Source organism: Eumetopias jubatus, unplaced genomic scaffold (assembly GCF_037043125.1).
Source record: "Eumetopias jubatus isolate StellerSeaLion01/CBP00866 unplaced genomic scaffold, mEumJub1_p1.0 scaffold_2, whole genome shotgun sequence".
In the NCBI taxonomy this organism is placed as follows: domain Eukaryota; kingdom Metazoa; phylum Chordata; class Mammalia; order Carnivora; family Otariidae; genus Eumetopias; species Eumetopias jubatus.
The window spans coordinates 110149100-110293278 of record NW_028274808.1 but is presented as its reverse complement, the minus strand read 5'-3'; the positions used below and the strand labels follow the sequence as shown (position 1 = coordinate 110293278).

At 38.4% G+C, this 144179-nt stretch overlaps 3 protein-coding genes and 1 pseudogene across 6 annotated transcripts in view; 2 read left to right on the top strand and 2 right to left on the bottom strand.

The window, feature by feature from the left end:
- Positions 1–9818: 9818 nt before the first annotated feature.
- NEUROG2 (neurogenin 2) lies at positions 9819–10640 on the bottom strand. Its single transcript, XM_028121256.2, has one exon. The coding sequence runs from the start codon at positions 10638–10640 to the stop codon at positions 9819–9821; it is 822 nt and encodes a 273-aa protein (XP_027977057.1).
- Positions 10641–39298: 28658 nt separating this feature from the next.
- On the bottom strand, positions 39299–123505 carry ZGRF1 (zinc finger GRF-type containing 1). 3 transcript variants are annotated; one of them, XM_088020027.1, is made up of 29 exons: positions 123462–123505; positions 121793–121873; positions 111346–111405; positions 109892–110077; positions 107286–109566; positions 103302–103378; positions 98707–98757; positions 95290–95370; positions 93083–93268; positions 88807–88909; positions 88618–88715; positions 83201–83324; positions 78359–79014; positions 76906–77044; positions 76239–76423; positions 74663–74859; positions 72975–73114; positions 66899–67042; positions 63863–63977; positions 62402–62664; positions 60398–60557; positions 56317–56394; positions 55573–55717; positions 51883–52010; positions 49108–49231; positions 40851–41027; positions 40578–40712; positions 39628–39889; positions 39299–39456 (listed from the first exon to the last, which is right to left on the bottom strand). In XM_088020027.1, exons 1-29 carry the CDS (start codon positions 123480–123482, stop codon positions 39299–39301), a joined length of 6555 nt encoding a protein of 2184 aa, XP_087876153.1. In that variant the 5' UTR covers positions 123483–123505. The 3 variants fall into 3 exon arrangements, with proteins under 3 accessions (XP_087876153.1, XP_087876154.1, XP_087876156.1); XM_088020028.1 differs by lacking the exons at positions 83201–83324; positions 88618–88715; XM_088020030.1 differs by lacking the exons at positions 88618–88715; positions 88807–88909; positions 93083–93268.
- LOC114222695 (large ribosomal subunit protein uL18-like) lies at positions 99679–100765 on the top strand (annotated as a pseudogene).
- Positions 123506–127054: 3549 nt separating the features above from the next.
- LARP7 (La ribonucleoprotein 7, transcriptional regulator) overlaps positions 127055–144179 on the top strand; it is a 19218-nt gene continuing 2093 nt past the window's right edge. Inside the window, exons 1-12 of one of the 2 annotated variants that reach the window (XM_028121334.2) lie at positions 127055–127207; positions 133722–133925; positions 134255–134355; positions 134449–134532; positions 134671–134835; positions 134926–135019; positions 135093–135437; positions 135531–135675; positions 137326–137474; positions 138391–138509; positions 141677–141836; positions 142064–142155. In XM_028121334.2, the coding sequence (XP_027977135.1) occupies positions 127120–127207; positions 133722–133925; positions 134255–134355; positions 134449–134532; positions 134671–134835; positions 134926–135019; positions 135093–135437; positions 135531–135675; positions 137326–137474; positions 138391–138509; positions 141677–141836; positions 142064–142155 (1746 nt within the window). In that variant the 5' untranslated portion in view covers positions 127055–127119. Of the gene's footprint in view, positions 127208–133721; positions 133926–134254; positions 134356–134448; positions 134533–134670; positions 134836–134925; positions 135020–135089; positions 135438–135530; positions 135676–137325; positions 137475–138390; positions 138510–141676; positions 141837–142063; positions 142156–144179 lie in introns of both variants that reach the window. The other variant, XM_028121333.2, reaches the window with a different exon arrangement.

Below are 144179 nucleotides of genomic sequence, written 5' to 3'. Positions count from 1 at the left end.
GAGACTTTGGACATACTTCGTCTTACCGTAGACAAATCAGGCTAAGGGACTTACTCACGGTCACATAGCCACTCAGTAACAGAAAGAACTCTCAACAGGAATTCAACCTTTTGACTCAGTCCAGTGCTCTGGCTTCTCCAAAATGGAAAAGCCTCATCATATATACTCTAAGTTAATAAGTTAATTATAGTACTTCAGTTAACATGTTGTTTAACCATGTGTCCCCTTATAGGTTTGGGTACAACAGAATCAAATGACATTATCACAGTGAGTTTTACCCATAGTGTCCCAGGAATCAATCTACTCTTCAAAGGAACCTCCAGAACCTATCAAACCACCTCAATCACATTCTAAAGAATGAGACAAAAACATAATCACCTTCAGGACTCTCTCAAGAATAGGTGGCTTCATTGAAAAAGGGCAGGTACCCTGATAATGGATGCCCTCCTGCAAAATTTCCCTCAATCAGCCAACACTAACCAAAGGAGAGTACAGCTCCATATCATTAATTATTTCCCACAACATAGCAGAAAGGGCAAGTGTGGTAAATGATAGAACTTTATACAATGTTCGCTTTTACATCAGGAGTGTGGAGAAATAAAATTAAAGTTTATTAAAATGAGATAGAGAAAAGTGGGGTCAGGGACAACACGTGCTTTAAAAATGAAAACAGCATGGGGCACCTGGGTGGCTCAGTCATTAAACATCTGCCTTCGGCTCAGGTCATGGTCCAGGGTCCTGGGATCGAGCCCCACATCAGGCTCCCTGCTCAGCAGGAAGCCTGCTTCTCCCTCTCCCACTCCTCCTGCTTGTGTTCCCTTTCTTGCTGTGTCTCTCTCTGTCAAATAAATAAAATCTTTAAAAAAATAAATAAATAAATAAAGATAAAAATGAAAACAGCTTTTATTGTATCAGGTATGTCGGGTAGTCAAATTCATAGAAACAGAAAGAATAGTAGTTGCCAGGGTAGAGAAAATGGGAAGTTATTATTTGATGGATACAGAGTTTCAGTTTTGCAAGATGAGAAGTTCTGGAGAGTACTTGTACAACCATGTGAATATACTTAAAGCTGTTAGACTGTACACTTACAAAATGGTTAAGGTGATTTTAAAAATCACTTTTGGGATGGCTATAGATTCCAAGACATGAAGACTTTTGTGCATGGCCAAAAGTAAAACTTAAAAAGGCTTTTCTAAGAGAATCTTCAGGGGCGACTGGGTGGGTCAGTCTGTTAAGCATCTGCCTTCAGCTCGGGTCACGATCTCAGGATCCTGGGATCAAGCTCCACGTTGGGCTCCCTGCTCAACAGGAAACCTGTTTCTCCCTCTGCAGCTCCCCCTGCTTGTACTCTCTCTCTCTCTCAAATAAACAAATAAAATCTTTAAAATAAAAAAAAAGAGAATCTTCAAACTTTTCAGAGATGAGCCACCAAATTTTAGTCAATTATAAAGCATTTTTTTGTTACAAATAAGTTGTACAGTCCTGAAATAAATATATACCCATTTTCATCAGAGTAGGCTGTTATAATGCAATAATAACCCCCCAAATCCTAGTGGCATTTATTTATTTATTTTTATTTCTATTTATTTGAGAGAGGGAGCGCGGCGTGCGGAGGCAGGGGAGGCAGAGGGAGAGAGAGATTCTGAAGCAGGCTCAGAATCAGCCCTGAGCTGAAATCAAAACTCAGACACCGAACTGAGCCACCCTCTCCTAGTGGCTTTTAACTCCCAAGTTTTTCATCCCTCACTCCACATCCACTGTGAGTTTAGGTGACTCATGAGGACCCACTGCTTTTTATATGGTGGCTCAAAAGCTCAAACAGCTTCAATATTTTTCCTCACCATCTCAAAAGAAGAGGAAGATAGAGATGGCAGAGGGGCTCCACCCAGTCGTAAAGGGCCTGAGCATGCCCAGTAGGGTTAAGAACATCAGATATTGGTGGAGACTAGGCACATCCTCCACAATGTCCAGCAGCAGGGTTCTGTCAGATGGTATGAAATGAAATGACAGGCTTTAAATAAGAGTTGCAGAGCAGTGTGAAGGTAGTACGAAGGCAACTATGTTTCCGGCAACAGGCAGGAATAGTGGCTAGTGAATATGGGAGGCACTGTCAGGGCAAGAAATAGTTTTCCTCAAACAATGATACATTGCTGAAAGGCATGGCTGTGAATGTTACAGATTCTGTGAGATGCAGTGAGGATACTCTGCGGTATAATTCATAGTTGCCTTGTTTAATGTTGCTTTGAGACTCCTAATCCCTTCAAACATACTATCAGAATTTCAAAAATTAAAAAAAAATCTAAAATTCGAAACTGTATCATGAATACCAAAAAGTTGAGAAGCCTAATGTTTATGAACACTCTCCTTCTAGTCCCTTACCAAAGGTCTTATAATATCACTTAATTTGCTGGGGCAGAAAAAGGGAGCCTTTGAAGAAAATTGAAGTTTGGTCTCTTTTAGGTGGAAAGATACAGAAGCAGCACTTCCCTAGGGAGCTGTAACCAGTAGTAGTTGCCACCCTAGAGATTTGCTCCAGCCTGCTTTGTCGTGTCTTATCATCATTATCATCTTACATGTGTTGTTATGGGAAGCATAAGTGTCCAAGAAATTCAGAGCAAAGCAATGTGAAGGTGTGGAGGGCGCCACTGGCCAGGGCCTTCATCAGGTCAGCTTCATCTGCTGTAGTTCAGAACCCTTAGGCTTTGAAAAAGCTCTGGGAAGTCTAGAAATCTCTCTCCAGTATAGGAGAGCAGAGTAGTCTAAGATTCTAGAACAGTTTTACTCAAGTAGAACTGAAACCCTTTTAAAATTATTTGATCACAAAAAAGAAAATTCACTTTTCACTGAACTCTTTCTCAACTTCCCAGACTGAAGATGTTGTCAGATGGACTCTTTAGGTCTCCTGAAAAGAATAAGAGCTTCTGTTGCAAATGCCAACAAGAGCTCAGGAAAGGCTTGCCTGGGCACATACCCAATGACAGTCATTGGATATAGTGAATCATTTTCTTCCAATTCAAGAGAAACACTGGATTTGAACTCAGGACTTCAAGATGCTTTACTGCTCCACCAGCAAAATCATGTTTTCCTTCTTGTCTATTTCCAAGTTTCTGCCATGGCAATTTGAGAGTTAAAGAAAATAAAATTATTTCGGGGTTTGATTAAAAAAATTTTTTTGATCATATTCTAGGCACTGTGATATGAAAAGAAGTATGAATGCATTAATACCATACTTCTCTAAAGTTATGGCTAGACTTTCCTCCAGACAGTTTCAAAGGTATGTTCAAGGTTTTAACACCATTGGATTACTTTTCCGAAATTATCTGGAAAGTAAGGCAAGAAAAAAATTAATCATATTCTCACATTTGATCAGTTTTCTTACATTTGCATGTGGTGTTTCAGTAGATATAAAAGGTTGAAAAACACAAAATCAAACTCAAGTTACACCCAGAATCCCTCATTTTTAATTATTCAGTCCATATCAAGATTTATGTATTACAGAAAGAAAGCAACAGCAAGACTGGGGGGTTACTCTTTTGTCGCACGGGCACTGGTTTGGTTTCTTTCTGCTATTCTTAGACCAAGGAGGCAATAAACCCCCTTGAGAGTCATAGAGCTGCCCGCGGAGCCCTGACAGTGCCGAGAAGCTTTTATGCCAAAATACAATGCACAAAGGGATCATAAACACGTCTGAAAAGGAAGATGACCTCTTTGTCACAAGGAATTAGGCTTTATTGCAAGCTGCTGCCATGGAAACCGGCCCTGAGTTCTCTCTGCTTATGTTGAAGGTTCCAGTTTCCATTTTACATGGACTTCAGCACTTTTACTTCATTGTTTCTAGATCAAATAAAAAAGGTGAAAGTTTTGGTTCTTTGGTCCGTTGTTTGACCTCGCCAGGTACACCTCCAGGCACTGGAGTGAAGAGAAAGGAGAGAAGGTGATGATGGAATCATCAGAAAGAAAGGAGAAATGAAGAAAGACGTTGGTGACCAGTCTGCTCTGCAATTCAACAAGACCGGCGGAGAAATACACTCGTTTCTGAACCTTTGAAAGGCCAGTTACAGTCCAAACAGCCTCCCTTGGAGATGTGTCCTTTGAAATAAATTTTTAACTTTTTGCATCTTGATTTCCTACACCCCTGGAATTCAATGTACACGACAAACTACAGTGGCCCCCAGGTAACGTGAATCTAAAGCACTGTCCCCAAAGTCCAACCGAAATTAAAAGTATGCCTCTTTTGGGAGGAACCTTAGATCCCAAGTCCTTTTACTTCTTAAGTAATACGATTTTTGTCTTGTGAGAAATTTGGCATGAAAACTTAATGCTTACACAGTTACAGTCTTGACAAGGAAAAGGGAAAAATAAAGTAAGAGAATTGATAATGAGCTAACCACCACCGAAGCTCTGCGATCCGAAAGCTGGGAGAACACCTGAAGAATGGCGGGGAGTCAGCTCTGTGAGAGGCGGGGGCCAGAGAGGGGGAGGAAAGCTCTGCGGATCCTCCTTCCCTGCCTGCATCTCCCCACCCCCAACCCTGCGGGATTCCCGCGCTCGGATCCCAGGAGGCTGAGCGTCTCTCGCGCAGGTGAGACCCAGGCTGGAGCGCACAGCTGGCGCCTGTCCGGGTGCTTGGGGAGCCCCGGCCTCTCACGGGGTGTTCCTAGTCAATAATCCAAGTTGACTTCCCCCCCGCCCCGCCCGCCCTTTGCGCTTTGAGTGGCTGGAGAAGCCGGGTGCGAGCGGAGGCAGACGAGCACTCCCGTCGCCCTCCCTCCTCCTCCAACCTTGGCACCAAAGAGGGGGAAACAAACAAACAAAAAAAGTCATTTGTTGTAGTGCACACACCATCAGGGTCCTTTCCCACTCCGTCCTCCCAACTCACGCCACCTCGCAGGAAAATAATAGCTTCGGCCACACTGGCTTTCCCGTTCTGCTTTCCGGATGACTGAATTTCTTTGCTCCTCTCTCCCGTCGGGGACCGCCTGAAACTGCCCCCAAGTTGCGTTCCCAGGAGACCCCCCGGATTCGATTCGGGGACTAAAGAGCAAACTCACTTCAGCGCCCTCCGTAAGAGGAGCTCATCCAGGCTGGATAAACCAAACTGGGAAAAGAAAACCGTGGGGGTGGGGTGAGGGGGGTGTGCAAGAAGAACCGCTCCTGCAGTTCTCGCTCCTCCCCGCCCGGGCGGACCTTGCGGGTGCCCACTGCGTGCCACGTGGGGCTGCCCCAAGCAAGGCGCATACCCCCCCCCACACACACACCCAAAGGCTTTGGGAAAAAACTGCCGAGAACAATGAACCCCAAAGGACAGGGAGAAGCAGAGGTGGGTGAGAACCCTCGTTTTTCAACCCCCATTTTTTTTGACATTCCTTAGGTTTAATCATTAAAATGGATCCTTTAAAAAAAAAGCTTAACGCTGCCGTTCCTGACAATCTGCCCCACACACTGGTAGCGAAGTGAAAGATCTGGATCGAGCTTTGTTGCTTCGCTACCAACGGTAGACTTGGGGAGACCAAGCCTCCGATTTCTGGCCACATCAAAGCAGTGATTATGCAAATACCCCCCCTTTTTTTAAAAGAATAAAATGGAAGGGGAATTATTTATCACACAATGAACCCCCTGCCAGGGAGGGAAACAATAGATCAGACCAGATAGCCCTTCTAGCCCCAGGCTGGGGGAGCGGGAAGGGGGGTGCTGGAGCCCTCACGTTTTATTGGTCTAACCTAATTTCACTAATTCTCTTTTCACACATTTTCTTTTGCGGATTCGGAGGCCGGGACTTTCACGCTCCCGGGAGCGCCCTGCATCGGTTCGATTCAAGGGCTGCCTGCTTTATTTAATTAATACATTCAAAGCTCGCCTGGGAGCCCTAGAGCCGAGCGGGCGCGGGGAGGGGGGGTGGGTGTGCGGAGGGGAGGCCAAGCACGAGGAGGAGGCGCTTTTAACGGGTTCCAGGTGTCGGTGCCCAGAAGTCACAACCTGCCCGAGGCTGTGCAATGCAGGGGGTGCACCCGGCGAACTGCAGGCGGAGGGCGAGACGGGTGGGGGGGCTCGCCGCAGCCAGGAGCCCCTGCTCCACGGACTGGCGGGGGTGCGCGGCTACAGCGGGCCTTGGGCCCAGATGTCCTTCATGCGTAATCGGGCTAAACTCAGGGAAGGACCGACTGGACCCTCGCTCTCTCCGGGACAAGGCCGCCCGAGGCCTTCCGGTGCCCTCGCCTCTGCCCGGCCCGCAAGGCTTGGCCCAGGAGGGCGCCCACCCGACCTCTGCTCAGGTGCGGCCGGACTCCAGGCTCCTCAGCCCTGCTGTCGCCTCGCGCCTCGGCTGAGCCTGGGCCGGGGTCCCGCGGTGGGTCCAGCAGTTGGCAGCCCGTCCCTCTGCTGCTTTTTTCCTCCTTGTTGGCCCTCAGCTGGATTTATTTACAATTTGGTGAAGGAAAAATTAGTCTGGTAACAAGGCCTGGGCAGTTCAGAACAAATAAATACAACCAGTACCGGAACCCTGACGGCGTCGAAGCGAAGTTTCCAAAGAGGACAGGAGCAACCTTCGCACCTCTCTGCCCTTAGGTAAACACGCGCAGCGCACCCGTTGGCGCTGGAAAGATCTAGCAACTCTGGCGGTGTGGGACTGGCATTGGAAGAACATCTCCTTGGTCTTGTTTGAAACGTTTGCCAACCGGGAGCTGCCAGAGAAAGAGTGGCTGCTCAGCCGCCCACCAGCCCGCTCGATGCAGACAGACCCAGCTCATCCCGTTGTGGTCGTAACGTGGGGAGGAAATGGGCCAAAGGGAAGAGCGGCTATATTCCCTACTGCAGAAGCAGCGGCCTCAACTCTGTAATTCTCATTCTTGCAGAGGGGGGTAAAGGACAGGCTATGGAAGTTGCTGCGCGACTTCCCAACGCGAACTGAGGCGGAAGGATCATCATCCTTAACCGCGGAAAGAGATTGGACGCCATAAAAATAATTGCACCAATTTGTGTAAAATAAGGTCTACTCGAGATGAGGAAGGGATAGCCTGAGTATAGGTTACAAATGGTAGACGGAATTCCAGCCATGGATGACATGCTGCTGACGTGTATGGGGACCTACAAGCTCCAGCTAAACGCGCCGCGGGTCCTGTGTAGGGGCGGCTGCTTGTTCGCGGTATTGCCCTTACTCAAAGCTGTGGTTATTGGACCATCTCGGCATCCATCCTCTCCAACTAAACAATTAGAGTCACCTGTCTATGGGATCACCCCACCAATTGAGGAGGTTTCCCATAGTCTTGGGAGACTAACTGCCCTGAGAGTTTGTTTCCACAGACCTATGCCATGAAATGTTTCTTTGGCAAATTTCCAAAAGAAGCACCATATATCTATAAATATCATCGCTCGAACAATGATTTGGCATTAAAACTGTGACGTTTTAAAACTACCCTACTAAAATTGTTTTACTCGCGGGCTTAGCTTTTCAAACACTAGAAACATAACTGTGAATATTAAAGATACAGCACTGTCTCCTCATATCAGATAATCAAGAGTGGCTAGGAATAGCACAATCTTTAAATTAGAAGGGTTTTCCAACAGGTCTCTTTTCTGTCCAGCTATGAAAACAAAACAAAGCAAACCCCTGGCTTGGTTCTTCTTTTGATTAAAAAAAATGGTTATTAAGATACTAAACACAATATTTTCCATATGGGTAGAGAGGAGGAGTAGTTTCAGATATTGCAGGAGAAATTATTGTTGCTTAATGCAGAGGAGTGGAAGATTTAGCCCAAACCAGAAGCAGATATGAAATTCATTGGGGAGGGAGGGGAGCATGAACAACCAACATTTCTTTGCTAAGGTGATTTTTTTTTTTTTTAGCTTGTGTTGTCCAGTGGCCACCCTCCACCAAGGAAGGGGCTTAAACCTAGAATGTGGTCAACCTTCACTTGGTCATCTTTGACCCATGATGCTATTCACTTCTGCTTTGGAAATTGAAGTGCAAATTATAGTTATGTGTTGGGGAGATTAGGAAACCATTTTTGCTTTCTCTTTGAGATAAGTTTTGACTATGTAATTATTTTAACAAAAATGGAAAGCTTACCTATTTCCCTCAGAGACAAATTTATCCCAGCTCACTCTGAATATTTTTTCTCCAGGAATTAACTTTTAAAACCAACAAGTTTGTTAAAATGGCTAATACAAAATCAGCTTCCAATAATGAACTATAAATATATCACAGATGTAAGAGCTGGAAGGGACCTTGGAAATCACTGTCCAGTCCCTACAGTTTACAGGTGATAACTGAAACTCAAAGTGTAAGAACCACTTTTCTACACACTCTCACAAGAAACTTCAACGCCACTATTTTTTTTTTTTTTCACATCAAGGTTTCTAAACTTTGGAACTTATCCTGATTTAATTATCTTTTAACCCTCCCCCCCCCTTTTTACGGATCTTGTTCATTCAGAAATTGATTTCTTAAAAATCAAGTTTTGTTTGGATGCAGTTACACTCTGACGTCAGTGCTAATGTCTCAAATATGATTCAGCTTCTTGTGATCTCTTAGACTTTATGTGTCAGCGAAATTCTGCACACAAACACTGATGAAAAATACAAGTACTCTAACTCAATTTGCTACGGGGAGAATTTCAGAAAGGCACAACACATTCTTCTAAAAACCACAAAAGCAGGCAAAAGTTAGAATACAACACAAAAATTATGAAAATTATATATTTTATTTATAGTTTAATCAGAAGAACAATTTTTTGTTCAAGATGTAAATACATACTAGAATAAACTCTGTAAAATATACAAAAAATACATACTTTTCCCATGAAAAATTTCTTTATAATAAATAGAAGGGAACACGTGTGTGGCTGATCCTGATAATGCTCCGTGTCTGCTTAGGTTTTCAGTCTGTTGATTTATTTTTAATCTCTTGAAAGAATGGGGGAGTTCCTTCTCCCCTAAAAGGTCGAGATAAATAATGCATGAAGCAATCCTCCCTCCTGATTTTTCCCTTTTCCTCCACGTTTTTCCTTTTGATAGAGAGTTCAGCCTAAATTTCCACGCTTGCATTCAATCATTACAAAGCCTACAAATTATACAATGACTTCTAACCTGGCCCTCTAACAAAACAACTTTTTTCCCCTTATAAATCATAAGAGACAGATGGCAAAATGGAGAAAAAGGAAAGAGAAGGACGGGACAATAGGCATTGTGACGAATCTGGGAAACAGAACAAAGTGCACATCAGAGAGGGAAAGTTTGGTTTGACAGGTGAAATTCCCACAGCCTGCAGACAGCAATGGGAATAAAACAGATGCCAGCCATTGCAAATCTGTGGATAATATTATTACCAGTAAAATCATTCAGATGCTAAGATACATTTGTTTCTACTCGACATTAACATCTCTATGTAGAAGCAAAGGTGAAGAGATCAGAGGAACCAGTTGCATTCCCCCTGGGAGATTCACACGAACCGCTCCGAGTCCCCCTGGTGTTACAGAGAGGGGGAGGAGCGTCAGTCCGCTCTGCAAACTCTTTAGACAGGCCACCTTCATCGCTTCCCAGCATCTTTTTAGCCTTGAGAAACGCCCCCAAAATTCTACCATCCTCTTTGACAATAAACTCCATCACAGCGTCAATAAGTTAGAGACCGTCTGAAGGAAGCAAACACTTAGCCAGGGAATGCAGCAAACAACCCAGGATTCAGAACGGCTACATCTGCCCCGTGAAGTGAGATGGTTTCCAGGGCACAGAAGTGGGGACAGGAGAGAGGTGGGAGGAGGGCTTGGTCAGGGATAGGAACGGGAACCCACTAAGGCCTGGCGCGGGTACCAAGGATGGCAGTTCTAGATACAGTCCCTGACTATGGGGAGGTGAGGTGCGTAGCGGTGCTTGTCGGGAGGTGGGGGCTGCCAATAGTCCATATCAGACCCCGCCGGGCTGGCAGGAGATAAAGTGCAGCTGTAGGGGGACGTGGAGTTGGAGGACGCCGAGGAGGACGGCGCTGGGCTGTTGGTGCAGCTCCAGGTGGAGGCAGGCGACGGGCTGTCTCCGCTGCTGCTCAGGGAGGCGCTAGCGCCTCCCGGGCTCAGCAACACGGTCTCGGAAAAGAGCGCCCCCGGCAGGCCTCCGCCGCCACCCCCGCAGTGGTCCGCCAGGCGCAGGGTCTCGGTGAGCGCCCAGATATAATTGTGGGCGAAGCGCAGGGTCTCGATCTTGGTGAGCTTGGCGTCCTCGGGGAACGTGGGGAGTACCTCGCGCAGCGCGTCCAGCGCCGCATTGAGGTTGTGCATGCGGTTGCGCTCACGGTTGTTGGCCTTCAGTCTACGGGTCTTCTTGATGCGCTGCACCGTCTCGGCCGTCTTGGCTCCGCGGGAAACGGCCCGCGCCCTGGAGGGGCGCCGCTTGCTGCACTCGTGCACCAGACCTAGCAGCCGCGCGGGCCGGCAGCCCTCGGCTCCTGCGGGCGAGCCGCCCAGCGCCCCGGGCCGCGCGTCGGCCCCATGCGGCCTGCGCGCCCCGCCCGCCGCGCCCAGCTCCTCCTCTTCCTCCTCGTCCGCGCTGGACGACAGCGGGGTGAGGGCAGCCGAGGCGGGGGAGGCCGAGCCGAGCAGCACCAGCACGTCCTCTTCCTCCTTCAACTCCAACGTCTCGGATTTGACAAACATCCTACCGGAGAGAGCGGGGAGAGAGAAAGAACCAAACGAGATGTAAATACAGAGGCCGAGGCACGTTCTCGGTGTCCGCGGGAAGTACTCCTGCGCGCACCCGCCAGGACTGGTTCGGAACCGCGCCAAGGAAGAACGTAGTTAGGGAGGAAACCCCGCCAATGCTCTCCAAGCTCAGGAGAGCCCCTGGTTGTGACCCCGCCGCCAGCCAGCCAACCGGGCCCCGCCCTCGGCGGGCCGACCTCAAGGCTGTGTACCGCGCGGAGAGGGGCTGCGGCCCCCGGGACGAAGATTCTACGCGAGCAAAGGGCGTTCGGACGTGGTGGAACGGGGCGCCGAAAACAGCCTTGCAAGTTAGAAGCCACAGGGCGGATACTTACGTCGTTCGCTCCCTAAATGCGTTTCGGCGTCGCTATTACTTGGGCGTGTGCGGCGATTCTCCGCGCTGCCGGGAGCGCAGCGCTGCGTCCTTCTCGTCGCTTGAAAACAGCGGCCCTGGCGCGGCTCCGCGGGGGACCAGTCCGATGGGCGAGTTTGCCAAGAGCCCCGGCGGCCGCGGCGATCCGCCCGGGTCTCGTGTGTTGTGGTGGTGGTGCGTGTCTGTCTGTCAGTCAGTCCTCGGCCGTGCGGCTCCTGGCACGCGACTCCCGGGCACTCCAGTTAAAGCGAAGCTGCTTGTGGTTCAGTGGCTGCGTGTCTGGCACACGACTCTCCTTAAAACCCCTTATATACCACCAAGAAAACAATCAGATCTGCCCCCGGGGCCCCCACCCCCGGCCGCCGCCTTCTCCTCCCCCTGTGCCGACCCCCCTTCTCCCCCGCTTTTCCCTCCCCCCGGCTTATTCTTTTCATTGCATTATCATCATTCATTTCTTTCTCTTTCTTCACCCACTTCCCCCCTCCCCGGCCCTGCCATCCATCCATCTCCTCCCATCGCCCCCGCCTCTTTTCCCCCTTTATCTAATCAGCATAAAATGGTTCTAAAGCTCCTGTCGGAGCTCGAGGCTGCGGTCGGAGCGGCTGAAGCCGCGGTGGCGGCTTCAGCTCAAGCTGCGGCTGTTGTCGCCGCCGCTGCCCATTGTGATTGGTGGCTCGCGCTCGGCTGGAGCGTGCCGCTAATTTATTAATGAATGGAGGTCGCGAGGCGCAGCTGGCCAATCAGGGCGCCCCGGACTCCGGGAGGCCTGCGAGCCACGCGCACCGGAGCCCGCTCCCTTTCAGCCGCTCATTAGGGGCCGGGGCGCCGGGGGCCTTTGGGGAGACCGAGGCTACCGCCCCCGCCCCCGTCCTTGCGGCCGCACCCCCCTCCCCCAGGCCCGGCGCGCGCGCCCGCACAGTACCCGCCGCTGCCCGGCCTCTCAGCTCCCGGACGTCGGGATCCGAGGAATTAGTTAATGGGGGGTCAGAATGCCGGGGAAAGCAGCTACGCTCTGGTGATGCCGGGCGTCTCTTGGCAAAGCCTCTTAGGAGCTGCATCAAATAGTAAATGATTTTAAAAACGCAATCATTTGGTTAAGGGAGGAATATGTGGTAGGGGTGGCGCGTTCTGGGCACCTGGTGGACAAGCGTGTTTAGGTTGCAGAGAGACTGGCGTGCGAGGGTGAAGGAAGAGGACGTTGGCGGGTTCGTCGAGGCGTCTCCTAGAAGGAGAGAGATCGAGGGTGGGAGTGGTTGATGGGCTTTCTGCGGACGTGAGAATAAAAGCACTCACGTGTTAGAGCTAAAAGGGCTCTCCTCATTTTACCTGCGACAAACTGAGTCTCCGGGAGCTGACACAGGTTTTGTTTGTTTTGTTTTTCGGGTTAACCCCAGTTTACCGCGGGGCCAGACAACCAGGTGGCTTCCTGCGACGGTGGCAGCGAGCGGGGTGGGAGGAGCAGCCGACGGGCCGCTCCAGCGGGCGCCTGGGCTACGCTGACATTTCCGTGACCTCTGCTCCGCGCTGGGGGGCGTTGTAGGGACAAGGGGCCCGTCCTTCCCATACTCCCGGCTTTTCAACGGGAAAATAGAGCTGAGGGTGACTGGACTTTGGGGGAAGCTTGTTCTGCATTGCTCGTCAGCCCTCCCTCTCCTCCGCCTCCTCCTCACGCTCATGCCCACCCTGTTGTCGACGTGGCTGACTTTTCTTAGAGACAGAAGCAGAGCCCCCAGAAGTGTGTGCTGGGCCGAGCATTAGACTATGCATGAGTAGTGGCGGTGGATCTGGACTCCGGTAGAGTCTCCCTTAAGATCCCTTCGGCAAACTAAGTTTAAGCAAAGCGCATTTGGGAATGTTGGGAGTTGAAAAGTGGCAAGAGAAAAAGATTAATTAATTGTCTGTAGGTCTCTGTCTCATTCAGTTTGTAGGAATTGGGGGAAAAGTTTATTTCAGAGAAGGGCATGATGAAAGTGGTTGTTAGTGTTTTGGCATGGTTTTAATTTCCTATTTTCTGCAGGGAGTAGGCAGGATTGGAAGGCACAAAGGAAAGAAAATGGAAACTAGAATCCCAGGAAAGAGACTTTTGCCCACTTCAGCTCTCCAAACTCCAGATTTCCTTCTGCCTCGAAATGATTTTAAGACTGCCACGATTTTCACTTTGCTCTTGATATTTGTGTTTTGCCTCTCCTCCCTTTTGAAAAACAAGTTCCCTAAATTTAAAAGCATTATTTCCCCAGGTTACCTCCTCCATCTTTTCCGAGCAGCTTGATTTCATTTGTGAGAAGTGCAAAAATTTATAAAGAAGGGAGAGACACTTTCAGTCTCCAAAATACAGCATCTGCCTCTCTCATACTTCTTTGGGTCTCTGGTTCTATATCATGAACCTGCAGAATCAGAACTTCATGAAAGAGTTGGATCAAGCAGAAGATCTATCCATAGTAAAAGTTACCAGAAGTGCTTACCATGGTTGCATGTAAGCATTGTTTTCCAGGTGATGATCACTGATACCAAAACAAACAAGTAAATGCTCTTCACAGTCCCCCTAAAAGAAAGCCTTCAAGTCTTGGCTAGCAGGTCGAGATTGAAGGAACACAGGAACACTGCAGTGGATGCAGGATTTGGGGGTTAATTTGAATGGAACAGGGGATGAGAAAGCTGGGTTCTGAGGGAATGATCAAAGACTGCCAGAAATAAATACTAGAATGATGGGAGGAACCTGGAGTGTCAGTCTGTAGATAGCTACATCTCACGCAGGAGTTGCCTACAAAGACAGACAAGCCGATAGGCTAATAGAAAGCAAAGAAGGGTTTATTTTAGTATCAGTAGAACGGTACCTCTTTGGACCAGTTGTTTTAAAATTTCAGTTTGGCTAGAAGTGCTGGGTTCATCTGATGATAAAATATATTGGGGGGGGAAGAACAGAAGCAGAAACCAGTTAAGAAGAGGCTTTTAAAGGAAAGCCTGATCAGTCTTGTATAACTCTAAACAGACACAGAGATCAAGCTGGGTCTAATGCTTAGTGCTAGTGAAACACACAATGGATTTCTTTAGTTGATTGTTAACAGCATTTGGGTGTGTCTCTCTCCCCAGTTGTTATGTCCTCCCAGGATTTTATGTTTTTATGATGCACCGAAAGGTTACATGCTTTCTCTTGTCAAAATCCAAACTTTCTATACTGTCTATAAGAAGTGAATAATGCATATTTAGGTGTGTCTTCTGCAGATATTTAGTAAAGGTAAAATATTATTAGGGTTAATTTCACATTTCTGATTCCAGAAATTTTCTTTAAAAGGAAAAATTGTGCCAAGAAATTTAAGGTTGTGTACATGTTCAAACATTGACATCAGTCAACCTCTAATCTATGTAAATATAAAGATATCATGGGCATTACAGAATTTTATCTTTGAAATAAGGGCTTCTTTGGGTGTATGCAGTGGTGTATGTTAGATTACTGTGCAAAGAACAAGAGTTTTTAAAAACCACCCTTTAGATCATCTTAGAATTCTAAGAATTTTGGTTGTATGTTTGTATTACAGCTTTTGAGAGAAGCATCACTCGGTAGTAGAACACTGCTAGAAATATTTCCCACCATGCAGAATATTATTTTAAAAAAGAAAAGAAAAGAAACAACCCCAAGAACAGTCTAACAACGATAGTGAAATTCAGAAGCCAACCATTCACACTCAGTTGCAGAATTCTATTTGTTCAGCATTTTGCTCGGTTTCGCTGAAAGAAAGAAATTTCGATTTGTACTCAGATTTGCGAAGACGTGACCAACGCCAAATATCCTTAGCTGGACTCTTTTGGCACTCTTTTAACTTAAATAAATTCGAGAGGCACTTGTGTGGTCTAAAAGATTGTCCAGATGAAACGAGGCTGAAATATTATGCGAAGGGGGAGGGGAGCGCGTGAATAGCATCAGTGAGGATGGTGACCGAGGGCCGCTCCTGTCCACTGCGTGAACTGTCCTGAAGGGTCAAACTGTTCATCTTCAGCCCCTCTTTCAGTGTGCAATTCTACTTTAAGAGAACAAAAGCTCAAAGCAGGCAGTTATCAAGAAATGGGAACACAATGATTTAAACTCATCCCTAAGCCTTCGAAAGAAAGGGGGTCGAATGCTTGTAGCCAGAGAAAAGTGAAGTAAGGGGAGGGGTGAAAGGGTGCAGATCTTTAGAAAGTCTTTGTTGCTTCTAAGAAGCTTGAACTTTGAGGCGACCCAAAAGCCCTAAAGTTTAGGGTAGGTGTTGCTGTGGGGCCATAGGCTCCATCCCATCCACACTTCGACCTCACAAGTGGCCAAAGAGGACAAATGGTCTCCTCCCCAAACTCTTGCTGCGGCAGGTGAATGGGGCAGTGGGGGGTGGGGAGGCCGCGAAGGGGGGTGCTTTTCCCAGAGAGTGCAAGAGGAAAAGTTTGCGCAGCGAGCCTGTCCCCCAGTTCCCAGTAAATCGCCCTTCCTGCGTGGAGAGGGTGCGTCAACTCTCTGCTGAAAGGACAGGATGGCGGGCCTGCCAAGGGGGTTTTTGTACCCTAAGTCCTGATCCTCCGAGTGAGCGCTCAGAAAGGCGGAAAGATGGCAAGAACAAGTTAGCCAATCCTGAACATCGTTAGTTCTTCAATGGGGGGGCGACAAACGCAGTTTCCAGAGCCGGGGGAGCCGGACCGGGAGAGAGTAGCTTTCCCCGCCGAGGACTCCTGGCAATCAATGCTGGAGTTCGTTATTTGTGATGACAAGTGCTGGGAGCTAGTGTGAGCCCGGATTTTTTGGCGGTCCCCTTCCGGGGAGCCAAGGAAGCCCGGGGAATTAGCTATGTAAACTCAACGCCCCACTGCGTCCTGGACCCCTGCACGGAATTCTCCGTCTCCCCTGGTTTTACCCCTCGGATCCCGTCGGGGGAGGTTTCCGCGTCAACCTAGTCCGGGAGAGGTGCGAGCTTCACCGCGCCAGCCCTTCCCCCTTTCGTACGCTGGTAGCCGCGGAGACATCCACGAGACGAGATGCAAGGCAAGGAAGATCATCCCCTTGCCCCGAAGCCCCATTGCCGAGATCCTTGCCCCAAGCCCGCACAAAGTGTTTTGGTGTCTCAAACCAAATATTCAGGAAACCGAGCTTGACGCACAGGTCGTCTTGATTGTGGCGAAATCTGCGCAGCAAGTGCTGGGAGGCTCCCTTTCGTCGGCCCCGACCCCTACCCTCTCCCCACCCGCTCTGGAAAGGCAGCGCCCTGCAGGCTTCTCTTCACCCCTGATGCGACCCAAGTGCCCCTCTTCTTTCCCAGGAAGGAAAGAAATCATAGAAGATTTTGCCAATCCCCGCCAGCTTTCTGATTGTTTTCCTCAGGTAAGGGGAAAAGAACAGCCGGCGCGTGAATGGGGGCCTGGGGGCCCACTAGTGAAAGAAGGCTCCCCCACCCTAGTCCTCTGTGCCTGCAAAAAGGGACATTGGCTATCCAGGGGAAAGTGCAAGAAAGAGAGCACTAATCGCTGAACCAGGAGACAAACACGATTACCAGCTCCGAGCCTTGAGTCAGAAAGTCTCATAGACTTTAAGATGTTAATCCCCAGCATAATCCTTCCTTTGGCGTGTAGGAATAGTGCAGCCACAAGAGTTGTTTTGTTATTTATATTGGCGTTTAATAAAACTCAGCCAGTGGTGAATGGGCTGCCCACTCTCCAATGGTAATTAATTCCCTATTTCAGTGACCCAATTGTCCTGGGACAGAGCGTTGGGCCCGTCCCGGTGCCCCGGTCCCCCTTTGTGCGGATACACGGCCCTCGTGCTTCAACAGCTATGGAAACTCATTCTTTTGATGTCATTCAAGGAGTTTTCCTTGGGCATCTTCTAAACTTCAAGGACCCTTTTCTTTCTCCGTTGCATGAAAAGCAGTGCGAGCTTGACCACCTCTGTAGAATTTAATGATTTGGTGAAAGGGCCCTTTGGGGTTTGTATAAGGAGTTAGACTGAGAGAAAGGAAATTTGGCAGCCTGCTCCCCAGCCCGGACAGTACCGAACCTGGAAAACACAAAACTTATTCAGAGCAATGGATAAAGATCTGAAAGCTGATTTTCCCCCCTCTCCTTTCCCCGCTAAAGAAAAAAACACCCCCACACACACCGAATTCTCTTCTGGAAAGAAATGTATTCTTTATTGTTGCTGATATAGATTAAAAGGGTGAGATTGCAGTAAATATATTTGAATCTTTAGGAGAGACGTTTCTTTAATCGTATCTTTGGGGAATAGGATATCAACTTCCCACTTTAACTCATTCGTTCAATCATCCTTCCTTCCTGCGTTCAAAATATACTTAACGAGCACCCAATGTGTGCCAAGCACTGTATCAACCTCTGGGAACAATGCGACACCCAAGATAGACATGATTCCTACACCATAAAGCTTGCATTCGAATTAGTAGGTAAAAAAGAAAAAAAAAATTACCGAAGTCAGGAAACCGTGTGTTATGTAAACAGTAAGACAGAGTAATAGGGTCGGGAGAGAGCGAGACCACGTTTTGTCTGTTTTTCAGAGACCCAAAGTATATTTTAGATCCCAAAACATTCGGGCTCAACCCTTGCAGCTGATGTTATTCATGCCTTCATACCCCCAAATATTTCTCGAGCGCCCACTGTGTGCCAGGCGCCGTGCGAGACGCGGAGTACCCACGGCGAGCGAAGCAGACAGCTGCAGCAGGCTCGGTGGTTGGTCACGTCAGTGTGATAATGCCACCGCTGACACCGCACTCCGCCGAGCGGCGACGGCCGGGGCTCCAGGCCGGGAGGGGGCGGCCGCGGCGCGCCCGGGCAGCGCTCCCTGCACAAGTAGCTCTTCTATGTCTTTATACGCACTTCCAAAAAAACTTCGCAAGTCACAGAAACAATACAGAATTCAACTAAGAAAATACAGAGTGAACCATATGGCCTGGGTGGCTCGAGTCGGCTGCATTTTCCTCCAAACAAAGAAGGGATTGAGAGTTGAAGGAAAGGAGAAAAAAACCAACTTTCCGGCTGATGAAGCTGTTGTCTGGAGGCAATGATCCCAAATCTGAAGGCTTTATTCCGGCTCCGACGGAGACGTGATATGTCATATGATTAGCATCTTTCATATTTACAAGAGTGGTATGGGCTGCCAGTCTTGAGAGAAAGGCCAGAGAAAGAAGGGGGCATATGCTGAAATGGATTTTGCATTTGAAAGAGAGAAAGGAGATCGGATAAATACACTTAAACGAGGATTTCGTTTTACTCCTGTTGAGTTCTAATGGATTGTTGATTGAGATTTTAGGGGCCTGGAACCGAGGTGTCAGCAGTAATTTAAAGAAGGCATTCAGTCCCCCCAGCGCCTCTTTTCTCCTTTTCCCCCTCCCACCCCTCCCACCCCTCCCACCGTCTCTCATTTACGCCTTCAAGCAGTACCCGGACGGAGAAGGCTTTTAAAACAAAACACAAAACAAGATCTCACGCGAGGGCGATATCCGAGGGAACCCGAACGCTGATGAGTTTGGAGGAGGCGCCCCCTACCGCCGGCCGCGCCCCCGGGGGTCATGCTCCCCTCCTGTCACACGTAGAGTTTGCAGGTCACGCTGCTGGTCCGGGAGAGCCGGGTGCGCGGCGAGGTCCTGGCGCCCCCTGGCGGGACCACGGGGGACTACGACGGGGTCCCGGGGTCCGCCGGCTGCAAACAAGACTTTGGGCTGGCCATCACTTAGCAGTTTCTCCTGGGAGACCCTCTAGGGCCTCCCATCTGGACTCGTATTACAAACGCATGGTACCGGCTGCTTCTAACCGTCAGACCCAAAAGCGTCAGTGGTGTGGGCCTCTGAGCCGAAATAAACATACAAAACTCCACCACCCCCAGCAGTTCCAATAGCAGCCAAGTTTGAGAACAAGGGGGCCTAGGCCCCAAGACTTTGTTTTGAGGATTTCTCTATTCAACAGCTAGAAATGATGCCAAGATGCAAGAGACTAAGGAAAAGGCTTGGGTTCCAGACTGTTAAAAGGACTTCATATGCACTTACCAGGCATACACTGTGTCTGTATATTATGTAATATGTGTAGATGAATGTTTCTCCTCACACACACAGAACCACTTGCCAGATTCCTTCTCAGATTGCTTGTCGTTCCCCTGGCATATGTTTTTCTCTTCCCAATTGATATTCGATACACATTTTAGCCAGATATCAGACATGTTGGGAGAAGGGGCTATGAGGCACATAGGGCCTGTTGCCTTAAGCCTCATTCTCTGTATTCAGGTGCCCAAATTATTTCTGCTCCCCATTTTTATTTCTTTACCACTAAAATTTACTTGTCCTTACCTTTATCAGGCAAACTGTGCATTCCTAAGTGTCAAAGATACTTTTATACTTTTAGCACTTCACCTGTGAATCTTTTAAGCTTGCCCATACTTACCAATAGGAGTCTGACTAATAATATATTATCACAATAATGAAATGTTATGCAGACTTTATATTTTTGGCATATATTTAATCTTTAAAATCATGATGTAATGCTTAGTATGACTCCAATTTGTAGACAATATGTATATCTGGATAATTGCAGGGATATATAAACACATACATCCTGGAGAGAAAAATATTTATAGAGCATATTTTTTTCCATTGGGTAGTGTTTTCTTCTTTGTGTTTTCCAGGTAAATTTGGGAACACTTATAATCAGAAATTATTATTTACAAGCCACTGGCCTTCTGGAGGCCACCTTTGTCTTTTGTAGTCTTTGTCAAAGATCGAAAATAAATTTCAGATGAGAGCTGTCTGAAGTGGGCTGAAGTGGGGTGAGTAATATCATAGAAGTCCTCCACAGTTAAAGTTAAGGACCAAGCAGATGGACCATTTGGGTTGATATGGGCTTCTGTAACTTGAAAACCAACGTTTAAAACTTGTTCTTGAACTACAATGTAAACATTGTTGTGTAGAACAGAAACATTTAGTGCTAATTTCAATATTTTTGTAAATCACAACTCTTGGGGTTGGACAGAGAAAGGAAATCTCCTTGATCTATGATTTTCTGTATTCTGGGTAAATAACATCTAATTTTCCCAAAGAGAGGAGATCTCATCGTAGATAAGGTTTTGGCAGATAGCTAAAGAAAGATATTTTACCCATGTCTCAGATATATCCCCCTTTTAAATAACACTGGTTAACAGAAAATTCTTTGTGTCTAATCTTTCTTAAATGTATTTCTTCTTGACCTGTTCTCAGTAGTGATTAAAAACTTTCTTCCTCTCTCATTCTATGCTTGGAAAATACAGCATTTAGTGCTTCTATTTTAAAAATAATCAGGATCTAGAAATTGTTTAATTCTGAGTTTTGCTTTCCTATGCTTTTAGGGTTTTGGCTTTCTCTGTTGTCAAAACTCATCTTTACCCTGAAGGAGGCTACTGTGGGTTTCTATTTTACTTTGCATTTTTATAGCACCAGTCACCACACTGAAACTATGTTGTGTTATTGTCCAGGCATGAGGCAGCAGGATTGAGAATAAGAGAAAGGAAAGGATTTGCAAAAGGATAATAGCATTCCTCTCAGCAAATTCTCTTTTTCTCCAAGGTTTTTTTATTTTTAAGGCTTTGAGAGTTCATTTTTTTCTTGAAGGAAGAAAAAGAATAATCTCACAATTCAATATTGAGCAGAAAAATCAAGAGATACTTTCTAAAGGTTTTTTTTTTAATGGTGTATGTGTGCCAAGAAATTTCTGAAAAAGAAAATAAAACTTAAAAACAAGTTTCCCAGCTGCATAGATCTAATATGCCCCTAAAAATTGGAGGAAAATATAGTTTATTATTTGCATGAATCTGATGACCTCTCTATCCTTATGCTTCAAATTATTTGAGATATACTGGATTTGAGATCAACACTTTCTCAGAAAATGAGTCATTGGAAGGCTTAAAGGAATATGTTTTAGGGCTAACTGCATTGTTCCTTAGAATAAATTGCTAGCTGCTCCCAAAGAATCACGTAGTGTTTGGTTTCTTCTCTGAATGGCCCCAGGTCTCATGAAATAGGCATCAACAGTGCTTACCTTCCCCCATAGTGATGCTTGGAAACAATTCTTTTGTTCAAAATAAGCTAATTAAGGAGTAGTGTCTTATTAAAATAACAGCTTTTTCCTTCCCTCTTATCCCAAAAGCTCAAAGTGCTTTTTCTTCTTCTCATAAAATAGGAATGATAAGACATACAGACTTTTGGGGCACCTGGGTGGTTCAGTCAATTAAGCCTCCAACTCTTGATTTCAGCTCAGGTCATGATCCAGGGTGTGGGATCAAACCCCACGTTGGGCTCCATGCTGGGTGTGGAGCCTGCTTAAGATTCTCTCTCTCCCTCTGCCACTCCCCACCCCTGCTCTCTTTCTCTCTTAAAAAAAAAAAAAGGATGACACACAAAAAAGCCCCACCCACCCAAAATTCTGTACCCTGAGAAGTTATCCTTCAAAAGTGAAGGAGGGCGCCTGGGTGGCTCAGTTGGTTAAGCGACTGCCTTCGGCTCAGGTCATGATCCTGGAGTCCCGGGATCGAGTCCCACATCGGGCTTCCTGCTCAGCAGGGAGTCTGCTTCTCCCTCTGACCCTCTTCCCTCTCATGCTTTCTATCTCTCATTCTCTCTCTCTCTCAAATAAATAAATAAAATCTTTAAAAAAAAAAAAGTGAAGGAGAAAAAAAGACTTTCTCAGAAAAACAAAAATTGGAGGGTTTTTTGCCAGTAGATCCTGCCTTACCAGAAATGTTAAAAGAAATTCTTTAGAGGGGCACCTGGGTGGCTCAGTTGGTTAAGCAACTGCCTTCGGCTCAGGTCATGATCCTGGAGTCCTGGGATTGAGTCCCACTTCAGGCTCCCTCCTCAGTGGAGGGGTCTGCTTCTCCCTCTGACCCTCCCCCCTCTCATGCTCTCTCTCTTTCATCCTCTCTCTCTCAAATAAAATAAATAAAATCTTTAAAAAAAAAGAAAAATTCTTTAGAGAGAAGGAAAATTAAAAAAAAAAAGGCATGTGGCAAAATCCAATACCCATTCAGGATAAAAACCCCCAGTAAATTAGGAATAGAAAGGAACTTTGTCAACTTGATAAATGTTATCTACAAAAAACCTACAGCTAATAGCATATGTAATGGTGAGGAACTCAAAGTTTCCCACTAAGATCAGGTATAAGGCAGGATATTGCCTCTCATCATTCCTTTTCAGCATCATACTGGACGTTCTTAGTAATGCAAGAAGGCAGGACTAGGAAATAAAAGGAACAGAGGTTAGGAAAGAAGATGTAAAACTATCTTTGTTCATAGATGATATGATTAATCTATGTAGAAAATCCAAAACAGTCCACAAAAAATCTCCTAAAACTAATAAGCCATCATAGCAAGGTTGCCATTTACAAGGTTAATAAACAAAGTTAATTGTTTTCCTATATAGCAACAATGAACAAGTAGAGTCTGGAATTAAAAGCACAATACTATTTACATTTGCACCTGATTGAATGAAATACTTAGGTATAAATCTGTCAAAATAAACAATATATGAGGAAAACTACAAAGCTCTGAAGAACAAAATCAAATAACTAAATAAATAGGTATTCCATATTTGTGCATAGGAAGAATCAATATTGTCAAGATGTCAGTTCTTCCCACCTTGACCTACCAATTCAATGTAATCCCAATCAAAATCCCAACAAATTATTTTATGGATATTGACAAACTGGTTCTAAGGTTTGTATTCAAGGCATAAGATGCAGAACAGCCAACACAATAACGAAGGAGAAGAACAAAATTGAAAGACTGATGCTACCAACTTCAAGGATTACTATAAAGTTTTAGTAATCAAGGCAGCATGGTATTGGTAAAAGAATAGAAAAATAGACCAAAGGAACAGTAGGGTGCCTGGGTGGCTCAGTCATTAAGCATCTGCCTTCGGCTCAGGTCATGATCCTAGGGTCCTGGGATCGAGCCCCGCATTGGGCTCCCTGCTCTGTGGGAAGCCTGCTTCTCCCTCTCCCACTCCCCCTGCTTGTGTTCCCTCTCTCACTGTGTCTCTCTCTGTCAAATAAATAAATAAATAAAATCTTTAAAAAAAAGACCGAAGGAACGGAATAGAGAGCTTGGAAACAGACACCTATAAATATAGTCTACTGATCTTTGACAATGGAGCCCAGGATAGTCTCTTGAGCAAATAATGCTGGAACAATGAGACATGCACCTACAAAAAAATGAATCTAGACACAGACCTTACAGTCTCCACAAAACACTAAGCAAAGTGGATCATAGACCTAAATGTGAAATGCAAAACTATAAAGCTCCTAGGAAAAAACATAGGAGAAAACCTAGAGAACCTTAGGTATGGTGATGTCTTTTTTGATACAACACCAAGGGTACTATCCATAAAAGAAAGAGATGATAGGTTGTGCTTCATTAAAACTAAAAACTTCTGCACAAACAAAAAGAAAAGGTCAAGCGAATTAGAAGACAAGCCAAAGATATGCAAAGATATGCAAAAGACATATCTGATAAAGGACTATTGTCCCAAACATACAAAAATCTTAACACCTCGCCAAAGAGAATATACAGATGGCAAATAAGCATATGAAAAGATGCTCCACACCATATGTCACCAGGGAAATGTGAATTAAAACAACGAGATATCACTACACATCTATAAAATGGCCCAAATCCAGTACACCAACACCACCAAATGCTGGCTGGAATATGGAGTAACAGGAACTCTCATTCATTGCTGTTGGGAATGCAAACTGGTATAGCTACTTTGGAAGATAATTTGGTAGTTTTTTTTTTAAATATTTTATTTATTTATTTGAGAGAAAGAGAGAATGAGCAGTGGGGAGGGGTGGGGGGGGAGAGAGAGAGAGAAGCAGACCCCCTGCTGAGCAGGAAGCCAGATGAGGGGCTCGATCCCAGAACCCGGAGATCACAACCTGAGCCGAAGGCAAATGCTTAACGGACTGAGCCACCCAGGCGCCCCAGTTTGGGTAGTTTCTTACAAAACTAAATATAGGGCAGTCTATGTGGCTCAGTTGGTTAAGTGTCTGCCTTCCACCCAAGTCATGATCTCTGGGTCCTGGGATTGAGCCCCACCTTAGGCTCCCTGCTCAGTGGGGAGACTGCTTCTCCCTCTCCCTTTCCCACCCCCCCCTCCTTGTGCTCTCTCATGCTCTTGCTCTCTCAAATAAGTAAAATCTTAAAACAACAACAACAACAATATACTCTTACTATATGATCCAGCAATCACACTGCTGGGTATTTCCCCAAAGGAGTTGAAAACATGTTCAAACAAAAAACTGAACATGGATGTTAATAGCAGCTTTACTCATAATTGCTAAAACTTGGAAGTAACCAAGATGTCCTTCAGTAGGTGAATAGATAAATGACTTGTGGTACATCCAGACAATGGAATATTATTCAATGCTAAAAAGAAATGAGCTATCAAGCCATGAAATGACATGGAGGAACCTTAAATACATATTACTAAGTGAAAGAAGCCAATATGAAAAGTACATAATTATATGGCTCTAACTATATGACATTTTGGAAAAGGCAAAACTATAAAAAGATCAGTGGTTGCCAGGGATGGGGAGATGAATAGGCAGAGCACAGAGGATTTTTAGGGCAGTGTATATATTCTGTATGATAATGATGAATATATCATTATTTGTCCAAACCCATAGAATTGGAACATACAACACCAAGAGTAAACCCTATGGTAAACTATAAACTTTGGGTGATTATGATATGTCCATGTAGGTTCATCCTTGGTAAAAAAATGTACCATCCTGGTGAGTGATACTGACAATGTGGAGAGGCTAGGCATGTGTGGGGCAGGAGGTCTCTGGGAAATCTCTATACCTTCTTCTCAATTTTGTTGTAAGCCTAACTGATCTAAAAAAGTCCTTTAAAACAACAAAAGAGGGGTGCCTGACTGGCTCAGTCAGAAAAGCATGTGACTCTTGATCTTGGGGTTGTGGGTTTGAGCCTCACCTTGGGGGTAGAGATAAACAAATTTTTAAAATTTTAAAAAATAAATAAAACAACAAAATATAAATTCTAAGGACTCTCCTTGAGTGTAGGGGGAAAAAAGTCAAAGACATAGACAACATTAAGGATAAAATACTTAGAGGATCAGTCCAGGAGTCCATCATCTAACCAGCAAGTTTTAGAGAAAACAGAGAAAATACAGAAGATGAAATTATCTCAGATGTGAAGGACTGGTGATTTAAAACAACTACTGTATGTTCACAGAATATTACTCAGAATTAAAAGAGATGAAATGCTGATACACATAATAACATGGATATACCTCAAAAACATGTTGAGTAAAAAGAGTTGAAAGAGTAGATACTGTATGAGTCGATTTATATGAAGTTTTAAGGCAGGCAAAACTACTCTGTAGTGACAGAGTAGATTAGTGGTAATCCTGGGTGGAGGACGGATTGATTTCATGGGATTTTTGTACGTTAGAAAAATCATTCTGGTGGAAGAGTGACTGGAGGCAATGAGTTGAAGAGCTTATTAGGGACATGAACTTCTGGGCACATGGGATCTGTGAGATCAGTTATCATAAATGTGTTGTGGCACCCATCTGCACATTAATATAATTTTCTCTAGAGCACCCAGCGGCCCAGGTGTGACAAATGGAAAAGGATGTTTGGACTAATCAATCCATGGTTAGAGTTTTATCAGCTAGAAAAGAACTGCAGCAAAGAGTCAATGCACCAAGGCAGCTGAATGTGATTAAACACAATGTTGTCTGGGCAGACAGGAAAAGATCAGAGGAGGCCGACAGATTGGCAGAACAGTAAGGAGTCGGGAGATGAGACATCATGATGAAGCCAGGAAGTACTTGTTGGGGAAGTGAGGGAGAGGCTGTGGTCCGTGGCAGACTGGAGTAATTTAGGGTGATGACAAATCCCAGACGATTTTTTAAAAGTATAGACAACATGGAATGAACTCTAAAATAATCTTGTTCAGTGAAAAAGGCAAGGTACAAGAAAGTATGTATAGTAGACTACTGTGTGAAAGGGCAACACCATTGATATTTATTTACTTGTATGTTAGTAAAATATTTCTGGAAAGAAATATAAGAACCTTATAGTATCGGTTGACTCTGGGGAAGAAAACTGGGTAGCTGGGGGATATAAGAGGGAGGTAGTGTTCACTCTATTCCCTTTTGTTCCTCTTGAATATTGAGTCATGTGTATGTTATTACCTATTCAAAAATATATTTAAAAAGTAAACAAAGGAAAAAGAAAACATGATATAATGAATAAAAACAGAATACAAAGTGAGGTATGTATGCTTCAAGTATATAAATTAGGCATGTATATATAAACAAATACCAGAAGTTACGATAAATAAGCTCAGTTTGATCTGTTTAAAAACATAGAAAAAAAATAAAAATAAAAACATACAAGAAAATGTTTAAAAAGGAAAATACATCCTCTGGACATTCCAGATTTTCTATTATTCAATGGTTAAACACTGAGCACCTATTGTTCTGGTGCTGGTCCCAAATTAGAAATGCAAAATATGGTTTTGAAGAGCCACTGGCACTAAAGTTATGAATGTAGTTCCTTTGCAATATGTTCTTTATTCTGTCTTTACTCCCTTATATTCAGTCAGCTTGCTTATAGAGTATGCCTGCCTGGCACATGAAAGTCTCTTACAACAATGTCTAGATTCAGCAATTACCCTCAAATGCTGTTCATTACACTTTGCCTGATGCCTTGATTTTATACTCATGTGATGTCTCCATGTGGGTCTGGAAGGACATCACTATCTATTCAAAACACTGGTAGGGCCTGTGATACTTAAAAAGAGTCAGAGACCAGTTGGAGATGTCATCTGGTTATACACACATGTGTGCACAAACACACACACCCCCCATCTGTGCTGAAAGACCTGGTATCTTTTCATGCCTCAGAATTTGTCAACCATGGATCTTCCCTACTAGTTCCCTCCCTCCACGCACAACCAGCCCTCTATTTCTCAATGCCTTACCTGGTCTTCAAAGATCTGGCCTCTACCTCACACACCAAAGCCTGATGCTGACTCTAGGTATAAGGAGCCTGAGAATGTAAGAAACCATGTATCTGAGCTCCCAATGTCATTATGGCCATAGTAGTTCTTGGTTTATTTAGAAGCATACCCTCCAAAATAATGGTCAAAGAAGCCTGATTTTCTTACCTCAAGAATTCTGCCAAATTTCTCTATGAGGGAGAACTTTAGCTTTCCCCACAAAGGGGCAGGGTGGTACGTATAACTAATTCACCTATACTCCATGCTTGGGCTGACAAATAAAACAAGCTGCACATATGTGTTCCAGAATATTGAACCAGACTGCTCTCCATTGAATACAGGACCAGCCACAGAGTAGATGCTAAATTAATGCCCTGACTTCGACTGAACCAAAGAATCCTTTCTATTCCCCAAAGCCACAAATCCATCATAATTCAGCCAATAAAATAAATGTACTTAAAATTGTTGTTTTAAAAGAGGTGCCCTAAGACTCTCACTTAGGAAGTCTTCTTTCTACTGGTTCTTTAACCTGAAAGTTGACAACTTCCTGATTTTTCACACACACATCATTTACTCTGGTATCAGGACCAGATTTGCCTGATTAGAAAGAATAGGAAGAAAAGTCAATAATTAAGAGACTAACAGAAGAGTTAAAAAAATATCAACCTAACTATATCTCAGGATGAAATGAACTCAGAGGTTTGCAGATATTTGGATTGTATTTTTCCTTTACTTTATAATCAACTCATGTTAATATAAACCAAAAACACAACTTGAGCTAAACACACATTTCCCACTCATGACTAATTACAAAGCAGGCATTTCAAATCAGCACTGAGCTAATGTTTTTAGAACAATTATTTAATTTTCCCAAGGTCCAATATCTGTCGAGTAAATCACCAATTTCCATTTCACTCTTATTTAATATAAAAAATCAAATTAGTATAAAGCTATTTCACAGCTGTCTTTAAATTAAACCATAGTCAAGAGCAGGCAGCATTTAGCACTGGCATTGCCAAATCAAACATTCTTTTTGTTCAAAGATTAAAAAACATTACTAAAAGATACACTTTGCTGTGGTTTTTTTTTTCTTAATATTTTTATTTATTTATTTGACAGAGAGAGATACAGCAAGAGAGGGAACACAAGCAGGGGGAGTGGGAGAGGGAGAAGCAGGCTTCCCGCTGAGCAGGGAGCCCGATACGGGGCTCGATCCCAGGACCCTGGGACCATGACCTGAGCCGAAGGCAGATGCTTAACCAACTGAGCCACCCAGGTGCTCCTTTTACTGTGAAGTTTTAAGCTGGACTTCATAATCTCAGATTTTAACTTGCGATTTTTCACAAGTGACTCAAATACTGAAATGTATATTTCTAAGGATAGGGGTTGGCAGCAGAGCAGAATATGAAACATACACATTCTTTTTAAATCAACTTTTGGAAAATAATTTTTAGAATCACTAGCTCAGCTATTAAATCTTTTTGTTGATAATCAGTTTCTTGCATTAAGTAGAAAACTGGATCCTCTAGTAGCAATGTAGACCTTCAAAGAGAAATCAATTTCATTTCTTCACAGTTTGGATGAATGTTTAAAAGTGCAATTGCTGTCACAATCAGTAACACATTTGGGACAAGATTTGGAGAATTATGAAACATTTTATTTGTTCACTGGCTCTACTTTTCTCCCAAACATAAAAGAATAATTCATAGAAGTGGATTGGTCATTTTTTGTGAAACAATTCAAATTAGCAATTTTCTTCATCTTTAAAATAAGTATTTAGTGACTTGGGTCACTGACATATTTTTTGAGTTGGTAAAGACAAACACTTCATTGCTGTTAATTATAATCAAGCCCTTGCCATTCTTCCATATAGAATGAATAAATGTTACTTTGTTAATGTCTAAAATCATACAACAAATGGGTTAACTTATTAACATATAAACATGATAGCAACAATTATCTCTGGTTAGTGGATCCCTAGGTGCTTTTTGTTTCCTATTGTATACTCTTCTGTATTTTCCAAACTTTCTACAGAGAGAATGTATTCTTTTCATAATAAAAATTTTTTAGGGGTGACATCAACAAGATGGTGATATAGGTTGTTCCTGACTTTGCTCCCCTTCATATAAAGAACAACCGTTCAAGAATAAAACACCACTGAGAGAATCCTAGAACACAAAGATAAGGCTGAAAGCACCCCCTGCACCACACAGAGCAAGACAGACTGCACTAGAAGACAAAGAAGTGGCTACAGGTTGACCACAATCGCCCCTCCTCCAGGATAGCACAACTCCACATGAAGAGGTCTCCTCTGAGCCTCTGGAGCTTCCAGGGGGTAAAAGAGACCCAGGAGGGAAAACCAGTCATCCCCAGCATTGTAGGTCACTTTAAGTGAGCCCCTACTCTGATCTCACACCATGGGGATTGCAGGGGAATGTGCAGGGCCCAGCCACTGGGAATCTGACTGTGACCAAGGGGAGAGGGGCTTACAACAACCAGCACAGGCAGACTGAGTTCACACCAGCAGTGCCCAAGTCATCATCTCAACCAGGGGTTTCGCTCATCTGTAGAACCAAGACCAGACCACACTCTGACCAGGGAACTCTGCAGATTACAGATCTGCCTGATTTGGTTCCTCAAATGAGTTCTGCCAGCCCTAAAGCTGGGCTTGCCCCAAGCCCAGGCCAAGGAGCTGAATCACAGCCCCACCTGCTGTGCAGTGTCTTCTGGCTCCATCTGACCAGAAGCGCGGGCAACTACTCCTAGAGTTGTGTGGTCCAGCAGCCATAGAGCAGAGAAGTGGACAGGCAGAGCTGATTGCTCCCAGAACAAAGCCAGTGCTGGCAGTGGAGTGTCCCCACACTACACATAGGCAGAGGGATTAATTCAGAGCCAATACTGAGGGTAATTCCTGGCACCTCCCAATGAGAGAAGCTGTTGAGGAAATTCAGAGTAGCTGAAGTAGCCCCTCCCCCTCCCACCCAGACAAAGGAGCTTCAACATAGCTATATCTCTGTGAACAGTGAGATGGGGTCGAAACACACTGTTTTTCGACCCCATCTCACTAGCAGGGATGGTGACAACTCCTGGAAACCCCTGGAAACTGTGTGGCCAGCAACACTCAAACCAAAAAGTATGTAGCAGAGCCAACAGTTTGACAAGCAAAGCCAGCGGCCCTGTTCAGTCAGGGAACTTGGGATGCAGGTTGGCTTGAATTAAGACAACAAACAGCTTTAGCAGCTTTAAAGCTGGTTCTCCCACTGCATCTGGTCATCTAATTCTAGCCCCCTCATTGCTGAATACAGCCTTCAGCCCATCTGACCAGAGAACCTAACACACAGGAAACTACACAGTCCATTCAACAGAACTACTTACTCTGGCACTGGAACAGAGAGCACAGCCCAGGCTTCCCCCATCTGCAGAGAAAAACCAGTGGCCTCACCTGACCAGGGATTTCAGTGTCCACTCTGGCCCGATTTGAGACCCTAAACAATGAGCGGTATAGGGCCTGGCTCCTGCCCTGTTGCCCTGCTAGGGCAGGGAAGCTAACTCATAGCCCCATCCAGTACCAGTCTCAACCATGTAATAAGCCTAACCTAAAAATCCAGGCAACCGTAGAGACCATCCTACAGCCTCACTTGGGTAGGGAAGCAAACCAGCAGTTCTCTCCAACTGTTCTCAGCCAGTGGCACAATCCCCCACCAAATCCTCAGCACTCAAACACTTACCTCACCCAAAAATAGACAAGAGCTTGCCCCACCTGCCCAAGGATAATATCAAGAAATCCAAACAGAGCTGATTGGTTAAGAACTATCTCTGTCAAACTAAATCTGTAAAGACTAGAAGAGGAGCCTGATTACTCAAATGTACAGATACTAACATAAGGAATCAAGGATCATGAAAGAAAAAAAAGATCTTGAGAACTCAGGTAAATATGACACCACCAAAGAAAATTAATAAAGCTCCAATAATGAACTCTAAAGAAATGGAAGTCTATAAATTGTAAAAGAATTCAGAATAATCCTCTTAAGAAAGTTTAGTGAACTACAAGAAAACACAAGCAGACAACTAAACAGTTAGGAAAACAATGCATAAAAAAAACCCCAAGAAGTTTGACAAGGCAATAGCAACCATCAAACAAATAAAGACTCCCCCCCTTTTTTTAAACTTTTAAACTAGGATTGTTAAGTGAATTATGCACCACTATTACTATATTGAAGAATCTAACTATAGCTATATATTTGCCATTATTAGTGAGATTTACATTACCCGTTTTTTATGGTGTTAATTAGCATTCTTTTATTTTTGCTCAAAGAACTCCCTTTAGCATTTCTTGTAAGGCAGCTCTGGTGCTAATAAAGCCTTTCAGCTTCTGTTTGTTCAGTAAACTACTCCTTTCTTTTTTTTTTTTTTAGATTTATTTACCTATTTGAGAGAGAGAGCAGGGCAGGGGCAGAGAGAGAGGGAGAGAGAGAGAATCCAAAGCAGACTCCATGCTTAGCATGGAGCCCAACATGGGGCTCAATCCCACAACCCTGAGATCACAACCTGAGCCAAAATCAAGAGTTGGGTGCTTAACCAATTGAGCCTCCCAGGCGTCCCTTTATCCTTTTGTTTCTGAAGGACTTTGCTGGGTATAAAATTCTTGGTTGTCAGTTCTTTTTAGATATTTTGAATATGTCATCTAATTTTCTCTTGGCCTGAAAAGTTCCTGTTGAGAAATTTGTCAAGAGTCTTATGGAAATTCCCTGGTATGTAACTTCTCTCTTTTCTCTTGCTGCATTTAAAATTCTTTGTCTTTGACTTTTCATTTCAACTTCATTACAAAGTGTCTCAGCATAGCTCATTTGAGTTCAACCTACTTGGGATCCTTTGGGTCTTATGGATCTGAATGTCCATATCTCTCCCTAGGTTCTCTGATTGCTTTAAATATAGTTTCTGTCCTTTTCTCTTTCTCTTCTCCATCTGGAATTCCCATAATGTGAATATTATTTTCATTGTGTCTCATAATTCCCATAGGCTTTCTTCACTCTTTTTCATTCTTTTTAGTTTTTGCTCCTCTGACTAGATAATTTTCAATATCCCTTTCAATGTCCTCTAGGTCACAAATTCTTTCTTCTGCATGGCTAAGTCTACTTTTGAAACTCTCTACTGAATTCTTCAGTTCAGTTTTATTTTTTAACTCTAGATTTCTGCTGTTTTTGTTTTAGATGGTGCCTATTTTCTTGTTGAACTTCTTGTTTATTCATGCATTGTTTTCCTAATTTTTAAAAGATTTTATTTATTGGGCGCCTGGGTGGCTCAGATGGTTAAGCATCTGCCTTCGGCTCAGGTCATGATCCCGAGGTCCTGGGATCGAGTCCCACATCGGGCTCCCTGCTCCTTGGGAGCCTGCTTCTCCCTCTGCTTCTCTCTCTCTCTCCCCCCCCTCTGTCTCTCATGAATAAATAAATAAAACCTTTAAAAAAAAAAAAGATTTTATTTATTTATTTGAGAGAGAGAGAATGAGAGAGAGAGCATGAGAGGGGGGAGGGTCAGAGGGAGAAGCAGATTCCCCACTGAGCAGGAAGCCTGACATGGGACTCGATCCCAGGACTCCAGGATTATGACGTGAGACAAAGGCAGTCACTCAACCAACTGAGCCACCCAGGTGCCCCTTGTTTTCTTAATTTGAATGCACACTAATGCAAGGAGGGTTCAACATATACAAATCAATGTAATACGCCACAATAATAGAATGAAAGAAAAGAACCATATGAACATCTCAATAGATGCAGAAAAAGCATATGGCAAAATTCAATATCCATTCACAATAAACTCTTAACAAATCAAGATTAGAGGAGCATATCTCAACATAATAAAGGCTATATATGACAAGCCCACAGCTAATATCATACTCTATGATGAAAGGCTGAAAGGTTTTCCTCTAAGATCAGGGACCAGACAAGGACGCCTCCTCTTACCACTCTATTCAACATAGTACTGAAGTCCCACTAGAGCAGTCAGGCAAGGAAAAAGAGAAAGAAAAGAAAAGAAAGAAGAGAAGAGAAGAGAAAAGGAAAGAAAGAAAGAGTATTGGAGTTGGAAAGAAAGAAGGAAAAGTGTCTCTGTTGCATATGACATGGTATATAGAAATTCTAAAGACTAAAAAAAAAACCTGTTCGATCTAATCAATAAATTTTGTAAAGCTGCAGAGTCCAAAATTAACATACAAAAATCAGTAGTGTTTCTATACACTAAGTTTTCTGAAAAAAGCAACAAAGAAATTGATCTCACTTATTATAGTATCAAAAACAATGAAATACTTAGAAATATATTTAACTAAGGAGGTAAAAGATCTCTACTCTGAAAAGTATAAGACATTGTTGAAAGAAATCAAAGAATAAATGGAAAGGCATCCCTTGTTCATAGGTTGGAGAAAATTAATATTGTCAAATGTCAAAACTTAGCTAAAGTCATCTATAGATTCACTGCAACCTCTATCAAGATTCCAATGGCATTTTTTTTACAATGTAGAAAAAATACTCCTACAATTTATATGGAACCACAACAGACCCCAAATAGCCAAAGAATTCCTGAGAAAGAACCAAGCAGGAGGCATCACACTTCCTAATTTCAAGCTATACTATAAAGCTGTGGTCATCAAAACAGTATGATACTGGCATAAAAACAGAGTAGACCAATGGAACAGAATCAAGAGCCCAGAAATAAACCCAAGCATATACAGTCAATAACTGACAAGGGAGCAAAGAATACTGATAAGAGAAGAGACAACCTCTTCAATAAGTGGTGATGGAATAACTGGATATTCACATATAAAAGAAGGAAACTGGATCCATATCTTACAACACTCACAAAAATTAATTCAAGATGGATTAAAGACTTAAATGTAAGACCTGAAATCATAAAATCCTAGAAGAAAACATAGAAATAAAGTTCCTTGACATGGACTTTGGTCATGATTTTTTGGATATGACACCTAAAGTACAAGCAACAAAATAAACGAGTGGGACTACACCAAACTAAAAAGCTTCTGCACAGTAAAAGGAACCATCAACAAAGTGAAAGGAATACTTACAGAATGGGAAAAAATATTTGCAAGTCATATATCTGATAAAGAGTTAACATCCAAAATGTATAAAGAATTCATACAACTCAGTAGCCACCAAAGAAATAACCCAGTTTTAAAAATGGGAAAAAGACCCAAACAGACATTTCTTCAAAGACTTATGAAAGGCCAAGAGGTACATGAAAAGATGTTGAACATCACTAGTCATTAGGGAAATGCAAATTAAAACCACAGTGAGATGTCACCTCATGCCTGTTAGAATGGCCATTATCAAAAAGATAACAAATGCCAGTGCAAACGTGGAGAAAAGAGAACCCTTATGCACTGTTGTTGGTAGGATTGTAAACTGGTGCAGCTACTATGGAAAACAGTATGGAGTTTCCTCAAAAACTTAAAAAAATAGAACTACCATATGATCCAGCAATTACACTTTTGGAAATATATCCAAAGGAAATGAAAACTCTAACTTAAAAAGGTATCTGCACCCCCATGTTCATAGCAGTGTTATTTACAATAGCTTAGACATGGAAACAACCTAAGTGTCACTGATGGATGAATGGATAAGGAAGTTATGGTATACGGGCACCTAGCTGTCTCAGTTGGTGAAGTGTGTAACTCTTGAACTTGGGTGGTAAGTTCAAGCCCCACATTGGACATGGAGCTTACTTAAAAAAATAGAAGCTGTGATTGATCTATCTATCTACCTATAGATCTATCTATATTACTCAGCCATAAAAAATGAGAAAACCCTACCATTCATGACAACATGGATGGACCTTGAAGGCATAATGCTAAGTAAAATAAGTCAGAGAAAGACAAATACTGTATGAGCTCACTTATATGTGGCATATTTTTTAAAGATATTTTTTTAAGTTTGAGAGACAGAGTGAGAACACAAGCAGGGGGAGGGGCAGAGGGAGAGGGAGAAGGAGAAGCAGACTCCCTGCTGAGCAGGGAGCCCATCATAGGACTCGATTCCAGGACCCTGGGATCATGACCTGAGCTGAAGGCAGATGCTTAACTGGCTGAGTCTTCCAGGCACCCCATACGTGGCATATTAAAAACCGAACAAAACAATCTCCTAGAAAAAGAGATTGGACTTGTGATTACTAGAGGTGGAGAGTAAAGGGAGGAGGAATTGGAGGAAGGTGATCAAAAGGTACAGAGTCCCAGTGATACCATAAATAAGTACTAGGGATGTAATGTACAACAGGATGACAATAGCTAATACTGCTGTATGATATACAGGAAAGTTAAGATAATAAATCCTAAGAGTTCTCATCACAAGGAAAATGTTTTCCTTTTTTTCCTTTCCTTTTGTTGTATCTATATGAGAAGATGGACATTAGCTTAATCTACTGTGGTAATTCATTTCACAATATATGTAAATCAAAGCAACATGCTGTTCCTTAAACTTATGCAGTGATGCATGTCAATTATTTCTCAATAAAACTGGGGAAAAAAAGAGTAATATAGATAAGTGAATTGTAGGGTGCTCAGGCAGTTAAGCATCTGCCTTCAGCTCAGGTCATGATCCTGGGGTCCTGAGATCAAGTTCTGCATTCGGCTTCCTGATCAGTGAGGAGTCTGCTACTCCCTCTGCCCCTTCCCTGGCTGGTGCGCTCTCTCCCCAGCGCCGCCCCCCTCACAAAAACAAATAAAATCTTAAAAAAAAAAGTGAACTGTAGTTATTTTTAGAATGGAATATCAAATGGAAATGAGAATATTAAAAACTACCAATATTCAAAACATGTGAATGAATCTCATGAGAATATTTAATAAATCAGATGTAAAAGCATAATGTGATTCCATTTATATAAAGTTGAAAAGTCTGCAAATGGTAACACACATTATAATTTTCTGTTTTCACAAGTTAGGATATCCTGAGGATGACAATGTAGTAGCAGTGGGGGGACACGAAGGGGCTTCCTCGATGTTGATCATGATCTGAGTGCTGGTTACAAAGATGTAGTCACTTTGTGAAAATTCACTTAGCTGTATACTTGTAATTTATGCACTTTTCTATACGTGTGTATTTAAAAATACCTCAAAATTAAAAAAATTAAAATCTATTATATAGTCTATATGTCAATAGCTACCATGTGAATAAAGGCACAGGATAAAGACTAGAAGAACATGAGACAAAGGTAGTCTTTCACTCATTCATTTGTTCATTCGTCCAACAGATACTTATATTGAGCACCTGCTATACCAGGTACGGTGCTGGGTAGTGGCCATGGCCAGGTACTGGGCACTGCTATCTCCAGGAGTGAATTTCTAGTGTTTTTCTTCTTCTTTTTGTATTTCTAAAAAGTTTTATTGTGAATATGTATTTAGTTATAAAATAACAGGACATTATATATATTTATTTTTAAAAGATTCTGATAGAAGGACAAGAACCATATGATCCTCTCAATAGATGCAGAAAAAGCATTTGACAAAGTACAGCATCCTTTCTTGATTAAAACTCTTCACAGTGTAGGGATAGAGGGTACATACCTCAATACCATAAAAGCCATCTATGAAAAACCCACAGCAAATATCATTCTCAATGGGGAAAAACGGAGAGCTTTTTCCTTAAGGTCAGGAACACGGCAGGGATGTCCACTCTCACCACTGTTGTTCAACATAGTACTAGAAGTCTTAGCCTCAGCCATCAGACAACAAAAAGAAATAAAAGGCATCTGAATCGGTAAAGAAGTCACACTCTCACTTTTTGCAGATGACATGATACTCTATGTGGAAAACTCAAAAGATTTCACCCCAAAATTGCTAGAACTCATACAGAAATTCAGCAATGTGGCAGGCTATAAAATCAATGCACAGAAATCAGTGACATTTCTATACACCAACAACAAGACAGAAGAAAGAGAAATGAGGGAGTTGATCCCATTTAAAATTTCACCAAAAACCATAAGATACCTAGGAATAAATCTAAACAAAGAGGCAAAGAATCTGTACTCAGAAAACTATAGAATACTCATGAAAGAAATTGAGGAAGACACAAAGAAATGGAAAAACATTCCATGCTCATGGATTGGAAGAACAAATATTGTTAAAATGTCTATGCTACCTAGAGCAATCTACACATTCAATGCAATCCCTATCAAAAGACCATCAACTTCTTTCCACATAACTGGAAAAAATAATCCTAAAATTTGTATGGAACCAGAAAAGACCCCTAATAGCCAAAGGAATGTTGAAAAAGAAAACCAAAACTGGTGGCATCACAATCCCGGACTTCAAGCTCCATTACAAAGCTTTAATCATCAAGACAGTATGGTACTGGCACAAAAACTGACACATAGATCAATGGAACAGAATAGAGAGCCCAGAAATGGACCCTCAACTCTATGGTCAACTAATCTTCGACAAATGTCCAATGGAAAAAAGTCTCTTCAACAAATGTTGGGAAAATTGGACAGCCACATGCAGAAGAATGACACTGGACCATTTCCTTATACCACACACAAAAACAGACTCAAAATGGATGAAAGACCTAAATGTGAGACAGGAATCCATCAAAATCCTAGAGGAGAACACAGGCAGCAACCTCTTCGACCTCGGCCGCAGCAACTTCTTGCTAGAAACATCGCCAAAGGCAAGGGAAGCAAGGGCAAAAATGAACTATTAGGACTCCATCAAGATAAAAAGCTTTTGCACAGCAAAGGAAAGTCAACAAAACCAAAAGACAACCGACAGAATGGGAGAAGATATTTGCAAATAACATCAGATAAAGGGCCTGTATCCAAAATCTATAAAGAACCCATCAAACTCAACACCCAAAGAACAAACAATCCAGTCAAGAAATAGGCAGAAGACATGAACAGACATTTCTCCAAAGAAGACATCCAAATGGCCAACAGACACATGAAAAAGTGCTCAACATCACTTGGCATCAGGGAAATACAAATCAAAACCACAAAGAGATACCACCTCACACCAGTCAGAATGGCCAAAATTAACAAGTCAGGAAACAACAGATGTTGGCAAGGATGTGGAGAAAGGGGAACCCTCCTACACTGTTGGTGGGAATGCAAGCTGGTGCAGCCACTCTGGAAAACAGTACGGAGGTTCCTCAAAAAGTTGAAAATAGAGCTACTCTATGACCCAGCAATTGCACTACCAGGTATTTATCCCAAAGATACAAATGTAGGGATCCAAAGGGGTACCTGCACCCCAATGTTTATAGCAGCGATGTCCACAATAGCCAAATTATGGAAAGAGCCCAGATGTCCATCAACAGGTGAATGGATAAAGAAGATGTGGTATATATATATATACAATGGAATATTCAGCCATCAAAATGCAGCCATCAAAAAAATAAAATCTTGCCATTTGCAGCAACATGGATGGAACTAGAGGGATAAGCTAAGCGAAATAAGTCAATCAGAGAAAGATAATTATCATATGATCTCACTGATATGTAGAATTTAAGAAACAAGGCAGAGGATCATAGGGGAAGAGAGGAAAAATGAAACAAGATGAAACCAGAGAGGGACACAAACCATAAGAGACTCTTAATCATAGGAAACAAACTGAGGGTTGCTGGAGGGGAAAGATGGGGTAACTGGGTGATGGACATTGGGGAGGGTGTGTTTTAATGAGCACTGGGTATAAGACTGATGAATCACAGACCTGTACCCCTGAAACAAAAAATACATTATGTTAAAAAAAATAGTAAAAAAATTAAGAAAAAATGAATTAAAAAAAAAGATGATAAATCTATGGTTCAGAAAGGAGTGTATCGATATAATTGTGTAGCCATGTTCTAATAGATGAGTTTTTGAGATACTTTTTTTTTTAATCGCTTCTTGGCCTTTTGGCTAAGATCAAGTGTTGAGATATTTACTTATTTTTGAAGTAACACTGGTATTCCCCAGGAAGCCTTTTCCATGCCCTTTGTAAAATATATTCCTTTAGCAAACAGTAGTCATAATTTTTAGAAAAAAATGTATTTTTATTAGTAAGATTTTATATTACCTTCAATATCTGCCTATCTAAATATAAGTATTTCTTTTGGAGAGCAAATTTTTTATATTTAATGTTATTTAAATACTTTAAAGGTTTTTTCAATAATAAGGTTTTAGGATAATTAAAAAATATAAAAAATGTATAGTGTAAAATGAATTTGAATTTATATAAATACAAATTATCTATACCATGTCTTTTTGTGAATGAGATTTATCTTTAGATTTATCCTTTTCATTCTTTTTCTTCTGTTTTTCCTCTGCTTGTTTTTCAAAATAATCTTTAAGAAGATGGTTCAGCTGTGGTTCATACTGGCTTGCATGTTGTAATCCACCTTCCCTTCCTTAAAAAGATACAAAACATGAGACAACAGTATTTCATAGTGGTCCCCTACTATTTCAGTCATCTCCCACAGTGGCAAATCCAGAGCTGTTCCTACCTGAACCACTTCAAGCACTAACTCAAAAGTCAGTTTCAATTCAAAATGCTTGAATTAAACATATTTTTACTTTACCTTCACAGTGTTGGATCACACGTCCCCAGAGTCGATTTTTCCGCAAACAGGATAAATTTCCCACGATCAATAAATGCCTCCTTCCTCTGGTCAATGCAACATTCATTCTTTTTTCTGAATCAATAAATCCTACTTGTCTTGTTCTTACACAGGACAGAATAATGATCTCCTTTTCAGCTCCCTGAAAAGCATCTACTGTGGATACATGCACAGCTTTAATATCAGGATGGTCAAAGTCCACGGCACTGAGTAAATGACAAAGCTATGGAGGAAAGAAGAAAGAGATCATACAGGGCAGCGACTATGAAGAACTTAAGACCTGAACCAATTCACAGCAGCCATTTTTATTTAACTGGTAGTGGATAATTTTCATTTTCTTTTTTATGACTCACAAAGATTTGGTAGATAGTTTCTAAAATGATACATAAATAACTAGAGGACAATATAAATTAGGAAACAAAATCAAAAGTGGTGATTTATCTATTGCTGGAGAATTCATCTGGATATGCTAATTCAGAGTTGATAAATAATAAAACAGATGAAAAATATTTTTTTAAAAAAGCAAAAACTAGTTAGAATTGGCTTACTGTACATTAATATTTGGTATCTTTGATTAATAAAATGAAATGATAATGAAAGAACATTTTGGAAAACAAAGATTGAATCCCATCTGTCTCAAAACACAATGCATACACTGTATTTTCTTCCCTCTAATTTGTTTATTTGCATTTTTGCCCCAACAGCTGTAAACTGAATTTAATTAAACCTTGTTAGGTTTACATTTAATTATACAGAGAAAAAGCCAGACCAGACAAAAATCAGAATTTTTTTAATATGTTAATTATACTCCCAAAAGTTTTTTAAGCACCACACTAAACCACTACAAATGTAACATCAAATATTATAACATAAAATTATAATATTTAAGTATCATAACATGTAATACAAACCTTGTACATCTGGGATTTGTATAATGTTATCACCCCAATCATAGAGCCCGCTATTCCACTTGCAATCAGTGATTGAATCAGCTTGAGTGTAAAAGCAGCTTCTGCCACATTATGAAAGCTGTTATCTCTTTCAATCTGGAATAAGAAACAGATCCTAAATTATATTTCCCAGAAAGGCTATGGAAAAACCAAGAAAACCATATAAACAACAACAATAAAATTAAACCCAGAAACTAAACCATGTTGACTTTCATTAACATTAATGTCATTTACCTGTTCCAGTCCTTTAACGTTATAGAAACACAGGGTTGGGAGCCATTCCAATAAAGGGCTCCTCTCTGTTTCTGAAATGCCATTCATGAGGTTTCCCTCATAAAACAGATCATTAGAGATAGCACTGATTGCAGGATGACAACGGTACTGGGTTCTCAACAGAACTGGCTTATGCCCCTAAGAAATTTAAATGCAGAAAAATAAAAAATTAAAGCATTTTTTTTCCTTAGGGAAAAAAATAATATTTTAAAATTTAAAAGTATCACCATATTGTGCTCTTAGTAAATGAATTACAACCATGAAATAGATTATAGATTGTAAATGAATTACAACCATGAAATAGACTATAATTTTAATTACTAAAAATATTTTCATGGTAAACTATTATTATATCACTAAATTATAAAATATAAAACAGGTCAAATCTTCAAAATTATTATCTAGTAAGTTTGGCACCTAACATTATGCTTTCATAATCTATGCAGAGTTGGCTTCACACTAAATTGAAAGGCAATCTTCAAAAAAAATTAGAAAGTGTTGTTGATAACTCATTTATTAATTTTCCCCCTTGGGCACAAGCCATCTTTCATTTTGAATCTTCAAAGAAGTTTCCGATTTTGTTAGTGCATCATAAAATCCACATTCCATCTACTTTAGGGCTGTTCTGGAACATGTTCTTTCTTTGCAAAATGTTCTGTAGCACTGTCTGAACATTTTAAATAACTACAAGTTACTCTAATAATAAAAGCACATAGTAAAAGGCAGGATTAATGATCACACAGACAAGCTATTTTTTATGGGAGAAAAACAGTAAGTAAAAAACCAATCCTCAGTACTAATCAGGGCATAAGTTTGTGGATGAGTCTAAGTCAGTGGGCATGTGAAATCTCTGACAAAAGTACACAACATGCTCAAAGTACAAAAACGCTCAAAGGCTCTGGGGCACCATGCTGGCTCAGCAGGTGGAGCATGTGACTCTTAATCTTGGGGTTGTGAGTTCCAGCCCCAGGTTGGTTGTGGAGCCTACTTTAAAAAAAAAAATGCTCAAAGGACCATGATTTAGTACTAGAAAAAATGTTAGAGAAATGACTAAATTATAGTATATCCAAATTACGTATTTGGTGATTAAACATATTTATGACAACAGTGATGATTACAAAGCTAGTTAGTAACACAGGGAAATGATTATAATGCAAAGTTTTAAAAAAAAGGCAGGATAGAAACTATATGGTATGATCTCAATTATGTAAAAAATATACATATTTTTCCAGCTTTATTGTGATATTATTGACACTAAACATTGTGTAAGTTGAAGGTGTACCAGGAGTTGATTTGATACACTTATATATTACAAACTGATTATCACCACAGCATTAGCTAACACATCTATCACATCACATAGTTACCATATCCTTTTTATAGTAAGAATATTTAACATATACTCTCCTGGCAATTTTCAAGTATGTAATATAGTACTATTAACTATAATCACCATGCTGTTAATTAGATCCCCAGAACTTATTCATCCTATAACCAGAAATTTGTACCCTTTGACAACATCTCCCTTTTTCTACCTCTTTACCTCCCAGTTCCTGGTAACCACAATTCTACTCTGTTTGTACGGAGGTCAGCTTTTTTAGATTCTACATATAAGTGATATATACTATTTGTCTCTCTGACTTATTTCACTTAGCGTAATGCTCTCAAGGTACATCCATGTTGTTGCAAATGGCAAGATTTCCTTTTCATGGCTGCATGATATTCCAATGTGTGTGTGTGCACATATCAAATATAAGTATTTTTATAGTTTATATATATACATATATTTGATATAAGCATATACCCCAAAGATAAAAGCTGGAAGGAACAATACTAAAATATTACAAAGGATTTTCTCTTGGGGGCAGTGGGGTTATTATGGATTTTTTATTTCTTTTTTTTACCCTTTAGTTTTCTTTTTTTACCTATCTTTTAGATAGAAAGTAGTTTCCACACTTTCTATCATGATTAGTAGATATTATTTTTATTTCTTTTAATTCTGAACTAGTTCAAAGATACAGAAAAGCAAAGAAAATATAATACTCATGTATGTACCACATAGATCTGACATTAGTATTTAGTCATTGTTGCTTCAGATCTCTCTTAAGATATAAAATGTGACATATATAGCTAAAGCCCCTACCTCATCTATTTCCTCTGCCACCTTCTCCAGAAATAGCTCCAAACTAAATGTATCTTACGGCATTCCCATGCAAGTTCTATATGTTTACTACAGAGGCATGTATCTATGATTAATACATATTATTTGTTATGCTCTTGAAATTGACATAAATTGTATTTTACACTATGTAACCCTTTGCACCTTGCTTCTCTCAATATCCACTATGTTTATGAGAACTGTCTATATGGATCAAGTTAATTCACCTTAACTGTTTTATATATTCCATTTTGTAAATTCTATTCCATTTTATTCTGTAAATAAATCACTTTTAAGTCCTTTATTTGCCCTTTTAAAATTCCCTCTAAAAATCTACTCATATTTTAAAAGTCATCGACAACAAATAAGTGAAAGAGCAAAGAGCATAACAGCATGCATAGTATGCTAGCATTCGTTACAAGAGGGGGGAAATATTTTATGTGTTTGCTTACACTGGCATAAATTATCACTAGAAGGATACAAGAAAAAGATGACAGTTGCTTTGGGGGAGAGAAACTGAGTAGTTCGGGGACAGGAGTGGAAGGTTTCACTCTACTTTTTGGTTCCTCTTAAATTCAAATTCTGAATCATGTGACTATGTTACCTATTTAAAAATGTTTTAAGAATCTAAAGAATTTTTTTAATTAAGATTTTTTAAAAGCCACTGGATAGGTCTGATTCAAAAGAATCTGGACACTGACATTATGGAAGGGGTAGGAAGTTATGCAATTCAATTCAGTTACAATTAAAAGCTCAGGACAATGAAGCTTGAGTCTTCACAAAATTGAGTACAACGCAACTCAAAACTCAAATCAACTTGAAACTCAGTGTAAGGGGAAACTTCTGAAGAAAGTAGAATAAAACTGCCTTGGAGAATCCATTCTCTAATATCTAAAGGAACAACAAAATACTAAAATAACAAAATACTAAAAACAGCAAAGAAAAAAATCAGTAGCCATGCAACAAAGAAAGGTTTATAGCCAATCCAATGTCATAAACTTTAAAAAAGTACTTATCACCAAGAAAGGAACAAAATTTTAAGTGGAAGGGAGAAATACAGTACAGATCTTCCTTGACTTATGATGGGATAGCATCCTGATAAACCCATCATAAGTTGAAAATATCATAAGTAAAAATGTGTTTAATACAATCCTAAAGAAACAAACTAATTTTCTAAATAGTAATATTAAAGAATAAACTAAAAGCAGCAAAGAACAAATAGGATTTCTTCATAAAACTCACTGTAACCTAACTCAAAACTCAATGCAACTTCCAACTCAATGTAAGGGGAACAGACATAGTAAAAAAGGCTTCACAGATAATGAAGATGAAATTAAAGTAACATAAATGGAAGACAGATGAAGATACCCAATGTAAGAATAACTGGGGGACCTCTGTTTTAGACTGAATGTGTCCCCCACCCAATTCCTATGTTGCAGCCCTAAACCCCAAAGTGATGGTATTTGGAGGTGGGGCCTTTGGAAGGTAATTAGGTTTAGATAAGGTCATGAGGATGAGGTCCTCATGATAAGATTAGTCTCCTTATAAGAAGAGGAAGAGGCCAGAGTCTTCTCTCCACCATGTGAGGATACAGCCAAGAAGAGAGTTATCAGGAACCAAATCTGAAGGTACCTTGACCTCGGCCTTCCCAGCCTCCAAAACTGTGAGAAATAAATCTGTTGCTTAAGCCATCCAATATATGGTATTTTGTTATAGCAGGCTGCACAGACAAGCTACTGATAGAGAATTCAACAGGTGGAAAAAAAAAGCTTTCCTGAAACAAAGAAAGAAAAGAATCTCCACTTTGAGAGAACTTATATTACAGAATGACTAGTTACAGAAAGCTCCACAATGAGATATACTGTAGTAAATTTATCAATTTTAAGGTTATAAAAAGAGTTCTTGCATCCAGGTAGAAAACATAAATCATTACAAGGGGAAAATAATCAGACTGGCCCTAAAATTCATAGTAATAGCAACAATTCAATAAGCCAAGGGGCCATTTACATTTAAAGGCAATAGACATTTGAAACAAAAGAACTCAGGAAAGTAGGCATCTATGAGCCATTCTTGAAAAAAAAATGATGAAGTCCAAGGTACCCAGATGAATGAAGAAGTACTGAATCTTTTAAATATAGAACTGATTCTAAATAATCGTACAAATTATGATTGTAGAACAAAAAGAATGATGTAACTAACAACAATAGGAATATGGGAAGGGATAAGAAAAGGGTGGAAAGCATGAGAGCACTAATATCTCTACCTTTCAGAACAAAGAAATCAATCCATCTGTCTAAAATCTGTCAGAGGATCTTTTAGGAAAAAACATCTCTTATGGGTAAAGAAATATTTATTTGAGATTTCATCATTTCTAGTTTCATTTCAGTTTTTCTCCTCTGTTAAGAAAGTACAGATTATTTAAAGTTCAAACAGCAAAATAACCCCTTAAATGCAATTTAAACTAGCAAGAATGGGGGTGCCTGGGAGGCTCAGTTGGTTAAGCGTTTGTCTTCAGCTCAGGTTCCAGGGTCCTGGGATCATGTCCCACATCGGGCTCCTTGCTCAGCAGGGGGTCTGCTTCTCCCTCTCCCTTTGCTCCTCCCCCAGCTTGTGCACATGCTTTTGCTCTCTCTCTCACTCTCTCAAATAAACAAATAAAATCTTTAAAAGGAATAAACTAGCAACAATGAAAAAATAAATTAATAATAATAAATAAGCTAGCAACAATGATAAAATTTTTCTTTTGGCAACAGATTTTCTATAATTCTTTTGGCTATAATATTTTAATCTTCTGCTTATAAAAATAGCTTGATTTAGATTATTGCATCAAAACAATAGCAATAATAAATAGGCAAGCAAATTGTGGTATATACATACAATGAAGTATTATTCAGCCATAAAAAAGTAATTAAATCATATAGACCAATGGAATAGAATGGAGGGCTCAGAAATAAATCTGCACATAGTCAACTGATTTTTGACAAGGGTGCCAAAACCATTCAAGGACAAGTTTTTTCAACAAATGGTGCTGGGAAAACAGGGTATCTGCATGGAAAAGAAAAAAGTTGGGTCTGTACATTATACCATATACAAAAATTAACTCAAAATGGATCAAGGAATTAAATGTAAGAGCCAAAGCTATAAAATTCTTAGAAGAAAACATTGGGGGAAATCTGTATAATACTGGACTGGGCAACAATTTCATGGCTATGACACCAAAAGCAAAAGCAACATAAGAAAAAATAGATAAATTGGACTTCATTAAAATTACAAACTTTTGTGCATCTAAGGATACTGTCAAGGGGCATCTGGGTGGCTCAATTGGTTAAGCGTCCAACTCTTGATTTTGGCTCAGGGTATGATCTCAGGGTCGTGAGACTGTGCCCCATGTCAAGCTCCGCACTGGCCTGGAGCCTGCTTAAGATTCTTTCTCCCTCTGCCCAGCCCACCACTTGCTCATGTGAGCACTTTCTCTCTCTCAAAAAAAAAAAAAAGATACTGTCAAGAAAACAAAAGGCTACCTAAGAATGGAAGAAAGTATTTGTAAATGATGTATCTGATAAGGGTTTAATATCCAGAAAATATAAAGAACACATACAACTCAACATCAAAAAACCAAATATCCCAATTCAAAATTGGGCAAAACACTTGATTAAGCATTTTTCCAAAGATAAGCGCATGAAAAAATGCTCAATGTAATTAGTCATTAGGGACACCATAATGAGATACCTACTTCACACTCACTAGGAGAGCTATTATTAAAAAAACTCAAAAAATATAAAACAAAAAAACAAATATTGGAGAAGACATGGAGAAATTGGAATATTTTGTTGAGAAATGGCTCCTGGGAATGTAAATGGTGCAGCTGATATGGACAACAGTTTGGTGGTTCCTCAAAAAGTTAAACATAAAATTATCAAGGATGTGGAGAAAGGAGAACCCTCTTGCACTGTTAGTGGGGATGCAAACTGGTGCAGCCACCCTGAAAAACCATATGGAGTTTCCTCAAAAAGTTAAAAACAGAACTACCGTACGATGCAGGGTATTTGCACTTCTGAGTCTTTACCCCAAAAATACAAGAACACTAATGCAAAAGCATACATGCACCCTGATGTTTATAGCAGCATTATCTACAATAACCAAATTGTGGAAACAGCCCAAGTGTCCATCAACTGATGAATGGATGAAGAAAATGTGGTATATATACGTATATACAATGGAGTATTATTACTCAGCCAAAAAAAAGAATGAAATGTTGCCATTTGCAATGACATGGATGGAGCTAGAGAGTATAGTGCTAAGCAAAATAAGTCAGTCAGAAAAAGATAAATACCATATGATTTCACTCATATGTGGAATTTAAGAAACAAGACAAGCAGGCGCCTGTGTGGCTCAGTTGGTTAAGCGACTGCTTTCGGCTCAGGTCATGATCCTGGAGTCCCGGGATTGAGTCCCGCATCGGTCCCGGATCGGGCTCCCTGCTTGGTGGGGGGTCTGCTTCTCCCTCTGGCCTTCTTCCCTCTCATGCTGTGTCTCATTCTCTCAAATAAATAAATAAAATCTTCAAAAAAAAAAAAAAGAGACAAGACAAGCAAAGGGAAAAAAGAGGGGGGGAGAGAACCAAGAAACAGACTCTTAACTACTGAGAACAAACTGATGGCTACTAGAAGGGAGGTTGGTAGGGGGATGAGTTAAATAGGTAATGAGGATTAAGGAGGGCATGTGTTGTGAGAAGCACCCGGTGTTGTATGGAAGTACTGAGTTATAATGTACACCTGAATTTTAACTAACTGGAATTTGAATAAAAACTTAAAAACAAAAAAGAGAATGGATAAAAAAAACCCATAAAATTATTATATAACCCAGTAGTAGCACTTCTGGGTGTATAATCAAAAGAACTGAAAGCAAAGACCTGAACAGGTATTTGTATACCAATGTTCATAGCACCATTATTCACAATAGCTGAAAGATAGAAACAACCCAAATATCCACTCATCCATAGATGAGTGGATAAATAAATGTGGTATTACACACAATGGAATGTTATTTGGCCTTAACAAGGAATGAAATTCTGACACATACTACAACATGAATGAACCCTGAATGTATTATGCTAAGTAAATAAGCCAAACACAAAAGGACAAATATTGTATGATTCTACTTAAATAAAGCACTTAGAGTAGGCAAATTCATAGAGGAAGAAAGTAGAACAGAGGTTATCAGCTCAGGAAAAAGCATATTAAACAACGGGTACAAAGTTTCTGTTGGGATAATGAAAAAGTTCTAGAAATGAGTAGCATGATGGCTGCACTACATTGTGAATGTACTTTTTAAAAAAATGTAATATAGTACTGACATATGCTACAGTGTGGATGAACCTCAAAAACACTGTGCTAAGTGACAGAAGCCAGGCACAAAAGGTCACATATTGTATAGATTACAAGTTGTATGATATGAAAGTTGTAAACTGTATGATATAAAATCTCCTGAATAGATAAATCTATACAGACTGAAAACAAACTGGTGGTGGCCAGGGCTGGAGGAAGGAGGGAACGGAGTTTAACCGCTCAATGGGTATGGCGTTTTATTTTGGGGTGAGAAAATGTTCTGAAACTAGAGAGGGGTCGTTACACAGTATTATGAATGTACTAAATGCCACTGACTTATTCACTTTAAAATGGTTAATTTTATGCTATGTGAATGTTACCTCAACTTAAAAATATATTAATAATTAATTGAAAAAATTCTTTTAAATGTGAAGCAGTACCCTACAACAGCTCTACAATAGGGTACAGGGATAATAGAAACATTATAGAGTTTTTTAAATTTTGGAGCAAAAGCAATGTATTTACTACCCACTACTAAAGTACATGGGGGAAATATTCATTTCATAAAAAGGCATTTAAATTAAATTAATTTATCTTTAAGAGGGGTACTTTCTAAACAATTCCAGTTAAAATTATTTTAGGGCATAGAGTAGCTCTAATATTTTCATTTTCTATCAATCTACACAGTGTATAATCAATAAATGATAATTCTGTATGAATTTAGCAGTAGTACCATTAAGCAAAGCCGATCAAAAAGAGTTTGTTCCAATCCATTTTCATGAGCTGCATCAGAACCCTGAATAGTAGGAGGAAGCTGTTTGGGATCTCCAACAAGAATCAGCTTTTCACACTCAAACCTAAAAACAGAATTCTAAAAGTTAATCTAAGCGACAACAAAAAGCATGACATCACTTGTTGCACTTTTTTGTTTTGTTTTTTAAGATTTATTTATTTGAGAGAGAGAGAGAAAAAGAGCAGGGGTGGGGGAGCAGGGGCAGAGGGACAGAGTAAGAGAAACTTAAGCAGACTCCTCGCTGAGCCTGGAGCCCAACGGGGCTCAACGGGGCTTGATCTCATGACCCTGAAATCATGACCCTGAGCCTAAACCAAGAGTCAGAGGATTAACAAACTGTGCCACCCAGGCGCCCCTTATTGCACTATTTTCTAGAATGTATTTCAAAGAACTGGAATACCACAGAGTTCTGGGAACTAGGGCACCTAGCTTGCTCAGTCAGTAGAGCATGCGATTCTTGATCTCTGGGCTGTGAGTTCAAGTCCCACACTGGGTATAGAGATTACTTGAAAATAAAAAATCTTAAAAAAAAAAAAAAGCTCTGGTAACTAACAAGGCTTAATAATGTTAATAAATGTATTAAAGGGACTTGAAGTTATTCAGTAAAAAATCCTTTACAACTTTTTTCCACCTAAAATTTGCTAAATGTCTACCTGCCTCTGCATGGAATTAGCATTTTGCAGAACACATTTTGAGAAACAATGACTTTTAAATTTTGTAAACTCAGAGGCTTTCTTAGAAGTCATTTGGCTTAAACTCTTATTTTAGAGGTGAAGTAAATTAGGCTCCTGGGGCTAAATGTCTTTCTAAATAGAGGTAGGATATCATGGGAAAATGTCCAGCTTTTGTAGAAAAATCTATAGTGGAACTTTAATCTAGCTGAGAAATCTGCAAGGGCCTAGTAGAATCCTAGCCTAGAGTTATCAAGGCTTTAAAAATTATGTAATCTGGGGCGCCTGGGTGGCTCAGTCGGAAAAGTGTCTGACTCTTGATTTCAGCTCAGGTCCTCATCTCGGGGTCCCAGGATCGAGCCCTACGTGGGTCTCCGTGCTCAACGGGGAGTCTGCTCTCTTCCTCTCCTCCCCCTACCCCCATTTGTGTTCTCTCTCTCTCTCTCTCAAATAATCTTTAAAAAAAATTATGTGATCTATCACCAGGGAAATACAAATCAAAACTATGAGATACCACCTCATACTTGTTAGAATGGCTAAAATCAACACAAGAAACAACTGGATTGGTGAGGATGTGGAGAAAGAAGAATCCTCATGCACTGTTTGTGGGAATGCAAACTAGTACAGCCACTGTGGAAAACGGTATGGAGGCTCCTCAAAAAATCAAAAATAGAACTATCCTATAATCTAGCAATTGCACTACTGGGTGTTCACCCAAAGAATGCAAAAACACTAATTCAAAAGTGGGGGGAATCAGAGGGAGAGACGAACCATGAGAGACTATGGACTCTGAGAAACAAACTGAGGGTTCTAGAGGGGAGGGGGTGGGGGGATGGGTTAGCCTGGTGATGGGTATTAAAGAGGGCATGTACTGCATGGATTACTGGGTGTTATACGCAAACAATGAATCATGGAACACTACATCAAAAACTAATGATGTAATGTATGGTGATTAACATAATAAAAAAAAGGAAATACTCTTCAAAAAAAAACATTAATTCAAAGGGGTAATGCACCCTTATATCTGTAGCAGCATTATTTATAATAGCCAAGATATGGAAGCTGCCCACGTGTCCATTGACTGATGAATGAATAAAGAAGTGTTATATATATACACAATGGAATATTATTCAGCCATAAAAAAGAATGAAATCTTGCCATTTGCAATGATATAGACAGAGCTAGACAGTACAATGCTAAGAAAAGTAAATCAGTCAGAGAAAGACAAATACCATATGATTTCACTCATATGTGGAATTTAAGAAATAAAATAAACAAAGGGAAAAAATAAGAGACAAATCAAGAAACAGACTTTTAATTAGAGAAAACAAACTAATGGTTACCAGAGGAAGGCTGGTTGGGGTGGGGGGGTTAAATAGGTGATGGGGATTAAGGAGGGCACTTGTGATGAGCACAGGGTGAAGTATAGAAGCATTGAATCACTATATTGTACAGCTAAAACTAATATAACACTATGTTAAGTAACTGAAATTAAAATTAAAAAAAAAAATTATGTGATCCAAATGTCTCAACTGTGATCTAACAAAATTTTGACACGTTAACCAACCCCCCCCAATTTTCCTCTGCATTCTTTTATTTTTTTTTAAATTATTATGTTGTTAATCACCATACATTACATCATTAGTTTTTGATGTAGTGTTTCATGATTCATTGCATATAACACCCAGTGCTCCATTCAGTACATGCCCTCTTTAATACCCATCACCAGGCTAACCCATCCCCCCACCCCCCTCCCCTCTAGAACCCTCAATTTGTTTCTCAGAGTCCATAGTCTCTCATGGTTCATCTCTCCCTCCAATGTCCCCCCCCATTCTTCCCCTCCTGCTATCTTCTTCTTTTTTTTTTTAACATATAATGTATTATTTGTTTCAGAGGTACAGTTCTCTGCATTCTTTTAAATAATCAGTTTAGTATCTAAATTGCTAAGAATTTTCACAAAAGTTTGGTAAGAGTTTGAAGTGTGAAATTATTTGAAATAATCGTGGTATCTGAGTGCTTTTCAGAAAAGAAATTTTTAGGTTACCTTGCAATAGGAAGGAGAGAGGCCGGTTCAGTTATTTGACTACACTCATCCAGCACTACTACAGGAAATTTAAGATCATTCATGCATGGGAATGGGCAGGCTGCACAGGTAACTCCAACTACTCGCACCTTTATTACAATAAGAATATTATTAATTAACAACCTTTTGAGAAAATAAGATAATGTATTTACCAAAGAACTTGTAAAGCTAAAATCAGAAATGAGCTGTCCTAATTACTGGCAATCAGGAATAACAGGTCACTTTATCTCCACATTTTTATTATTTCCACGTAGGAAATGGAAATCACAGAACATAGGCTACTTAAGCCACAAATCCCTTAATAAGAACAAATAAAAGGCACACTTTGATATTCACAAGGAAGGTATTATATTATCAGGGATTTAAAAAATATTAAGGATGACATCCATATTTTATCCTTCTAGACAAAGCTGGATAAACACAACATGCATTATTATCAACACAGGCCAAAATTCTCCACAAAGAACAGTGAATATGCTATAAACTGTATTTTGCTTAACCTTCAATCACACTAGGATTTTGACTTATTTAAGAAAGTAAAGAATGCTAACTATTTCTAAACAACAGTAAATTAAAGTGTACTTGAGGCCTGTAAGCATATTTGAATCTTATAATTCTCAAATATTATAGCAGAATACCATTATTCTCAAGGCAAAATGCCTGATAAAAAAAAGCTAATATTTAATCTCTGGAACTAAATATAAACAAGAGGAAAATCATTGAATTTTCTAATTAGATGTGGTCAATTGCCACAGCAGTCTAATAGCTACACACATACACACACACACTCACATATATATACACACATACACACACACACATATAATTTTTTTTCTCTCCTAACAATCTGAAGTATAATTCCACTTTTTGGTAGCAAGGGCAGTCCACACAAACAGACCATATTTTTTGTCAACAAATGTGACTGACAAAAATATACTATACAAATTAAATACTGCCTCCACAGATCCTGTGGAACAAGAAATATATACATTAATAATAACATTCATCACGTATAACAGCCCTCTGTCAGAGTTTCCTTTTGTTAAAAACAAAAATCACAAAGCCACATTTATATTAGAAACTCCACACTTTTTGAATATTCAGCTCTTTTAAAATGATCCAGCAGAAGACACCACTGTAGTAAAATACACTGCTCATGGTACCACTCTCAAATATCATTCATTATTTAAATTCCGGAAACTATACCTGATAAAGAACCTTAGAATGAGAACCCGAAAGTTGTGAACCAGGAAGAAGTTTTTTTAAAAGAAATAGCTAGGGGAGGGAGCCTGTGTGGCTCAGTTGGTTAAGCAACTGCATTTGGCTCGGGTCATGATCCTGGGGTCCTGGGATCGAGCCCCACATCGAGCCCTGCATCGGGCTTCCTGCTCGGCGGGAAGCCTGCTTCTCCCTCTCCCACTCCCCCTGCTTGTGTTCCATCTCTCACTCTCTCTCTCTGTCCATTATATAAATAAAATCTTAAAAAAAAAAAAAAAACAAATAGCTAGGAGCACCTGGGTGGCTCAGTCGTTAAGTTGGTTATTATTTCCAATTTCTCTGAGCCTTTGGCTCAGGTCATGATCCTAGAATCAAGCCCCACATCGGGCTCCCTGCTTGGTGGGAAGCCAGCTTCTTCTTCTCCCACTCCCCCTACTTGTGTTCCTGCTCTCGCTATCGCTCTCTGTCAAATAAATAATCTTAAAAAACAAATAAATAAAAGAAATAGCTAATACAAAAATATAAAGAACTAAGGTTTCTTTAAAATATTATATGATTTGTATCTACTAATTTGTCATCATATTGCTAAGATTCTAACCCCAGAAGATATTTTATTATTGATCTAGGAAATAGCAATTAAACTATGAAGCATTTTTAAAATTTAATTTTATTGTAAAGACATGTCACTTTAGAAATGTGTTAGCTCTGAATGCCTAATTGGACCTTGGAAATTTGTTAGACAAAACTTTTTAAAAAAATGTTCCCTTTAAAAGAGTTTTCATTTGGGGTGCCTGGGTGACTCAGTCAGTTGAGCATCTGACTCTTGGTTTCAGCTCAGGTTATGATCGAGCCCTGCATCCAGCTCCGAGCTCTGCGGGGAGGCTGCCTGAAGATTCTCTCCCTCTACCCTTCCCCTCACGTGCATGTGCATGCACACACACATTCACTCACTCTCTCTCTTTAAAATAGATAAGTAATTAAAAATAAATACATAAAAGAGTTTTCATTTGTGAACAGATAATACCGATGAACAACAGATTATGCTATCTGGGCTTTCACTTGGAAAATAATAAAAAAAAAATTACCAAAGAAATCATTAACAATTATTCTTACATATCAATATTATGTTGGATAAGTGAGTAAAATGATAAGTAATTTACATAAATGACTAATTTGCATTAATTGAACACAGTCAAACTAAGCCCTTCTGGATTTAGTTGGGGAGAAGAAAGTAGAGTTAACTCTATAACTCAAAATAATAGAAAGCTAGTCTGAAACCTGAGGACTTCTATAATCAAAACTTATAGATTGGTTATTATTTCCAATTTCTCTCTCCCTCCCTGTAAGAGTATTACACATCCACACTCTTTGCCATGTGACTTTGCAGTACTTGTCACCAGAGAAGTAGGGGGAGTATATTTCCCTGTCCCACTAAATATTAGGCTTGGCCATATGACTTGTTGCAGCAAATGGAATATTAGCAGACATGATATGAACAAAAGCTTTAAATGTATTTGTGTGATCTAGGCTTCCTTCTTGCACTTCTGCCATCTGTCAGGAGAAGACCATCATGCCATAGGCAAATGTTCTCAGAATGAGAGATCTGAACCATAGCCTCAAGCTGGGCCATGCCAACTGACCTTTAGAGTCATAAGTTTGTTGTCTTAAAGTATTGAGATGTTTGTTAAGCAGCAATATTTCTGAAATAACTACATAATATGGGGATCCAAGTATGTTGATTTTTCCAAATCTCTTGCAGAAAGTAACCAATGTCCACATAGTCCAAGAAGTCAACAACCCTCTTTTCTTCCCTTCCTCTTTCTTTTCCTCAAGCTCTCCTTTCATTGGAGGAAGCTACTGATTGACTTCTTTCTCATCAGCTACCAGCTAAAGGAAGCCGCCCTGGATCAGAAGCTGATAAAGGGGATGCTGCTACTTGTTACAGCTTGGGATCGTGTGTGTCCAGTCTTGGCTTCCAATACTTAGAAGCAAGTGTCTGAGCCTCCTAGATTCTCAGATATAGACAGACCCTGAAAGGCTTGGCTTTCTAGGAAGGCATTAAAGACAAATTTCACTTGGGTATTTTGTCCAGGGTCAGACCTTCTTTTCCTTCCCTATTGTACCTAGAAAAAAACCAAGTTTCATTTTAACTTGCCAGGAAATCTATTCCCACCACTTCTCTTTCCTCTTTAAGCTTATAAAAAGATATACAAATACGGAAAAGGAGAGAGGATAACTCAGTCATGGTAAGTTGGATCTGTTCACAAACTTAAAGAATGTTTTATGATAAGATAAAAATATGCACTGGATAGACATACACACACCTTATTTGAATCTAAGCTATCACAGTCATCTGTTTTATTTAAAGGAAATATTCATCAACAGGAATAAAAGAATTTTGAGTAGTATATATAAATTAAGAAACAAACTTACCTGCTTCAGCAGGGTTTTATTGGTCCCCAGTTTATGCTGTTCAATACTTTTTCTGACATAGACCCTTTCCAGAGGAGTCAAGTCTTCTTTCATTAGTGCATGTAGTTCTTTCAGTTGTTCATTTTCATTTTCTGAGGCATGCAAACTAAAAAAGAATTACATAAAAGAATATCCCTTTTTCTCCCATTTTCACATTATAAAAAAGTAAAATACAGATTTTCTAAGTTAACAAAAAAATAAATAAGCTTTTCCACTCTTCTTCGAAAACCAAATTTAAGGGCGCCTGGGTGGCTCAGTCGTTGCGCGTCTGCCTTCGGCTCGGGTCGTGGTCCCAGGGTCCTGGATCGAGCCCCACGTCGGGCTCCCTGCTCAGCGGGGCGGCTGCTTCTCCCTCTCCCACTCCCCCTGCTTGTGTTCCCTCTCTTGCTGTGTCTCTGTCAAATAAATAAAATCTTAAAAAAAAAACAAATTTAAAATTATATAAAATTATTATACTTTTTTTTTTAAAAGATTTTATTTATTTATTTGACAGAGAGACAGCAAGAGAAGGAACACAAGCACGGGGAGTGGGAGAGGGAGATGCAGGCCCCCCGCAGAGCAGGGAGCCCGACGCAGGGCTCGATCCCAGGACCCTGGGATCATGACCTGAGCCGAAGGCAGATGCTTAACAACTGAGCCACCCAGGTGCCCCAAAATTATTATACTTCTTTGAGCACTCTGACTTTTGGAATTCAGTGTTCTTACCTATAAGGCAAAATTGGCTTGGCAATCTTCCTGACACTCCCAACTCTGACGAACTTTTCAAATCCAAGACTGAGAAGCCTTTAAAGAAAACAAGGCAAAATAGATTCTGATTATTTAGAAGAATTTATAAAGCAAAGTTTACCTAATATTTGTTATTAAAATTAATTTTATGTAACAGTGTATTTTATAGTTATAGAATTCAATCTGATATGCCTAAACTCAGTAAATGCAATGTAGCTAAGACTTTTTTATATAATGCATTTTATAGAGAATTTTTAAATTATATTGAAGGTTCATTAAATGTTTATAAAACAGTGATGTTAATATTGATCACAAATAAAACTGTCTCTAATGACATAATAATATGGAAAACAATAGCTACCATATACGTAGCATCAGGATTTATTAGGAATGCATATCTTATTTTTACATACATTATCTCACTTAATACTCATTACAGCTCTGCAGGGTAGTATCTAATCTTAGAGATGAGGACTCCAAAAGTGAGGAATTTTGCTGAGGCCACAGAGCTAATAAGTAGAGTCGGCCATGATTCAACCTAAGCCAAGTCTGTCTACCTTCAAAGGCTATGATCATTCTTCTACATACATCACCCCCAATTAGGGCTTTGTGAAGAAGCAACTCTCATCTACCTTTCCCTCTCATGTATCTTACAGCTCTGGTTCTAGGCTAGAAACAGAGTAGAGAGTTCAATGAATATCCAGTCCTCTACAACATCTGTCACCTCAAATGGGAATTTAAAGAGTTAAAACACTAAATAAACTATAGCTTTCCACACATAGTCTTCCTAAATAATTTTGAAGCAGTTTGTTTAATGTCAATGCATGGATAGATTGCAACTTCTGCGTATTTCATAGTCCTCATCTTGGAGACAGTCAGCTACTTTTCAGTCTCAAAACACAGATTACATGTTTTCAATGCAATTTTATGTTAATTTTTTTATAATAGAGGGTGCAGTATCCTCATCATACCACTAAAATAGGGTAAAAAGTATGTTTTGGAGCACCTGGGTGGCTCAGTCAGTTAAGCGTCCTCTTGCTTTGGGCTCAGGTCATGATCTCAAGGTCATGAGATGAGCCCCACCTCAGGCTCCACACTTAGCGTGAAGTCTGCTTGTCCCTCTCCCTCTGCTAGTCCCCCTGCCTCGAGCGCTCTCTTTCTAAAATAAATAAAATCTTTAAAAAAAAAAAAGTACATTTCATTTCTTCTCAAGAAACTCTTTGTCCCATCCTGTCCATTACAGTCAGAGTACATTGTCGAAAGGCACTGCTAAATGTTATTTTAATGCGAAGAAGTGTGTGAGTCTAGCCTATATGAAGTTGAGGTGTATATCCTAATTATAGATCTGTATTTCTCAGGTCCTTCTCAGAGGCTTAAACATTGAAGAATTTCTCCTAAATGTTTTAGTATTCAGTACTTACCTTCCTTCTTCATTCTAACTTTGTGATTTTTCTAACTTTTCTAACAGCCTACAGTTATATTTTCATCTCAAGTTGAGCAATCTAAAGCTTTTTCCTGTTTAGCCCCCAAGTAACTCCTCATTGTCTTGAATCAAAAAATATATTCAGTCTCTGTTTTAGAGTTAGAAGGGTGTACACTGGCAGATCGATCCTTTCTGAAGGACAATTTTGAAAAATATATTAGGACTTAAAAAATATTTATATCTTGGAGTGCCTGGCTGGCTTAGTCAATAAGCATGCAACTCTTGATTGTTGTGAGTTCAAGCCCACATTGGGCACAGAGCTTACTTAAAAAAAAAAAAAAGTTTAGGGGTGCCTGGGTGGCTCAGTCAGTTAAGCACTGACTGTTGATTTCGACTCAGGTCATGATCTCAGGGTCATGGGATTGAGCCCTGCATCTGGCTCCTCATTCCTCACTCAGTGTGCAGCCTACTTAAGATTTGTTCTCTCCCTCTGCCCCTCCCTCACCCCCCCACACACACGTGCGCACGCTCTCTCTCACTCTCTCAAATAAATAAATAAATCTTAAAAAAAAAAGTTTATATCTTTTATTCTAGGCCTAAGACTTTTTCGTAAGGAAAGAATCAGAAATGGAGACAGATTTATATCTAAGGATTTTTATCACAATATTATTTATAATGACAAAAATATGAAAAATGTTTGCTGATCAAAATTGCTTAATTAGGAGTGCCTGGCTGTCTTAGTGGGAGAAATGTGGGACTACTGATCTCGGGGTCCTGAGTTCAAGCCCCATGTTGGGTGTAGAGATTACTTAATTAATAAAACTTAAAAAAAAAAGCTTAAAGTATAAGCAGATCACTGCATATGACAGAGCTAAGAAAAATATTTTCTAAGAAGATTTGATACCATAATCTTTTTTTTTAAGATTTTATTTATTTATTTTAGAGAGAGATAGAGTGTGAGAGCAGAGGAGGGGCAGAGGGAGAGGGAGAAAGAATCTGAAGCAGACTCCACACTGAGTGCAGAGCCCCATGCAGGGCTGGATCCCACAACCCTGAGATCATGACCTGAGCTGAAACCAAGAGTCAGACTTTCAACCAACTGTGCCACCCGGGCGCTCCAATACTTAATCTCTATGTGAAAAAAACAGGACACAAAATAAATAATACATTATGTTGAATGCTAAGTTTGGAAAATAAATGAGTATGTGTATATGCAAAAAAATCTGTAAAGAAATATATTATCTGTATAGTCTGCATATTTTCCACCTTAAGCATTCGTTTATATAATTATAAAAGCTAATTTTTAAAAAGCCTACACATTTTGAAATAATGAGTTATTTCTCCTTTGTCATTTATGTCAAAATTCAGATCATTAAACATTGAGATATTGGTAAAATATGTACTATTTTTTTTGCATTTAAAAAAATTTTTTAAAGATTGTATTTATTTTATTTTAGAGAAAGAGAGAGAGAGAGAGAGAGAGGGCATGCGAGTACGAAGGGCAGAGGGAGAGGGAAAGCAACAAGCAGACTCCACAATGAGGGTGGAGCCCAAAGAGGACTTGATCTCATGACCCTGAGATCATGACCTGAGCTGAAACTAAGAGGCAGATACTTAATTGCTTAATTGACTGAGCCACACAGGTGCCCCTTTCTCTGCATTTTTAATAAAATTTTACACAATCACAAAAATTTTATACCTGCAGGACAGATTGTGATTATCTTTATATCCCTCTCATTAAAATCAAAAACTTAATTTGACTAAACTGATCAGCTATTTTACTATTATATGCTCATACAGACAGGTATATAAGAGAATAACCTATAAGTTGGTTCTGTGATTTTAGCCTACTTCCAAGGTTCTTGAGTCAGAGACAAAGGATTTTATTCATGGCACAGGAAACAGCATAAGCATCCACAAATGTGCACTGGTTTCCCTTGGCCCCCAAGTCCAGTGGAAAGACATGGAAGGTCCAGATGGATGCCTGCACATGCAATGTGTTGAGCTGCAGAAAAGAACACTGAACTCGGAGAGCCACTATTCTTATAACAATCAGCAAGCAAACCTGCTCTTTGTCCTGGAGGGAGATACTACCTTGTCAGTCAAGGTTGCTTGCTACAAACATAACACTGAGAAATGTCTTGGGTAATAGTGGTCAGGGCCTTGCATCCTTAGCATCCCAGCAGGGATGCTCAGGGTCCCAGAGCAGATTGCCTCCCTCAAAAATATACATTTTAGTCCTACATGACTGAACTTAATTTTTAGTGAGTATCTTATCTTTGTGCCAAAATGGTCAGGTTTGGTATTTGATTTTATCCTACTTACAACCTAATAAAGTTAGTTTATTACTGTTTCATTGATGCTGGCTCTTGAGTCAGAGACTAAGGCCTGGAATTTTTGTGCATGGAAAAAATGTGCGTGGACACTCAGGTCCCATGATGGATTGCCTCTCTCAACAATAACCTAAAATGTTAACTACTTAGGGTTGGCTTAGTCAGAGGAGCATGTGACTCTTGATCTTGGGGTCCTGAGTTCAAGCCCTACATTGGGGGTAGAGATCAAATAAATAAAACTTTTTAAAAAATTAAAAATAAAATAATAAAATATTAGCTACTTAAATACACTAGTCATACGTACCCAAGAAGTACTCTGTCCACAGCTACATTAGTGGAAGAAGAAATGAGAAGTTTCCATGGTCTTGCATTTCCAACTGTAGGAACTTCACTCTTTTCAAATAGCTGTACAAAAAACAAAATCACCACTGCCAGCAAGTAACTCTTTCCTGCTCCAAAAACACCTAATTATTTTGAAGGAAGGGGAAAAAATAAAGGCAGTGTCATAAATAAATTTCTGAAAGCACAAGAAACATTTCATCCATCTGCCTTCCTCTCTCCTGTTTAAATTAATTTATTCAAAAAACATTCACTGAATGACCACTATGTGCTAAGCACAGAGGATAAGTAGATAACCAAAGATCTCCACATTTAATGAGACCCTAGTCTAGTTGGGAAAACAGATAAAGTAAAGGAACAATGATAAAATAATATGGTAAGTAACACCGATATGGTATTAATTAAAAAAAGAACATTCCTTTCTGCTTTGGTGGAGATGGGAATGTTTCCCAAAAATAAGAGGTAGCAGAACTAAGTCTTTCAGCATAAGATATCCAGACCACTTAAAGAAAGGGTCATTCTAGGCAAAGGCATGACAAAGTATGTAGATGTTACCTACTTCTATACAGCCTATAGCAAATAGGCAAGAGACGAGGCTGACGAGATAGGCGAGAGGATAAATCATAAAGAGTTCTGCATGGTATGGCTAAAAAGATTAAATTTTGTCTTGGAGGCCAGGGACAGTCCCTGAAGGATTTTAAGCAACAGAACTGACTTAGGCAGACTGTATTTTGTAAAAACTACTTGAGTGAAAATATTAAGAAAGGTAAAACTAAAGGTGGATCAATTAGAAAGTGGCGTGACAATAATCGTTACAATACTGTTACAATACTCTAATACATGCTAACTTTCCTGAGTGCCTCCCATGTGCCAGGCACTGTTCTAAGCCCTTTACCAACCAGTTAACTCATTTAATCTTCCAATCCTAAGAGACAGATGCTATTATCAACTCCACGTTATAAGGCAGGAAATTAAAAAGGTAAGTAACCTGCCCAAGATCATACAGCTAATAAATAAAAGAGCCAGGATATAAACCCAGGATTCTAGCTTGAGAGCCCACCCTCTCACCAGTAGGCTATATGAAGGTACGGTGAAGGCTGGGATTGAGGGATGCTAGTGATCTGGAGAGAAGAAAACCGATATGAAAGAAAGGTAGACAGACACGACAAGGGAAACATCTCAGTGACTGATCTGATGAGGGAAGATAAAAACAGAGTAGAAGGAGGATTAAGAGAGTCACTTCATCTAGGGAGAAAGAGTAATCAAGGATGACTCCCAGACGTCTAGCTTGGTCAACAGGGTGGATGTGATGTAAATCCTCAAAGTAGCACAAAACAGCTCTGGAGTGGAGGTCTGTGAGAGGAAATGAGTTAAAGGGGTGACAGAATCCAGACAGAATTATTAGCTCTAAGAGGGGAAAGTAAAGCTCCCTTACTGGGACAGAACAAAACGAGGTTAAAAAATAGATTCAAACTTAGGTAAACTGGAGAAGGACAACAGGATATTGAGAGGAGTTTTCGTTATAAGCTCCATTTCCTGTTTTAGAGGCAAGATCAGTTTCAGAGAGAGTGGGGCAGGGGCCAGGAGGGGTTATGAGAATGAAGGTTTGGAATAGCTGCTGGGGGAGGATGAAAGAGCAAGCAAACTAGGAATTAATAAAAGGCTCTGCTGCTCAGAGTTAAAGTTCACTCTGATAGTGCAACACATGGACACTACCTAGATCACATCTGGATGCTGTGAATAATGAGCGCATAATGCTACTCATTCATCAGATATGCTGCCTATTTCTCCCTTTCAGGTGGTCAGTTCTGCTCTCATCTAATAGTTTACTAAAGTAGGTTCAGATTCAAAATAATCTATGTAGAGTTTTTCTGGAATCTTGTCTGACTAGGAAATTACAAGCAGGCTAAGTTACAAAAGCTTATATAACAGGATATTTACTAGAACTATGATCTTTCTTACTTCTTACCATGTATGATCGTGATAGGGAGGGTATGGATGTGCAGTTCCTTCACTTCTTCAACATTTCCATGGGATGCCATCATTTGAACTATCTGAATTAAAGCTGTAGCTTGATCCTTATTTAACTTGTGTGCCTGAATTAATTCACTAGCTAACTGCAACGTTGCTTCTAGGCTGAGAAGTTCAAATTTTGTGTTGATATTTGAGAAGGCTGGTGGGATAAATCTTCTCTTATTGACTCTCTTGTTGCTAACTATAGTCGATGAAGACCTAGTATAAAGGCAGCAAAAAAAAAAAATCAAAGAAAAATGAGCGGTTTTTGAAATAGGTAAATAAACCTATTCATAGCTTAACCTTCACTTCATACGCATCCCAGAGAACATTTTTTTAAAGGCCTAAATGCATATATGCCCCAATCTGAAGGAGGGGGAAAGAGAAGAGAACTAACATTCGTTGACCATCAACTATGTGAAAGTACTATGCTGAGCATTTTACATATTATTTGATGTAATCTTAAAAACAACATTAGGAAGTAATTACCCCAAATAGAGATACAGAAATATTAAATTTTTTCCCAAAAAGCACACAGATAATAAGTGGTGTACTGACTTTAAAGCCCATGTTCCACTATATAAGGCTGACTTAGATAATTAATATAGCCTCTATTTCAGGTAATACTGCAATAAATAAATTGGCTTAACTTCTATAAAGAAATTCTATAAAGAATGAATTCATTTCAAAGATTAAATAACAAAGATTGATAATATAATGGAATCAGAAGAATTTTTTTTATCTAGAACTTCTATAAAATTCCAAATTAGAAACTATACTTTTTCTACCATTTTAGTGAATTTAATAGAATATCACTTCCAATATTTTATTTATTTTTTTAAAGATTTTATTTATTTATTTATTCATGAGAGACGGGGGGGGGAGAGAGAGAGAGAGAGGGAAGCAGAGGGAGAAGCAGGCTCCCAAGGAGCAGGGAGCCCGATGTGGGACTCGATCCCAGGACCCTGGGATCATGACCTGAGCCGAAGGCAGATGCTTAACCATCTGAGCCACCCAGGCGCCCACTTCCAATATTTTAAAAAGGGGTAAGGTACTTGAAAAATTAAAAGTAAGTTACAGGTTATGTCAAGAATAAAGTTAGCATCATTATACATTACTGAATTCAACCTGTAAAAGGATTCTTTTAGATATTAAATAATTTGAGGCCTAAGAATACAAATGAATAAAAAAATCAACACTCAAAAGTCCTTAAAATATTATTCCTTGACAAATGGAAAAAATTTGCAGTAACATCCTTTTATTTTTAACTACTGACAAACAGTAATGTCATGGTCTCTGAAAGATAATAAAAATATTGTTAGCAAAAATTTATGTAATGTACTTTGATTTCATTTTCATACTCACATTTAGTCACATTTTGGAATACCAATGACCCAAAGGTAAAATAATGACTTACATTGTTAACAAGTACTGTGTTAGAGGTAGAGTAGCTGGATTAAAGTTGTCCTGAATGTTTTTCAAAGTGGTCAGCTCTGTGCTAGCATTACAAACCAACAATGCATGGACCACTACTGTAGAGAGAATGCAGAAAATGAACATTTAATATAAAAAAATGGATCATTAAAAAACTATTAAAAATGTTCAGTTGGGTGTCTCAGTTGGTTAAACATCTGACTTGATTTCAGCTCCAGTTGTGATCTCAGGGTTATGGGATCGAGCCCTGTATTGGGCTCTGTGCTGGGCGTGGAGCTTGCTTAGGATTCTCTCTCCCTCTGCCTTCCGCCCCTCCCCAAATGTTCATATAACTCAGAGCTCTGCTACTGAATTAATCACATGACATAAAATAAACTCTTAAGTATATATGGAGGTCCTTTTATCCATTAAACTACAATACTAACTGCTTATTCATACTTTTCATAATGGGTATCCATAAATTGCATAACTTAAATAAAATTTAGACTTCTATACGTCAGCTAATGAGCAAGAACAACTGTTCTGAGTTAGTGCACGGTGACACTGCTTGACAGTTCCAACTAATAAGCATACCATCTTGTGCTGTACAGTAGTTATTTGTGTAATTTCTGAATATTTTCTTTTATTTGTTCAACTATTTTATAGGAAAATATGGAAAGCATAAAGTTAGAATGCTGATATGGGGGAAAGAACTGCAACAAATATGAAAATATGCATATGAAAGTGACATATTAAGTAACAAATGTTTAGGTAATTAGGCTTTTACTGGACTCAAGCTAGTTGACTACCTTTTTCAGTTCTTGAAGAAAAAAATCAAAAGTTAAAAATGTATATGGAATACTTGAAATGGGGACGCCTGTGTGGCTCAGTCTATTAAGCATCTGCCTTCGGCTCAGGTCATGATCCCAGGGTCCTGGGATCAAGCCCCACATCGGGCTCCTTGCTTAGCAGGGAGCCTGCTTCTCCCTCTGCTTGTGCTTGCTCTCTCTCTCTCTCTCACAAATAAATAAAGAAAATCTTAAAAAAAATTTAAAAAAATACTTGAAAAGAATCATTAAATGTTGTGTCTCTAATTACAGGCCAAATTCAACCATCAGGAATTATTCCAGAGATCAAGATGTTAGAGAAATCTATAGATTCTTAGAACTGGATAGGGATTCAGGCTACTAAAACTTCCTTTATTAAAAAATAATAAGGATGGTAGCCTACTTTTTTTTTTAATTTTTTATTGTTATGTTAATCACCATATATTACATAATTTGTTTTGGTGTAGTGTTCCATGATTGTTTGTTCATAACACCCAGTGCTCCATGCAGAATGTGCCCTCTTTAATACCCATCACCAGGCTAACCCATCCCCCTACCCTCCTCCCCTCTAGAAACCTCAGTTTGTTTTTCAGAGTCCATCATCTCTCCTGGTTCGTCTCCCCCTCTGACTTACTCCCCTTCATTCTTCCTCTCCTGCTATCTTCTTCTTTTTCTTTTTTCTTAAAATATGTTGCGTTATTTGTTTCAGAAGTACAGATCTGTGATTCAACACTCTTGCACAATTCACAGCGCTCACCGTAGCACATATCTTCCCCAATGTCTATCACCCAGCCACCCCATCCCTCCCAACCCCCACCACTCCAGCAACCCTCAGTTTGTTCCTGAGATTAAGAATTCCTCATATCAGTGAGGTCATATGATACATGTCTTTCTCTGATTGACTTATTTCACTCAGCATAACACCCTCCAGTTCCATCCACGTCGTTGCAAATGTCAAGATCTCATTCCTTTTGATGGCTGCATAATATTCCATTGTGTATATATACCACATCTTCTTTATCCATTCATCTGTCGATGGACATCTTGGCTCTTTCCACAGTTTGGGTAGCCTACTATCTTATTAAAACTTTCTCAAAATAAAAATCATACCTTCCTGTTCGATTGCTGGCAAAATCCCTGCAAAATCTACAAGACCTTCTCAATGTAAAAATAAATGATGTGTTTACTAAATGTACCCTATTAGAATAATAAACCAAAAAAATTTAAAAATCCAAGAGAATCAGAACTTAATGTAAGAAATGATTTAAGAAAATTCTTATTTATACTTTTAATGTTTATATTTTAAAAAATCAGTTATATAAAAATCAACTTTAGGGGAGCTTGGGTGGCACAGTCGGTTAAGTGTCCAACTCTTGCTTTCGGCTGAGGGTTGTGGTCTTGGGGTCATGAGATAGAGCCCCGCATTGGGCTCCGTGCTCAGTGTGGAGTCTGCTTGAGATTCTCTCTCCCTCTTCCTATGCCCCCCCACCTCTCTCTCTCTCTCTCAAATAATAAATGGATGGATCCTTTTTTTTCTTAAGATTTTATTTATTTGACAGAGAGAGAGAGAGAGACAGCGAGAGAGGGAACACAAGCAGGGGGAGTGGGAGAGGGAGAAGCAAGCCTCCCGCTGAGCAGGAAGCCCGATACGGGGCTCAATCCCAGGACCCTGGAATCATGACCTGAGCCAAAGGCAGATGCTTAACCAACAGAGCCACCCAGGCTCCCCAATAAATGGATGGATCTTAAAAAACAAATCAACTTTATAACAAATACTTAAGTGAGGGTTCAAGATTTTATTATATTGTTAGCCCTCTGAAACTTGAATTGCAGAAATATTTATATATTCAACTTTTACACATATTTTCAGGAAACAGAGATGGATGCTTTTTTTTTTTTTTTTTTTTTGAGAGCGTGTGCGTGAGCCAGGGAGGGGGGCAGAGGGGAGGAACAAAGGGAGAGGGAGAGAGAGAATCAAGCAAGCACCAAGCCCAGTGCAGAGCCCCACCCTCACAACTCTAAGAACATGGCCTGAGCTGAAATCAGGAGTCAGACACAGCCAACTGAACCACCCAGGGGCACCCCAAGGTGGTTGGCTTTTTGTTGGCCTTAATCAAATAATCCCACACAAAGTTAGCAACCTTGCTCACAAAGCATCTTATGTCTATCGTTCTTCTCTTAATATAAATTAATATGGGCATGATAACACTTACCATTAGTGGGCCAGTTAGAGGGGAAATAACCTTTCAAAGGTAGTAGCTCCACCTCATTGATAGATGATGGTCCAAAGAAAGCACTACATGCAATAAAAGTATCCAATTCAAAGTCCAGGGTTTTTGAAACCACCCAAAGATCATCTGAAAAGACAAACTTTTTTTTTTAAAGATTTTATTTATTTTTTGACAGAGAGAGACATAGTGAGAGAGGGAACACAAGCAGGGGGAGTGGGAGAGGGAGAAGCAGGCTTCTGCGGAGCAGGGAGCCCGATGCGGGGCTCGATCCCAGGACCCTGGGACCATGACCTGAGCCGAAGGCAGACGCTTAACGACTGAGCCACCCAGGCGCCCCAAGACAAACATTTTTTTTTAAAGATTTTATTTATTTATTCATAAGAGACAGAGAGAGAGAGAGGCAGAGGGAGAAGCAGACTCCCTGCTGAGCAGGGAGCCGGATGTGGGACTCGATCCCAGGACCTGGGATCATGACCTGAGTCGAAGGCAGAAGCTTAACCATCTGAGCCACCCAGGCACCCAAGACAAATATTTTTTAAAGAACTCAGAACCATGCTCAATTCAAAACTACTTTGGATTTCTTACATGCTTAGTCATATATTATTTCTCAAAAACCAAGATTAGTTATTATCTACCAGATTCCACCCAAACTAAGACCTGAATAAGTAACATTTTCATGTTTTAATGCAATTACTTTTATGTTTTTAAAGTTATTTTATGATTATATTAAAAAATAATGTAAATAAAGCAACATAACATCTAACTCATCTTTCTTATAAAACAACTTTATAGCTATATCAGACTTTCCCAAGGTAGAACATTAGTCTAAAAAGATGCTCTGCCATATAATGGTTTTCATGAGCAAATAAAGTTGGCAATCTGTAGATAGAATACAAGTTCTCTTAACAGACTTCTACTTAACTGATGCTCTAGATTAATTAATGTTCTTTCTGTATAACATGCCATCTCCACAGCATATTGAGTACTCATAGCTAGTAAGCTATTTTCCACAATACTACTAGTTGAGTTGATACAAAGAGTCATTTGTATTTGTTCTAAAACTTATTTATACCAGTTGGATTAGTTATAATATTATAACTTAATCAGGTATTATTTGAATCATTATGAGTATGAAGAAAAATAATTGTTGCTTTAAGAAAATTAAATAATTTAGAAAGACTTAAGATTTGCTTTAAAAATTTTAGCCACAAAACACAAAAAAACTGCTTTTGACTCAAGTATAGATGAGATATATGTAAAAGATTAGAAAAGAGATTGAAAAAATTTAAATCACTCTCCACTTAGATTGCATTACAAGTTCTTGCTCCATGTTTAAGAATTCAGAATGGTAAATCTTTTTTTTTTTTTTAAAGATTTTATTTATTTACTTGATAGAGTTAGCGAGAGCAGGAACACAAGCATGGGGGGTGGGGGAGGGAGAAGCAGGCTCTCCGCTGAGTAGGGAGCCTGATGTGGGGCTCGACCCCAGGACCCTGGGATCATGACCCAAGCCGAAGGCAGACGCTTAACAACTGAGCCACCCAGGTGCCCCAGAATGGTAAATCTTTATGGATGGTGTATTTGTGGGTATGGTTTATACAAGATAAAAAAGATCACCAATCAAAAAACCCATAGTCTAAGCAAAAGCCTTAATTCTTCATCAAAAAATCATTAAATAAAAATATATTCAAATATTTTAAGTTAAATGTTCATATGCATTATTTATTATAATCCTTAACTTAAACCAACTTTGAAAATAAACTGACAAATCACGAGTCTCAACTGCATCAGAAAAGATCATTTACTGACTACATTCCCATCTTGGAAAGTCCATGCATATCAGCATATTTCAGGTTCTGAAAAATCTTAGGTTAAGGTTATTTGCTTAACACAGCATTTTCCAAATTTATTTAGCCACAGAATCTATTTTTTTTACATTGACTTTTATCAATACCCCCACAGAACTATTGTTTTAGAAAATATGCTTTAGAAAAAGCTGATTTATATTATATTTTATATTTATTTTTTAAAATATTTGCCGGGCACCTGGGGGCTCAGGCAGTTGAGCATCTGACTCTGGATTTCAGCTCAGGCCATGATCTCAGGGTCATGAGATCGAGCCCCACCTGGGGCTCTGGGCTGAGCTTGGAGCCTGCTTAAGATTGTCACTCTCCCTCTGCCCCTCCCCTGGTCTCTCTCTGTCTCTCTCTCAAAAAGAAAAAAAAAAAGCCAACTGAGGTAACATATAAACAATTTATTCCTTATTTGCTAATATTTATTTAATCTAACCATCACCACAATTTTTAAAAAGATCTCCAATTCAACATAGTTGACAGAAAAAAATTGTCCACCTTTCCTTTCTCTCTATATCCCACTGATATGGCAGGAAAAATTTAAAATACAAATCCAATACAACGTTAGAAAACAGCCGGTGGGAAAGGGAAAGGCATGCCTACCTCAGAGCAGTGAGATACTTACAGAAGCCACAAAGAGAACTGGAAAGGATGATGATAAAAATCTTACAAATCTAGGAAACTCCTAATCCTTTATAGATGATAGAAAGGAATTCTGGGATTGGGGGAGAGAGGAAGAGTTTTCCCAGCAGATTCCCAGGATAACCCCAACTTCACCACAAAGAGGACAAAGAGGAATTTTGAGTGTCGAAAGTCAGCTGGGACATTAATTAATGGATGATGGATTAATCCTATCACTCTTGGAGCAGTTGACTCCAGGATTTGTTTTGAGGCTAATTTAGTCTTTGGCTAAAACAAAGACTGCCAGGAGGACTTTAAGATAGAGAAACAGGGCAGCAACCCACATAACTACTGCCATCAGAGATAGACAAATAGATCAGAATCTATTGGCAGGTCATTTATCTACGGGATTTTTTTTTTTTTTTTTTTTAATAAAACACAATAAGCCTGGGGCACCTGGCTGGCTTGGTGGAGCATGTGACTCTTGATCTCAGGGTTGTATGTTTGAACCCCACGTTGGGTGCTGAGATGACTTAAAAAAAATAAAATCTTAAAAAACAATAACAACACTATGGACTCTGAGAAACAAACTGAGGGTTCTAGAGGGGAGAGGGGTGAGGGGACGGGTTAGCCTGGTGATGGGTAGTAAAGAGGGCACATATTGAATGGAGCACTGGGTGTTATACACAAACAATGAATCATGGAACACTACATCAAAAACTAATGATGTAATGTATGGTGATTGACATAACATAATAAAAAAAAAAAAGTAAAAAAAAAAAACAACAGTAACAACAAAAAACCCCACACAGTAACATATATTATATTCTGGGTCAACAGACATTTTAAATGTCAGACAGGTGCTATTATTATCACCATTTTATTGATGAAGGAAGACTGAGGCCCAAAGAAGTTAAATAAATTATCCATAGATACAAGGCCAGTAAATGGAAGATCTGGGACTGAACCCAACTCCCTGACCTCATTGGGGCTAATCAGACTAGGGTCCACCTTCACCCATTTTATTGCCAGAAACAGCAGCTGATACCACCAGGGGAAAATTAGTTTACAGGCCAAAATAATGAGACATTTAAAAAGAACAAAGACTTCAAAGAAAAACATACTGGATTACAGAGTCCTACAGAAAAGGAAATATCAGAACAGATGGACAAATAATTTAAATTTAGCCTGAAAAGAGATTTTTTTTGTAAGAGATAAGAGATGATAGTAGCAATGCAAAAAAGACCAAGAAAATAAGGAAAAAGAAATGAACAAAAATATTAGGTTGAAAAATATCATAGTTGAAATAAAGTTATAACTGATGGGATAAATAGCAGAATGTATACATCTGAGGAATAACTAAGCAATTTAGAAGACCATTTTGAGGATATTTCCCGGAAAGAAGAAGAGACAAAAGCCCCAACAATATAAAAGAAATGTTGAGAGTCAAAGATGCTAATATTGGAATAATAAAAGTCCTAGAGAGAGAAATAAAAATAAAGTGAAGATTATTTGAAGAAATAGTGGAAATCAACTTCCCAGAATTTAAAAAATAGAAAAGATAAAAGACTTTAGAATTTTTTTTAAGATTTTTATTTATTTATTTGAGAGAGAGAGAGAGCACAAGCAGGGCAAGACAGGCAGAGGGAGAAGGAGAGGCAGGCTCCCCGCTGAGCAGGATCGAGTGGGACTCGATCCCAGGACCTTGGGACCATGACCTGAGCCGAAGGCAGACACTTATTAACCGACTGAGCCACCCAGGTGCCCTGACTTCAGTATTTAAAAAAAAAAAAACACCCTATAGAGATATAAATGACATACAAAAAGCTATATATATATAATGCTTATACTGGATGAATTTGGAGACAGAGGACTTTAGATTTAAAAGGCCAACAGTGTGCCCAAGAGGAGAAAAAGGAAAAACTCATATTTAGATACATTATAGGGAAACATAAGACTAAAAGTCAGAGAAAAATTAATATTCTAAAGCTTCCAACCAGAAAGAGCAAATAACATGTAAAAGAGTAAGAATCATAATGCCATCACATTTTTCAACAGCAAAAACATAACCAAGTATATTAATATTTACTTAAAACATATAAAATTGCTGCTTCTGTAGGTCCAAAGTATTAAATGAAAAGAACTTAAAACCTAGAATTCTAAATGTAGAACTATCATTCAAATATGAATGTACAATAAAAATATTCTCAAGTATTCAAGGCTTAGGAGGTTTACCATTCAAAGACCTACACTCAAAATTTTTGATGAAATATATTAATGAGAGAAAAATCCAGAAGATGCTAAAAGGGAAACATGAAATAAATGTAATTAAATTACTTTGGACAAGTTTATAGGCATCTTTTAAAAGGTAGTTATGTTCAAGGATAGGAAATAAATCCATACTAACCTAAAATTTATGGATTTAGATTAGTGCTATTCAAAGTAGCCTATCTTAAATAGTTTTGTTATTGGTCTGCAACATGAAGTTTGTGCTAGAATGCAATCAACAAATCAACATAATGCTTCCTTCATTCAGAAATTTAAAATACAACTGACTCCTGAACAATATGGAGGTTAGGGGTGAACTCCCACAGTCAAAAATCTGCATATAACTTTCGACACCCCCAAACTTAACTACCAATAGACTACTGGCCAGAAACCTTACAGATAGCATAAACAGTTGATTAACACATATTTTGTGTATTATATGAATTATATATTATATTCTTATAATAAAGATAGAAAAAAATATTATTAAGAAAATCATAAGAGAAAATATATTTATAGTACTGTACTGAATTTATTAAAAAAATCATGTATAAGTAGACCTGCACAGTTCAAACCTATGTTGTTCAATAGTCAAGTGTATGCTCTTTAGGAATTCATTTATATAAACCTATAAACAAAGAGAAGCAAGATGCTGATGAACACAGGGATGAATATGATAATTACTTTAGGAGAGACAGCCAGATGAGTTATTGGGGTTACTCTATATTAAACGGAGGTAGCTATAAAGGTACTTGATTTTGCTTTGGTTTATAGATTCACAGACACTTACATTATTTAAAATAACTAAATAATTAAGGCAAGCTACATGAGGATGAATGATAGGAGTAGGTCATGAAACCAAAGATAATGATTAACCCAATTTAGCACATCTAAACACCTTAGAAAAAATTCTTTTAAAGGATTTTACTTCCAAATATACAAAACTTGTGGTCCATTGTTGTCAAATTGTGCAATGACAGAAATATCAATAAAATCACTGCATTTTCAGTTTATTTTTGGTATTAGGTCAGAGTACAACTGAATTAATATAGTTATTTATATAATGTTGAGAAGCTAGTACAATTTTTTAAACAAAATTAAATAGATTTGGGGATCCTTTAGTAAAGTTTTTTAAAAAAGTAAAATTTTAAAATATCCTTTTTGGAAACGGTCCAATTTATTATACAATAATTCACGATATATGCTACTATTAAACAATATTTTATAAAACCTCTTTAATATAAAGAATTTACAGAGCTGTTATGTAACTGAGATACAAGGCAAGACTCAGTTACCAAAATGATCAATCAACTTACTTTTGCCGTATGTTGAAGAACTTTCCTTCCGACTCAGCTTAAGATAAAGTTTGCTTTTAGGTTCACTATAAAATTCAGGATTTACAGTAGTAAACCTCTTTAGTTTGCCATACTGCTTTCTTTGAAAATCAAATCCTTTTCTGAAAAATGAGTAAAAAATAAAAATGAATTTAAGTATTAAGGTACAAATTTTTTACTGAGATATAATTGTCATACAACACTATAGTAGTTTCAGGTGTACAATAAAATGGTTCGATATATGTATATATTATGAAATGATCACCACAGTAAATCTAGTTAACATCCATCACCACAGTTACAAATTGTTCTTGTGATGAGCATTTTTTTTAATTTATTTATGTATTTGGTGGGGGAGGGGCAGAGAGAATCTCAAGCGGACTTACCGCTGAGCACAGAGCCAAATGTGGGGCTCGATCTCATGACCCTGAGATCAGGACCTGAGCCAAACTGAAGAGCTGGACGCTTAACTGATTGAGTCACCCAGGTGCCCAAGAGGAGCACTATTAAGATCTACTCTCTTAGCAACTGTTAAATATATAATACAGTATTATTAACTACAGTTACCATACTGTACATTATAATCCCAGGACTTACTTTATAAGTGGAAGTTTGAAGGTACAAACCTTTTTCATCTTTAAAATACAATATTAAAAGGAAAGAACCAGGGTGAGTGTATGTTTATGTACTTTCATACATGTACACAAAATAAAAGTGTCAAAGGAAGAAAATAGCAACCATCACAGAATTATCATTAGTTTTAAAAGAGATTGAGATAGGAAAAGTATCCAAGAAGTATATAAAAGATAGAGTATATCTCAGTTTTAATAACTATAATAAATTATCCCTATTTCCATATTTTCTAGGTTATTATGATGATTAAATAATACATGCAAAGTGCTTAGAAGTGCAAAGCACGTATAAACTCCCCATAGATGTTATTAAATTACCATGCAAATGTTCATTATAGCTACATTTTGGATAATCCCACTTTTATAAGACATGTTTCCAAAATGTAGTATTCTGGGGGCACCTGGGTGGCTCAGTCCTTAAGCGTCTGCCTTCAGCTTGGGTCATGGTCTTGGGGTCCTGGGATCGAGCCCCGCATTGGGCTCCCTGCTCAGCGGGAAGCCTGCTTCTCCCTCTCCCACTTCCCCTGCTTGTGTTCCTGCTCTCGTTGTCTCTGTCAAGTAAATAAATAAATAAATCTTAAAAAAAAAATAAAAAAAAAAATGATTAGAAAAATAGCATGCTTGCCAGTCACCTTCATATTGCTGACACTGCTTGATGTTTAGAGGGGGCCAAATACAGCTTTAGAAAATTATTCCCATTTTACAGTTAGAAAAACTGAGGTTTTAGATATTTTTTCTATCTCAATCTCTTTTAAAACTAATAATAATCAGGGCCCCCTGGTGGCTCAGTTAGTTAAGCATCTGACTCTTGATTTCAGCTCAGGTCCTGATCTCAGGGTCATGGGAGTGAGCCCCAACATTGAGTTCCATGCTCAGTGGAGAGTCTGCTTGAGATTCTCAACCCCCCACCCCGCCTCTGCTCCACCGCCAACTCGCTCTCTCACTTCTCTCTAAAATAAATAAACTAACGATGACAATCATGGAAGATTATTATTTTCTGATATAATTACAGGCATTATTTGGTACCAAGAAACACACCTCACCAAAAGTTGGCATTCCTCAAAGAGGGGAATCTTTTGACTTCTTAAGTATAGGCCAATACTCTTTATATCACTTAAAACCATGCTAGGTAGAGAGTCTTCTTGTGTTAAATATTCTGGGGTCATTTCTTCAAGCCACTTGAAAAATTTACATCGGTCAACTTTGGGTCCATCACAGGTATAAAAGAGACGACCCTAAGAGGAAAAAATATTACAATTTAGTAAGAGAAATTTTATATTTTACTGTTTTTGTATTGTTTGTTAAGACTTGTGTTTGGCATTAACATACTCTAATAAATTATTCATTATACAAATTAATCTTTTTATTAATATTAATTTAAACACATTAAAATTTAAAACCACCTACTTTTCCATTTATTTTCTCCTTATCAAAAAATTACATTGTCCTGAGAATATAAGCTTATTTGAAAAATAAAATTTATTGCTTTCCCAATTTAAAATGTTCACTATAGAAAACCAGAAAGCTATCCAGAAACAAGAAATATCTTGTGCATTTCTTTTTGGCCTTTTTTGTCTTCACGTAAGTGTGCGCACATGTACATGAAAATATACACATGTATACTGTTTTAAAAAAAAAAATAAAACTCAGATAATGATGTGTTTTCTACTCCATAACCTAACCTTTACACACAGCAAACTGTACACATGACAACAATGTCATCAAATTATCTTAAAAAAAAGACTTGATGGTTCCATTATTTCTTATATAAACCATACTTATATATGGTTATATATTTTATAATTCTATGGTTATATTATATTTAAGAATTCTTGCTTTTGACAACTGAATTTATATCTAAATTTATATATGAAATATAAAAACATTTTACTGACTTGACTTCTTCCATAATAATACATTATCAGCAATGTAAATTAAATCATTATGCTTTTATATTCCTAAGGCCTTATCTGTTACTCATACTGGAGATTACATAATAGACTACTTCAACTTTCACTTCTTTCAGGCTCATCTCTGCATTCTCTAAGACCTCAGGTTGGGACATAATCTTTTCTCAGTGCTCTAACTGTAACTTGGGCATATCCCTCCTACTGTATCAATTACACTATTATACAAAATTTCCTTTTATGTTTCTTTCTCCATCCACCACTATGTAATAAGTTCATAAGCAATCTGAAGGATGATCTTTTTTTTTAAAGATTTTATTTATTTATTTGACAGAGAGAGAGACAGTCAGAGAGGGAACACAAGTAGGGGAAGTGGGAGAGGGAGAAGGCTCCCCACTGAGCAGGGAGCCCAATGCGGGGCTCAATCCCAGGACCTTGGGATCATGACCTGAGCCAAAGGCAGCCGCTTAACCGACTGAGCCACCCAGACGCCCCTTGAAGGATGATCTTAACTCATATTTTTGTATCCTAGAACACAGATAATCTTTCAATAAAAATTTCCTGGGAGTTTACCATATGTTAGTTACTAACACCTCAAGTGGCTCCTAATCAAGACTTGATCTTTAACTAAGCTTGTCATAAAGCAGCAGGTACCTAAACTTTTTACAAGTATTTGGTGGGGCAACAGGCAAGGAAGGGAATAATACCTTATTTGGACCTTCCTTTTTAACCATTGCAAGTTTTGCAGGTTGATGATGATGGCAGGATGGCACATTACTTTCTACATTTTTCAGTTTCTCTCCCTTTAATGATGTGTAAAATGATATGTCAACTTTTGAAAGAGCTTTGTGCAACCTCTGTGCCAACCCAAACAGCAATATATTTAGATGTTCTACAAAAAAAAAAGATAAGTACAGATGAAAATTAAATACAAAATAATTTTGTATCATGTGTATTGTTAGCTAAATTTAAAAAAAGCCTTTTAACAGAGTAATCTATAACCTAATGCTAATATCCACTTTCTTAAAGGCAAGTTTTGTCCTAGTACAACAAAAAGAACTATCAAAACTAATCATGCATCATGTTTAAAATTTCTTAACAAAACCATCTGTAACACTTCTAGTTTAAAAACAATGAAAAATTATAACTTGAAAAAGGTAATACTGTCATTTCCCAATTATGAAACTCAATTTGACCTGAAATTAGAATATAAGTTACTGTTGAAAACTGGAGGAAACATATGGAAAATAACAAATCTCAAGTAGAGAATTTAATATGAAAAGTCACAGTACAAGATGACATGCTTTCTTGCAGCTATACTACTTACATTAAGCAGCAATTAATCATAATAAAATAGAAGGATAACAGTCATACCTATGAGACAAGATGTAAAAATCTGCTTATAATGAGCAGGAGACTGAAAAACAGCTGGTATGTGAATCTGCCTTTGGGGAAGACAAGCAGATTTTATTTTCTGCCCACTTGGAAAGCATAGCTCAGAGCCATTTATCTCCTGAAATGGAATAATTCAATCTATTATAACAACTCCAGAAAAATACTGTTTACTAATGAGTGAACTATTTTCTATAGATATGTTTAACACATTTTTCTTTTAATTTTCAGAATTCTTGAAAATCATTTGCTAATTTTAAATGAGACAGTGAATATAGCAAGAATGGCTACGCATAGCACTTTTTTTTTTGAGAGGCATGCGCATTTTTTATTATGTTATGTTAATCACCATACATCATTAGTTTTTGATTTAGTGTTCCATGATTCATTGTTTGCATATAACACCCAGTGCTCCATTCAGTATGTGCCCTCTTTAAAACCCATCACCAGGCTGACCCATCCCCCCACCTCCCTCCCCTCTAGAACCCTCAGTTTGTTTCTCTGAGTCCATAGTCTCTCATGGTTCTTCCCCCCCTCTGATTTCCCCCCCCTTCATTTTTCCCTTCCTGCTCTCTTCTTTTTTCTTTTTTTAACATATAATGTACTATTATTTGTGTCAGAGGTACAGGTCTGTGATTCAACAGTCTTACACAATTCAAGCACTGTGAATTGCATAGCACTTTTAATCATATAAATAAAACTAAATGTTTTTTGTCTGTCCCTTAATAAGTTTTTAGTTTTTGCTAGGAAAAACTTAGCTGATAAGAACAAGATTATGGGGGTGCCTGGGTGGCTCAGTGGTTAAGGGTCTGCCTTCAGCTCAGGTCATGATCCCAGGGTCCTGGGCTCAAGTCCCACATCGGGCTCCCTGCTCTGCAGAAGCCTGCTTCTCCCTCTCCCACTCCCCCTGCTTGTGTTCCCTCTCTAGCTGTGTCTCTCTCTGTCAAATAAATAAAATCTTTAAAAAATATATATATATATATAAAGAACAACATTATGTGTTTCAATTTCTGGTTACAACTACAATAATTGTGCACAACCAATGCATAATAAGATGTAACTTTACCTTAACAATGATCTGATTGGCAAAACTGAACTGATAGTGAAAAATGAGAACAATCACAGTAATAGTAGTAGTGGAAGTAGAAACAGTTGGAGCTATAATTTATTAAGTACTTATTATGTGCCAGATACTGCACCAGACACTTTCAAATATATAATTTCATTTAATGCTCACACTACTAGGAAAGATTTTAAGTCAAAGAAGATATGACTGTACCTAGAGTTCTGGAAAACTCAAAAAAGAAAAAAAAAAAAGCCATCCGCTCCAAGAGTAAAATCATTGCTCCTATATGATTTTGGTAATTCTTCTGTTAAAATTCAGACAGTAACTATTGGAAAAAATGCACCAAGATACATTGGTACACTTCCTCACCTGTAAATCTCCTGTTACACTGTAGATGTAGCAGGCAGACTCTCTTAACAAGTTTTGAAGTTTTTCAGTCTTGGAAGTCTGCTTTATATTCAAAGAGAGTGCTTTCTTTCTGGGAACCAAATCTTGACTGCTAAAATCCTGCTGCTGTTGATGGAGCATGCCTTTTAACATTTGCAAATGCATAGAGTCTAAAGAGCTTTTATTTACAGCATCATTCTGTCTTTCACCTGTGTCAGTAAAATGTGTCCCAGATATAACTTCAGCAGAGAAGCCATCTGTTACTTTCTTATTGACTCTGTTTGAAGTAGTCAAATTGCACTGGGGTATGTTCTGATATTTCAGCCACTTGCTTTGAGTAGATACATTATTGAGAAGTAAAACGTCCCTTGGAGTCACTTCTCTAGATTCTTTACAGAAGGAAGTTTCACTTTGGTCAAGCCCACAGCTAAAAGAAAGAACTCCTGATTCTTCACACAAATTGAATATGTGGTGGGAACCAGAAGATTCTTGCCTGTCACAGTTGATCACGTATGAACAAGCATCTAAATCAGGTGACCTTTCAGCAGGTGGCAAGGTAATAAGTGGAACTCGGGTTCTACTTACTAATGGAAGCCTTTGAAAGTTCTTATTCTCCAGAGAACTGGATTTTTTGATAACTGAGGGGGGGAAAAAGAGCTGATTAAGTAAAAAAATGTATTATAGTCATCACCTAGGCTCTAAAAACCAGTAGCTGTCTGTACAAAAAAGAGTACCAACTTGCCTTGAAAAAAAAAAACATAATTTTATTTCCTTTTCCATAATAAAAAATTTTTAATGATTTTAGTCTCAAAAAATAAAGATTTCAAAGCTTAAGAGACTCAAACTTTCTTAAGGTTGATGAACTTGCAATTCTTCTCTTTTTCTTTTCCCCCTTAGCTAAGGATTCACCCCCGCCCCCCACCAATCACTAGATTATATTTACATAGCACTTGAGGTTTCAGAGTACTTTACAGCCAAGAAGGGATTTAGTATTCTCATTTTACAGATGAGACCACCAAGACCTAGAGGTAACATGACTACTGATTGGTAGAGTCAGGACAAATACTCAGAACTAGTTGTTTGTGTTCAACTTTACATTCCTACTCCAGAGACTGAAGTTCATGGTTTATTTATCTGACCATGTGACTATAACGTCCTTTATATTTACTACACTCAGGAATTAATATGTTAACATTATTATGTTAATTAAGGTAACATACATTAATATGTAATGAAGGTATTTAGCCTTATTCTGATCTATTGGTATGTGATAAGAGTTCAGTTCTGGTAAACTCATGTTATGGCAGATTTTAGCTGAGTTTTAGAATTTCTTTTCTCAGGTGCACCCAGGTGGTTCAGTTGTTAAGTGTCTGCCTTCGGCTCAGATCATGATCCCAGGGTCCTGGGATCGAGCCCCGCTTTGGGCTCCCTGCTCTGCAGGAAGCTTCTCCCTCTCCCACTCCCCCTGCTTGTGTTCCCTCTCTTGCTGTGTCTCTCTGTCAAATAAATAAATAAAATCTTAAAAAATAAAAAAATTAAAAAAAGAATTTCTTTTTTCAGCAGTGTTAGTAATTGATATATTCCTGAAAATATAAAAAGCAATAATAAATATTTGCTGAATAAATGAATGAATACTACTACATGGGAAGTATATAAGCTTAAAGTTTTTATCTGACAATGCTATGGTTTCCTATTTTATCATAATGTACCTTCTGGACAGACTTATTTGTTGGAAATAAACTCTGGAGATCACTTGGGAAGGTAGTAGAGCAGTAGGTGAGCCAATGATATTCTTCTATAGTGTTAGATTATAATTCTAACAAGTCAATCAAGCAACATTGACAGAAAAGCTAAAACCTCATTAAAGAGTAAAAGACTGGCATAAAAACAGACATATAAATCAATGAAAGAGAATAATAGAGTCCAGAAATAAGTCCACACTTATATGGTCAATTAATCTGTAACAAAGGAGGCAAGAATATACAATGCAGAAAATCTCTTAAACAACTGGTGTTGGAAAAACCAGACAGCTACATGCAAAAGAATAAAACTGGACCACTTTCTTACACCATAAACAAAAATTAACTTAAAATGGATTAAAGACCTAACTGTGAAACCTAAAATCATAAAACTCCTAAAAAACAACATAGGCAGTAATTTCTTTGACATTTGCCATAGAACATTTTTCTTTTTTAAGATTTTATTTATTTATTTGACAGAGAGAAAGACAGTGAGAGAGGGAACCCAAGCAGGGGGCGAGGGAGAGGTTGAAGCAGGCTCCCTGCACAGGGCTCGATCCCAGAACCCTGGGATCATGACCTGAGCCGAAGGCAGATGCTTAATGACTGAGCCACCCAGGCTCCCCTAGAAACATTTTTCTACACATGTCTCTTCTGATAAGAGAAACAAAAACAAAATTAAAAACTACTGGGACTACACCAAAATGAAAAGCTTTTGAACAGCAAAGGAAACCATCAACAAAAGAAAAAGGCAATGTACAGATTGGAAGAAGGTATTTGCAAATGATATAGCAGATAAGGGGTTAATATCCAAAATACATAAAGAACTACAACTCAACACCAAAAAACCACAAGTAACTCCATTAAAGTGGGCAAAGGATATGAATAGACATTTTTCTTTTTTTTCTTTTAAATTTATTTATTTATCTTAGAGAGAGTGAGCATGCGAGCAGGGGGAGAAGCAGAGGGAGAAGCAGCGGGAGAATGATAGAATCCTCAAGCAGACTCCCTGCTGAGCATGGAGCCTGATGCGTCTTGACATCAGAATCCTATGATCATGACCTGAGCTGAAATCAAGAGTCGGCCGCTTTACTGACTGAGCCATCCAGGCACCCCTGAATAGACATTTTTCCAAAGACATACTGATGATCAACAGACACATGAAAAAATGTTCAACATCACTCATCATCAGGGAAATGCAAATTGAAACCACAATGAGATACCACTTTACACCTGTCAGAATGGATAAAATAAAAGAAGACAAGAAATAACAAGTGTTGACAAGGATGTGGAGAAAAAGAACCCTATGCACTGTTGGTGAGAATGCAAGCTGGTGTAGCCAGTATGGAAAACAGTATGGAGGTTCCTCAAAAAATTCAAAATAGAACTACCATATGATACAGTAATTCCACTACTGGGTATTTACCCAAAGAAAAGGAAAACACTAATTTGAAAAGATATACACCCCCATGTCTACTGCAGCATTATCTTCAACAGCCAAGATATGGAAACAACCCAACTGTCCATCCTTAGATGAATGGATAAAGAAGATACAGTGTACACACACACACACACACACACACACACACACACACACACACACACACAAAACATGGAATATTACCCAGTCAATAAAAGGAATGAACCCTTGCCATTTGCAACAACATGGATGGACCTAGAGGGTATAATGCTAAGTGAAATAAGTCAGAGTAAGACAAATACCATATGATTTCACCCATATGTGGAATTTAAGAAATAAAACAAAGAAAAAAGGAGATAAACAAAATAACAGACTCTTAAATACAGAGAACAAACTGGTGGTTGCCAGAGGGGAGATGGGTAGGGGGAGGAGTGAAATCGATAAAGGGAATTAAGAGCACACTTCTCTGAATAAGCACTGAGAAATGTATAAAACTGTTGCCATCAATGTATTATACACCTGAAACTAACAGAATACTACATGTTAATTATACTTGAATAAAAAATTAAAAATAAATAATTTTAAAAATAAAGAGTGAAAGACTCACAGTCTAACCATGAAAATCATCTATTATTCCATTGTCACTTCACTTGTTTAGATACCCAATCCTCCCACACTGACTCTTCCCTACCTTGTTTTCTCTACCAACCACATTCACTAAACCTTTTCCAACCCAACTACTCATTCACATTACAAAGTTTTTCTTTTTTATATCATCCACCCATGACCAAAAAAATTACCTACAACTTCACCCCTTACCTAATATAGCTTTGGAATCAGGGGAAGATCCATTGGTGAAATTACAAAAAAAGAAAGAAGAAAAATTAGTGGAAAGAATCCTACAGAATGTACTGTACTTTACCAAGAAGCAGGAAATTACTCATAGGGAAGAGTCAAAATGTATGAAAACACGGAGACCTGAAAATGCAACTGTGGAAGCAGCAGCTGAAGAGCTCCCTGATATTGCCAGGATCCCAGAGCAAAAACAGGGGAAAGTAAGAGGTTAGACCACAGTCAACCAATGGTGTAAATGAAACATTCATAATGAACCGTTCCCCTGGGAGGAGAGTGGGCAATTGAGGCGCCTGGCTCTGGAGTTAGAGCTGTGAGAAGAACTGTAATGAAAGAAGAGACTGGGGCGCCTGGGTGGCTCAGTTGGTTAAGCGACTGCCTTTAACTCAGGTCATGATCCTGGAGTCCCAGGATCGAGTCCTACATCGGGCTCCCTGCTGAACAGGGAGTCTGCTTCTCCCTGTGACCCTCTTCCCTCTCATGCTCTCTATCTCTCATTCTCTCTCTCTCTCAAATAAACAAATAAAATCTTTAAAAAAAAAAAAAAGAAAGAAGAGACTTTCAGAGGTCCATGATGAGAAACTGACAGGCAAAATAAGAAGGAACCTGCTAATTAGAAGGAAATACTATATTTGGAAGTAAGGACCATCTGAAATAGAAAAAGTGTGTGGGAAAGCTTGAGGGGTATGACACTGAATCTGGTCCCAAGATTATTTTTAGTTTAGTAACAATTTCTCAAATAAAAAACTTCATTTTACACAGAGAGATATTAGAGCACTATGATAGTAACTAAGTTGAGGAAGTGAAGGTCACCAGGTAAAGTTCTTTCTTTCAGGGACTCCTCAGAGAATTCTAGCACAAAGTCTTCATCTCTTGAGTTCAAAGAAAAAGTAGAAACAGGGTTTAATGTAGAGTTCTTTTGTTCTGGTGATGTCACCTATTCAGAAAGAAAAAACAAAACTACTGACCAAAATGTCATTACATTTTTTTCCCTGTAGTCTGAATGAATTCTAATAATCTACATTATAAAAATAATGCTTTCAAGCCACATTATGAAGAGCTAGAGTAGGGCAAAGATTCTTCCCAAAGGGGCATGATAGAATAAACTCACTAAAGTCAATAATAATAATAAAAAGTAAATCATGGAACACTACACCAAAACAAATTATGTAATGTATGGTGATTAACATAACAATAAAAAAATAAAAAAAAATAAAAATAAAAAGTAAAATACAGAACATAAAAACCACTGGATTTATGGGGCTCAGTCAGTGGGTGGCTCAGTAGGTTAAGTGTCTTACCTTGGGCTCAGGTCATGATCCCAGGGTCCTAGGATCGAGTCCCACATTGGGCTCCCTGCTCAGCAGGGAGCCTGCTTCTCCCTCTGCCCCTCCCCCTGCTTGTGTGCTCTCTGTCAAATAAATAAATAAAATCTTTTTAAAAAATAATTAAATAGGGGCACCTGGGTGGCTTAGTCGTTGAGCGTCTGCCTTTGGCTCAGGTCATGATCCCAGGGTCCTGGGATCGAGCCCCGTGTCGGGATCCCCGCTCCGCGGGAAGCCTGCTTCTCCCTCTCCCACTCCCCCTGCTTGTGTTCCCTCTCACTGTGTCTTTCTGTCAAGTAAATGAATAAAATCTTTTAAATAAATAAATAATTAATTAATTAAAACTACTGGATTTATTTGAAATGGGTCAGATTCTGATTTAGATTGGTCTGGATTATGGAGATTTGGTTCTGAAGATGCATTTCCAGTCGAAGGGGCTTAAGATTAACTCAGACCTCATGTTTAGAGCTGTGAAAGTAAAACTTCCTGCAGACTCAAGGAATAAACAGCTTTCTCTTAATGTCTTCAGGTCTAGGGTTTATCTACAGTTGACCTAAATCTCAAAATATTGCTCCCAAATGGAGCAAACTTTTTTGATATATTCCAGACCTGAATAGTCATATTATTCATTACGTTATTCTCCTTATAACAGTATTTCATTTTCTTGCTGCTTCCAGAAATTAATCACCTTAAAAATCTAATATGATGATCACATTTAATATACATATATTTGTATAACAATAGAATAAAAGAATAAAAGTTTGGAAGAATGCATACTAAACTGTTAAGAATGGTTGGTTTCTAATGGAGGTGGAATTAGAGGGAAAGGGTTCTTGAAACTTTATATAGTTCTGAATGATTTAAACTTGTTAGAATGTATCTGTTTATTTTTTTAGTAAATTACAATCAAGATAAAAATTTATATACAAGTTTTAAAACACTTTCTTGATTAGCCACTTGGTTCTAGATGCTGTGCTAGGAAATTAGGATGTGAAAATGAATACTCATGATCCCCACACCCAAGGAGCTCAATCTAGTAGAAGAAACAAACTAATGGGAAATTACAGTCAATCATCACCATGGTAATAGTCTTACTATATTTACAAATTCTTATTGTGTGCCAGGGCGTATCCTAAGCACCTTATATTTTTAACTTATTTGATCCTTATCACAACCATAGGAGATTGGTACTCCCATTTTCTTTATTTTACCACTTAGAGAACTGAGAAAAAGAGTAGTTAAGCAATTAAACTTGTTTAAATTCACCCAGCTTATTAGCAGCAGAGTTGGCATTCAAACCTAGGCAGTCTCCATTGTATTGCACCTTCACCAAAAGTAACAATAAGAGGCAGTACTTCCTGAGTATTACACGCTGAGTATTACATCTACAGTGCATTCTCTACAAACAGGCCACAGAGTTCTTTCTAAACCTAAGTTCAACTATTTCCTTCCTCTCATTAAAACTAATGGTTCCCAAACTCTCTCAAAGTACAAGAAGGTTCTGAAAATGTCCTATGCAGCTGCCCTGTAAGATCAGGCCCCTTACTTCCTCTTTGATCTCACTTCCTACCACTCTCCATTCATTCATTCATTCATTCATTCATTCATTCATTCCAGGGCTACCTCCTTGCTGTTCTACAAATTGGCCAGCATTCCCCTGCCTCAAAACCTCTATACTTACTATTCCTTGTGCCTGGAATGCTCTCCCTCCAGATATCTTCATGGCATGTGTGTGCTCTCCCTTCCTCTCTCTCCTTCTAGATCTTTACTCCAGTGTCATTTTATTAGAGGCCTATTTTACCTATAAAATAGAACTCTATCCCCTTTACACAGCTTTATTGTTCTCCATAGCACTTAAAACCCTCTGAGGTACTATATACTTGCTTATTTTTTTTTAAAGATTTTATTTATTTATTTGAGAGAGAATGAGATAGGGAGAGAGAGAGCATGAGAGGGGGGAGGGTCCGAGGGAGAAGCAGACTCACTGCTGAGCAGGGAGCCCGATGCGGTACTCGATCCTGGGACTCCAGGATCATGACCTGAGTTAAAGGCAGTCGCTTAACCAACTGAGCCACCCAGGCGCCCTATATACTTGCTTATTGTCTGTTTCCTTTCATTAGAATGCAAGTTCCAGGAAAACAGATCTTTGCCTGGTTTATTCACAGGCCTATCTCTAGCACGTACAACAGTGTAACACACAATAGTTGCTCAAAAATTATTTGAGGAAAGAGTGACTGATTGACTAATTATGCTAATTTTCTTAAGGAGTTTTCCACATCTACAGTCACTACTTCTCAGCTCTCATTTACTATTAAATATACTCTTAACTGGTTTCTACCCTCACTATTTCACTGAAACTGCTCTTACCAAAGTCACCGATGACCTCCAAGTTGCCAAATGAACAGTTTCTTTCATTTTACAACAATAAGTGACATAACTAGCCCTCTCCACCTCCCAATTCTTGAGAATGGAATATAACATTCTCCTTTCTCTACACACTCTTGAAATGAACCCCTCCATTCTCAGTACTTTAAACTTTGCTATGTGCAAATGACCACACAAACTTCTCTGAACCAGACCCAGGTACTCAACTTCTAACTTCCTATCTCTACTTGACTGACTCACGGGCATTCCTTGTCTGTGTCTGTATATTCACCAAACATGCTTCTCCCTGCTGTGGACTGAAATATGTCCCCCACAAATTCATATGTTGAAGTTTTAACCCCCAATGTAACTGTATTGGGAGATAGGGCCTCTAAGAGATAACAAAGTGTAAATGATAAAGGAGGTCATCATAAGAGTGGGGCCCTGATATGACAGAATAGGTGTCCTTCTAAAAAGAGAGCTTGCATTCACTTGCTCTCTTTCTCTCCACATGTACACACCTAGAAAAGGCCCTGTCAGGATATAATGAGAAGGTAGCCATCATAAAGAGAGTCCTCATCAGAAACTAAATTAGCCAAAGCCTTGATCTTGGACTTCTAGCCTCCAGAACTATGATAAAATAAATTTCTGTTGTTTACGAGACCCATCCCGTGGTATTTTGTTCTGGCAATCTCAACTCCTCTATTTTACTCCACCCAGTGAAAACCACCTCAGTCTACACAACTGTTAAGTCAGACAGCCAGAAATCTTTCTTCTCCAGTTTTCTTCAGCCTACTATCTACATTCAAACCAGCAACATCCATGCTTCTAACTCCTTTCACTGCCACAATCCCTACCTTCAAGTCTTTATCATTCAAGGCTCCTCTTAACTGGTTTCCACCAGCAGCGCCCACTAAACCCATCTTCCATAGAGCAGCCAGCAAAACCTTTTAAAAATGTAAATTAAGTCATGTGACTTTCTGCTGAAAACCCTTCATGGATTTCCCAATGCAACAGAGTACTATCAAAATTCTTAACCTCAACTGCAAGACTGTGTGTCTGATCCTGCTCACTTTTCCAGTCTCTAAGTACCACTTTCCCTCTCACTCACTACAATCCCGTTACTTTGGTTTTCTTCCACTTTCTCAAGCCCACTCAACTTTTTTCAATCTCGCAGTATTTACACTTGCAGTTTCTTTGCAAGGTATGTTCTTCCCCTCACTGCTGCCATAGCTGGAGAAGCCTTCCTAATTACCCATAAAGTAGATTCCCCTATAATTTCAGAGTACTTTGACAGCTTTCCTACAGAGCAATTATCTCAATTTATTTGTTTGCTTGTTTTCTTGATTGACATCTCTCTCCCTCCTTTAAGGGAGAGAGATGTTTTCTTGATTAACATCTCTCTCCCTCCTTTAAACATCTCAACCTCTTTCTCCTTGGCCTTTAAAGACAGGGATCAGGGGCACCTGGGTGGCTCAGTCAGTTGAGCATGCAACTCTTAATTTTGGCTCCAGTCATGATCTCAGCGTCATGAGATCGAGTCCAGCTCAGCTCTGCACTCAGCACAGAGTCAGCTTGACATTCTCTCCCTCTCCCTCTGCTCCCCCCTCCACTCATTTGCTCTAAATAAATTAATAAGTAAAATCTTAAAAAAAAAAAAAGGGAGATCATACCTGTTTTGTCCATTACTCTTTACCCAAGTCTTACAAGTTCTGACCTATACAGGGCATTCAGTATTGTTGAATTGCTATTTATACATGAATTTTATATTTCCACAGTAAAATTTCATAGTCTATTTCACACATGTTCCACACATTTCCAATTAAGATTATGCCTAGGCATTGTATATCATTTGTTACTATTATTGGGATTCTTTTTCTATTATATATTCTAACTGGTATAAGAAGGCATTTAACATTTCAAGTTTATCTTGTCTTCAGCTACCTTACAAAATTCTTCTTAAACTTCTCATTTTTAACTGATTCTTCTAATTCTATTTCTTCCTAATTATGTATGTCTCTCTTATCATGTCATATTAGAAAATTCACAACACCTTTGAGTAATAAGATAGCAGTCATCCACATTTTGTTATTTATTCTAACAAATTACGCTGCTGTTTTATCACTAAAATAATGTTGGTTGGTTATTGATAAATTTTCTTGATCATGTAAAAAACAAAAAATCCAAAGATTTTTATCTTTTTAGTTTTTGCTGGATTCATTTCTTCTAAGATTACCAAGACTTGTTTTTAAAGACTTATTTGAGAGAGAGAGAGCATGCAGGAGCAGGGGGAGAGGTGGTAGGAGGGGAGAGGGAGGGGGAGGGAGGGAGAGAGAGAGAGAGAGAGAGAGAGAGAGGGAGAGAATCTCTAGCAGACTCCCTGCTGAGTGCGGAGCCTGACTTGGGCTCAATCCCAGGACCCTGAGATCATGACCTGAGCCAAAATCAAGAGGCAGCCACTTAATTGATTGAGCCACCCAGGCATCCCAAGATTACCAAGATTTTCTACCTTCAAGCATTAAAATTCTCCTTACATTATACCTTATTTGCTGCCCATGAAGTCTTCTCTGCTGATTTACAATTGTAATCCAAATAATGATAAGAACGTTGTGAATTTTTAGGAGAGAAATCTAAAATAACTGTGGAGAAGAAAAAAAGCATGGATTTTTACATAACAGTTTGTTCAATATCAAATAACTTTTAATGTTATATTTTACTTAATTTACTTACAGTCATTTTCAATTGAGTCCTTATTACACTCAGCTCTCACTTGAAAATTATCTTCAATATTAAAGCTAATACCTCCTTTTGGAAAGTTTTCTTCATCTGGGAACTAGAAAACAGAGATCCATTTATCAGTTTATTTAGTAAAAAGAAAAAGTGTGTGTGTGTACACATCTATATCTTTATCTACCTCCCTATATATACACACACACATAGTCCATGGTTATAACTTGAGACACAGAAGAACAGAAGCAATATGTTATGAAGCCAATTCTATTCAGGGAAAGAGGAGTACATTACATATCATCAATTCTTATGATTCACATTTCTTATACCTTAACATCATTGAAATAAGGGATGAACCCTAACAGTGATAACATTGTTACATCTCTAGAGCATGGGCAATAGTCTTAACATAGCTGGCATTGCTGTGCAAGTGAAACCATGTGCAAGTTAGTGATACTGTTCATATAATAATCACTTAAGTATGAGTTTGCATTAACATTACACATGTTATGTAATTTTGCTGTTTAAATGTCTTCAAAAGCATAACATTATTATTTGCCATTGAACAAAAAAGTATTATGTTCACAGAAGGGCAAGGAAGCAAAGCAGTGTGAAAAATTCTAAAAAATCTACACCCAAATAAATCCAAGACTTCTTACAACAAATATAACATCAAAAATCTAAGTGAAAGTGAAAAAGCTCTAGAGATCTGTTTCACAACATTGTAAATATACTCCGCATTACTTAACTGTACACATAAAAATAGGTAAGATTGTAAATTTTATGATTTTTTTTACCACAATAAAAGTTTTCTTTGTTTTTGTATTTTTAAGTAGGCTCCACACCAAGTGCAGAGCCCAACATGAGGCTCAAATTCATAACCCTGAGATCAAATCAAATATATGAATAACAAAGACCCTGTAATGCCAAAACTGTAAAACATTACTGAGAAAATTTTAAGATCAAAAGATCAAAATAGAAAGATATTTTATTACAATATTGAAACATATCAATAAAATATTATAAAAATGTTAATTTTGTCCAAGATTTATATATACAATGAGGGGCGCCTGGCTGCCTCAGTCGGTAGAGTATGTGACTCTTGATCTCAGTTGTGACTTCAAGCCCCACGTTGGGTGTAGAGATTACTTAAAAATAAGATCTTAAAAAAAAAAAAGATTTACATACACAATGAAATTCCAGTCAAATTCCTAGCATGGTTATATACATGGGTGGAAATTGTTAAGCTAATTCTAAATGTATATGGAAACACAAAAGGCTAAAAAGAACAAGGTGAAAAGATTTAGAGATACATGAAAACACATTCTTTATAAGACATGAAGACTTTTAAAACTACAGACCAATGAATCAGAATAGAAACCAAAACTAGACTCAAAATACATGAATACCTGATTTATGGCAAAGGGGGCAATGCAAAGGAATGGAGTGAAGACAGCCTTTTCAATAAACAGTGCTTGGTCAAATGGATGTCCAAATGGGAAAAATATGAAACTTTATCTCTACCTCAACACATAAAATCAATTACTGGTTAATTGTACATCAAGGTGTGAAAGGCAAAATAATAAGCTTTTACAAGATAATATGAGAGAATATCTTATCTTCAGGTAGAGAAAGACTTCTTAAACAAGACAAAAAAAGTACTGATCATAAAGGAAACAGATAAACTGTTATTATGTTAAAAATTATAAACTTCTGTTCATCAAAATGCATCATTAAGAGTGAAAGACAGACAAATGTAGGGATCCAAAGGGGTACATGCACCCCGATGTTTATAGCAGCAATGTCCACAATAGCCAAACTGTGGAAAGAGCCAAGATGTCCATCGACAGATGAATGGATAAAGAAGATATGGTATATACACACAATGGAATATTATGCAGCCATCAAAAAGACCGAAATCTTGCCATTTGCAATGATGTGGATGGAACTGGAGGGTGTTATGCTGAGCGAAATAGTCAATCAGAGAAAGACATGTATCATATAACCTCACTGATATGAGGAATTCTTAATCTCAGGAAACAAACTGAGGGTTGCTGGAGTGCGGGTGATGTGGGAGGGATGGGGTGGCTGGGTGATAGACATTGGGGAGGGTATGTGCTATGGTGAGTGCTGTGAATTGTGCAAGACTGTTGAATCACAGATCTGTACCTCTGAAACAAATAATGCAATATATGTTAAGAAAAAAAAGAAGAAGAAGATAGCAGGAGGGGAAGAATGAAGGGGAGTAAATCGGAGGGGGAGACGAACCATGAGAGACGATGGACTCTGAGAAACAAACTGAGGGTTCTAGAGGGGAGGGGGGTGAGGGGATGGGTTAGCCTGGCGATGGGTATTAAAGAGGGCACGTTCTACATGGAGCACTGGGTGTTATACTCAAATAATGAATCATGGAACACTACATCAAAAACTAATGATGTGATGTATGGTAATTAACATAACATAATAATAAAAAAAATGTTGAAACTAAAAAGAAAAAAGAGTGAAAGACAGAGTCAGGGAAGATATCTACAAAGTATACAACTGACAATGAGTATATATCCATTATATAAAGAATTCCAAAAATTAATTAGAAAGAAAAACACATCAATGAAAAACTAAAAAGGGGTGGGTGCCTGGGTGGCTCAGCTGGTTAAGTGTCCAACTCTTGATTTTGGCTCAGGTCATGATCTTGGGGTCCTGAAATTGAGCCCCGCGTTGGGCTCCTCCAAGCTAACAAGGGAGTCTGCTTTTCTCCCTCTGCCCCTCCCCTATATGTGCACATGCGTGCGTGTGTTCTCTCTCAAATAAATAAATACTTTTTAAAAAACTGAGGAAGAAACCTGAACAAATACTTCATCCCCAAAGAGAATACAGAGAAGGCCAATAAGCGCACAAAAAGGTCCTAACCTCATTATTAGGCAGGAAAATGCAAACTAAAACCACAATGAAATACCACTACATATCTACCAGAATAGCTAAAATTCAAATCAAAAACTTTCAGCCCCAAGCGTTGATGAAGATATAGAGTAATGGGAACTCTTACATACTACTGATAGAAATGTTAACTATAATAACCATTTTTGGAAAGCAGTTTGGCATTATATACTAAAAGTAAAGATACACATACCTGGTGACTCAATAATCCCACTCCAATGTAGTATAACTAACAGAAACATGTCACGTGTGTACACGTTCATGACAGCACATGAACATTCATATCAGCATTATCGGTAATAGGCCCCAAATGCAAACAACTGAAGAATGGATAATTGGAGTGTATTCATACAGTGGAATAGTACACCAGCAATGAAAATGAATAAACTACAGACACAGGCAACTCCATGGATGAATTTCAAAGTGCAATGTTGAACAAAAAGAACCAGACACAAAAAATACATTGTATATTACTCTATTTACATCAAGTTTTAAAAGCAAAACTAGAGCACATGAGTGGCTCACTCAGTTAAGAGTCTGCCTTCAGCTCAGGTAATGATCTCGGGGTCCTGGGATCGAGCCCCGCGTCAGGGTCCCTGCTCAGCGGGGAGTCTTCTTCTCCCTCTCCCCCTGTTCGTGCTCTTTCTCACTTGCGCTCTCTCTCTCTCTCAAATAAATAAAATCTTAATAAAAGCAAAACTAATATATGGTATTAAAAGTCAAGATAGTGGTTATCTTTGGAGGGAATAGAAAGAGATAGTGGTTGAAAGGGGGCCAGGGGACTTCTGGGATGCTGTTAATGTTCTATTTCTTAAGAGTGGAGGTTACATGAGTGTGTTCACTTTGTGGTAATTATTGAGCTGTGTACTTATGGTCTGTGCACTTATTTTATATGTGCATTATGCTTTAATAAAAAAGAAAAAAATTGGGGTGCCTGAACCAGTGGCTCAGTCGGTTAAGCGTCTGCCTTTGGCTCAGGTCATGATCCCAGGGTCCTGGGATCAAGTCCCACATTGGGCTCCCTGCCCAGCAGGGAGCCTGCTTCTCCCTCTCCTCCCTGCTCGTGCTCTGTCTCTGTCGCTCTCTCAAATAAATAAATAAAATCTTTAGGAAAGAAAAAAATGTGAATCTCTTTAACAGACATTGTTTCTAATATATGCATATCATTCTCTTATGACCTCTATTTGGTAACAATTGAGAGGTGCTTGGTGTCATACTTAGAGAAGTGGGGATACAGATAACTTATATTTGTTCAAGGATTTAAATATAATTTCTTCATAAAATTTAGTATTGACATAAAGAAAATGGTTTGGCAAGGTGCAACTATAAAAAATATTTTTACCTGCAAGAAATCAATCTGCACACAAGCGCTAGTCAATTTTGGTGTCAATAAACAAGTGTCTGTCGTGCAGTTTTCATATTCAATACTATCTGGAAACTGACCGCATTCTAGCTGTGAGCTGTGTCCTCTGACCATCACAGTACTAGTAGCTGATCCTTTCACTTGGTGCCCTTGAAACTCAACAGGCTACAAGTAAATTATTAAAAATGAGTATTGCAATAAATACATATTGATATATAGTCACAATGTATATATACACAGGAAATAAATAACAATTTAGCTTTCTATTAAATACTGCTTAATGTAGGGCGCCTGGGTGGCTCAGTTGGTTAAGCGACTGCCTTTGGCTCAGGTCATGATCCTGGAGTCCCGGGATCGAGTCCCACATCGGACTCCCTGCTCAGCAGGGAGTCTGCTTCTCCCTCTGACCCTCCCCCCTCTCATGCTCTCTCTCAAGTAAATAAATAAAATCTTTAAAAAATTAAAAAATAAATAAATAAATAAATACTACTTAATGTAAATAATTACTAAGTGACAAATACTGAAAACCAGAAAAACTAATTATCCTAACACATGCTAATTATAAAACATAATTCGGTTATTGATTTAATTGAATTCAAGTTCAACATTAATAAATATGAATTTTTTATTAGGAGCATAAGAAGTATAGTTATAATGGACTAATTAAACCAGAAAGATATAGTTGTTCCTTTCTCTATGCTTCCCCTGTACATTATACAACTTTCCATTATAGACTTATCACATTATACTACAATGAAGTTTCTTTTCATATATACCCTAACTGTACTGTAAGCTCCTTGAGGGAAGAGACCTGTTTGTTTCATCAGGGTATCACGTGCATTTAACACCATGCTTGGCATATCGGAGGCAGTCAATAAACATATGATAATAGGAAGTAAGGGAAGAAATACAGGAAGGATTTTCCTTTGTTCAGGCATTTTGTAAACTATCAGGCTTCACAGAAGAGGGATGGTGGGTTCTCTCCCAGAAGATCTGATCCTATTGCTCTGAGAACAGAGGCCTGAGGATATGATGCCAATACAGACATGTACTTCAGAGAGGTACTGGGATCTCCTCAGAGACCTGATCAGCTTTCAGGCTTCAAATGGCTTTCTCTGTTGCCCCTTGAGGGTTCTAGGATTTTTATTCCTCACAGGGTGACAAAGCCTACCCAGAAAGTAGAAAATTAAGATTGCTAATAGAGCCAAAGGAATGTAAAGGATGAATTTACTTCTAACTGATAAATTAACAAAATTATGATAGTAAATAATCTGAATATTCTCTTATTTTAAGATGAAGATTCTAAATCACACATTTGAAAGGAAAATTAAATCTAAAATGTCCCTTATACTTTGGCTGAAAATATCTAAATTTTAAAACATACATATTTCAATTAAAAAAGTCTCAACTGGGGCGCCTAGGTGGCTCAGTCGTTAAGCGTCTGCCTTCAGCTCAGGTCATGATCCCGGGATTCTGGGATCGGGTCCCGCATCAGGCTCCCTGCTCCGCGGGAAGCCTGCTTCTCCCTCTCCCTCTCCCCCTGCTTGTGTTCCTGCTCTCGCTATCTCTCTCTCTCTGTCAAATAAATAAATAAAATCTTAAAAAAAAAAAGTCTCAACTGTTAGACTCTATATTTCTGATTTGTTTGATGGTGAATACACATTCTCTACAAGCAAACAGATGCCCTGTTTTCTATGCTTCTATGTAGATCTCTTCTAAAGGTCTGTTGAGTTTTAGGAATACAATCAGTATTTATAAAACCCAACTATTTATATGCTATTTTCCCTCCGAATTTTTGATATGGAGTAGATGGCACTACGTAGAGCTTGGGTTATATATACTTCTACAGAAGTAGGACTGGTAGAGGAGACTATAATATGTTCAAGGCTATAAAGATCTTCATTTTGTTCTCCGCAGAACATTCATTATTTATACTTTATTTATCTTCCCGTCCAACCTCTAGGGTATGCATCATATATATGCATGATGCATTATTAGTTCACTAGTAAAGAGAAAGGGTTCAAGATCAAACAAGGGGTAGCAGTCATTAGTTTTTCTTGTTCCTAAAACCAGGTTAATTCATTATGCTCATTAACCTTCTGACCTTGAAAACTCTGAGAGTGGTATAAAAAACAGCAGGAAAAGACAGTGGATTAGAAAATCCCAAAGTTGTTCACATATTTTACCTTAGGGTCACAGGTTTTTCTCTCTAACTGTGTAGTGATAACATCTAGAAAGGCAGTCACTTCATCTCCTAAGGAAAAGAACTAGAATAAAATATCAATAACTGTGTTAGCTAGAAGAGTTCTGTAGGCAGCTCATGAGTTTGATGGGAAAATACTCCCAAAACTTAAAGTATGCCATTTGAAAACCTTACTTCTGTATATACATACATATAATTTTTTTAAAAGATTTTTATTTTTTTTAAAGTTTTTATTTATTTATTTGAGAGAGAGAATGAGACAGAGAGAGAGCATGAGAGGGGAGAGGGTCAGAGGGAGAAGCAGACTCCCTGCCGAGCAGGGAGCCCGATGTGGGACTCGATCCCGGGACTCCAGGATCATGACCTGAACCAAAGGCAGTCGCTCAACCAACTGAGCCACCCAGGCGCCCTATACATACATATAATAAGTTACATCTAGCAAAGGAGTTCTCCAGCAGATAAGGTACTATGCTAATTAATTTTAAAACCCAGCAATAAAAAATTCTACTTCTAAAATTTTTTTAAATTATTTTGAGAGAGAGAGAGGGAGAGAACACACGCACACACAGAGGGAAGGGGCAGAGGGAGAGAGAGCATCTTATTTTTTTTAAGATTTTATTTATTTTATTTTTTTATTGTTATGTTAATCACCATATATTACATAATTTGTTTTGGTGTAGTGTTCCATGATTCATTGTTTGTTCATAACACCCAGTGCTCCATGCAGAATGTGCCCTCTTTAATACCCATCACCAGGCTACCCCATCCCCGTACCCTCCTCCCCTCTAGAAACCTCAGTTTGTTTTTCAAAAGACAAAGTGCAAGCGTGCACATGAATGGGGGGAGGGCAGAGGGAGAAGGACAAGCAGACTCCCTGCTGAGCAGGGAGCCTGCCCCTGGGGCCTGAGATTGTGACCTGAGCCTACGGCAGATGCTTAACCCAAGGAGTCACCCAGGTGCCCCAGGAGAGAGAGAATCCTGGGCAGAGTCCCCACTAAGCATGGAGCTGGACTTAGGGCTCAATCTCACAGCCCTGAGATCATGACCAGAGCTGAAATTAAGAGTCAGATGTTTAACCAACTAAGCCACCCATGCGACACTAATTCTAAAATTTTAGTTAAATATTTTAACACTAGAAAAAATTGTCACATACCTAATAATCACCATCTAACCTAATATTTAATATTAATGCAGATTATTTAATTCAAAAATTAGTATGAAACCAAAGGAGGAAAAAGTGTAAACAGTGTTAACAGTTTATTTAAAGAATGAATCAGAGTACCTGGCTGGCTCAGTCAGTAGAGCATGTGACCCTTTTTTTTTTTTTAAGATTTATTTATTTTAGAGAGAGAGCAAATGCCAAGGGGAGGGGCAGAAGGAGAAAGAGAAAGAATCCTCAAGCAGACTCCCCACTGAGCACTGAGCCTCACACAGGGTTTGATCATGACCTAAACCAAAATCCAGTTTGCTGCTTAACTGGCTGCCACCCAGGCGCCCCAGTAGAGCACGTGACTCTTAATCTCGGGATCATGAGTTCAAGCCCCATGTTGAGCATGGAGCCTACGTTAAAAATAAAAATAAAATAAAATAAATAAAAATAAAATAAACCATTTTCTAGCAACCATAAAAGCACAAGATACAGACAACAGCAACTAGTCATGTTTAATCAAGTAACTATATAAAATAATAATTTCTACTATGAATTAGACTTTGAAAAGGAATTTAAACAAGAAAACAATTTTTATTTTTAAAAAATATAGAGAAAAAAATTTCCTCAATAGACAGAAGAGGTAAAGTAGCATATTTCTTCAAATAATGATAACCTTCCATTAATAACACAATACATTAGCACATCGGCCAACTACTCTTGAAAACATTCAACTCAAATTTTAGAATTAGGGGCGCCTGGGTGGCTCAGTCATTAAGCGTCTGCCTTCAGCTCAGATCATGATCCCAGGGTCCTGGGATCAAGCCCTGCATCGGGCTCCCTGCTCCGTGAGAAGTCTGTTTCTCCTTCTACCACTCCCCCTGTTTGTGTTCCCTCTCTCACTGTGTGTCTCTCTCTGTCAAATAAATAAATAAAATCTTTAAAAAAAAATTTTAGAATTAGAATTTTCTAATACAGTGAGTTTAAAAACCAATTAGCACAGCATCTTCTTTTCTGCTTTGCTATGTGTAGCTAATTGTAGAAATAAAATTAGCAGAAATAAAAAAATAGTGCCATCAAAGAGCACCCTAACTTTAAATTTTGTAAGTTTTTCTATCACTAATATACATGAAGAGGTTGCTTCAGAAAGTTATATGAAAGGTATTACAAAAATGCAAATATACTCCTATATTAATGCTAAAAATATTTAAATAAATTTTTTTTGCAAAAGATTACCTTTTTAATTCCTGTGAGATTACAAGATTACATACAAGATTTTTAAAAATATATGATATTTATTTTAAATGGAAATTCATAGGCGCACCGGGGTGGCTCAATCAGTTAAGTGTCTGCCTTTGGCTCAGGTCATGATCCCCGGGTCCTGGGATCGAGCCTGGCATCGGGCTCCCTGCTCAGTGGGGAGTCTGCTTCTCCCTCTCCCTCTGCTGCTCCCCCTGCTCATGCTCTCACTCTCTCAAATAAATAAATAAAACCTTAAAAAAATAAAAATAAATGGCAACTCATTCTGGAGGAGTGTTTATTTCCAGTTTATACTTTGTGATAACTGTCGATGAAAGAGTTTAAGTCATATTTTTTCAACTGAAAAAAAGAATTAAGAATGTGATCATTTGTAAGCTAAATAATGTAGTCGCTTATTATGATTTTATACATTTGATCTTATTATATAAGGATGAAAAATGACTGAGCCACCACTATATGAATTTTATTTGTTTTGTTTTGTTCTTTTTTGGCAACAGAGTTGCAGGTACAGCTACAATAGTCAATGTCAATTCTTGGATTAAGCGATGACTGCAAGTTTGCAAACTTACTTGTGATAAAAGATTTGTTATTTAACCAAATCCTATTGACCACACAGGCCATTTATACAAGGCAGTAGGCTCACCTAAATAAGTATAAAGGGGTAACTAATTACAAATGATATTGAGGGCATCTGGGTGGCTCAGTCGTTAAGCGTCTGCCTTTGGCTCAGGTCATGATCCCAGGGTCCTGGGATCAAGTCCCACATCGGGCTCCCTGCTCGGCGGGAAGCCTGCTTCTCCCTCTCCCACTCCCCCTGCTTGTGTTCCTGCTCTTGCTATCTCTCTCTCTGTCAAATAAATAAATAAAATCTTTAAAAAAAAAAAAAACAAATGATATTGAAACTGACAATATAAAATATAAACATAAAACTATGCCATACCTATATATACAACTATAATTTCTGGCTACTTTATATTTTAAAAATTAACTCACCTGCAAAGACTGAAGTGGTTCACTTGCTTCAACTTCTTTTTCTGTTATAATCTTGGGAACAGAATGTTAATATAAGAATAACTAAAAGATACTAGTAAGTCACAAATTAAATATAAATTTCTATTAGACATAAGAAATAAAAGAACACTAATAATCAAAAGGGCAAAAACTAAATGTTAATTAAACACTATTCTGACTTAGCAAGAATTGAAACTACTTTTTTTTTTAAGATTCATTGGGGCACCTGGGTGGCTCAAATGGTTAAGCTTCTGCCTTCGGCTCAGGTCATGATCCCTGGGATGGAGCCCCGCGTTGGGCTCCTGGCTCAGCGGGGAGTCTGCTTCTCCCTCTCCCTCTGCTGTTCCCCCTGCTTAAGCTCTCTCTCTGTGTATCTCTCTCTCAAATGAATAAAATCTTAAAAAAAAAGACTTATTAATTAGAGTGGCAGAGAGAGTGAGAGGGAGGGGAGGAGGAGAGGAAAAGAGAGACAATCTCAAACAGACCTCACACTGAGCACAGAGCCCAATGCCGGACTTGATCCCACAACCCCAAGATCACAACCCAAGACAAAATCAAGAGTCAAACGCCCAAGCAACCAAGCCACTCCGGTGCCCCAGAATTGAAAATATCTTAGTACTGGTGATTGTGAAGTAAAATAAATATTCATACTATAAAGCAGTTAAGATTTTTAGATTTGACAATATAAATCAAGAAAACTGTTCTTAGCCTTTCAACTTATCAGTTCCACTTGTGGGACTCAAATCTAAGGAAATAACTTAAAATGTAAACTGATTTATGTGCAAAAATCTGCTAAAGTTTTATTTATCCTAGCAAAATACTAGAAATAATTTATGTGTTCAAAATAGGACACTGCTTATCCAAAGCATAGAATATCCACAGGATGGGATAGTTAAGTAACCTCTAAAAGATATTTAACTGCTGGTCTGTGGTGAGCCACCAATGTGGTCTCTGTTCCACAGGATGGCATTTGTTAAAGTTGTCAAGAATAAGTCTTACTTTAAGAGATACCAAGTGAAATTTAGAAGATGATGAGAAGGGGCACCTGGGTGTCTCAGTTGTTAAGCGTCTGCCTTCAGCTCAGGTCATGATCCCAGTGTCCTGGGATCCAGCCCCGCATCGGGCTCCCTGCTCAGTGGGAAGCCTGCTTCTCCCTCCCCCACTCCCTCTGCTTGTGTTCTCTCTCTCGCTGTCAAATAAATAAATAAAATCGGAAAAAAAAAAAAAAAGATGACGAGAGGATGAAACTGATTACTATACTCAGAAACACTTGGTAATTCAGGATAAAAATAAATACCACACACCTTAATATTAATACAGGATGACAGTTTGTGTAACCAACAGAAATATCATTTGTCAGATTACTTATGCCCACATAGGAGCTATGATAGTTTGTGCAGCTTAAGCTCATTAACTCCCAGAATACGGTATGAAGGTTGGCCTAACAAATTATGCTGTGGCATATTGTACCAGCCTACTGCTGACCCACAAGCTTCTCAACAGATTTGACATGGACAAGATCTATGAAGGCCAAGGGAAGGTGACTGGAGATGAATGCAATGTGGAAGCACTGATGGTCAACCCGGTGCCTTCACCTGCTATTTGGATGCAGGGCTTGCCAGAACTACTGGAAATAAAAATTTGGGGAGCTGTGAATGGAGGCTTGTCTATTCCTCACAGTACCAAATGATTCCTTAGTAATGACTCAGAAAGCAAGGAATTCAATGCAAAGGACATCAGAAGCACATCATGGGTCAGAACGTTGCAGATTATATGCGTTACTAATGGAAGAAGATGAAGATGCTTACAAGAAACAACTCTCTCAATACAAAAAGAACAATATAATTCCAGACAAGATTGAGGAGATGTGTAAGAAAGCTCATGCTGCTATATGACAGAATCCAATCCATGAGAAGAAGCCTAAGAAAGAAGTTAAAAAGAGGAGGTGGAACCATCCCAAAATGTCCCTTGCCCAAGAAGACTGGGAGCTCAGAGGAAGGCAAGCTTCCTTAGAGCTCAGGAGCAGGCTGCTGAGAGCTAATAAACCAACCCACAATTTTCTGTGAAGATTTTTCAGATAAAAACAATAATAAGCTTACTCACCAAGCAGCTAAAAAATTAGCTAAGCAAATAAGTAGAAGATATATTTAAGAAGTGTCTTAATAATGTGACAAACATAATACATTAAGGGGAAAAGATATAAAACTATTTGTACACATCAATCTAACCATATTTTTAAAAATGGGCCCCAAATGCTGGAAACATTAATAATAAATATCTATCAGTGATAGGGTAAGTTTTATTTGTCTTCACTTTTTTTTGTATTTAAAAAAGAAGAAAAAAATAGTAACATGGAAAATAGAGTAAGATACAAAATGGGGGCAAATGAAACATTTCACTTTCTTTTATTTCAAACATGTCTTCTAGAAAGAGCAGTGCCATATAATGACTATCCCTCCAGATATGCTAAAAGCATCCCCAAGGGGTGCCGGGGTGGCTCAGTCACTAAGTGTCTGCCTTCGGCTCAGGTCATGATCCCAGGGTCCTGGGATCGAGCCCCACATCGGGCTCCCTGCTCTGCAGGAAGCCTGCTTCTCCCTCTCCCACTCCCCCTGCTTATGTTCCTTCTCTCACTGTGTCTCTGTCAAATAAATAAAATCTTTAAAAAAAAATAATAAAATAAAATAAAAATAAAAGCATCCCCAAGAAGAAACACTAATTCTAGAATTTCAATGTATTCTAATTAGTACTATAATTTTTATAGTATTACCATGGTTCCTAAACTGTTCAACAAGGTACTTTGAGATGCCAGAGTGAACCCAACAGGAGCTGCACAAAATGTTTTAAATTTAAGGGAAGGGGTGTCTGGGTGGCTCAGTGGGTTGAGCATCCAACTCTTGGTTTTGGCTCAGGTCATGATCTCAAGGTTGGGAGATTGAGCCCTGCATTGGGCCTCGCGCTCAGCAGAGTCTACTTAAAAGATTTTCTCCCTCTCCTTCCCTCTCTGCTCCTCCCCTGGACTGTGTGTGCTCTCTTTTTTTCTCTCAAATAAATAAATAAAATCTTTCAAAAATTATAAAACTTGGGGCATCTGGGTGGCTCAGTTGGTTAAGCATCTGCCTTCAGCTCGGGTCATGATCTCAGGGTCCTAAGATCGAGCCCTGGATCAGGCTCCCTGCTTGGCGGGGAGTCTGCTTTTCCCTCTCCCTCTGCCCCTCCACACCATTCATGCTCTCTCTAGCTCTCTCTCTCAAATAAAATCTTTAAAAAACATTACAAAAATCTAAAAATTTAAATAAGTTTAAGGGAAATACAGTGTCACTTGACATCTGTTGATCACTAAATGAACTACTAACTCAAGGTAGTTCATTTCAACACCAGATTTTTTTTTTTAGTATTTTATTTATTTATTTGACAGAGAGAGAGAGACATCGAGAGGGAACACAAGCGGGGCAGAGGGAGAGGGAGAAGCAGGCTTCCCGCTGAGCAGGGAGCCCAACGTGGGGCTCGATCCCAGCACCCTGGGATCATGACCTGAGCCGAAGGCAGACGCTTAACAACTGAGCCACCCAGGAGCCCCTCAACATCAGATCTTATATCATCTCTTTCAATGGCATTATATCTTTGTAAAGTTGAGTTTTCAGAAACTGCTATGATAAAAATCAATTACCATGCAAAAATCAATGAGAACAAGAAAACTAATCTATTTTAAGGTTTGAAAAGTTATGCAGTGCCCAACAAGTGCATACATTCCATTAGTAATTGTGTTTATTTAAAAATAAAATGCTTACATTGGGCTCCGCACTGGGGGTGGAGCCTACTTTAAAAAAAAAAAAAAAGGCAGAATGGGGGAGTGCCCCTGGGTGGCTCAGTCAGTTAAGCACCAACCCTTGATCTCAGCTCAGGTCTTTTTTTTTTTTTTAAAGATTTTATTTATTTATTTGAGAGAGAGAGAATGAGAGATAGAGAGCATGAGAGGGAAAAGGGTCAGAGGGAGAAGCAGACTCCCTGCTGAGCAGGGAGCCCGATGTGGGACTCGATCCCGGGACTCCAGGATCATGACCTGAGCCGAAGGCAGTCGCTTAACCAACTGAGCCACCCTCAGCTCAAGTCTTGACCTCAGGGTCGTGAGTTCAAGCCCCGCACTGGGTTCCGCGCTGGGTGAGGAGCCTATTTGTAAAGTAAAAAGTAAAGTAAAGTAAAATAAAAGGCATATAGTAATCATTTCACGATATATACATATATCAAATCATTATATTGTAAACCTTAAACTGATATAATGTTATATGTCAACTATATCAATAAAACTGGAAAAAAATAAAAATAAAAAGCTTACTAAATTAGTAGGACATAATACTTATTAAGTTGTTTAATACTACTAACTACTTAATAAATGGAACTGCTAGGCTCCTTTTTTCCCCCAAAGGATGTAATGAAAATAATTACTGAGATACAAGGTCGGGGGTGGGAGGGGGTCATGAGATAAGATATATTGGGACCCTCTATATTACTGTAATCTCATTACAAAGAACAGAACATTCTATATCAAAATAAAAGAATATAGGAAAAAAATGTACCTGATGAGAATCCTGGTTCAGATGAGGCAACTTTCGTAAAGCTTGTGAAACTCCTGCAGTCAATGGTTTCCTAATAACTATAGTAGATAAAATAAAATTTTATTCATCGTACATATAGTGTTTTAAACTTTAAAAACTTATTTCTAGGGGAGCCTGGCTGGCTCAGTCAGTGGCGCATGTGACTCTTGATCTCAGGGTTGTAGGCTTGAGCCCCACATTGGGCATAGAGGTTACTTAAAAATAATAAAATCTTAAAAAAAACACAAAAAACCTTATTTCTAAAACTGAATGAAACAAGGAATAAACTTGAAGATGAAGTATTCTTGATAATTATTGAATCTGGATTTTGGATATTTCAGGATTCACTGAATATTCTGTGTATCTGTGTAGTGTTATGTGTAGTCAACATTTTCAAGATAAAAATTCAAGAAAAAGGGGTGCCTGGGTGGTTCAGTCAGTTAAGTATCTGCCTTTGATTCAGGTTATGATCCCAGTGTCCTGGGATAGAGTCCTGCTTCAGGCTCCCTGCTCAGCAGGGAGCCTGCTTCTCCCTCTGCCTGCAGCTCCCCCTGCTTGTACTCTCTCTGTGTCAAATAAATAAATAAAGTCTTAAAAAAAAAAGTAAGAAATAAAATGATTTTTAAAAAATTCAAGAAAAAAAGAATTTTTTGGTTACTTTCTAATAGTAGAGATGCTTCCTTTTGTTTTTTCAAACTAATTGAAAAAATAAATGCCAAGTCAACAGCCAATAACCTATACTAAAAAATGCTAAAAATGAGATATTAACTGTTAGAATAAAGCCAAGACCATTACACAGCTGCGATGTGCAAACACAGACAACAAAAAAGCACTTAATGCTATTTCTATCTTAAACCCATTTAACTATGGTTTGAGGAAAAAAACTTCAATTATCTTCTAAGTACATTGTGCCAGGCACTGGGAAAACAGTGGTTTCTTGAAAAAGGAAGGTGACAGAAGATTAAAAAAAATAAACCAGATAAATTCAGATTATGATATAAAAGAGCTTTGTAACAAAGATTGGTAGGACAGAGAGTAATGTTAGATAGGATGATTGGAAAGATCTTTTATGGGAAGTGACATTTAAGTTGAGATCTGAATACAAGAAAAAGCTACCAGCTATGCCAGAGGTAAAGATGTTCAGAAAAAAGTCAGAACACATATAGAGTCTCCCACCAACAGGAGAGTTGGCAAGTCTACAGAATGAAAAAGAGGAGAGGGTGGCCAGGCCACACCACCTAATTGAATATCTGTTTAAAAATAGGATTTTGGGGGGCATCTGGATGGCTCAGTTAATCGTCTGCCTGTGGCTCAGGTCATGATCCCAGGGTCCTGGGATAGAGCCCCGCATCGGGCTCTCTGCTTAGCAGGGAGCCTGCTTCTCCCTCTCCCTTTCCCTGCCACTCCCACTGCTTGTGCTCTGTCAAATAAATAAAATCTTTAAGAAAAAAAATGATTTTTTTCTTAAAGAAAAACATACATATTCAATCATTTCAATTTCTTATAAAGTCACCAAGAAGACTATAATTTTAAAGTGATTATTAATAAACAAATAATTATTGTAAAAATGAAAATCAGAGGCACCTGGCTGATTCAGTTGGGGGAGCATGCAACTCTTAATCTCAGGATCATGAGTTCAAGCCTCTTTTTGGGTGTAGAGATTATTTAAATAAAAAAACTTTATTGTTAAAAAAACATAGCTAAATCTAGTGTAAACTTCAGTTTTAGTCAATTGTTATTTCAGGTTTCATTATTTTCCTGTTAAAATTCAGAATACATTAAATGAAATCAAAATAAGTGGATTTTGGAACTTGATGCTATTTCTAAAAAGGGCTTTAAAAAGGCACTTGGTGAAAATTGTATTTTTTCCTTTACTGCATTCACTCAAGAATAAAACTCTAAATGAACATTTCTAAGATATATTCAGTCATCTCACAAAAACTTTAATCTACTGGAAAAAAAAATTTTTTTAACACTTTCACACATCCTAAATTGGTGGCAAAACCGATTCTCACTCCATGAAGTCAATTGTTATATTCCAATATATAGATTCAAGTTTCTCAGATTGTCTCAAGAAAACCAACTTATTTCTTTTTAGAGAAATATATATTATATCAGAAAACAGTCAACCCTCATTACTCACAGATCCTACCTACTCACTAAAATTTGGAACCCGCAAATCAGTACCCTGTTTTTTTGAGGTCATTTGTAGACATGCAGAGCTACAAAAAATGAGTTGCCTGACATACATTCCCAGCGGAGGTAGAACAAGATGACACTGCCTCCTTGAGCTCTTACACTATAAACAAGTGTCCTTTTTGTGGTCTATTTAGTACATTTTTTACACTTTGGGGCTTTTTGTAGGTGACTTTGCTATTTAAAATGTTCCCTACGCATACTGTCTAGTGTTCCTAAGTCCAAGAAGGCTGTGATGTCCTTTACGGAGAAAACGTGTGTTAAGAGAAGTTTTTTTCAGGAATTACTCATAGCGCAGTTCACCATGAATTCAATGTTAACAGATCAACATTAATTAATGTCTTTAAATAGAAACACTCATAAAAACAAGATTTTGATCAATTGATCAAAATGCTCTGACCAGAGGTTTAAAGGAAACTACCCCTAAAAGCAATGACTCATTTTTCAGTAATTCAGTGTTTGTGTTGACTCAATAGAACATAACTACCGCAAATAATGAGAATCAACTGTAATCCTCTTTCCAACTTGATGAGAAAAAAGATTTTTCTTTTAATTTTATTTATTTATTTGACAGAGAAAGACACAGCGAGAGAGGGAACACAAGCAGGGAGAGTGGGAGAGGGAGAAGCAGGCTTCCTGCTGAGCAGGGAGGCTGATGCGGGGCTTGATTCCAGGACGCTGGGATCATGACCTGAGCCGAAGGCAGACGCTTAATGACTGAGCCACCCAGGCGCCCTGAGAAAAAAGATTTCTTAAAACTAAATTCTGTAATTCCTGTATCTTCATATAGGAATTTATATCCTTATATATTACATAATTATATCTGCCCCTACTTAATTTTTCATGAAAATTTTTTTCCTTTTTATTTAGAAAATAAACTATCAATTGCCATCAAACTTAACTACATTTTAAACAAATATTTTAGGAGGTACGATAATTTATTCTTATCTTTCTCAGGAATCCCTTGAGATATTTAAATAAGAATTCAATTTTAACTTTTGAGTATCTTAAAGTACCCTGTTCATTCACAATTATATGTACCTAATATTTATATTTATTAATATGTCCTACATTGGTTTTCTTTTTTAAAAAATATTAGTTTAATTATTTTAAATTATTTTAATTATTTTAAAATAATTTAAAAAATTGAGGAAAGACAGGAAGAACCCAGTGTTTAAGAATTGGAATTAGAGATATCAATATGAACTCATGATTTTTTAAAAAAGTATCTTCTAACACATGTCCAAAAATGTATGATAGGAATGGATATTGACATACATACTTGCTTATATGTGCCTGTATATGCTTATATATGCACAAAATTATTTCCAGGATACCCTGGAAGGAAACTGTAGCTAATTCTGAGGAGTGGACTGAAGGACTATACTAGAAAGGTGACTTTTCACTATACTATCCTCTATTGGAATTGATTTTACCAAGTACACATATTACCTATTTAAATACTATGTAATTCCGAGGTGCCTGGGTGGCTCAGTCGGCTAAACATCTGACTCTTGGTTTTGGTTCAAGTCATGATCTCGGGGTCATGAGATCAAGTCCTGCAACAGGCTCTGCGCTGGGCATGGAGCCTGCTTAAGATTCTCTCTCTCCTTCTCCTTCTGCCCCTCCCCCAGCTCACAGGCGCACCCTCTCTCTCTCAAAAAAAAAAAAAAAACTACTATGTAATTCTTTAATGTAGCCTCCAAAGCAAATACTTTTCAACCTCTGAGCTATACAGAGAACAATCCAAAACAAACATGCCAATCTAACCTTCAGGATTGCTATCTGGCTCGTAAGTCCACAGAGTTCCTTGTTGTTTAAAGGTAGCATATTTCTTTTTCAATATTTCCAAGCCTTCTAAAGCCGTACTGTGTTCAGACAATGACTTTAAAAGGGAAATGTTATTTACTAATCCAGAGAGTGACGAAGGATTTCTAGGACTATTCCAATATTGTTTGCTTTCTCCATTAGTTTCTACTTCAATATGGTCATGGTCTAAACTTCTAATGCTTTGCAAATCTTCATATTCAGGAATATATGCTTCTGTGTCTTTGGAAATAGGATGCTTTTTTCCCAGAGGGTAAAACAAAGAATTGGAAACTTGGGTATTTGATTTATCAAGAGCAATACATTCTTCAGAGTGATTATGATTAACATTTAATTCTTGGATACTGATGTTGCTGCTCGAAGTTGACAGTAAAACCCGTTCATCATTTTTGTCTAAGTTACTTCCCATAATAAAAGTCTGAGGCTCAGTCTGTTCTGAGAATAGGCTATTTTCAGGAGACTGATTAGTGGCAATGTTTATACAAGGAGAATGTAAATTCAAGCTTATACCTTTAGATTTATTCAGTAGTGAAGCAACATCATAGTTAATTCTGACTTTTTGAATAGATTTATTAGCATTTTCATTATTATCTCTACATACATTATCAGTCCCCTCTAAAGATGAGTCAAAACTGCTTAATGTGTCACTACACTCTTCTATTTCTTTTCTAATGTTTCCAGTTTTCCAAGGTCCTGTGTCAACACCTACACAAGCTTTATCACAAAATTGTGATAGCAGAGTCTCTTTAATAGGAAATGTCTCTGTAGATTTATCCCTGATAGATGTTAAAAGAGACAAATGTTCACTGCCAACTTTCTTACAGCTTATATCTTCACATCTCTTTTGAACACCTGAACTGCTGACATTAACCAAAGCTTCTTTTACCCAACCCTCTGAATCCTGGGAAATTTTGTTGTCTTCCTGTGATTCCTCCTCAGTGTCGCTGGTTTCAAAATTGTTCAGATTAAAAGTCACCTCCACAAGTGGCTGTGTTACATTACTCATAGGTTCAGGAATACTATTAAGACTTCCATTATCAGTATTACTTTTAGAAAGCATGTTGGTAAAGTCATCAGAGAGCCTAGAATTGTTGCTTATAGAAGACTCAGTTCGCAGATGTTCAGATTCTGGCAGGAATGACAGTGGCTGTTTATATTTCTTTTCTGGTGCTCCACATAGAGTTATCTCCTGAGCATTTTCTCTAATGAGAATTGATCCTTTTAGACACATCTGGTCATTCTGTCTAACAGATATTTTATTATTTTTTTGAATGTCAGATTCAGATAATAAGCTATCACACTCCACACTACTACAGGTAACTGGTAAGCTGTTGCTTTTACAGAATGAGGGAATTTCTAATTTTACTTCCTGATCCAAAGATTGATCATTATCATCTACTGGCTTGTCTTCATTATACTTTTTACCCTTTTCAGCACATGTTACAAAGAACTGTTTCCCTTCTTGTACCAAAAGTTCTTTCAAATTTAAATTTGTATTATCTCCCTGGACCTTGGGTTTCCTTTCTTTATTATTTCCATCTTCAGTAGAAGAATGTACAGGTGAACTCTGTGAGGATAAATACACGGCCCATCGGCTTTTATTTCTCATGGTATTTTCTGATTGATGCTGGCAGTGTAAACTGTCTGTGCTCTTCTTCACCTCAGCACACTCTTCTTGCTCAGTTAGGCACTTTGGTTTAGTAGGAATGTTTTCATTTCCTTGTAGTTGTATCTGAGGGAGATGTTCTGTAATCCCAGAACTTAGTTCTTTACACATACCAGTTGGTTTGGACTTTAGAAGAGCTAATATCTGTGCTTTGCTTCTGATGTTTTGTGAAACTGCTAAACAGTGAGATGTCAAACCATCTTTTTTTATGGCCTCATTGGTCAGTACAGAATCCGAATGCTTATTTACAGAATAGACAGGAGAGCAAAAATAATTTTCTTCACATAGCATTTCTGGGTTATTCTTGAAGGATGGAGTAGAGACAACAGAAGAAAAATGTAAGCCATCTGTCTCTCTGTTCTTGTAAGTGACACTCTTCTCAGGGTCTGTTGGCATATTATTTATATCTTTCTTACCAGCAGTAGAAAACAAAGGAGGTGTGCTGTAGAAGGGAGAAAGAAAAAGAGGACCAGGTTTCTTAGCCTCAAGTGATGCAGCTGATTCACCATTTTCTGTAATAACCATTTTCTTTGGCACTTGACGCGGTCCTCGAAAACCCTAAAAATATTAAAACAATTATTAGCTGTTCCACTATCCATAAAGAAACTTTGAAATGAACTGGCTAAAAAAAAAAAAAAAGAAAAAGAAAAAGGAGTGTGTCTGTTTTGCAAGGTAAAGTAATAAAGATATAAAATTTCTAAGATTAAAATGTAAATACTCATTTCCATTAAGATTTTTCTAGTTAGGGTTTACTTCCTCTCTACCTAAACATATATTATGAAGTACCATTTTAATGATAGAGTGCAACAGTTTCAAATTCACTACTTCTTAAAACAATATTATAAATATATATTGATTTATTATTTTCAACAGAGAAACTTACAGTAAACTTCCTTTTTAAACCAGCAGGCTGACATCCCAGGGACCGGCCAGAGGATATAAATCTCCTTGGATTTAACTCCGGTGCTTCTTTAATGACACCCTGTTTAACAGCTATGCTTCCAGCAACTTTAACCTCCTCAACTGTGATTAAGTATCGATCACTTTCTAAGTCATCTCCAGGCTTCACCTAAATTTTAAAGAATAAATTTTAAAAAACAAATAAATTTTAAAAAGTAAATTTAAAATCATATACATCTAATTATTTAATTATGTGTTCCAGTAGGTCATTAGCACTAGCAAGACACAACAGATAATAAGTAAATGTTAAATGTATGAATCAATACCTAAATCTTCATTTATTATTATAGACTAGTTGTCAAATAAGCACAGAAAGATTAATAATAAAGCAAAAATTTTTCATTAATTTGTTTATTCAATAACACATATATGAGACCCTTTGTTGCATCAGGAGGTACAAAGACAAGCAAGACAAATATGCCCCTTCTCAAGGAGTTCACTAAGAATCCATACAACTAAATGTAATTTTTTAAAATTAGAGGTATCAGGGTGCCTGGGTGGCTCAGTTGTTAAGCGTCTGCCTTTGTCTCAGGTCATGATCCCAGGGTCCTGGGATCGAGCCCTGCATCAGGCTCCCCACTCAGTGGGAAGCCTGCTTCTCCCTCTCGCACTCCCCCTGCTTGTGTTCCCTCTCTCGCTGTCTCTGTCAAATAAATAAAATCTTTAAAAAAAAAAAATTTAACACCATGGCCAAAATGAACACAATAATAATAAGAATATGAATTTTAACACTTTTAGAATCACCATACTAAACTGCACTTTACATAAATTATTTCTAATGTTTACACCAACGTAATAAAGTCTGTCTTATGGTCTGTTTTACAGTACAGAATTTAGACAAAGAGAGGCTAGGTTAGCTAGGAAGCATTTTAAAGTGGGAAATGAACCCAGAATGACCAAACTTTAATATCCTTATTCTTTACACTAAAATATGCCTTTAGTTCCCTTTCTTTCCCCAAATGGGGAAAAAACAGAATATTTGAGAAAATATTATATATAGGAATAATTTCCCAAAATATTTCCCACTATAGTTCTCAGCCTTCAAGACCATGTAATACAATTAGGTTAGAGTCACTTTCTGGGGTCAGATCCCAGCCCTACCACTGTAATTCTATGAACATGGACGTTATTGAATCTTTCTGTACTGCACTCCTATTCTAAAAAAAAAAAATCATAGCGTTGTGTAAAGATTAAATGAAACAATATCTAAAAGTTTTTAGCAAGGGTGTGGCAAATAATAAATGCTGAAGAAGTATTAGCTATAATTAATGCTATTAATACCATATCTATACTCTTTAACAAAATTCATAAAGAAATTTTTTAACTTAAATATAGAGATTTAAGTAACTTAAAAATAGGATAGAAATGTTAAAATACCTCAAGGCACTTAAGAAATATACTCTCCAAACACTCTCCTTTGTCATCATATAAAATTGCCTATATTAAAACAAAATAAATGTTAAAAAGAAACAAATTCTGCTTTTCTTAAACATCTTCAATAGCAAATCAAAAATGGTTGTATGAATAAATCCTATAATGAAAGAATTACCCAATTTGTTTTGGATTAGAAAGTATATCTATTTCAAATGTTTCCTAAGCAACTATTCAATCTGTGCAAGACAGCAAAAGTATATGCCTAAGAAATTCATGAACTTAATCTCTTCCAGGAGGATCCTGGAATGGAACTGGGAAGAAAACAGAATTGGAATGCATTAGAGGGCAAAACAGGAGGCAAGATGAGTAAACAGGGGTGCCTGAGTAGCTCAGTTGGTTAAGCGTCTGCCTTGGGCTCAGGTCATGATTCCAGGGTCCTGGGATTGAGCCCCAAGCTGGGCTCTCTGCTTAACAGGGAGTCTGCTTCTCCCTCTGTGCTCGCTCTCTCTCTCAAATAAATAAATAAAATCTTAAAAAAAAAAAGGATGTGGCATGGAAGATTGGGGAGATGATCAGTGCTTGAAATAAGTCATCAGCATTGGGAAAAGAGACATATGGGGTATAAGGAATAAAACTTGTTGAATGGAAGCAATAAGGGAGAAAAAGGAAGTTAAGGTAATATAATTATATTCTGGCTTTCTCCTTGTGTCTTTAGCCATTTTTTATAGCAGTTTCTCCACCAGCCCTTTAAATATTACTGTTTCCATCACTTTGGAGAATAGTTTGGCAGTTCTTAAAAGGTTAAAAACAGAGATACCATGAGATCCAGCAATTCCACTCCACTCTGTATATATACAGAGCAATGAAAACATGTCTTCACAAAAACTTGCACACAAATGTTCATAGCAGCAAAAATAGCAGCCAAGGGGCGCCTGGGTGGCTCAGTCGTTAAGCGTCTGCCTTCGGCTCAGGTCATGATCCCAGGGTCCTGGGATCGAGCCCCACATCGGGCTCCCTGCTCAGCGGGAAAGCCTGCTTCTCCCTCTCCTACTCCCCCTGCTTGGGTTCCCTCTCTCGCTATGTCTTTCTCTGTCAAATAAATAAATAAAATCTTAAAAAAAAAAAAATAGCAGCCAAAATGTGGAAACAACTCAAATCTGTATCAGCTGAAGAATACATAAATAAAATGTGATACATCCACACAACAGACTATTACTGAGCAATAAAAATATTGAAACATGCTTCAACATGGATGAACCTTGAAAACATGCTAAATGAAAGAAGTCATTCAATGAAAGACTACCTATTGTACAATTCCATTCATGTGAAAGGTCCAGAATAGACAATCTATTGAGGCAAATCTATTGAGACAAAGAATAAGAGCAAAAGTTCTTACAATGACCAATAAGGCCTACATAATCCCCTTGATCTCCATTTTCATCCTTGCTCACTCTACTCCTTGTTGTCTGCCTAACCCACTAGACAAACATATTCATTTAGTTTACTGGTCTGTCTCCTCCATGTTGTTTCCATGAAGTCAGGGGTTCATGTGTTTTGTTCCCTCTGCATCCCCAAGAACAGTGTGTAACTCATAACAGGTGCTCAAAAAACATCTGTTAAAGAAATAAATGTAGGGGAGGGAGCCTGGGTGGCTCAGTTGGTTGGGCATCTGCCTTCAGCTCAGGTCATGATCTCAGGTCCTGGAATGGAGACCCGCATTGGGCTCCCTACTCAGCAGGGGTTCTGCTTCGCCCTCCTCCTCTCTCCCTCTGTTGTGTATGTGCTCACTCTCTCTCAACTAAATAAAATCTTAAAAAAAGAAAAAGAAAAAAAGAAAGAAATGTATGAATCCACTCAGGAAGCTTCAAATATCATCTAAAAGCCATGTACTCCCAATCGGTATTAGTAGCCCAGAACTTTCCTGAGTTCCAGGTCTCTATAGCCAATTATTTAAATGTTCCTATGACACTGCAAATCCATTAAGTTCAAAATGGAACTCAAAATCTTAATTTTGGGGTGCCTGGGTGGCTCTTTTGCCTAGGCATCTGACTCTTGATATTGGCTCAGGTCATCTGCCTGAGATTTTCTCTCTCCCTCTGCCCCTTTCCCAGCTTGCATGAGTGCATGTGCTCTCTCTATATATGTATATATAATAAATAAATAAATCTTTGAAAAAAATTTTAATTTTTTCTCCTAAACTTATGATTTTTCTTTTTGAGATATCCTATCTCAGTACCTCAGTGTATCCTATCACAATACAAAAACCTAAGAGTCATTATGGATTCTTTTCACCTTCCATGTCCAAGACCTTAAGGTTCTATAATAATTTCACAATTTCTCTCTAATCATCCTTTCTCTCCATTGTCATTGCTAATGCCTGCTTGGTCAGACCCCCACCACTTTCTGTCTACATTATTCTTTAGCCTACAGTCTTCTTAAATTCAATCTTTCATCCTACACAGCTTTAGTTACGTTATACATTGTTGCCAGAATGATATAAAAAAGAAATATGATTATGTCACTCTTCTGCTCATAATTCTTCACTGGCCCCTAAAGCTGAGTATACAATGTTCTTTGTGATAGGACTCCTGACTACCTCTTCAAGCCATATATTCTACAATTTCCCAATATGAGCCCTTCATTCCAGGCATATTTAACTGCTTATAGTTGCCCAAATTTTTAATAGTTTCATACCTTTATGTTGTTATAGCTATGACACTATCTTTAGCTCCCTTCCCTCTAACCTATCAATTCTGTTTACAAAACAAATACTCAAAAAAATACTCTTTATCTGGAAAGACTTCTCTGAACCAGAATCAGACTTTGATATCACTCCCACAGAACCCTAAGTATATCTCTATACATATTATAATCCTTATATTCTTAGATAAAAGCTGCTTAAAGACAAAAACTATTAAGTTAACATTTATTGCATTCTTACAATGTGCCAGGTACTTTAAGAGGTTTATACATTTTCTCATTTAATCCTCAAGACAACTTTATTAAAGAGACTGTAGGCCTTGAGAAGTTAAATAACTTGCCAAGATTATACATCTAGAAAGTGAAGAGCCAGGATTCAAACTAAGGTCTATGTGACATTAACTGGTCTTCCACATAGTCTTTATATGTCTTATTTAAATTGTCCCACTGCCTACCAGCAACATATGTTTATTAAATGACTCAATTAATGAAAATAAGTAACCCTGACAGCAAGAATTTAGACAGGTAAAGACAGGTAAAGATAATACTAGCAAGAGAAATGGCGTAAGCAGTGGCTTGGATTTGAGAACAAGGGTGTTATTTAGTATACAGAGAGATTACTAACTTTTCTAGATCACAGAAAATCCATGGAACTAACTTGAATTTATCTTGTTTTCCTATGACTTACCAACATAAGGGATAAAATAGACATTCAATAAATACATGCTATACGCTGAAGATAAAATTGGATTACACCACTAGCGTGACTCAATATTATGATTTTGTACCCAAAGACATGAAGAATATGCAGAATCTAACCAGATGTCTTTTTAATATAAGACAAAATCTGTAAGACTTTGAAGACTTGGCCCAACCAAAGAGGAAAAATATTTTTTAAAAAATTACATAGGGGCACCTGGGTGGCTCAGGTGTCAAGCGTCTGCCTTCGGCTCAGGTCATGATCCCAGGGTCCTGGGATCGAGCCCCACATCGGTCTCCCTGCTCCGCGGGAAACCTGCTTCTCCCTCTTCCACTCCCCCTGCTTGTGTTCCCTCTCTCACTGTGTCTCTCTCTGTCAAATAAATAAAATCTTTAAAAAAAATAAAATCTAGGGCGCCTGGGTGGCTCCATTGGTTAAGCGACTGCCTCTGGCTCAGGTCATGATCCTGGAGTCCCGGGATCAAGTCCCGCATCGGGCTCTCCGCTCAGCGGGGAGTCTGCTTCTCCCTCTGACCCTCTTCCCTCTCGTGCTCTCTATCTCTCATTCTCTCTCTCTCAAATAAATAAAATCTTTAAAAAAATAAAATAAAAATAAAATAAAATTTAAAAGTAAAAATAAAAAATTACATAGAATATCATCAACAGTGAATGGATTAGTTTAGACAAACTATTAAAAAATATGAAGATAGGCATAGACATTCATCTACTCAAATCAAAAGAAATAGATGATATGACTTAAACCCAAGATATCAACTACGAGACCCTTTCTAAAGGGCATGGACTTGGCGATCCCGTTGTTACTCCAACTAAACACAAGGTTCAACATGTCCCTTTATGATGCTGGAAAGGTTACACTGATTATAACCCTAGGTCTCAACTCTCAGGCCGGAATCTAATTTGTAACTTCAGTTCACTGGTATAACTCTAATTTACTTGGGACAATAACATTTGTATTTAAAGTTAGTTTGTTTATTTACTTATTTATTTATTTTTAAAGTACTCTCTACATCCAATGTGGGGTTCGAACTCATGACCTCAAAATCAAGAGTCACATGCTCTTTGGACTGAGCCAGCCAGGGGGCTCTTATGGGAAAGTGCCTTTTAACTCCTGAAACATTTAGAACTGGATAGTGATTAAGGCAGTAATTCAAACCAAAAATATCAATGTTTTGAACTAAGATCATGAATAGGTTTTAGTAATTATGCAATTAATGATTTTAAAGTAATTTGTGTTATTTTAATTTTCAAAAAATATTTTTTACTTTTTTTTTAAAGATTTTATTTATTTATTTGAGAGACAGTGAGAGACAGCACGAGAGGGAAGAGGGTCAGAGGGAGAAGCAGACTCCCCGCTAAGCAGGGAGCCCGATGTGGGACTCGATCCCAAGACTCCAGGATCATGACCTGAGCTGAAGGCAGTCGCCCAACCAACTGAGCCACCCAGGCGCCCCCAAAAAATATTTTTTACTTTTATTTATTTATTTTTTAAGATTTTATTTGGGGGCACCTGGATGGCTCAGTCATTAAGTGTCTGCCTTTGGCTCGGGTCATGATCCCAGAGACCTGGGACTGAGCCCCACATCAGGCTCCCTGCTCCATGGGAAGCCTGCTTCTCCCTCTCCCACTCCCCTTGCTTGTGCCCCTTCTCTCACTGTGTCACTCTCTGTCAAATAAATAAATAAAATCTTTAAAACAAACAAAAAAATAAATAAAGATTTTGTTTATTTGTCAGAGAGAGAGAGAGAGCGCGCGCACACACAAGCAGGAGGAGTGGCAAGCAGAAGGGGAAGCAGGCTCCACTCTGAGCAAGGAGCTGGACACGGGACTCGATCCGAGGACACACGACTCCATCTGAGGACCCACGATCATGACAGGAGCTGAAGGCAGATGCTTAACCAACTGAGCCACCCAGGCATCCCTATTTTTTACTTTAAAAGGTACTTCTAGGGGCGCTTGGGTAACTCAGTCAGTTGTGTCCAACTCTTGATTTTGGCTCAGGTCATGATCTCAGGGTCATCAGATCGAGCCCCACATCAGGCTCCAAGCTGGGCATGGAGCCTGCTTAAGATTTTCTCTCTCCCTCTCCCTCTGCCCCCTCCTCCCCAATCCCACTCCCTCTCCCTCTCTCTCTCAAAAAGAAAAGGTGCTTTAATGCTTCAATTTACATTTTACATGCATCTAACAGATTAGACAAATTACACATTAATGATGCCAAATGTGTAACTGAGAAATTCATTTTGGATAGGTTACTTTTTAATTGAAAGTTAATTTTACTAAGTTTATAAATGGCATTAGAATGCTTATATTTTAAGGATAACTATGTTTATGTTTAATTTCTTAGATACACTAGAAGGATTTAATTGGGAGGTTTTTGTTTGCTAGGGCAACTAAAATGCTAAAGAAAGAAACTTAGGGGCAGCTGGCTGGCTCAGTCAATACAGCATGCAACTCTTTGGATTTATGTTTGAGCCCCACCTTGGATGTAGAGATTACTTTAAAAAGGGGGGTGGGGTGGCACCTGGCTGGCTTTTTTTAAGATTTTATTTATTTGAGAGAGAGAGAAAAAGAGAGCACAAGAAGGGGGAGGGTCAGAGGGAGAAGCAGACTCCCCGCTGAGCAGACAGCCTGATGTGGGACTTGATCCCAGGATTCCAGGATCATGACCTGAGCCGAAGGCAGTCGCTCAACCAACTGAGCCACCCAGGAGCCCCACCTGGCTGGCTTGGTAGGAGCATTTGACTCTTGATCTCAGGTTTGTGTGTTCAAGACCCATGTAGTGAGTGAAGATTACTTAAAAAAAAAAAAAATCTTAAAAAGAAAATCAAATAAATTTGTAAATTTAAAATATTTAAAATTTTGTTTGTTGATAGACGGATTATTAAAAGTATCTAGTTTGGGGCACCTGGATGGCTCAATCGGTTGAACACCTGACTCTTGGTTTCAGTCGGGGTTGTGATCTCAGGGTCATGATCTCAGAGTCGTGAGATGGGGCCCTGCGTCAAGCTCTTCACTGGGTGTGGAGCCTACTTGGGATTCTCTCTCCCTCTCCCTCTGCCCACTAGTGCTCACACACTCTCTTTCAAAAATAATAATAATAATAAAATAAAATCCTTAAAAAAATGTATCTAGTAGGGCACCTGGGTGGCTCAGTCGGTTAAGTGTCTGCCTTCGGCTCAGGTCATGATTCCAGGGTCTTGAGACTGAGCCCCACATCAGGCTCCCTGCTCAGCGGGAAGCCTGCTTCTCCCTCTCCCTCTGCCCCCCAACTTGTGCTCTCTCTTTTGCTCTGCGCTCTCACTCTCAAGTAAATAAAATCTTTGAAAAATAGTATTTAGCTTGTGCAACTTAAGTTGACTGAACACTAAACCTACTGAAAGTTAAACTAAAGTTAATAGAATTTGTAAATTGAACTTGAAGGCTTAAAGCAAAACTAGTTTTTCTTTTAATTTTCTGTTTTGTTAATTCACTAATAATAATAAGTAGCCTTTCTACATTGAGAAGCTTGTCTTACTGATGACTTCACAATGATAGATACGTGGAGTAAGAAGAGAATATGGAATAAGTCAGAGAAAGACAATTATATGATTTCACTCATATGTGGAATTTAAGAAACAAAACAGAGGAAGGGAGGGAAAAATAAAATAAAATAAAATAAGACGAAATCAGAGAGGGAGACAAATCATAAGAGACTTTTTTTTTTTAAGATTGTGTTTATTTATTTGACAGAGAAAACGAGAGCACAAGCAGGGGGAACAGCAGAGGGAGACTGAGAAGCAGACTGCTGAGCAAGAAGCCCGATGTGGGGCTCGAACCCAGGATGCTGGAATCATGACCTGAGCCGAAGGCAGGTGCTTAACCAACTAAACCATCCAGGCGCCCCAAAAGACTCTTAACTATAGGAAACAAACTGAGGGTTGCTGGAGGGGAGGCGGGTGGGGGGATGGGGTAACTGGGTGATGGACATTAAGGAGGGCACATGATGTAATGAGCACTGGATGTTATATGTAACTGATGAATCACTGAACTGTACCTCTGAAACTAATAATATACTATATGTTAATTGAATTTAAATAAAATAAATTTAAAAAAAACAGAATATGGAGATCTGTAACTGCTGAGGAGCAGGACTCCTAACTTCATATATTATCAACTCAAGTGTAATAAAGTTGTTCTTTTAAATTTGTAGTATTAAGAGAGACAACAGACTTGTTAGGATATGGGCTCTGGAGCCAAAAAGCCTAGTGTTACATATGACTCCTCCACTCTCTAGCTGTGAGATCTGTGGACAAGCTACTTGATCTCTCTGTGTCTCAGTTTCAACCTCAGTAAAATACAGAGAAAAACAGTACTCTAAAAGGGGAGTTATGTAGACTAAGTAACTTGACACATTAAAAGCATGCCTGGCACACGACAATATAAGTTTTTTTAAAAATCCATTTGGGGGAGGGGCGACTGGGTGGCTTAGCTGGTTAAGCGTCTGCTTTTGGCTCAGGTCATGATCCCAGGGTCCTGGGATGGAGTCCTGTATTGGGCTCCCTGCTCAGCAGGGAGCCTGCTTCTCCCTCTCCCTCTGCTGCTCCCCCTGCTTGTTCTCTCTCTGTCAAATAAATAAAATCTTTAAAAAAAAAAAATCCATTTGGGGGAGGGTAGCAGGGGGGTTGCTAAATGGATGAAAGGAGTCAAAAGATTCAAAACTCTAGTTATAAAATAATGTACAGCAGGGCGCCTGGGTGGCTCAGTTGTTAAGCGTCTGCCTTTGGCTTGGGTCATGATCCCAGGGTACTGGGATCGAGCCTCACATTGGGCTCCCTGCTCAGCGGGAAGCCTGCTTCTCCCTCTCCCAATCTCCTGCTTGTGTTCCCTCTCTTGCTGTCTCTCTCTCTCTCTGTCGAATAAATAAATAAAATCTTAAATAATAATAATAATGTACATCATGATGACCATAATTAATAACACTGTATTGCATATTTAAAAGTTGCTAAGAGTAAATCTTGAAAGTCCTCACCACAAAAAATAAAAGGAAAAAATCTTGTTAACTATGGTGACAGATGGTAACTACAATTATCATTTTGCAATGCATACAAATATCAAATTATTATGCTGTATACCTGAAACTAATATTATGTTAAATGTCAATTATACCTCAATAAAAATAAGCAAACAGAGCTCTCCATAACTGGATGGGCCTTATCCAATCAGTGGAAGGACTGAAGAGAACAGAAAGACTGAGTAAGAGAAAACTCTTCCTGCCTGACTGTCTCTGAGCTGGGACATGAATGCTCTCCTGCTTTTTGACTGAAACTGAAACACCAGCTCTTCCTGAGTCTCAAACCTCCCATCATTTATACTGAAACTACACAGTTGGCTTTGTTGGGTCTTCATCTTACCAACTACAGATCTTGGCACTTATCAGCCTCCACAATCACATGATTCAATTCCCTAGAATAAATCTCTTCTTTTTCCTCTCTGTATATATATATATATACACACACACATACATACATGCATATATATATATGTATATATACATATATATGTATGCATAGAGACTGGGGCATCTGGGTGGCTCAGTTAAGCATCTGCCTTTGGCTCAGGTCATGATCCCAGGGTCCTGGATGGAGGCCCACTTTGGGCTCCTTGCTCAGTTGGGAGCCTGCTTCTCTCTCTCCCTCTACCCCCCAACCTCGTGCTCTCTCACTCTCTCTCTCAAAATAAATAAAATCTTTTCTTAAAAAGAGATTAAAGAGAAAGATTTATATATCTAAAATCTTTTCTTAAAAAGAGATTAAAGAGAAAGATTTATATATCTTTATATATTTCTGTGTAAGTACATACTCAACTGAGTTCTAAGGAATATTTTAAAGTTTGAGAAGAGACTGAGCCCATAGAGAATACTTAGATGTCAGTAAGCAACCTCAGGAAAGTGTGGTGTCACAGAAGTCAAATGAAGACTTGTTATGAAGAATGGAGGAGCCAAAGCTGTTGCATAAGGTCATGAGAACTGGTAAGAGAAAATTACAATTCAGCAGATGCAGATACTTGGGGTGAAAAAAGAAACCCATAGAGAAAGATCAGCATATCTAGTAAAGTGAAAGATCACCCAGTAAATAATTCTCTCAAGACCATTAGGATCAGAGGGCCTGGGTGGCTCAGTTGGTTAAGCATCTGACTTTGGCTCGGGTCATGATCTCGGGGTCCTGGGATCGAGTCCCGTGTCGGGTTCTGTGCTCAGTGGGGAGCCTGCTTCTCTTCTCCCTCTGCCCCTCCCCTCCAGCTCATGCTCTCTCTCTAATAAAATCTAAAAAAAAAAAAAAAAAAAAAACCCCAAAAAACCAAACCCCTCCCCCCAAAAAAAGACTGACAGGATCATATCATAACCAAAGTAAATGATTCAAAGAAAACCTGAAAATAGAACTCTATACATAATTTTAGACATTGGCAGCTTTCCTAAAAATGGTGTGTCAACTCTATATGTACCATTCCATTGTGAGCATTATGGTGTTAGAAATATATTTTAATAGAGTTTTTTTGTATCATTAAACTCTTATTGGCTGTAAAGAAAAAATGTGCCAAAATAAAAAGTTTTACAGAAAACCTAATTCAAATTTTAAAAATCAAAACAAATTAAATAATATTTACTGAACTTTTAAAACATACAAATTAATCACTGTAATGTGACATTCATTTGACAACTTTTTTTTTAAATTTTACTTATTTATTTGAGAGAGAAAGAATGAGAGACAGAGAGCACAAAAGGGAAGAGGGTCAGTGAGAGAAGCAGACCCCCTGCTAAGCAGGGAGCCAGATATGGGACTTGATCCGAGGACTCCAGGATCGTGACCTGAGCCAAAGGCAGTCACTTAACCAACTGAGCCACCCAGGCGCCCTCATTTGACAACTTTTATAAGCTGACAACGATATCAGCTTATGGACATATCCAACATTTTATCATCTACAGAGTCTTCTTAATATTCAATCAAAAGGCAAGAATCTAGCTTTTGCACTCCATAGTCAATTGCCTTGTACTTACTTTGTTTCCTAAGTGAGTGATCTTCAGAATTCCATCTTGCCACACTTTTGACTTCTTCATCTTTTGATGAGTATACAGTACCTTATTTCCAAAAGTACAAAAGAAATGGTTTCTACTTACATGTATTAAATGTTGCATATTCTTATACCCTTCCTATATAAAAAAATATTTAGACATCTTTTAATAAAAGATAACATAACAGTAACAATAAAATATCGAGGTCCCTGGGGTAGAGCATGTGACTCCTGATCTCAGGGTTTTGAGTTCAAGCTCCATGTTGGGCATAGAGCTTACATTAAATAAATAACAAAACATAAATTTTAAAAAAAAAAACTCCGTAGTAAAAGGCACAGCAGGGGAGAAGGGAGAGGTAAAATCTAAGGAGAAAACTGAAAACTTATTTGAGCAACAAAAATCATTTTGAGCTCAGTCATCAGTAGGAAGGAAAAAATTTGTTGGGTTACACAGAAGTCATCATCTGAGCTCAAAATGTAGTCCAGACTCCTAGAGGTTCCCAAGAGTTTTTCAGCGGTCTTGGGGTCAAAACTATTTTCGTGATGTTATTTGTCTTTTCACTCTCATTTCTTCCGTCATGCATAGTGGTCTCCTAGGGTTATGTATGTGCAGTGTTGCAAGATTCAATTTCAGATTAAATGCAGAGGCAGATCTGAGAATGTAGTTGTCTATTAAATCAAATGGTAAGGGGATTTGCAAAAAAATGTATAGCAATGCTACTTTTTTCAATGTGGTTTTTTTCCTGTTGTTGTTTTGGAAAATATAGCTATTTCCATTTTTAAAAAGTAATTTATGTTCAATGTAATGGGTTTTTTAAATGAATTAATAAATATTTTTTAAATTTCTGAAAGACATCAATAAATATAAGCCCCATAATCAGAAATTCTCTGGGCTTCTCAATAATTTCTAAGAGTATAAAAGCATCCTAAAACCAAACAGTTTAAGAATCACTGATCAAGATAGAAGAGGCAAGGCAATTCTTCAAAAGAAATTATTTCCTGTTCCTAACAAAGAGCTTACAAAGGGTTTGTTCCAAAGGATTTTGTATCACTAACGTGAGTAGTAGGCAAGAGATAAAAGTTGCCAGAAAAATACAGGGCAGGGCGCCTGGGTGGCTCAGTCGGCTGGGTGTCTGCCTTCGGCTCAGGTCATAATCCCAGGGTCCTTGGGATCAAGCTCCGCATCGGGCTCCCTGCTTGGCGGGAAGCCTGTTTCTCCCTCTCCCACTCCCCCTGTTTGTGTTCCCTCTCTTGCTGTGTCTCTCTCTGTCAAATAAATAAATAAAATCTTAAAAAAAAATACAGGGCAATATTTGAGACATACATACTTATACCAAAAAAATTACTCACTGTTTATCTGATACTCAAATTTATCTAAGTGTCCTGCTTTAGGTTTTGAGTTTTGTTTTTTGTTAAATCTGTCAACGCCAGCAAGAGATTTGTGAAATGTGGAAGGAAGAAAGAAAAAAGGAAATAGTGGGAAGCCTGCATGGCTGGCTCAGTCAGTGGAGTATGTAACTCTTGATCTCAGGGTTGTGAGTCCAAGTCCTACACTGGGTATAGAGATGACTTAAAAATAAAATCTTAAAAAAATTTAAAAATAGAGGATTTAAAAACAAAAGAAAAAAGGAAATAGAGAAAACTGTTAGACTCACAATAAATTCCTGGCTTTCCATTATTTCTTCTGAAACTATAAACCAGTCAGGTCCAGAAAATAATGGTGGTTATTCAATTATTTATACGACCTAAAATAAAAATAGACAAAGAATATTTAACCCTGATGAAAAGAATATCGAATACGACTGTTTCCCACAAACTCTTGACAGGAGAGAGGAATCTAAGAGTTCTAAGACTATGTGATTACCAAGGGAAACCCAGGTGTAATCAAATTATCTGATACTAAATACAAAACAAAAGAGTGACCCCACCCGGTTGAAAGAGAATTTGCCAAGTAAAGAGAAAACTAAATAAAATGTATAAAATAATTAGTAGTGTGCTAAGCTTTTTTCCAAATGCCATAACATGTATCAGAAAACCATCCCTCTTCCCCCAACATTTCAGTTCCTTATGGAAAGAGCTTCTATTTTCCAATTGCTATGGCCACCACAAGATGGCCCCCTTGCGTTTTGAATTTTTCCTTCTATATCACAGTATCCAGGATCTAATACACAAATTTGCTCTGCAAGGAATAATCTTTTCAATACCACTGCAATGAGTACGGTATTTATCCTATGCTACTGGATAAAACTGTTATTGTGGGCAAATTTGGAAATCAAAAATTACTGATGGTGAACTGATTACTGATGGTGAACCGAAGTAGTAAATGGAGATGCCAAAAAAAATTTTTTTTTTCTAAAGTAGTGGTTCCGAAGACATGATCCCTGGACCAACAGCATCTAGTTAGAAATTCAAGTTCTTGGGTCCTGCCCCTGACCTTTTAAATCAGAAAGTCTGAGGTTGGACCCAGTACTTCTTTTTAACATGTCCTGCAGGTGATAGTGATACATGCTCAAGTTTGAGAACACAGGGCTAAAAGACCTAGGATGATTCAATAAAACTATAATTTGCAATTCTGGATTCAATTCCCCCTTCATACATACAAGATATACCACATACATATTATTTATAAATTACATGTATTTATTTAGGACTTCCTTTAGCATTTGCCAGACACTGCTAGGTTGAGGTACTATAATGAACAAATACTATTTTTAATCAGGGACTTTCCAGTATAGCAGGCTGATAAACAGTAATTACAATAAAACGTGACAGAAAAAAGCACAGGAAGGGACCCAACTCGGTCTATGGCATCAAATAAGGCTTCCCAAAGAACATGTCTAAGCTGTAAGCCAAAATAACTATAACCAAAAGAAAATGCCAGGAATGTATTTCCAAAAAGGAATCAATATAAACAAGGGCCTATGAAAGACAGAGCAAGGCAGGACCAAGGAACTCAGTACAATTAAGGGGTCAATGTAAGATAGTGAATAGTGAGAGAGAAGACTGAAAAAATGAGCAATAATATGAGTCAGAGGGCTTTCTATGCTATGCTGAGTTCTTTGAACTTTATTCTATAAAGGAAGTACGAACGGTAGGGTTTTAAGAATAAGATTACATAATCTGACTTGGGTTTTGCAAAGATTGCACTGGTTGCTAAAATAGGAGAGATAAGGGATTAGGCAAATGAGATATGAATACTTGCCCCATAACATAGCTCACAGGACAGGACACAGGCCTACAGAGGCACTGCCTTCCAGAGATAAAACTCCCATATTCCATATCCCTCCCCTCAAGCCCAAAGGAATTGCTAAATGCCTAATGAATGCCAAGAAGATAACAGAGGTCCAGAGAAACACGTCATTCACTACTACTTTTAGAGCAACTTGCTCCCAACACTGAATGTGTTGGACATTTTACATCTGTATTGAGACTACATGGTGTAGGCACAGTGTTTGCCATGTGGCAGTTATTGATATGAGATCTCTTTAATAACAGCTATCATTTATTCAGTGTAATTTTATGCTAGACACCTAACATGCTTTAAATGCTCACAACCTTATGGTATAGATACTATTTTTTACAAAAAAGGAAACTAAGGTACATAATAGTATGTAATCTGCTCAAGATCACAAAACAAATGGCAGATTCAGAATTTAAAACTAAGTAGTCAAGAGGTCCCTAGTTGGCTCAGTCTGTAGAGCATGCAACTCTTGATCTCCCAGTCATGAGTTCAAGCCCCATGTAGGGCATAAAGTTTACTTAAAAAAAAAGAAATTTTAAAAACTAAGTAGTCTAAATTCTGGTGCTCATACTCACAAATATGACACGATTATTGAATACGTAGTATGTCAGGCAAAGTTTTGGACTACTTCATATTATATATATACTATATGTTATATATATAATACTACATATTACATATTTTTATTATATATATAATTGCATATATTTGTCAATCTCAGAATCCTGAAGAGTAGATATTACCACAACATACAGATTACTAATCCAGTATTTACTAATTTAAGATTACTTATATTCTGTTTAGGAACTGCAAGATAAATTCCCCATTGTTTTCCTAAATTAGAGATATTACTTGCGGGGCTTACAATTTAAAAGGAACTGTGAAGATCCATATCCTCATAAGTGGTAAATTAGATTATAATAAAATAAAGACTAGCTAAAAAAAAAGGCTAGCTTTATTTTAAAATATTTAGAAGAGGTCTAAATTCCTACATTCGAAGGACAGTCAATAGTCCTTTTTTACCATTAAAAAGGAAAAATGGTATTGGCTAACAAATGACATATTTAAGTGCAAATATAAAAAAAATTTCTTAAAGTCTTCATCTAGCCACATCAAGTGTTCACCCACCTCTAACGGGCGGAAGTTTAATGTACAAAGTTTTTAAAGCGGTATGGAGACCTCAGATGTGGTAATTATATAACCACAGACATGCACACATACCCCCCCAACCATATATATTCCCACACGTCCTTACGCTGCTTTATACATTCATATATAAAATTCGGTGTTCTCAACAAAATATGAGCCATTCTTCCTTTTAAGATGTTTTTGGTCTTTTTGTTTTGGAACAAGCAGGACCTTTAGAATGGTTCAGATTTAAAAGTTCCAGAGTCTCGAACCCAATATTCTGTTAAGAAGCCATTCAGTCCAAATAACCAAGAGAAGCCAACATTTGCCAAAATAGTAATTACCATGACTCTGTGTAACCAAATGGCAATGAGACTTGACCCTCTGTCAGTCCTAAATGCAAACACCAAAACCCTCTCTGGTCCTTACGCTTAACGCGGAAACTGCAAAGCAGAGGCTGGGGAAAGCGGTAAAGACGAGGCACCAATTTTAGAGATTCGGAGCAAGCTGTGACTGTCACTATCCAAACCTGGTTCCATATAGCACCAGCAACGGTCCGCTTCTGGCGGAATAGTCTTTCAACCCTTTGCCCTAAATTGCGACGCCTCCTCTCGCTCAAATCCCTTTGCCTATACACCCTCACTCCGAGGAAACAACTGACCTCACCTGTCCATAAAAGCCACTTTCGAATTTCTCCCGCGAAAGACTGTGACGTCATTAACCTGGGACCGCACCAGATCAGGACCCAATACTCAGCCCGCCCACCAGAACCGGCGTTTTCAAACCGCCAATCAAACTTTTCATTGTCTGCGAGCCTCCTTGGCCAGCCGGGTAATCCAACGCCCCGCCCCCAGCGCCAGCTCACGCCCGCGACGTAAGCGACGGACGCACCGTCCCGTGCTCATCTTTTCCAAGGCGTACGGGAGAGCGGTGTCGCTCATCCTATGACGCGGAAACCAGGACTACAAGCATCTGGAGCCGAAAAGGTTGAAGGACGCCATCACCGGCCCGGTATTTTGGGAATTGAACGGAGTAAGTTCCAAGTAGTCCGTAGATAGTGTCGCTCAGGTTGACTGAGGTTTCATTTCCTCTGAGTCCTTTTTAACGCACTCCATTCTATCTTCTGTCGTCCCTTTCACTTCGTCCCCTCCCACAAACCCATCAGTTTGCTTGTGCCAGTTCTCTGTACGCATGCGCAAAAGTCCTTTGGGCGCCCTTGTAGTTCCAGTTTTCAGAGGTTGGGGGCGTGTATTGTCCGGCTTTGGGAGATTGGGGGCCTGCCCGGCGTTTGGCGGCGTACTTGGGAAAGGACGGGTGCCGAGGTGAGCCTTAGCCAAGGGTAAAATTGCTTTACTTCCTAGATCTGAGCCTTGGCGGCCAAACGGTAGCGAATGTTAGGACTTGTTTTAAAGTTAGTCATTTTCTTTTTCAGGATTCTAGTTTTTGTCATCAAAGAATCGGAAAATCCAGTTACGGAAGGGAGCTAACAAATTACAAGTGTCTAGTGAAGTGTACTGAGCGCCCTAATGTGCTTGAGGGAAAATGGGTAAGGAGACAAATTAGGGGAGACGTGGTTGTAGAAAGCTACATTGAGTAAGATGCCATTTAACGTGGGCCTTGAAAATCGAATAGGGGTTTATAAGGCAAGTAAGTAAAACAAGACTAATTCAAAAAAGTAAAGACACACAGGCAAGGGTGTTCTGGTGCCTCTGAATGGTCGGCCGTGACTAGAACAGTGACAACGTTTTTGACGCACCATTTCCTCTAAGAACGATGAAGGCTGTGGATGAGCTTCCCAGGAAGATACATGCACATGGCAAAACATTTCACGTGTAATTTTGTTGGGAAATTGTAAAAACACCTTGAAATGGCCAAGAAAAGAAATACTGGGTATCTTGTCTAGCTCACTTCCAGGTTATCTTCTTCATTGTCATTGAGGTATTTTACGTTTATGGAAGTTGTAGAAAATGATTATAATGGAAATTAGTCTTGTAATTAATTTTGCAATTATTGCCCTAACCGTTTTTGCATCTATTAACAAATTCCTTTCAGTGTTCCTGATTGTTTATATATTTTAATTCTCCTTCGAAGTAGTTTTTTTTTTTTTTTTTTTTAAGATTTATTTATTTGACAGAGAGACACAGCGAGATAGAGAACACAAGCAGGGAGAGTGGAGAGGGAGAGGCATGCCTCCCCCCGAGCAGGGAGTCCGATGCGGCCTGGGATCATGACCTGAGCCGAATGCAGACACCCAATGACTGAGCCACCCAGGTGCCCCTGAAATAGTTTTTTTTTTTTTTAGTATGATATTTTTAAATTTATTTATTTATTTATTTTAAGTAGTCCTCACACCCAGCATGGGTCTTGAACTCACGACCCTGGGATTGAGTCTCATGTTCTACTGACTGAGCCAGCCAAGCGCCCCCTCCCCGAACCAGTTTGTAACACTTAACTTGTTCCTTGATTAATTACTGAAATGTTTGGCATATATTCACTTTATATTAATTTATATTTAAATTCCGTTTAAAATCTCTTAACAATTTCACAGAATTCACAAGAATGTTTGAAACTCACCCAAAATTCCATGGACTTTAGGTTAAGAATATTTGAGTCAGAACATAGAATGCATCATGACAGGCTAAAAAGGTTCTACTAAAAGGTAGGCAAATATGAGGGAGTCAGACTTAACAGAGCTCATTTGCTTACCCAAGCTTGTTTTTACCCAGCTAGTTTTGATCAATTCCCTTGATCTTTAAGTCTCTGTTAAAAAAAAAAAAAAGGTGGAAGAAACCACCTAATTGTGTTTGTGAGGATTTAAAACAATATATGTAAAGTAACTGCCATTGTTACACCATACTTTATTTGTTTAAAGCCCCTGTTTAGAAGCCAGTTAGATGTCCCTGACTCCAACAATTTTTACACTTGTTATAAGAAGGTGCTAAGGAATTTTTAAGGTTGAAAGTTTTAACATTAAAATCATAAAATTAGGTCTGTGTTTTAGACAAGTTACACAGCTTATGAGAAGGATAAATGACTTCTAGAACAGTTTATAAACTGTTCCCATATTATAGTGACACTCGTGGAAAATACTGGAGGGAGATAAAAGCCGTTCCAAAAGTTGAATTGGTAGGACTTAGTGACGGATTGATAAATGATAAAATGGTAATAATGTTACATTTTATCAAGTGTGTGAGAAAGTAGACTTACAAGATCAAGACTGAAAAAAGTAACTTCCTGATTCCGCCCCCCAGCCTTTCCACTGGGAAGGTAAATTGTACCATATCTTGTTACTTTGTGTTAATCGAATCTTCCTTTTATATATATGAAGGTATATTTGATTATCTACAGAATATATTTCTTAAGATCACAGATTGCAGACATATGTTAGGCGCACTAGGCAAGAGTTTTAGAACTTAATTTTCCAAGTCACAAAAATAACCCTTAAGTGAGGGAAGGAAGGAAGGTCTCTGAGATGAGAATGATGGAAAAAAAATCTGATTTCAGGAAAATTTTTATTTTCTGTGCTTCTGTCCTCTTATTTCCTTAGATGGTGGCTCTAACAAGGAAAGGAATTGGAGAGCTGGTTGTCTGTCCTTTATAATTTGTGGAGTTTTTGCAAAAGGGAAAGTTAGCATTGGATCCTGCTGTATTGATAATTTGTAGCTTTCATTTGTATTTTATTTATAAACATCTACCCCCTTTCAAAACAACTTGAAATACCTAACACTTTGCAGTATGAGATCCTTTTAAATACATTAATTATTTAACAAACATTTAGGTTGTGATCAAGCTAAAGTCCCTGCCTTCCTAGTTTTTGCATTCTAGTGGGGTAGACAGACAATGAAATTATAATTACAGGTAGCAACAAGAGGATACAAAGTGGTAACGGAATGGGTAGTGTTAAGAGTGTCAGAGCAGAAATGTTTCAGAGTGAGTGAAAGAAAGGCATCTTTGAGAAAGTGACATTTATAGACACCTGAATGAAGAGAGGAGTAATCCCTACAGATGTGGTGGGAAGGGTAAACAGAACAGCAAGAGCAAAGGCCTTGAAATGGGAATGGCCTTAGCATGTTTGAGCAATAGTATATCATAGTTGGAGTGAGCCTGTTGGAAGGAATTGTAAGAAATGAAGTTAGATATCCCCAGGCCAGATCGAATAGTGCCTAGTAGACCACAGTAAGGACTTTGGATTTTGAGTATGATAAGAAACGTTTGGAGGATTTTTTCTGAGAGATTGACATGCTCTGGCTTACATATTTAGATGATTATTCTGGCTACTGTCTAGAGAATTGATGATAATGAAAGAAGAGTAGAAATAGGGTGCCTGGGTGGCTCAGTTGGTTAAGTGACTGCCTTCGGCTCAGGTCATGATCCTGGAGTCCCAGGATCGAGTCCCGCATCGGGCTCCCTGCTCAGCAGGGAGTCTGCTTCTCCCTCTGACCCTCTTCCCTCTCGTGCTCTCTCTCTCTCTCTATCTCATTCTCTCTCTCAAATAAATAAATAAAATCTTTAAAAAAAAAAAAAGAAGAGTAGAAATAAGCACAAGTTACAGTGTACTTGCACTAGTTCAGGCAAGACACAATGATACCGTGGACCAAGTGGTTGTGATAAAAGAAATAAAAAGTATCGTTATTCAGCATATGTTTTATAAAGGTAGACCTAACAGTGCTCCTGGACTTGTTGTGGCGTATGACGAAAAGAAGGATTTTGGAATTTTGGGCTCTCAGCAATATTGTGATTGGTGTTTTCCAAGATGGGGAAAACAAGGCAAATTTAGATTTGTTAAAATTTCATAGTTCAGTTTAGCCATTTTAAGAGAAATACTTAAGGTAAATAAGTGGAGATGTCAAATGGACAATTAAATATTGGAATGGAGGGAACTAATGGGAGAAGTCAGTGCTGGAAAATACAGATTTGTGAAACATCAGCATGGAACTAGGGAGCTTAAAGTCAGAGACTCTCATAAAGGATATGTGTGGAGATAAAAAGGGAACCCGGGACAGAATGCAATTCGGGGTAGCATATAAAGGTAGAGCAAAGTAGGATGGTCCAGAAAAGGAATTTGAGAAGGAGGAAAACTCTCCTGGAAGCCAAATGAAGAAAATGTTTTCAAGGAGGGAGTTTAACTGCAGATACTGCTGAGGGGTCCAGTAGTCAGTAGAGATCACTGTTTTCAGTTTCACTAGAATGGTGGAAAGGGAAGCCTGACAGGATGGGTTAAAGGGAGAATACGGGGTGAGGAATATGGTTATTCAGCACTAAATGACACCTAATTGGGTTTTTTTTGAATAATTAATTCTGATGAGTAGCTCCAATTTATATGCATATCAATAAATACTTCTTTACTTGCATATTTTCCAAAATTGGCACTTGGTTAATCAACTGCAGCCTGTTTTAAAAGTGCCAAAATACTCTTCCGTTGATTTTGGTGAGAATGCAAGTTTAGTTGGAGATTGGAAGTGAAATGCCTTAATGGCTTTGTACTCTATTACTGGATGTCACTCTGAAACACATTTTCTATGTGTTACTCTCTGCCCCATTGCTGCTGGTGTCACTGATTCTGGCTGACAGCCTGAAGGGGTCCAAGTAGGCTTTGATACTATGTTTACTGCTGTTAAAGAAGGCTACAAGGCAGGGACGCTTGGGTGGCTCAGTGGGCTTGGTGGGTCCAGCGTCTGCCTTCGGCTCAGGTCGGGATCCCAGGGTCCTGGGATCAGGTTCTGCATCGTGCTCTTTGCTCAGCAGGAGCCTGCTTCTCCTGCCTGCTGCTCCCGCTGTTTGTGCTCTCTCACCCTCTCTGTGACAAATATGACAAATAAATAAAATCTTAAAAGAAGGCCACAAGGCAGAAGAGATAGTAGGGACAGCATCTTCGTCTCATCTGGAGTCCCAGCGCCAGCACTTACACACACTCCACAATTAATCCAAATCTACTTCCCCCCCCCTTTACCTACAACAAACGTGTGACTAACACAGGTAAGGGCCAAAGTGGTTTTAAGTCACCTGGATATGTAAAAGCCTTAGCCCCTATTTCCCACAGATCTCAGATGTCATTCTGGTTGCGTAGGTTCAAGGCCTGCATACCAACTAAGAGTGGCTCCCACCATGGTGCAACAGAGGAGACAGAAAAAACTCTCTCCGTATGTCTTAACTCTCCTGTGCCCATGAAAACCCTATTATGGGAGCCTGGGAAATACAGTATGGGAAAACCATGTTTAGGGGTTTTTCTCAGGCAGACCTGCACCATCTCAGGCCTTTGTTCATTTACTTATTTTTGTGTATGTACCTCTAGTGATTCAGTGAAGATGATAATTCATTCAACAAATTTTTGAGTGACTACTCTGTGCCAGGGAATGGGAATGCATCAGTAAACAAACAGACAAAAACCTGATTTCATTAATATTACATTCTAGGAAGGAAAAAGAATAAAAATTGTACAATAACGTTAGAAGGTAAGTGTAATGGGAAAAAATAAGGGAGATAAAGAGTATCTGTCCAGAAATTTGAAGTTTTAAATATGGCTGTGGTAGACTTCATTGAGGTGACATTTGAACAAGACTTACCAAGTAAGGGAACAAGCCATGTTATCTAGGGGTTAAGTGTTTGAGTGAGAACAGCAAATTCAGAAGGCCCTCAGTTGAAGATTTGCCAGCTAAATTTTAGGAAAAGCTAGATGACCACCAGTATGGCTAGAGCTGAGGGAACAAGAGGCATGCAAAGTGACTCAAGGAAGGGCTTGGGAATTGCTGTCCAAGAAACACTGGGATGGGAAGGTCCCCTGGAAAAGAAAAAGCTTACCATTTGAATTCCGCTTCTAGTGAACAGAAATTAACAGTTAAGGAGCACCAAGCTGGCTCAGTCAGTATAGAGCATGGGACCGTTGATCTTGGGGTTGTAAATTAAAGCCACACTTTAGGTACAGAGATTACTTAAAAATAAAATCTTGGGGCACCTGGATGGCTCCGTTAAGCATCTGCCTTCAGCTCAGGTCTTGATCCTGGGGTCCTGAGATTGAGCCACGCATTGGGCTCCCTGCTCAGCAAGGCACCTATTTCTCCCTCTGCCCCTCCTCTTGCTCATGCTTTCCTCTCTGTCTCAAAAAAAAAAAAAATATTACATAAATCTTTAAAAAAATTTAATCAAAAACAAGAATCAACTTCATTGGAGATTGTGTATTTATGAGTTTGTCAAGATGGACAATATCTAAATCCCTTACCTTAATCTTACACTTTGACTTAATGACTTAAAAGTGTAGTTTGGTCAGATATAGAGTTTATACTACATGAAGATAATCTGGTCGTACAGTATAAAGTATATCAAAAACTAAAGCTATGATTTATGATGTAGAAGGTAATTTAAAACTAAAAAGAAGGCAAATGAAAAGCAAACAGGTAACATAAAAAGATCAAAAAATTGAAAAAACCACAAGGCTAATTGCAAGTGTTACCCCAAAGTTTGTCCTCTGCCAGCCAACTTTGTCTATTAAGCCCTCGGGCAAATTAAAGGCTAATCTGAATATTTTCCTGTATTTTTTTTCAATGAACAGGAATGGAAACTGAAAGTGTAAATCAAGAAAAGACAATGGAAGAAGAAAGCAGTGAAAAGAAAAAAGAAGTAGAAAAAAAGAAACGGTCCCGAGTTAAACAAGTGCTTGCAGATATTGCTAAGCAAGTGGACTTCTGGTTTGGAGATGCAAATCTTCACAAGGATAGATTTCTTCGAGAACAAATAGAAAAGTCCAGAGATGGATGTAAGTTTACTTCACTGTAAAATGCAACCAGTTTATAGATACTAACACAATGTGACATTACCATGCCATGTACTGAATGGCATACATTTTATACATTATGGTTTCCTTCCACATGAAAATTATAGCTCATTTCAGCCTTTAAGGACAGACATTTGTGGGGTTATCTGATGACATTCTAAAGTTTGTGTGGTGGAGCTCCTAAAAAGCTCATGGTTAGGTAAGAGCTATGTGACAGTCTACACACCTAGAGAGGCAGATTTAATTACCAAAATGCATTTGAACTCCGGTTTAGCATATATACATTCTGTATTAACTTTTGCATTTGTTAGATGTTGATATATCACTCCTCGTGTCTTTCAACAAAATGAAAAAATTGACCACAGATGGAAAGTTAATAGCCAGGGCACTGAAAAGTTCATCTGTTGTGGAGGTAAGAATTGTTACATTACAATTTATTGAATCACAATCATATTAGTTTAATAAAATCCATAAAACATAATCACCTCATGTGCCCATTTCAAAGCTGGACTTAGAAGGCACCAGAATCAGGAGAAAAAAGCCACTGGGTGAACGACCAAAAGATGAGGATGAAAGGACAGTGTATGTGGTAAGTAAGCCATTTAAGAAGAAAAGTTCAGGGCTGGCGATCGCAGTAAAAGAAAGACAAACATTTTTATATTACAAGTAAAAATTTATTGACCTTGAGAAAGTACTTCTATTTAATATTGCTTCTAATTTATTGTAGGAATTACTTCCCAAAAATGTTAATCACAGCTGGATTGAAAGAGTATTTGGGAAATGTGGCAACGTTGTTTATATAAGCATACCACATTATAAATCTACTGGAGATCCAAAGGGATTTGCCTTTGTGGAATTTGAAACAAAAGAACAAGCAGCAAAAGCTATTGAGGTAGGTCCAGAACCTAAAAGGAAAAGCAAAAAAATTAGCAAGTGTTTCAAAGGAGTAACAAAATTGGTTGGTTTTAATTTGATTTTTCAGTTTCTTAACAACCCACCAGAAGAAGCACCAAGAAAACCTGGTATATTTCCTAAGACAGTAAAAAATAAGCCCATTCCTGGGCTTCGAGTATCAGGTAATTAATATTTAATTTTTAAGTAAATGTAGTTGAAGGAAAATGAAAACTAATGATAGTATTGTTACAGAAGAAAAGAAAAAGAAGAAGAAGAAAAAAGGCCGAATGAAGAAGGAAGACAATATCCAGACCGAAGAGTCAAATATGGACACAAGTAAGGAGAGTGTTGGTAAAATGAAAAGATCCAGGACCACGTCTGAGGGATCAGAAGTAGAAACAACTGAACCCCAAAAGCCACCCTCAAAAAAAAAGAAAAAACGGGAAAGACAGGAAGTATCGAGTTTACCTGTAGTCAGAACAGGGAAGAGGAAGAGAAGTATATCTGAAGAAGCAGAATACCCAACTCCCAGGTCAAAAGTAAAGAAAATTACTCAGAAAGACAACATTAAAAAAGAAGAAGTTTCCAAAGAGAACAAAGGTATCGACAACTTTAAGGTAAATGTTAGTAAGATGAATAAAAAGGTGCTTACATGTAAACTTGTGTTTATTTTTTGATATTTTAAAAATTAAGATTTGGAAGTCTCTACTGAAGAGGAAAAGGATGCTGGAGATGTAAAAGATGGATCCCTTTTAAAAGCAAAAAGGAAGCATAAGAAAAAACACAAAGAGAGGCACAAAATGGGAGAAGAGGTTATACCATTAAGAGTCCTTTCAAAGTAAGTAGATGATACAATTCTGATGAAAATTGACCCTCTCCATCACCATTGCTAAAGTGCAATTCCAATTTGTATTGAACAGAGTTGCATATTAGCAACAGTCATGGCATGTAGCCAAGATCTGCAGATTGTGGGTTTAAGGTAACTGAGAATTAAAAAGGAACCACCACACTAAAACATGGAAGCACTTATTTTCAGCATATCACAGCAAGTGCCTCCATGTTAAAGTAGAGGGTGTTCCTTAACAGACTTAAAATTAAAGCTTAGGTATACCACAGACGGGCAGTTCGGTGAGGGACTCTTGTGAACTTCTAAAATGTAAAAGTAAGACTTACCATCACTAAAACATGGAAGCACTTACTTTTTTAGTTTCAAAGCAAGTACATCCACGTTTAAGTGGTGGGGAGCCCAGTCTTGGAGAAAACGTGAATCATTAGTATTCTTTAACCTGTAAAGCAAGCTTTGAGATAAAACTGTGTCCATTTGGAGACCCCTCCACTGAAACATGGAAGCACTTACTTTTGTTTTACACAGCAGGTACCCCCATGTTAAAGCAAAGGGGAATCCCCTTGGGCTCTATCAAGGACTTGCCATATTACATCAGGAGGAAGAATTTGGGTTCACTTCTACTAAAACATGGAAGCACTTACTATTTTAAAAGTCAAAGAAAGTACTTCCATGTTAAAGTTAAAGGGAGTCCAATCCACTCAAGGGGTGGAAGCCAAGGAAAAAATAAAAGAGAAGAAAAATACCATACCTTTGGGAATTGGGAAGAGAGTTTTTCCTAGCTTTCCTGAATCGTACTCCCAAGTGTCTGTCTTCCTCTTGAAGGTTAAAAGGCAAGGACTTCAGGCACTTGTATTTATACTATTCTTAACTGCTGAATTCCTTTTGCCTTTTTATCTCAGAGAATCATTACAAGAGGTTTTTGTTATTCTAATGTATCAGCTCTCAGGGAATGTATGATCCTGGGTGGGTCTGGATACTTTTTTTTTTTGAAGTATACAGATGTCAATAATAACTGCTAAGACCATTACCACAAGATATCCTCCTCTTTAAAAAAAAAAAAAAAAGGGCCCTATCTGCTGGTTTGATGGCATAGATTAGAGTAACAATGAGTGCGCCTGTGGAGCCTGGAGGGGCATTGTGTTTCTATCTGGGGAAGCTCTAGCTGTTTGAAGAAACATCTACATGTTAAATGTATGTAAATAAATAAAATGCTTCCATGGGGTGTTTTTTTCTTCTTAGAAATTCCTTTTGATTCAAGTAAATAATAAGGAATGTTCTCTCTCTCAAATTGGAAGCAGTTTAACAAATAATCTTTAAATTATAATCGGCCATTATTCCCCCAAAGATGACTAATTGTTACTAGCTAATTAATTCAAAGCTTTTGTTTTCATAAATAGAGACATTTGAAGCATATTCATGAATTGCCAAGTTTAAAACATTAATCTCAGTGTTGGGTCAGGGGAAACTAAACTCCCCTTTTCATATTTCCTGGATCACTTAGAACTCAAGAAGTAATTTGAATGTTTGTGTTTAAAGAAGGAAAAGTTAGAAGTGGTTACAAGACACTGAATGTATGTATTTAGATATTTTTATTTGCTCATCTGTGTTCACTACTTCAAAAGTACATTCTTTTCATTACAGGAGCGAATGGATGGATTTGAAAAAAGAGTATTTAGCACTGCAAAAAGCCAGCATGGCTTCTTTAAAAAAAACAATATCACAAATAAAATTGGAGTCAAAAATGGAAACAAACGGAGTACCTACTACGTCTGAGATAAAAAATGAAAAAAGTAAACAGCACTATGATAGTTGTAGCATTATATCATATTTATATACTGACATACTATTTCTGAGTTATTATAGGATAAATCTTAATTTTTTTAGTATATGTGCTGCCGAAGCGAGCACCAAATCTTAATTTTTTAAAAACTTAAATATGTAATGGTAGTTATTAGAGGAATTACTGATTTGTCATGGTATCCCAAATGTGCTATTTATGCTTGATATAAGAATATTTGAAATGGTTGTTATAAAATCTCTTTTTTTGTGGCACTTGGCTGGCCCAGAAGAGCATGCGACTCTTGATCTCAGGGTCATGTGTTTGAGACCTACATTGGGTCATACAGACGACTAAAAAAAAATAGTAGACTTAGGGTGTCTTTTTTACTGATTTAAGTTTGCATTCTTAATCATGTTTAGTAATGAGTACCTAGTTTATGAATTGAGCAAGTTTATAGCAACAAAAATTGTAATTTCTCATCTGTAATTTTATCCTAATATATTAAGATGTATTTTGAATTCTTATAAGTTGAAAATACAAATTTTCACATTTTAATCATAATGTTTCTAGAATATTTTACATATTATTCTGTTTATTTCTTTATTAAGTAAAGTGCTTTATTATTCGGTTAAGGGAAACGGGGCAGGTTTTCTTATTTAAGGTTTTACAAGTGTTCCTCTAACTATACTTTGCAATTAGAGTAATAAAAGTTTTGGTATTTATTTCATGCTAATCTGCAATAAGCAGTATGGCATCCAGCATACTTTAGTAAATTACTTATTTTACAATTAAATTTAAATTAAGTAAATTTGAATTATTTAAATCAGCCTAAGAAATCATTGTTTTTATTCTCAAGTGGGCCTACTAAGTATTAAATTATTAAGTGTAAGAGGCTTATTTCTGGTCTTTCCTTTGCAAACCAACAGCAAACAGTGAAGAGGGTTGTCCCCAGGAAAAGGTTAATGCAGCAGGACCACAGTTTGTGAGTGGCGTGATTGTGAAGATCATTAGCACTGAGCCTCTACCTGGCAGGAAACAAGTCAGGGTAATGCTTTTGTGTGTCAAGGATAGTTGTTGCTCTTTCCTCTTTAAAATTTACTGGTCTGAAAATGTTTTGCATTATAGAAAACAAAGAAAATCAAATCAGAATTGATTCCTCTGGAAAAATACTTCTAGGATTTGATTCCACAGTAACTCTTGTGTTTGACTTCAAGCAAAATCTGCAGTATGAAATTCTTCACTGGATCAGATTTTGCAATGAGTACAGTTGAAACATCTTTCTGTAGAACTGCACTTTGTGCTTATTTTTCTTGGTGCCCTTAATAGTTGACTGTTGTGTAGTTGAATGAACAGGCCTTACTGTGGTCATTATAACTTAAAAGAATAAAAATAGTAAAATGCTGTCATAATATTACTTATTTAGGGGACATTATCTGTTTTCAGAGAAAATGGGTTTTAGAAAATAATGTCAAAACTTTTTGAAGATTTAATCAACATTACAGTTCATCTGAAATTATTTTAAACTTTTAATCATCTGCTATTGTCTGATTTTTGTAGCAAACTAAAGAGTTTGTAATTTGTTTTCATTAGCTTTCAATAGATTCTTAAAAGATTTTGTGACCTAAAAAAAGTCAGGACTATTTTCATATAAAAGGGATAATATGCTTATTTTTAACTTACCATAAACAATTTTTGTTTGTTAGTCATCTTGGAAATTGAGAAATTTTTTTCCTGGGAGAAATGCAGGATTTTTTGGAGAAAAGAGCTTTTGTTAATTTTATTTTTAAAATGTTGTATTTTCAGTTTGTGCTGTTTTAAAAATGTGAAACAATTACAGAAAAGTTAAAATATTTTGAAAAGCTAAAAAAATTTTGTATGGGTATGCAAATAGAGTTTTACATAATTTACAAATTACTACATTTATTGCTCTACAATCTTTTTTTACTTACATATTTTATCTTCGAACAACCTTTTGTACCAACAAAACATATTTCATTCTTATTGACATATTCCTGTGTAAAATGTCCTTAAGCATAGCAAATATATTTAAAATTGTTATACTGACATTCATCATCATGCAGTATGTTTTGGGTTTGCATAGACTCCTACCAGTCACGTTTTTTAACTTGCATAAATGAGGTTTCTCACTGTAATTATCTTGTGAACACTCTATCTAAAATTCTGTTTCTATCCTGTAAAATCTTGTAGCTATCACTAACATAAATTTAGATTCTGTTTATGATATTGATGAGGAATTTGGCAGATCCAAATTGGTATTACCAACTTGAATTTCAGAGTATGGTAGCAGTATAGAATTTCAGGTCAGAAGGATTAAAAACAGGATGTAAATGATGCTGTGGTTAGTCAAGTTGCAGAAGATTTAAAAATAAAATTAGGTAAAGTTTGCTCTTTGGAATAATTGTCATAGACTTTAATTATATTCACCAAAGACCTTTTTATTATCTAAATAGTGTATCAATTAAACATTCTTCATTTGTCATCATCAAAATCAACAAAAACTGAGTTACAATGATGATTTACTGTTGTCTGACTTGCCCTTGTGATTACCAGGCTAATTTGTCTTTTAAAGAAGGGTTTAGTCAGGAGATTAGCCTAACATAGTGCATATCGTAAATACCTTTTGAATTGTAGTAATCTATCTGATAAATCAATTATATTTGATTTATCTAATACACCACCTAATACATCAAATTTCGTCAACTTGATACCAATTATTTGTCTTGCTTTGTGTCTAAATTTAGTACTTAAGTATATAGGGAAATGGGAGGAATTGGCAAGTATATTTCTCTCCAGTTATCTTATTTTTTCATTGAAGTAGCAATCATTTATTAAGTGCCTACTTTGAGATAGGCAGTATGCTAAGAGTAGGGGTGAGTTAAGACTTAGTCCCTGGCTTTGTAGGTTTTAAACTTTTCTTGTTTTATGATCAAATATTTTCACCTATTGCTCAGTTTTTCTGTAATTCAGACTTTAAAAATCTAACATCTAAAAGTAATCTAAATTCCTTGTGGCTTGAAATTTGAGTCAAAAAGAAAGGAGGCCAGGGTAGGCAAAACGTTTTTTTTAAACTGGGAATCTCCAGTGATATCTTTAGCTTTCTGAATGGACGTTGATGAAGAATTATGTAACATTCCTGCATAATTGCATTGTTTACACCTAAGAACATGCTGGGAAAAAATAATTAGAAATGCAGGAATCTCGTTAATTTGCCCTCACAGCAGGCATTATAGGTAAAACTTCCTTGCTGCCTGACCACTACTTGTTCAGAGGAGATTCTTTAGGTATTTCATCAGGAAGAATGAGCTCTTGGGGCGCCTGGGTGGCTCAGTCGTTAAGCGTCTGTCTTGGGCTGAGGTTATGATCCCAGTATCCTGGGATCGAGTCCCGCATCGCGCTCCCTGCTCAGCGGGAAGCTTGCTTCTCCCTTTCCCACTCCCGCTGCTTGTGTTCCCTCTCTCGATGTATCTCTCTCTGTCAAATAAATAAATAAAATCTTAAAAAAAAAAAAAAATAGAAAGTATGAGCTCTTGAGCTATAATCCCAGAGATCTACTCGGGAACCTAGAATTTTTGTAGGTTCCCAGGAAACTTTTTCATGAGTCAAAATTTAATTTTTTTCATTTTAGGTCATAAGTGATTTTGTATAGATGAGTGTAAACACCTTGTCCACCAATCCATTGTGGGTTTTTTATTTTTTAATTTCATTCATTGTAACTGCACTGAGACTTGGAACCCTCTTATCTGGCATTTGGGGGAAATTACTTGTACATTCTGCTCTACAAATCTGTTGTCCTTGTGCAGTGTTGCCATTCTAGTTAATATTTTAGGATTGTGCTTGATTAAAAGAAAGTTATGATTGGAGTTCCCAACTTTGTTCAAGTCAATTTTTAAGAGTATTTGTGTGTGTGTTACCGGTGCCTGGCTGGCTCAGTCAGTGGAGTGTACGACTCTTGATCTTGGGATTTTGAATTCGAGCCCCACATCAGGAGTAGAGATTAGTTAAAAATAAAAAATCATTAAAAGATATTTGTGTATATTTTAGAAGAAATGTTAACGTGGATAGTCATTCCTCATTTTAAACTGTATATGGCTGACTTATATAGTACATTCTGTCACAACCATGGGAATAATTTTAAGATTATTGTGAAACTTTTTTATTATTTATTTAAAGTCTTTCTAAATTCTAATGCAGGATACTTTGGCAGCAATCTCGGAAGTTGTTTATGTTGATTTGCTAGAAGGAGATACAGAGTGCCATGCTAGATTTAAAACTCCTGAGGATGCTCAAGCTGTAATAAACGCATATACAGAAATTAAAAAGAAACACTGCTGGAACCTCGAGATCCTTTCTGGTAAAAATTCGTAGAATCTTTTTTTTTTTTTAATAATTCTTATCTAGGGGTGATTGTGTTGTATTTTCTGAGTTTGGCTAGTAAGATTAGTTTAATTTTCATATTCTGATATGCATAAAGTAGTATTAAATATAATCAGACAACTATAGTTTTTTTATTGAAATGTGATTAATGCCTTGAATACATTTCTTCATATGTATCAGTGATTGTCGTTTTTTCTTTTTAAGGTGACCATGAGCAGAGGTATTGGCAGAAGATTTTGGTAGATAGGCAGGCCAAACTTAATCAGCCTCGTGAAAAGAAAAGAGGCACTGAGAAGGTAATTCATTTTTTGGTTTTTGTTGTTGTTCAGTAGCCTAAATTCAGCATTCGCTTGAATGTTTTCTGAAAGTCAGTAATGTGTAGCCCTAAAATAACCTTGGTTTTGCTAGACACAACAAAGATTTACCTGGTATATACTGCATTTTAGATTGTGAGAGAATACTTGTTTTTTTAGATTTTGAAATACATGAAATTAGAATTATTTTCCCCGTAGGGGTGCATAATTGAGAGTTTTCTTGTTTTTTTTACTGTAACTAGTGGTGGCAATTTAAACAGTATTGATTCTTGCTGCTGTGTTTTGTAGTTTGGTAGTAAATGATTATTTCAAGATTGTCTTAATGGTAAAACACAACATATTTGAGAGTGTAGTTTTTAAAGATAGGAGCCTCCACCAGATAATACTGGGAAACTTTATGAATAAAGTTTGCTGTAGCAAAGATAAGTTTAATTCCTTTTTCTCTAGAATACTCAACAAGTGAAGGAAACAAGCTTAAATACATGAAATAATTTAAAGCAAAACTCTCAGTAATTTTGTTTTAAATGACACCGAGTAATTTATCATACTTACTGTTGCTTGTGAGCTGTAACGTTTATTCTTTTAAAACATTATTATATGTGTAAAAGATTAGTACATCTTGAAGTGCTTAGGACAAATTAGGGCACATAAAAACTAATACTATTATCAAAATTTTTAAATGCTTATTAGAAAAATATCAAAAGTTATGCATTCTTCTATGATTTATTAGCACTTAAAATCATACTTTCTGTATTTTAGGTTTGTTGATTTAGGATTCTAATTCTATTTTTGTTTTATTACATAAAAATCTAGTGCTTTTTCATCAGCCTTGCATTGCCTAGGATTCATTGGAATTTAAGATTATTTGGGTGCGGGGGAGGTTTCCTACTGGTCTTTGTTAATTCTGTTTGCATGAATACAGACTGAATTTGCTGATATGTGGGAAGGCCTCCTTCCTCCCTAAAGACTCATTCAGGTCTATGAGGTGTTAATTTCAAAGCCTGCTTGAGATTATTTAAATGTTAAAATCATTGATCCAGCACTCACGACTAAAATGAAATCACTTTGTTAAGTAATTGTTATCCTAATTGGTGTGAAGTTTCATTTAAGTTGTGTCTGTTTTTAAAAGTAGGAATTAGTCATTTTGTTTTCCAGAAAGATCTGATCTCCATAAATTAAAGGCGAGGAAATAAACACTGACTAGGGAGTTTTATAAATTGGGTTGGAAAACAATGTATAGCTCTGTTATTCAGTTGGAAAGTTGTTTTCTGATCTCATTTATCTATTGTACCACCAAGCTTTTTCTTAGCGTGATTTGTTTCATAAACAGTATAGGATCGTAGCTGAAACTATGAAAGTAGACTTCTATCACAAAGTGAAAATATGGCACCACACAAAGTAGGTATTGTACAGGCTTTTCAGAGGAGACAATTAGTATGCAGTCGACTTTTTTGATAATTTATTTAATTAATATTTTTTGAGTGCTCATTTTTGTTGCCCACTGTTCTAGGAACTGGGGATAGAGCCAGGAGTAACACAGTTCCCTGGTTTCATGAAGTTTACAGATGAACAGTTTAGGACAGGTGATGACAGGTATTGTGTAGAAATAATCAAAGGGTATCATGAGATAGCTTTCCATCAGGTGAGGTTGTCCAGGAAGTTCTCTGAAAGTGACATTAAGACACTTAATGTGAGCAAGCAAGCCAGAGATTTTAAAGGCACAGCTTTCCAGGCACAAGCAGCAGAAACTGCAGAAGCCTTGAAGGTAAGGAGGCTATTAAAGCTAGAATGCTGGGAGTAAAGCACCTTATTAAAGGGAGTTACATATTTAGAAAAAATTTTAGCAGCTGAAAGTATGACATTAGCACTTTTCTCATACGACAGCTTTACGTTTCCACAGTAATGTTATATTACTTGGTCCATAATTGAATTGAAGAAAAGCACTGATAATAAATCCTGATAATAAATAAATAAACTGATACTAAATTAATTTTCACCTTATGAAG

Coding starts and splice junctions, on each gene's coding strand:
- NEUROG2 (XM_028121256.2), bottom strand. CDS start 10,640: ATGTTTGTCAAATCCGAGACGTTGGAGTTGAAGGAGGAAGAGGACGTG.
- ZGRF1 (XM_088020027.1), bottom strand. CDS start 123,482: ATGGAAAGCCAGGAATTTATT. Junction 73,115..74,662: donor GAATGCCAACTTTTGGTGAG/GTGTGTTTCTTG, acceptor CTCATTTTTCAG/AAAAGGATTTGATTTTCAAA. Junction 49,232..51,882: donor TCTCTCCTTCCTATTGCAAG/GTAACCTAAAAA, acceptor TTCTGTTTTTAG/GTTTGAGTGTGAAAAGCTGA.